This window comes from Rosa rugosa, chromosome 4, assembly GCF_958449725.1.
Source record: "Rosa rugosa chromosome 4, drRosRugo1.1, whole genome shotgun sequence".
Taxonomy (NCBI): domain Eukaryota; kingdom Viridiplantae; phylum Streptophyta; class Magnoliopsida; order Rosales; family Rosaceae; genus Rosa; species Rosa rugosa.
Window position 1 is genome coordinate 15,946,745 of NC_084823.1, and position 144,179 is coordinate 16,090,923.

General features: G+C 40.3%; 7 protein-coding genes and 1 pseudogene across 15 annotated transcripts; 4 read left to right on the forward strand and 4 right to left on the reverse strand.

The window, feature by feature from the left end:
- Nucleotides 1–2,347: 2,347 nt before the first annotated feature.
- LOC133745191 (disease resistance protein RPV1-like) lies at nt 2,348–15,225 on the reverse strand (annotated as a pseudogene).
- A 2,392-nt stretch (nt 15,226–17,617) lies between these two features.
- LOC133745755 (disease resistance protein RUN1-like) lies at nt 17,618–31,354 on the reverse strand. The gene is made up of 10 exons (XM_062173875.1): nt 31,216–31,354; nt 30,105–30,384; nt 29,763–29,804; nt 29,525–29,666; nt 27,724–28,244; nt 26,109–26,986; nt 20,318–20,550; nt 19,800–20,078; nt 18,670–19,668; nt 17,618–18,414 (listed from the first exon to the last, which is right to left on the reverse strand). Exons 5-10 carry the CDS (start codon nt 28,230–28,232, stop codon nt 17,650–17,652), a joined length of 3,663 nt encoding a protein of 1,220 aa, XP_062029859.1. The 5' UTR covers nt 28,233–28,244; nt 29,525–29,666; nt 29,763–29,804; nt 30,105–30,384; nt 31,216–31,354; the 3' UTR covers nt 17,618–17,649.
- A 291-nt stretch (nt 31,355–31,645) lies between these two features.
- On the forward strand, nt 31,646–33,383 carry LOC133741796 (protein RKD3). The gene is made up of 5 exons (XM_062169517.1): nt 31,646–32,169; nt 32,259–32,385; nt 32,499–32,814; nt 32,914–33,063; nt 33,178–33,383. The coding sequence occupies exons 1-5, from the start codon at nt 31,743–31,745 to the stop codon at nt 33,304–33,306; spliced, it is 1,149 nt and encodes a 382-aa protein (XP_062025501.1). The 5' UTR covers nt 31,646–31,742; the 3' UTR covers nt 33,307–33,383.
- A 5,222-nt stretch (nt 33,384–38,605) lies between these two features.
- LOC133745764 (uncharacterized) lies at nt 38,606–43,103 on the forward strand. Of its 8 annotated transcripts, none has more exons than XR_009863765.1 (5): nt 38,615–39,009; nt 40,283–40,689; nt 41,560–41,623; nt 41,699–41,853; nt 42,826–43,103. XR_009863765.1 is itself a non-coding variant. In XM_062173884.1 (4 exons), the coding sequence occupies exons 2-4, from the start codon at nt 40,309–40,311 to the stop codon at nt 42,833–42,835; spliced, it is 450 nt and encodes a 149-aa protein (XP_062029868.1). In that variant the 5' UTR covers nt 38,621–39,009; nt 40,283–40,308; the 3' UTR covers nt 42,836–43,092. The 8 variants fall into 8 exon arrangements, 2 of the variants coding, with proteins under 2 accessions (XP_062029868.1, XP_062029869.1); XR_009863767.1 differs by having other exon boundaries at nt 38,618–39,009; nt 41,699–41,757; nt 42,826–43,098; XR_009863769.1 differs by lacking the exon at nt 41,560–41,623 and having other exon boundaries at nt 38,618–39,009; nt 42,826–43,097.
- Nucleotides 43,104–47,228: 4,125 nt separating this feature from the next.
- On the forward strand, nt 47,229–53,770 carry LOC133741989 (probable inactive histone-lysine N-methyltransferase SUVR1). The gene is made up of 9 exons (XM_062169688.1): nt 47,229–47,379; nt 48,117–48,378; nt 48,594–48,638; nt 48,846–50,633; nt 50,732–50,994; nt 52,104–52,170; nt 52,280–52,330; nt 52,406–52,534; nt 52,949–53,770. Exons 2-9 carry the CDS (start codon nt 48,184–48,186, stop codon nt 53,477–53,479), a joined length of 3,069 nt encoding a protein of 1,022 aa, XP_062025672.1. The 5' UTR covers nt 47,229–47,379; nt 48,117–48,183; the 3' UTR covers nt 53,480–53,770.
- A 2,991-nt stretch (nt 53,771–56,761) lies between these two features.
- Nucleotides 56,762–65,425, forward strand: LOC133746099 (uncharacterized). 2 transcript variants are annotated; one of them, XM_062174263.1, is made up of 11 exons: nt 56,762–57,022; nt 57,109–57,147; nt 58,782–58,873; nt 61,547–61,796; nt 61,975–62,094; nt 62,167–62,242; nt 62,651–62,859; nt 63,037–63,145; nt 63,593–63,685; nt 63,968–64,128; nt 64,731–65,425. In XM_062174263.1, the coding sequence occupies exons 1-11, from the start codon at nt 56,831–56,833 to the stop codon at nt 65,286–65,288; spliced, it is 1,899 nt and encodes a 632-aa protein (XP_062030247.1). In that variant the 5' UTR covers nt 56,762–56,830; the 3' UTR covers nt 65,289–65,425. The 2 variants fall into 2 exon arrangements, with proteins under 2 accessions (XP_062030247.1, XP_062030248.1); XM_062174264.1 differs by lacking the exon at nt 56,762–57,022 and having other exon boundaries at nt 57,106–57,147; nt 61,555–61,796.
- A 150-nt stretch (nt 65,426–65,575) lies between these two features.
- On the reverse strand, nt 65,576–69,164 carry LOC133746098 (multiple C2 domain and transmembrane region protein 6). Its single transcript, XM_062174262.1, has one exon. The coding sequence runs from the start codon at nt 68,869–68,871 to the stop codon at nt 65,752–65,754; it is 3,120 nt and encodes a 1,039-aa protein (XP_062030246.1). The 5' UTR covers nt 68,872–69,164; the 3' UTR covers nt 65,576–65,751.
- Nucleotides 69,165–91,126: 21,962 nt separating this feature from the next.
- LOC133742842 (uncharacterized) lies at nt 91,127–95,413 on the reverse strand. Its single transcript, XM_062170524.1, has 3 exons — nt 95,140–95,413; nt 94,554–94,630; nt 91,127–94,301 (listed from the first exon to the last, which is right to left on the reverse strand). The coding sequence occupies exon 3, from the start codon at nt 94,037–94,039 to the stop codon at nt 91,409–91,411; it is 2,631 nt and encodes an 876-aa protein (XP_062026508.1). The 5' UTR covers nt 94,040–94,301; nt 94,554–94,630; nt 95,140–95,413; the 3' UTR covers nt 91,127–91,408.
- Between the last annotated feature and the right edge of the window lie 48,766 nt (nt 95,414–144,179).

A 144,179-nucleotide genomic window follows, 5' to 3' on the forward strand; every position in this document is an offset into this window, starting at 1 on the left:
TTTGTTGAAGAATGTCAACGAATAGCGGATTGGCCTAAATGGAAAGATGCGATCCAGGTTGAATTGGATTCACTAACAAAGAGACAGATATTTGGGCCTATAACGCAGACACCCCCAGATGTAAAACCTGTTGGCCATAAATGGGTCTTTGTTAGAAAGCGTAATGAGAAAAATGAGGTGGTTAGATATAAAGCCCGCCTCGTGGCGCAAGGTTTCTCACAACGCCCTGGAATCGACTACGAGGAGACATATTCTCCCGTAATGGACGTTATAACGTTCCGCTACCTTGTCAGTTTGGAAGTTTCCGAAAAACTTGACATGCAGCTTATGGATGTGGTTACAGCATATCTCTATGGGGATCTAGATTTAGAGATATATATGAAGGTTCCAGATGGACTTCAATTACCCAAATCAAGTGGCTCTAAACCACATAGCGCGTTTTCAATAAGCTTAAAACGCTCACTATATGGATTAAAACAATCCGGACGGATGTGGTATAACCGTCTAAGTGACTACTTGATTGGGAAGGGATTTATTAACAATGAAATATGCCCATGCGTGTTCATTAAAAGAACAAGTTCCGGATTTGCAATCGTAGCAGTTTATGTCGATGACATGAACCTAATTGGAACTCTAGATGAGTTGAAGGAAACTGCTAAATACTTGAAATCCGAATTTGAGATGAAAGATCTTGAGAAAACACGGTTTTGTCTCGGTTTAGAACTCGAGCACCGTAGTGATGGGATTTTGATCCATTAGTCTGCATATACTCAGAAAATCCTAAGGCGCTTTAATGAAGATAAAGCAAAGCCTGTGAGTACTCCCATGATCGGTCGTCGTCTTGAGCCCGGAAAAGATCCGTTTCGTCCAAAGGATGAGGACGAAGAACCATTAGAGGCCGAAGTGCCCTATTTAAGTGCAATAGGCGCATTATTGTACTTAGCTCAATGCACAAAGACCAGACATCTCATTCGCAGTGAACTTGTTAGTTCGACATAGCTCTGCGCCAACACGCCACCATTGGATTGGTGTAAAGACAATCTTTCGATACCTAAGAGGTACGATTGATATGGACCTATTTTATCCCTACAGAGAGAAGAGGAATGACGGAAGAATGGGATCGGACCCCATTAGGCATGGAGCCGCCGTCCATAACATGACCGTCGGCCATGTTGTCACCGCCAGCGCCGCCGCCGCCCATGGTGGCCGGCCTCACCCTATTCCCCTCCATCAAAACAACAACAATGTTTTGATGGGTTTTGCTGATGCAGGGTACCTCTCTGACCCTCACAAAGGTCGCTCCCAAACAGGTTATGTCTTTACCATGGGAAGCATTGCGATATCTTGGAGGTCTACGAAACAGACCCTTGTTGCTACTTCCTCAAATCATGCAGAGATTATTGCTCTACATGAAGCCGTACGAGAATGTATATGGCTAAGGTCTGTAATAAGACATATTCAAGGAAGTTGTGGTTTGAAGTCTACCACAGATGAACCTACATGTATTTATGAGGATAATGCAGCTTGTATTGAGCAAATGAAGTTAGGTTTCATCAAGGGCGACAACACCAAGCACATATCGCCTAAGTTCTTTTATAATCAGCAACAACAATCACTTCTAAAGATTGAAGTGAATCAAATCCGATCAGAGGATAATGTAGCGGACTTATTCACTAAGTCGTTACCTAAATCCACATTCGAGAAACATGTGAAGAGCATCGGATTGAGAAAGTTATCCGAACTCCCACGATTGTAGCAATCAGGGGGAGATATCGACATCAGGGGGAGTTATGATGTCTACATGTTCGATCTCGAAGAGTGAAGGACGTGTTGTGCTCTTTTTGTCCTTCGACCAGGATTATTTTTGTCCCACAGGGTTTTTGTTACCTAGCAAGGTTTTTAACGAGGCAACGGATGAAGCGTCACCACCAAGTTTGAGCGGCACAAGGGGGAGTGTTGAAGGAATATCGATTTAGTGTGCCTTATCAAACTAGGAGTAGCAATAGGAGAGAAGGTTCTAGATTTCCCAATCCTACACGGATTGGTATTCCTTGTAACATTAGAACTTGTAATTTGTAATCCCTATATATAGGGCTCCTATTCTCAATAATATGATGACAATTCTCTCTACATTCTCTCTCAAATCTTTTTTACTTAAACAAAAACAAATTTATATTTTGCATGACAGGCCAGGTTAACCATTATATATTTGGACATTTGGAGACTACTACAAATATCTTTTTTCTAAGATCAATAACACTCGAGTTTCTTGCAGCTGTGAAATGGATGCAATATCAACACGAATTTTATCGATCATGATAATCTAGAACCGCTTTCTTTTTTCTTTCTACGAAAAGAAATTTAGGACAGCCAATTTCTTATCTGTTAAACATCAGAGCAGCAGCAACACTAGGACTATAAGGTAGTTTGTTTACCTATATTTTCTGGTTCAATAAATAACTGTACCATTCTTCTTTGTAGTAGAAACAGTATTTTATTAAGATATTGGTAATTTGGTAATCTAAATGCTAGTCTTTTTCAAGGCTCGCAGAGTTCTTCAGTTTCCAGCACAGGTGTAGAATAGTCCTTTCTTAATTGCAGTGTAGACAGTACAATATAACTTTTGGCAAACCAAGGAACTTAATGTAACCATTAAGTTACCAATGTAACTTAATGGTTACATGCTTAATTCTCAAGTCGGGGCAAACCATCCTTGAGAGAACTGCGGCAGAAAGAAAACGAAAGGCCAGTGGCCAATATCAATGTGGTCTCTCCTTCAACTCATATTTCATCTGTAAACCATTTTTTTGATGAAACAGCAAGAGTCCAAATTGCATTCCCTTTGATAAGTCTGTCCCATGCCAGATTGACCCCTATTATCTTCACACTGAATATTGGTCCAAAATCAACACTAACCTTAACTTCATCACCACCCTCTAAATTGAACACATTGTTTGATATATGTCCCTGCCAACCATGTCAAGGCACTTCAAAAGTGACCGAGGAACCCACATCCACATAGATGAACCACTCAGGAATATCATTTCCAGGGAGAAAATACCACCAAATTCACCAAAAGTCTGTCCCTATTTACACGGAACAATTTTTGTAAAAGCAATCCATAACATATCAGGAATACCAGAGAGAAATGGAGAGAGAAGAAACCTGTAGGAGAAACTTTTGAAGACTAGCCGTGATATTGTTGCAACCTTCCATTTCAATCAGTTACAAGTGCTTTAACTCTTCCAAGCCTGGAATGTTGACGAGTTTGCTGCAATTTGAAAAAGTTAAACAGCTCATATTTGAGATTTCTGATAAATTTGGCATTGTTTCCATATATGTGCAGTTTCTTCTTCACTAAAATCCTTTTTCAAGACATGTAGAAATAATACATATATTAGGAGTGATTAAACATAAAATGCCATGGATGATGACTCGATGACTACTAGTTCGCTAATAACATTACCAAAAATGTTAAATATACCTAAACCTCATCAGGTCCTTGGGTTGTCATCTGAGCTTCTGCCGGAATACACTGTTGTGAAAAATTTCTTTCAACAATAATCTGATTTGGCTGTTGTGATAGTATCACCTGTCTTTGCAACTCCTTATTCTCAGATTGTAGTTGTTGGATTAGCATTTGTTGCTGGTGGTAGAGTGCCTGCAGCCCCATACATTGTGGCTTTGTGCAGACATTTTCTGGTCCTCCCTGAGATGAGGATGTAATCTGAGCTGGGACAAATTGAGCATGTGATGGAGAAGGTGTGAACCCAATTGGGAAACCAGAAACTCTATTACGGGACTCGTCACCCATTGGCGCCACAACATCAGGTTGTTGTCGCCAATCTAAAGTCTCATTGCAGCACTGAAGAGAACAAAAGAGATCTTTCAATAACCGAAAAGTTTGATCTTGTTTAATCTTACAAGTATAGACTGAGTCACAAGCTGCAAAAGTACATTATATTTAACAATTGATTTGTAAGGAAATAAATCATGCATTATAAGATATGTTTTCAAGTATATAAAATATATAATAATATCAAACTTACATTTAACTCCTGAGAGGCGTTATAGGCACATGATCCATCTTTAACAAGCCGTGTGCGCTTCTCTTGAAACCATTCCTTAAGATCAGACCTCACTCTTCTGAGACTTTGGTAGCCACGGCTAGGTCCTGCCTCATCATCAGAGTAGTCATCATCAACGTAGTTATCTTCATTATGGTCATTCTCAGTGTCACTATTGTCATCTTCATCGTAGTTTTCCTCATCATCTTCCTTCACATAGTCTTCACTAAGATATGGTTGATTCTCCCAGTCTATTGGATATTCAAGCACAATTTTTTCCCATTCTACATTGACCCCTATTTTCCTTACCTCCAAAGGCTCTGGTCCCAAGGTTGCACATGCTACAACTGCGTCACCCCCTTCCAAATTGAGGATATCATTTGACACATGTGCTAGCCAAAGATAATCTTCGTTGGCAGCTAAAGTTACATTGCCATTCAGCCATATGCCAAACTGAGTGCGCTGGGTATTATTTATAACACGAAGATAAAGATTTTCACCAAATTTGGAGTCATTTGATGAAGAATAGACAATGCACACAGTTAGTGCTTTTACACTACGGCCTAAAACTATTGGCACTTGAAATTTGACCTCATCATCGTCAACATCTGTAAGCCAGTTAGGAATGTCATTTCCAGAGAGAAAAAGACCACCATTACCGCTCGTAGTCCATCCCTATAACATATGGAACACAATTTATACAAGCAATTTTACATAATATATACTATGCATATGTTTGAGTGTGTGTGTCAGAGAGAGATGGAGAGAACCTTCAAAATACTCTCCTTAAAAGTATCTGTGAGGCTGGTGCACCCTTCCATATGAATCATTTCCATGCAGCTCAATGATTTATCCAAGCCTGGAACCTCAGTGAGCTTGATGGAATGTCTGAGATGCAATTCTCTCATATTCGACGTATGTGAAAATTTTGGCATTCTTTCTAATGCAGTGCAGTGGTTTGCTACAAGACGCATCAAACTTCTTGGTAAATCTGGGATTTCTTCAAGGTCCTTGCAATTGTCCAATGTTAGATATCTAAGATTGGTAAGGTGGCTGAGGATAGGTAGCCTATGAAAATTGTTTCCTTGAAGATCCAAAGCTATTAAACAGGATAGACTTCCCAGACCCTGAGGAACTGCATCATCAGTTAGATTGCAGTTCCTAAGAGATAATGACATTAGAGAGGATAAGTCTTCTAATGAAGGAATCAATAGATTACTTGATTCGGATGGTGAACCTTTCAGGCCATCTAGAGATAAATTTCTAAGGTTCTTCAATCCTCCTATGGAGTGGTCAACCTCGTGCAAATTCTCACAGTTGTCGAGTTTCAGCCTCAAGATTTGGGAGTTTTGAAAAGTCTGGTGATTTTGTTAGGTAACGGGAATGCCTGAGATCTAGAAGTTTCAATTTCTCAAGTACCTGTCAGACAAAAGGAATAACAGAAAAATCAAATTCCAAATAGAAGTGACAAGATTTGAGCTTGTTAATAACTAAAGTAAAAAGGAAGCTATATTATACCGCAGGGTTCTCCCACACTTGCTTGAGCTTGCTATATTGCATGTCGATAGCCACCAGGCTTCGTTGATTAAAGTTGTTTGGTATGCTCATTTCAGGAAATCCATGCCAGCAGAGCCAATTTAACTCTTGGGGAAGAAATTCGTAGCTTCCAGTGAGCTTTACATAGTTGAGTTGGAGCAACCGCAGACTCTGCATATTTCTAAATGCTTCTGTGCTATAACTATTGTCTTCAGAACTTGGCAGATCTAGAACTAGTCCTTCAATTTTCTTAGTTCCCTGTTAAATATTTCACAAAAGGCCCTCAATAAGGTGATTACTTACAGTATAAGGGACCTTCTATTACTATATAAGTAGACGTGTGTTGTTGCAGTAATGGTGTAATACTTGCATACACTTCATTAAATTTCTGCTGGATGTGAATAAGCATGCTTCTCTTTATGAAACGTAAACTTTAATTATTAAAATACTTACAGATTTGAATCCCAACACGCGTTTTACATCTTCGTGATCCCACAATCTACTACGTTTTGCAGGGTTATTCGGGGATGTTGCCCGCACAATTTCTCTGCCCATGTCCCGAACCAAATCATGCATAATCAGGTTGTCTACTTCATCAAAAGATACAAGGTGCCTTTCCTCCAGGACACGAATTCCTGTTTCTGAAGAAATGCCGCAACCATCCAATATTCATATGACCTCTGCTCTGTGCATTCCAATAAAGAAGCAAGATATAGCAAGGAATATATTCTTTAAGTACTCGCCAGTTCCACCATCACCTAGCCCATAGTAGCTTATTTCAAGCTTTTTTTGAATATTGTCATTAGGAGTTCTTTTCAACAGATCCAATGTACTACCCCATTCTCCTGCTGTATATTTCATGGAGAGAAAAGAACCTAAAACTTCAAGAGCCAGCGGCAAACCCCCACAGTAATCAACAACTTTTCTGGCTAGTTCAGAGAATTCTTCATTAGGACAACGATTTCCAAAGGCATGCAGACGAAAGAGCTCCAGTGCTTCTTCTTCATTCATCTTTCGAGCCTCATATATATTATCTACTTGAAGTCTCCTTAGAACATGTTCGATCATCTCGTGTTGTTATAATAATTCTACTCCCAGGAGCAAATGGGCAAGGTTTTATAGCTAAAGCATCTAGTTGGCTCTCACTATCTACATCATCAACTACAACAAGTACCTTTATACTTCTAAGTCTGTTTTCTATCACACTGATCCCTTCAGCAACACCATCAATTACCTTTATATTGGTCAATTTCAAGATTTGAGAAAGAAGTTGGTTTTGCAAATCAAGCAGTGGCGTTTCCCTCACATTTTCAAGGAAACTTCTTCCATCGAACCTATGATAAATGCTGTTATAAATGGCTCTCGCAACCGTTGTTTTACCCATTCCACCTATGCCACAAATCGCAACTATGCGATGATCAGGTAATCCAACACATAGACAATCACTGATTTCTTTCACACGAGATTCAATTCCAACTTGGTACCTAGCTACATTCAAGCACGTCCCATTGTTCAGTTTTCTAATGATCTCCTGAATAATTTCCTTGATGAACTTTGCTTCGTGCCTGTCAATTAAATTAAAAACTAAGCAACATAAGATTTTCAGTTAAAAAAAAAAAAAAGATTTATTTTACAGCTACAACATAGAATAAGATCCTCATTTATTTTGACTGTAGATTTCATAGTACAAATGAATCAATTCATTTGGTTCCACTTCCTTACTTAATAATTGATGAATCATTCTTCAGATACCATTACAATTTTGTGCAACTTCTGAAAACATCATAGCACTTAATCTCTCATAGATCGATGTCATTGATCTATCTACCTACAGGAGCTAGGAAACACTTTGTAAATCTATAAAATTTCATATTAGAGATTGTAAGCCTGCTTATGTTAACAATATTTAAAACCAATGATTCTAAAGAATTCTATTGTTTGTTATTGGCGCATGGTAAATAGAGGCTTAATAACAAGACACGACACTGGCAATTAAAGTTATGTCAAAAAGGAACCAAAGAATGAATGGTCGGTTGTATGTAAAAACAGGAGGTTAGTAAGAAAATAGGTTAATGTGGTAAAGAAAAGAAAAATAGATCGTCATCTAGGTACAGTAATTACCCATTCGCGGTGTTCTGAAGTTCCAAGCCAGACAAATTTGCAGCTCTAGTAAGAGTACTTCTCCACCTTTTTACCTTATCTGTATCTGAGACGAAGCGCTCTTCATGTTTCTGAAAGGCTAGTGCAAAAACACCAGTCTGTTTCCTGACAACCGAAGGATCAACATCATAGAATATTGGCAATACCATTTGCTCCAATGTGCTTTTGCACTCCATGATCTTCACCAGCTCATCCAGACACCAAGTAGATTCGGCATAATTACTTGAAAAAACAATCACAGAGATCATGGAGAGTTGGATTGCCTGCACCAGTTCGGCATCTATAACTTCCCCTCTTCTTAGCTGCTCATCAATAAAAACGTTAATTCCAGCATTCCTTAATGCCGTGTGGAGGTGGTCTGTGAAGCCCTTGCGTGTGTCTTCACCTCTGAAGCTCAAGAAGACTTTGTACCTCCATTGTTCTGTAGAAGAGGATGAGGAAGGGAAGGCTTTTGGGTCTATGTTGACATTAGCCATTGGTACCACTGACTCTATAAAGTGGTTCAAGAAGTGAGAAGCAGATGGAAACAGACCCCTCTTCGGAAGGAAAGCTAATTGCTTGATTTGTGAGAACCATACAAATATGTATACTTTGATGAGTTACATGGAAAGTGCTCGAAACCAGTTTGTAAGTTGTCCAAAGACTTTGTTTTGATAAAAGTGGTTCAATGTCCACAAAGTCTGAATTTCCTAGCTACTTACACCGAGTAACCTGCATCAAACTAGATATATCTAATGTTAGAACCATCTACAACCACATTTTTTAACAAGAATAAAAATGCAAAGGAGAGAAGGCAAAAGCTACAAGGCTACCGCAACAAAACAAAGTAAAATTCACTGCAATAACAATGGGATAAGGAAAAAGAGAGTATATTCTCACTTCATATATAAGTGTCATTAGACGCGTGTGTGTGTGTGTGATTTTCAAAATAGTTTGCAGTAAATCTATTCAATTAACTTGCAAGCAAGCAGGCGACCATTAACAGAAATCGCCAAAGTCTGTGCATCTATTTGCTTCAGGTACACAGACATCAACTCTCAAATGGCTCTGTAAAGTGCAAAAGAGGCTAAAAGGCTCAACTGTCAAGTCATAAGAAAAAAAATCATCGAGTGTTTGCATGTTAGCATTGTAGACCATGTCCGATGAATAGAATACAAATATCAGGCCACTCGATATTGGATAGTAAAATCTAGGAGACAATGGATGTCTTCACTTTCACAAGTCTTGTAGTGAGAGTGCAAGTAACACTACTCATCATTGCTTGCCTCCAAAATTGGGTTCCAATGTAAACTTTTGTCATTATTTTCAAATTTGCTGCAAAGGTGACAAAACAAATAGCAACGATCTAATAACTGTAGCACAAAGTTAACTGAAACAAAACGTGTTATCCAACACAAATACCTAACAAAAGTGGTCTTCAATTGTATAGAACTTCTGAATTCAAAGTCCCCAAGTTTTCAACTCTTGGAGTTGCTTTTCTAGAATGTTATATTACAAATGCTCTGCATAATATTATTTCTCTTAACAAAAAATGCTTTATACCTATCATATCCTTGAAACTTTCAACATGCTCCAGAATAACTAATTAATGTCTAAGATTTATAAAGGGGGGTGATGCTCAAACTCAAGTTCTATCCATCACAATAATATCAATTAAAGCAGGAGGGCCATAAATCACAGAAGAAAGCAAACATATCAGAAATTCCAAACCGTAGAACCAAACAACACCAACCCCTCTGCCTTGAAAACCCAATAAATGTTAATATAGCATGCAGACCATTTTGATCAAAATCATATAAGCTAAAGAATACAAACCTGAAAGTTTTCTTCTGGTAGCCAAAGAACGAAAATCTGATGAAAATTGAGCAAATCCCAGAACATCTGATGAATGGGAAATCCAGCTAGGAGGAGGGCAGGAGGCTTTGGGTCACAAATGCCTCTTAGAAAAAAAAATGGAATTTGGGTCAACTGGATTAGGTTGATTTTTGAGGAGAAAAAAATGCAAAGTTGTATGATATTCAGGTGAAGGAGAAACTTAAAACCAAGAAAATTCTAAAATGAGGAGTCAAACTTCTAATAAGGACTGAGACTAACTAAATGCTTCTGTTTATGTTATTTTGTTTTGTTTGAAAGGTGAGGCAGGTCACCTCATCCTCTTGTTTATTGCAATGGAACATTAGAAAACAAGGGGGTGAAAGAGCCTAAATTCCATGAAAGGAGTACAACACTCGGTGAGAACTTTTTTGATAACTAAAGGATTGATTCCCCTCTAAACCAGGCATGCTCCTCAGATTTATGCCCAAAAAACAAAACATACTCGATATACTAGTTAAATGAGGCGACCCAGATTTGCAAATCAATCATTTTAGAGAACACTTGAGCAACTTTTAAGAGATAGGAAATGCATCTCTTGTTACAATTTGAAGCCAACCCCAACATCAGCTCCATCTGATGGTGCGTCTGATTATTATATCACTTTCCAACAAATAAATTTGTTAGTGGATGACCTAAAATAATATCAGTGGTAGTAGTTGTGTGACAATTGCGCCTCATTAGTACATGAATTAAAGAAAAAAAAAATGTATTACAGTAACTAAGAAAGGAACCCCCACCTTTTAGCTGTATGCGGGAATATGAATTAGCCATCTCAAGCCTCATTTGTAGTTGGACTGTTTTCTAAACACACTAAGAGCATTTTTAGCAGACTCTCTATTTTGACTCCTTAGCTATTTTAGAGAACATGTTTAGCTTTTTATCTATTTTAGCAACTGCACCAGACTCCTAAGTGGCTCTCTATTATAACTTTTAGCTATCTCGCTCCTAAATATATAGAGAGCGGGATGAGACTCTCTATAATTTAAAACATTCCTTTTAAGTTATTTTATGTAATTTATAAATACATTTAAACTATTTAATTTTCATTTAAAAAATAATATAAATTCAAAACTAGCTAAAATAAAGAGCATTGATGCAGACGTAATTCTAAAGTGGTTAGCTAAAATAACTTTTTAGCTACTTTAGCTAAAATTTGACTCAAAAATGGCTAGCATTGCTAAAGATGCTCTAAATATGAGATAGTAAACTTTGATGGCGCAGACTCATGATTACTTGCGGAAAGGACGTCTTTGGTTTCTGCAAGTATCTTAGTCAACTACTACCCTGAAGTTGATCCAATATGATCCGCAATCAATGCAGTAAAAAAAAACATGCTGAAACTATTCTTCCAACAATGCTCCTGAGCTCTATATCAGAATAAATAGATCATGCTATTCAGTATTCAATCGTATATCCACCGTGACTATGGCAAAGGCCATCAACCATCAAGAATTCGAACCACTTGCCATGCTCCAAGCAACAACACAACCATAAACACAAGGGCTTGTCCCAACTCTATCGGGGTTGGATACATGAATCCTGGTACCAAAAGGGCATGGTATTTGCTCTCAAAATCACAACCGTGACAATTTCAGAAGTGCTGAAAGGGTTAGCCAAGTTACATAACCTCTTGCCAACTTGCTGTGGAACATGGATACATCAATGGAGCCGGCATTTGCTGGTTCCAAAACAAAAAGCACACTCATCCGCATCTCCAGCTACATGACTAAGACAGTGATTGATCCTGTCATTCACTACATCCTGCAGCCAAAGTCCTCATCAACTTAAGACTAAAAGCACAGCCACAGTTGTTTCAATAATTAGTTTGGCATTGAAGTATATTACGCCCAAGGTCCCCTTGGGTTATGTCTATATGTTTTTAAACTCCCATCACACTAAGCACCAATAGAACTTTATGCAGTGCTTTAGAAACATCTAGAGAACAATGTCTTATGTTTAGGAAAAGAAAAATACGGAAACTCCCCAGTCGTACCACAAGTATTCGGTGGAGGCCAAGAGGTGCAGTTACAATATAGCACATACTGGGATGCTCCTTTGCAGCTTCAGCTGTTAGGGATGGAATATCCTGTAAAATGGCACACAGCCAATGTAAGTAACCATTTTGCCTTAATCTATATAAAGACAGTATTGAAAGCAACATTCAACTGCACCCATGTACCAGGTCCCAATGTCTTCCAGGTAAGAAGAAAAATGGGCTTACAATAACACGATTTTCCCCTTGTTGAACATATGAATTAAATACATCTTTAATTGATGGTTCTGCCAACTCTTAATCATACAAAATTTATACAGACTGAGAAATTCACAAACATAAGAACTTTGAAAAATGCATTATGCACAATTTTTAAAAAGGCATGGCGAGTGACTGACTAACTTTATATTTGTAATAAAACGAAGTGCAAAAGATCTGCTCTATTTATTTTACCACACGAGCAGGCTCCACTATGAAGTACCCAGTTCTCTCCCTAAACATGGCCACAAAGGCACAAACTCACCTGAAATTCAAAAGGTCTAAAGTCATAAGAATTTAAAGGCAGTTGTCACAGCAACTAATATCAAGTGGTTTTGAACTATTAATGTAGCCTACAATATCAATATTTGATTGCTTACTTAGCATAACATTTTATTCCTAACAATGCGAACCATGGCCTACGATGATGACACCGTCCCCATCCCAAACACCATGAGGATTATGTCCAAATCCTCCATTCCCGCTCCAAATGCAAATCCCTATACTTGGATGAGTTAAATCTCTACATATTGAGGGCTCTCCCGGCAATTTTGAGTAGCCGAGGACCGTGAACCTAGCGCTTGTTCTACTGTTGCTTGTTTGGGAGCTTTAAATGGTAAATGCCGGGCTGATGAATAACAACCCAATTGACATGCTGCGAGCTCCAACCTTGAGCAGTCCATTAACAGCAGAGTGGTACCAAGACCTAAAATGGCAAATGGTTACATATAGTGCAAAGTACTTTGGTAGACAAACAAAAAGAAAAATGCAGCTTCACAACTCCATCAAGTGATGCACTCCTACCATACCAAATGATCAAACAGATGCTTCTTGGGTATTCACTTCGCCGAGATATGATTAATAGCTAACTGCATGGGAAAATCAATCAGTGGAAATTTGGGATGACTTCAACTGAAACTTCCATGTTCAGGCATAACTCCTGAATCACGACTGAATAATTATCTGCTCATCTATTAGATTTAACTAGGACCACCCCAAAAAAAAAAAAATTCTCTCTTTCTTTATGACACAGATAAGAATTCTTGCATAGAAACCGTTGTCAAGCTAATTAAGATTTAATGCAAAAAGGAAACACCTATTACAGAGTCATAAAGCAAAAATAACCTTGTCACTGATCCACTGAATATAAGATTGGCCTAATCTTATATGAAGAGACTAACAATCACCTTGCTTTCCAATTCAATCAGGTAACATTTGTAAAGATATGGCAGAGTTCCAGCAGCATTTTCTATTCAAAATAGCAATAAAAACAAGGGCAATTGCTTGAACCTGCAAAACATTTTGATTATCAAGCAGGCACCCATTTTTTTCCACTATCTATATTAGACCACTTTCGATCAGAGAAAAAATGAAAAGCCAAAAGGCAGTAGCTGTAAAAGTAAAACAAAACCTTACCCTGAACCCCAAATCAGAGCAAACAAAAACCGATATAAATTCTTGAGAAATGTTCAAACAAGTTTCAACAAAACAGAGGATTCTAGTAAGACCCCAATCCAACCCAAACAGAAGCATTAAAGCTTTATAAAGACTGGACCTTTCGATGGCAGAGCATGTCGAACTGGGTCTCGGAGTTTGGGATTTCTAATTGTGAGAGAGAGAGAGAGAGACTAAACTAAAAATAAGAAATTGCAGCTTGATAACCCCAAACTGTGCACTAAAAAATGTACAATCATACAGAACGATCAAGTAGAGGCTTCTTGGATATTCATTCATTCTTTGCATAATTAGGAGATAAACGGTAGATTACTTTTTTTCCCCCCTCAAACCAGGATCCTTCCCTCGTTTTGGTACTATATCATCCTAAACCACACATTGAAAGAGAGAAACATATACATTCTAATAGGGTAAGGTATTTAAAATGGTTCAAAAGTATTTGTTGGACCTCAGGTCAACAAGAGAATGTCACAACATAGATGCTTAAATCATAAACTGTGAAGTATCAACCTTTCCTGAAAACTCCCATATTCAAGCATAATCTGGGATTCAAGAGCACATGCCACACTGCTAGATTAGTGTTTTGGATGTGAACATTTATCAGATACATTAGCAAATGATATCTCAGCCACTAATCTTAGCCAGGATATTCAAGCTTTAAATGTATGTAATTTCTATTAAAAGAAATATTTTCTGCATGTAAACATAGACACAAGAATCATCATCAAACATATATAAGTCTTAGTGCAACAAGCCAAGACCCACATTTTACAGGCTCACAAAAGCTAGTGGAACCATCCAATTGATCAATTCCTCATCTATATGATTTGACATGCCTTGTGCATAAACTAATGTTGTTAACAAATGAAAAGATATGAATAACGACCCAATTGACACGTTTGAGGTGTGAGCACTGACCTCGAGCAGTCGAATTAATGGCAGTTAAGTGGTACTGAGACCTAAAATGGAAAATGATTGCTCGTCAGAAGGAAAGCAGGTGTCATACAAATATAGATAGTGCAAATTTCTTTGGTCAAAAAAAAAAAATGCATCTTCACAAGTCCATTATTGATGCACTCGCACGATACCAAGCGATCAAAAAGATTCTTCTTGGGTATTCATTCATCGCATATATGCAGATATGAATAATAGATAACTACATGGGATCAGCAATAAGTGGGAACTTGGGATAACTTCTACTGAAAACTTCCCATGTTCGGGCATAATGTGGGATTTTGGAGTACATGTCTACTCCTGAGTCCTGACTGGATATATTTTATCGAATCTATCAAAAAGTGATACCTCATCTGCTCACCAGGATCTCCAAACTAAAATACCCTTTTTCTCTATGTTCATTGCAAATAAAATTTCTTATGCAGAAACAAGAATCCTTGTCAAGCTAAATAAATGTTAATGCAACAAGACAACGCCCACCTTTTACAGTGTCATAAAACCAAGAATAACCGTGTCATTTCAATTTCAACAAATATAAGACTGACCTAATCACCTTGTGTTCAAACTAACTACACAACATATGTAAAGAAATGACAGTATTTCTAGGAATCAAAACAAAGGGAAATTTCTTGAATGTGCAAGACTGCCAAGACATATCAATTATCGAGCAAACAAAAGCCCCAAATAAGAACAAAGAAACCCAAAACCAATTCTTGACAAAAATGCAATCTTTCAACAAACAGAAACCAAAACAGAGGATTGTAAACGTTAAGATCGTAGGCCGGAGTCGGAGCAAATCAAAGACAGTACCTTTTGAGGGGTGCTTGCCTGATGGCAGTGGCCGACACTGTCGCTGTGAGATTAGAGAGATTTCGAATGCCTATGGGATTTATAGGTCTCATTACTTGTCCCCTCTGATTTCAAATTCTGGGAAGGAAATCAGCTGTCCTTAAATTCCCTATCCCAACCCTGTCCCACGAATAACAATATGACACGTAATCACTAACTTAACACCCCACTAACACTGTTAGCTCTGAGAGAGAATCTTGCGTGGGGCAACCCTAAAGCCACGTGGTGGGGCGGATCAATCACTGCCCAGCAGGGGAGTGTTTTGGATACTTTAGGGGGCAGGGGCAGTTTCGGAAAAGAGAGAATTTTCTTTCTTCTCATTGGTTGGTCCTAAAGCCACGTGATGGGGAAACCCCCACCTAAGAATTTCTCTCTGAGTAACATCTGGAGAAGAGATTGAGAACAAGGAGGAGACAATTATTAATGACATTTAGATTTAGAATCTAAGGTTTAAATGAAAGGCAAGGATAAACAAAGCCCAACAATAGCCAAGGAGAAGATCCAGATCCATTGTTATACTTTTTATTATAGAATATTATAAACTTTTATGTCACTACTCGAATTAAGGTACATAGCAACCGCTACTATTGCTATTCTCCAATATTTTCGACTTTTCGCTATGATACCACACTTCCTCTTTTTCTTTGATTGTGGAATCATAGTATTGTAGTATTATTTCTCATAATTCTTGCATCCTCAAATGTCAGGACCACCATCAAATTAATTGGGGTATCCTCGCTTTTTTACTCTAGGGAAAATTCATGTTTAGTATTATGAGGTTCGGCGTTGACATCATATTAGTCACTACACTTTTAATTATCTGATAACCAAGACAAAATTGGCACAGGGTCAGCTAGTACAGCTGATCTCCTTCCCACGTTTATGACATGCCTGTCTTCTTTTTGGTACATTGTTAACTCTGTGGACTCCATTTCTATTATCACGCATAAAAAACCAAATTATCCCTAATAAGAAGGCTCAACTACAAGATGATAGACTCAAGCCCCAAAATTGGTTTGCTCCGAGAAAACAGGCGACTAAATCAGGGTTTGGAAAAAGCAAAGGAGACTATGCGGCCTGTCCGGTGGCGCCTCCACGTTGATCGTGGCTCCTTGCCTCATCGACGATTGGCAGGTGTTGTCGGACGAGTTCCTGGGATCTGGGGGTTCTCGGCTTTGGCCTCTCTTCATCGGTCTCGGCTGGGAACATCTCTTCTCTTCTCTCAAGCAGCGACACAGGTGTGGGTAATTGGCGATCGGCGATCTGTGACGGCCCGAGTGTGGAGCGGGTGGTCAGTGGCCAGATCATGGCGGCGGTATGCAATGGATCGTATGGCGCTGATTGCTTCTCTATGGTGGGTCACTGGACGGAGATTACAGCGGTGGATTTGGGCTCCCAAACTGAGGGACACAGACGGGTGGAGGTCCTCCGCTCTGAGGTGGCAAGACATGGTGATTTCCGATCGGTTTCTTGGACAACAGGCCGGAAGTTTGGCGTGGCTTGCTGTATGGTCTGGGTTTCTTCGGCGAGGCGAGCTCGAAGGGAGAGTCTTGACACTCTTTTGGTGGTGGGCTGCCGACAAAGCACTTAAGGAGAGGGAGGAGGAGTATGATGGTTCCTTTTTGTTTTTGTTTTTTATTAGAGTAATTTTTTTGGTTAGTTCTTTGGTTAGGCTTTTTTTGTCATTAGAATGTCCCTACTCTTGTGAGCTAGGGTTGGGTCAAATTGAGGTGCCATGGATATGGTGTTATTCCTGGGGACGAGTTGGTTTATATTCGGTTTTATCTTATGGTCAATGAGCTGACGAGCGATCCTTGCACGTGGTCTGGTATCATTGGGACACGGTGTGGAAGAGGACGTTGGTTTTTCAGGTGGTTGTCTATGAGGTATTATTGAGATTCTCGGGATTCTCTGTAGCCCGAGAGGTTGGGCGATATGGTGGGTTAGGGGTTGGGCCCTTTTGGCTCATGGAAGTCATTCATGATGACGGACCCGTAACTGGTTTAGGTTTTAGGGAGGAGAGTGGAGAGTTCTTGTCCTCCACCGGTCATTCCCGTGTTATGTAATTTTGGTTATTTTAATAAAAACTTCTTCTTCTCAAAAAAAAAAAAAACTACAAGATGATAAACATTCAAAAAGTCAAGAATTGCAAATAATAACTAGCACATTATAAATGAAATAAATTCATTAGGGCCCACTAATATCAACTAACTTTGTTTTTAATCAAACCCATATCGGGTGTATATCATTCATCTAAAGTCAGAATGAGTGTAACTTTCCCTCTACCGATATGGGATAGATATATCAACCAACTTTTTTTTTTTTTTTTTTTTTTTGAGAATTATATCAACCAACTTTTCATACTTTATATGTTTTATATTCAAACTTAAATAAATAAAATTACCCAAAAAAAAAAAAAAAACTTAAATGAATAAAAAAGAAAAAGTCGATGAATATGGGAATTGGCTAGTAAAGATTAATAAAGGAATTAACAGAGGTAACTTAAATGAAAGGAAATGTGTCATGAAATGAGCATGTAGGATAGCTACATCCTACATGAAATGGGACAGACTCAGCTGATCTTCTCCCAAGCTTCGGAGTATCACCATTGTAATTGTAATAATATACATAATGATAGTGAGATTCATGATCAGGATAACCGTAGTGATCATAAGATAGACCATAAGCATGAACATAACTCACATCATGATCACCACAATCAATAAGATCACCAAAATCAACAAGATCATGACCAAAATCATCTTTATTATCAACATCATCATCATCATCATCGTTATCGCTGTCATCAACATCCTCAAGATTCCATGCAGAGAAAGATGGATGGTTCGAGTTGGAATCCATCGACTTAATATATTTGTCACATACTCGAACTCCTATTTTCTTCACCTGGCCAGAATATTGAATGTCTACATCAATATTGACGGAGTCACCAGCTTCCAAAGTGAATTCCTCGTTTGGCAATTGCACCAGGCAGAGATAATCTTCAGTATCTGTAGTTACTGCTATGCTTTTTGTATGGACGAAAAATTTACTTTTCTTGGTACGATTTTTAACACAAAGATGAAGACTCAGGGCTCCAAAGTAGCTTATACGTGAAGAAAAAACAATGCAAAGAGTCAACCCGTTCAAATTGCAACCAATAATCTGAGGCACTTCAAAATGGACTCGGTCTCCCTTATTGACATATGTGAACCAGTCAGGAATTTCACCTCCAGAGAGATAAATTGCACCAAATCCGGTCCATCCCTATACCATCCGTATATTGTTTGTATAAACAATACGTTAGTATATCATGTGCTTGTATGCCATGTGTGCATATATGTAGGGTTTTTTTTTTCTTTCTTATATTAGAAAGGATGAAGAACTTTATAATGTCTTGCGAAAAACTTGTTGCCATGCAATAAATTTCAGATTTAGACTTCAAGCCAATATGAAGAATATTCATGGAAAAATAAATATGAAGAAAAGAATAAAAATTCAGATAAAGAAGTAGAGAGAGACCTGTAGGAAGCTCTCAGTAAGAAGACTGGTAGTGATGCTGTTGATCCCTTGCATTGTCAGTGACATCATGCAGTTTAAAGATTTATCCAAGCCTGGAAAATCATTGAGTTTTGGACAATCATTTAGTTGCAGCTTCATCATATTTGACATTTCGGAAAAGCTTGGGATTCTTTCCAATTCACTGCAGTCATCAGCAATCAGCACCTTCAAACTTGTCGGTAGATTAGGGATTGCACGAAGGTTTTTACAATCATTCAATAGTAGACTCTCAAGATTAGAAAGGTCCCTTAGGCATGGAAGCCGCAAAAATCTATTTCCTCCTAGAGCTAATTCTCTTAAAGAAAATAGACTCCCAAGATCCTTTGGAATTGCATCATCAGTTAAATTGCAGTTTTCCAATGATAGCATTTGAAGCATGGAAAGGCCTCCTAAGCTCGGAAGGGTATGAAAATTATTTCCTCTCAGATGTAAAACTTCTAATGAAGATGGAGTACTCCTAAGATCCTTTGGAAATATAGCATCATCAGTTAATTTGCAGTCTCTAAGATATAATTCTCTTAAATAACAAAATCCCTGTAACAAAGGAGATGATTGCAGAGATAAAGATTCGACGCCACATAGAGCTAATAATTTCAGGTTCTGCAGTCCTTCTATGGATGGTATTGTTCTCATAGCTGTGAAGTCGGCTAGAAGAGTTGTCAGTGATACCATTTTCCTCAAGTCCTCTGCCAGGTTTTCAAATTTTGAACAACCTGAGAGAATAAGAGTTTCAATAGATTTCAACCTGTAGAAACTCCTTGGGAGATACTTAAGCATTTTGCAATCTCGCAAATTTAGCACAAAAAGTGCTTTAAGATCTCCAATGGACTCATGAACATCGGACAAACACTCACAGTCTTCAAGTATCAACTGTTCCAGGTTTGGGAGTTTTAAAAAGTCTGGTGTTTGTGATATATGATGACAGTGACTGAGATTAAGAATCTTGAGCTTCTCAAGAAACTGTTAGACAACAAAAACAAAACAAAATTCAAACTCTAAAAAGAACAGAGAGAACAAGATGTGCTTCCATAATCGCATAATCAGAAGGGTCATCGTTAAGAATATGAATTGGTGGAAGCTTATATTCATACCTCGCAATCCTTCCAAGCTTGTGTGAGTTTGCTAAATTGCAGGTCAACAGCAACTAGGTTTGGTTGCATAAACTCCTTTGGTATGCAGTCGAGAGGAAACCCATGCCAGCACAACCATCTTAATTTGTGCATGGGATAGTATTTATAGCAATCACTAAGTTGTGCGTAGTTCAGTTGAAGCAATCTCAGACTCCTCATATTCTTAAATGCTTCAGCACTGAAACTTACCTTGTGATATTTTGACATATTTAATGTGAGTCCTAGAACTTCTTCAGTTCCCTGACAATAAAAGGCATATAGACCAAGTGAGGAAAGGGTTACTTGTATGTCAAAATGATATATACATGAAGTAGAGTGATAAATGCATGAACCACAGGGGAGGTACACGACCTTATGTGGGAAAGGTAATATACTGGACATCCAGGGCATATATACAATGGTTAGATGTTGGATATGTATAAGATTACTTTATGTTACATCAGTATATATAGAAAAAAATATGATCAGGAACCACTTACAGATTTGTTTGTCAACACATCTATTACATCTTCATAACGCCAAACTCTACTACGTTTTCCAGGGTGGTTAGTAGATTCTCCGCGTACCATTTCTCTACCCATATCTTGAAGCAAATCATGCATCATCAGCTTGTTTCCGTCATCAACAGTTACAAGACACCGTTGAAGGAGGACTTTGATTTCTATTTCTGCAGAAAAGCCACAACCATCCAATATTTGTATGACATAGTTCTGTTAAGTGAGCTAATATCAACATCAACATGCTATAGTGTAGTTAGCACTTATCATTCTATAATATAGACATACTATAGTGTAGTTAGCACTTATCATTCTATAGTGTAGACATACTATAGTGTAGTTAGCACTTATCAGTGGTAGCATTTTATATTTCTGTAAACTCTCTATATAAACCTCTGTTATGAGATGAATAAAAACAAGACAATTAAGTCTCTCAATCGTGTTATACTTAACATGGTATCAGAGCATTTTTGCTCTTGAGACCTATACCCATTTCTAGAAATCTAGATTACCTATATCCATATTCCGCTGCCAGAAATACCAAGAGAAGAACTCTGTTCTTCATCTTACTCAGTAACCAGAAAATATATACACAATACCAATACCAGATTCAAAACCATACTTGTACATCTAGGCCTGCAAGTCTGCCGGCATCCTTTGTTGCTTGTCTCTGGGCATCATTGCTGGACCTGTAGATCGATAACTTGCCTATCCAAGGATCGACTGCTGCCCAGAGCCAGAACCGACGACCTCCACCAGACGCCACCGGACTTCCATCCATCGGACCCGTGTCCAAACGTTATCAGCTTGATCAGCGACAAACGCCAATCGGATTTGGACCTGCAATCGGACTTGATCGACACCGGACTAGCTTGATCAACTGCACTTTGATCACACCCGACCCACCGGCGTTTTCCACTCCGACCTGAGGAGCCCAGACGACAGCAGGGTCTTCTTCAATATCCGAAAAGGACTTTGTCTCCCTTCCCGTGTTTAGATCGACTCCTGCAACTGGGCTATTGCACACCACCATATAACCTATGGGTTCTGCTGCAACAGTTTGCACACCTGTGTGAGACGAAACAAAGGCTGAAAAAATAAAGCTTTTATTTTTTTTTCAGATTCCTTTAGACTGTTCACCCACTTTCTCTCACCCAATTCCCACCAACCAACCCTTTTGCCGCATTCCACACTTCCCAACTTCCTTTAATTAAACTCTCCACCCACCACTACAACCCCACGGCCACTTCTTTACTTTTCCTTTCTTCTTTCTTCGTTACTTTATTCTTCCTTTTTTCCATCCACAAATCCACTTTCTTTTTTTTTTGGGCCGGCCCACTTCACCAGAAATATCCATTTAAAAAAAAAAAAAAAAAAAAAAAAAAAAAAAAAAAGGACCACTTTTGCCGTATACCACCCACCAAACCTTTGCCCACTTCCCAATTTTCTTATATTAAACTTTCCACCATTAAACAAAGTTTTTCCTACATTCCACACAATTTTTTTTTTTTTTTTTTTTTTTTTGTTGTGGTATCTTGATTACTAAAGGATTAGAAATTTTATTCTTGTACCGTCGAGCTTACTCGTTCAACCACATAGGTCCATCCAATTAATGGGGTGTCTAGGTTGATTGGATACGAGAAGTGCTAGCAAAGGGTCTCGTCCCCTGCTAAACAAGTGAGCTGAGCTCCGCCAAAATCGTTCCTCTACTACCTGGCTTCATTAAAGGGAGTTACCGAAAGGTTGCTCGATAGGCAACACCCAAGAATCAGATTTCTCTTCTCTTTACTTAGATCTGCCATGCATACTCAATACCGGCCATCACATATTCGTAATTCCCAGTCTTCACCATCTGCCTCCTCTTGGAAAGCACCACCTCCAGGACCTATGAAATGCACTCATTGTAAGTCTTTGAAGCATACTGTGGATAATTGTTTTCAATTGAAAGGTTATCCAGAATGGTGGGATGAGCATGTTGCCCGTCGTAAGGAAATCCAAGCGAAAGAGGAAAAAGGATATCGGCCCAAAGGTAAACCTAAGGCGACCCTTCCAGTTGCCTCACCAGCTCCGGAAGAACCTACTGAAGGTGATTACACTAGTGACCCTGCCTTCACTTTCATGACTAATTCAGGTACACTGAGTTCCTCTCTGTCTAGTGTTTCTGACTTTAATTGGAAAGATATGTGGATAATTGATTCAGGTGCAACAGACCATATGACTAATGACTCTAGGAACCTTCAAAATTTGACCCCCGTTCAACGATCTGGTGTAACCAATGCAAATGGTGTTTCCTATCCTATTACTAGTGCTGGATCTGTCATTTTGACAGATTCTATTACACTTGATACTGTTTTACATGTGCCATCATTATCACATAACCTTTTATCTGTCAAACAGATAACTAAACAGCTCTATTGTTGTGTGATTCTTTACCCATGGTGTTGTATATTTCAAGACATCCTAACAGGGGAAATCATTGGGCGTGGTATTGAGAAGGGGGGATTGTACTACATGGAAATGACATCTGCTGGTAATCGTCGTGTAAGTGAGGTGAATCAAGTTCAGAAGCATTCGTCTACTGAAGCAGAGATCTGGTTATGGCATAAAAGATTGGGACATCCATCCTTTGGTTATCTTCAAACTCTACTACCTTCATTGTTTAAGCATCATAAAGCATCAGACTTTAAATGTGATACTTGTATTTTGGGCAAGAGTCACCGTGTGAACTATCCTTTGAGTTCTACTAAAAGCATTGCACCTTTTGATTTAGTTCACTCTGATGTTTGGGGGCCAGGCCCAGCAACCCTTTCTGGTATGAAATGGTTTATTCTCTTCGTTGATGATTGCACCCGAATGAGCTGGATCTATTTGATGAGACATAAGAGTGATGTGTTCTCTGTGTTTCAGTCCTTTCATGCCATGATCCATACCCAGTTTCAAACTCCCATTAAAGTTTTACGCTCAGATAATGGTGGAGAATATGTCACACATACCTTCCGCCAATATCTCAACACTCATGGAATCATACACCAGACCACCTGTCCTTATACACCTCAGCAGAATGGTGTGGCGGAACGCAAGAACCGCCACATTCTTGAAGTTGCCCGATCTATGTTGCTTGGAGCTCATATGCCAGAGTATTTATGGGGTGATGCCATCCTTACTACTGCCTACCTCATAAACCGACTTCCCACACAAGCTCTCCAAACCTCTCTTGGGGAAAATAGTCCACCACCAAAAACACCTATCCAAGCCTTGTCCAAACACTTACCTTTACCACCTACCCATGCCCTTGATCCAAAGATTTTTGGTTGTGTCACTTATGTACATATCCATCGAAACCAGAGAACTAAGTTGGAGGCTTGTGCTGAAAAGTGTGTCTTCATTGGTTATGCTTCTACTCAAAAGGGATATCGGTGCTTTAATCCCATCACTAAACGGACATATGTTACTATGGATGTCACGTTTTGTGAACATGATCTCTATTTTGCCCCGAAGACTCCTCTTCAGGGGGAGAATCATGATATAGAAGAGCAGCCTTCGGATATATCTTGTCCTTTCGAGATAATAGACAATCAAGTACATAGTGACAAATTACCAACTGCAGGCGGAGATTCATCAGATTTTGCGATAACTGAGAGTAACAATCACTCACCAGTATCAGAAGGTGATACAGACGACACCCTCCCCCCTTCTACTACTACATCAACTCCAATGCCCCTTCAGGATGATCCAGAGGTAATTACTGACCCTGCCTTTCAATCCCATGATAATACAAATGTTGAACATTCCCCTGAAATAGGACCAAGTAACACCACCAGCGTGTATCAATTGCCATTTCGAAAAAATAGAGGTCAACCAAAGGCTCAATATGAACCAGATCCTAAAGCCAAGGCCAAATATCCCATAAGCAATTACATGTCATCCCATAGGTTATCCAAGTCATATGCGTCTTTTGTATTTCATTTATCTGCTATTGTCATTCCAAATAAAGTGCAGGATGCTCTAGCAGATCCTAAGTGGACTAAAGCTATGGAAGATGAAATGGAAGCCTTGCAAAAGAATCACACATGGGAACTAGTGCCAAAACTCGCAGGGAAAAGAACAGTAGGGTGCAGATGGATCTATACATTGAAGTACGCAGCTGATGGTACACTGGATAGATACAAAGCCAGGTTGGTTGCAAAAGGGTATACTCAGACATATGGTATTGACTATCAAGAAACTTTTGCACCAGTGGCCAAGATGAATACCGTTCGAGTACTACTGTCATTAACGGCTAACCTAGACTGGCCTCTGAAGCAGTTTGATGTAAAGAATGCCTTCCTACATGGAGACTTGAAGGAAGAAGTCTACATGGATCTACCTCCTGGCTATTCTCTACCTTCACAAGCAGGAATGGTGTGCAAGTTGAAAAAGTCCCTTTATGGACTAAAACAGTCCCCCAGGGCATGGTTTGGAAGATTCAGCCAATCTATGAAACAATTTGGTTACAAACAAAGCAACTCTGACCATACACTGTTTCTGAAGCACAGGAAAGATAAACTTACTGCACTTATCATTTATGTTGATGATATGATTGTGACAGGAAATGACCCAGAAGAAGTCAAGAAACTGGAAGCACATCTATCATCTGCTTTTGAGATGAAAGATCTTGGAGGACTGAAATACTTCTTGGGAATTGAGGTGGCTAGATCAAACGAAGGCATTACCCTATCTCAAAGGAAGTATGTGGTTGACTTACTCATTGAGACCGGTTTACTAGCATGTAGACCAGCAGATACACCGATGGAGCAAAATCACAAATTAGCAGAATATCCAGACCAAGTGCCTACTAACAAAGAGAGATATCAAAGGTTAGTAGGCAAGCTCATTTATCTCTCACACACCCGACCTGATATTGCATATGCTGTAAGTGTTGTAAGTCAATTCATGCATGCACCAAGTGAAGATCACATGGAAGCAGTACATAGAATTCTGAGGTATTTGAAGACAAATCCCGGTAAAGGGATCATGTTCTCCAAGAACAACCATACAGACATAGCTGGATACACAGATGCAGATTGGGCTGGTTCTATCACTGATAGAAGATCTACTTCAGGTTATTTTACTTTTGTGGGAGGTAACCTGGTCACATGGAGAAGCAAGAAGCAAAAAGTGGTTGCTAGATCTAGTGCAGAAGCAGAGTATAGAGGAATGGCTCATGGAGTATGCGAAATGTTATGGCTTCGTAATTTAATGAAAGACTTGGGATTCAAACCCAAGTATGCTATGAATTTGTACTGTGACAATAAAGCAGCCATTGATATAGCACACAATCCAGTTCAACATGATAGAACAAAACATGTTGAAGTTGATCGACATTTCATTAAGGAGAAGTTGGAGTCAGGAATCATCAACATGCCACATATACCTACTGAAGATCAACTTGCAGATATTCTTACCAAAGCTGTTTCTGGAAAAGTGTTCCACAGCTCACTAAACAAGTTGGGAATGCGAGACATCTATTCCCCAACTTGAGGGGGAGTGTTAAGTGAGCTAATATCAACATCAACATGCTATAGTGTAGTTAGCACTTATCATTCTATAATATAGACATACTATAGTGTAGTTAGCACTTATCATTCTATAGTGTAGACATACTATAGTGTAGTTAGCACTTATCAGTGGTAGCATTTTATATTTCTGTAAACTCTCTATATAAACCTCTGTTATGAGATGAATAAAAACAAGACAATTAAGTCTCTCAATCGTGTTATACTTAACAAGTTCTTATCCATTCCAACAAAGAAACAAGCTATGTCAAGGAATATTTCCTTTCCATCCTTATTTAGTCCATCAATGCTAATTTGGAGCTTTTCCCAAACTTGGTCATTACCAAGAATTCTCTCCAATTTCTCCAGTGCACTTTCCCACTCTATATTGCTTCTTCCAAACAGACAACATCCTAATACTTCAAGAGCTAGTGGCAAACCCCCACAATAAGTGACTACACTTCTTGAGAGTTCTAAATATTCTTCATCAGGACAGCTATTACCAAAAGCATGCCAACTAAAGAGCTCAAGAGCTTCATCTTCATTCATTGCTTCTGTCAAATAGATTGCATCCACTCTCAGTTGCTTTAGCAACTGTTCATCTCTTGTTGTTATTAAGACTATACTTCCTGAACCAAACCATGCATTGTTTATAGGGTTTATAGCCAACGCATTCAGCTGGCTTATTCGATCAATGTCATCAATTATGACAAGTACCCTTAAACCTCTAAGTTTTTTCTTGATCACATTGATCCCTCTATGAACACTATCTACCTTTATCTTGGTTGTTCTCAAGATATCAGAAAGAAGTTGTTCTTGCAAAAGAACATCACCATTGGTTTGCTTTGTAGTTTCCCTAACATTTGCAAGGAAACTTTTACCTTCAAAGTCGTGGTAAAACTTGTTATATATGACTTTGGCAACTGTTGTTTTACCCATTCCACCCATCCCCAAAATTCCAACCATACGAACATCATTTGATGCAATACATAAATGATGATTTATATCTTGCACACGAGAATTTATTCCAACTGGGTAGACAGCTATGTTTAAGTATTCACTCGGAAGCTGTTTTGTAATCTCGTCAACAATTTTCCTGATGAACTTTGCTTCATGCCTGGCAAGGGTAATCATAACCAGAAATAAGAAACATTCAACAACAACCAGTCATTTTGACAATAGATTGTTAGAATGAACAATATTTGACAACTATTTGTACATACGAGCAAGTGAAAATAAGCCAAAATCAGGCCAGAGATAGGTTTGTTGGAACGAACAATATATATACATATATACATATACAGGGCCCTTCTAAAACTTTTGACCATTTTAAGGGATAGCTTATTAGATTCACTTTTCGATCACATATTCACATCTTAACCGTTCAGTTTTTAGGTCTATATGAGTAGATCCTGCATTATTTTCAACAAAATTAATAATCATTAAGGCATTTAAAACTGCGATTTACAATTATAAATATAAACGGTTCAAGTTGGACAGATTCGATTCGTCCATTGATATAATCTAATTCGATACCTTAACGATCATCAATTTGGATGAAAATTTGCAGAAATGATCTATATAAATTTTGACCTAAAAACTGAATGGTCGAGATGCTGAAATATGATCGAAAAGTGGGTCCCATAAGGTATCTCTTAAAATGGCTAAAAAAAAAGGATCCCTTAGTGGAAGGGCTATATATATATATATGGCTACTATTTCTCTATATGAGCAAGTAATTATTAGCCAAATCAGGAGAGGAAGAGTAGTAGCCACATCTGGATATCTTGCATTGGTTCATAGAATTTGGAATAATTAACTGTATCATTGCTTAAAAGAAATAAGTAATTTTACCTATCCTCAGTGTTTTGAAGAGCCCAGCCAGACAAGTTTGCAGCTTCATTAAGAGCACATCTCCAACTCTGAACCTTATCTTCATATAACATGAAGTCCTCTTCATGTTTCTTGAATGCTCGTGCAAAACTACCAGTCTGTTTCCTGACATCTGAAGCATCAACATGATAGAATATTGGCAAAACCATTTGCCTCGCTATTTTTCTACACTCCATGATCTTCACCAGCTCCTCCAGACACCAAGTGGACTCGGCATAGTTTCTTGAAAAGACAATCACAGAAATACTGGACCCTTGGATGGCCTGCAGCAATTCATCTGTTATATCTTCCCCTCTTCTTAGCTGCTCATCAATAAAAGTGCTGATTCCGGCACCTTGTAATGCCATATAAAGGTGGCCTGTGAAATTGTTCCGAGTGTCTTCACCTCTAAAGCTTAAGAACACATCATACATCCATTTTTTTGAGGAGGAAAATGAAGAGAATGCTTCATGGACTGTGCTTCTGGCCATTGGTAGTACGGACTGCAGGCAGGGCCAACTCCAAATAGCTGAGTTTGAGAATTGTAAGAAAGATATTGCTAATATGACCACAAACACCAAATGTTTATCAATACAGTGTATTAAATTTATGCCTGCAAGTAGATCACATATAGATGTCGTGTTCTACAGGTAATGTTCATGACCTGTTCAAATTTAAACTCGGGCCATGTTCATAGTCTAAATCTTTCCCTGTTGAGGGTTGTACTTGGCTATCATTAACAAATGCAACTAGCTAGTGTTTATACCTTATTAATTTGATGTTTTTGTAAAAAGGAAAGTTTGATTTGTCTAAAGACGTTGACTTCAGGAGAATATTTTACTTGTTAAGTATCACGTCTGAATCTTGTCTTCAATTGCCTTCACAATTACGGATTTTGTTGAAATTCGTACTCTACCTTTGTATCAGACACGCATATCATTCTAGGTAGTCAGATGTTCTGGTCACTAATTTGGTTCCTCAAAATGAATCAATTGATATTATCCATTATAAATACTCTTATCTTAAGTAAGTGTGCTTTTCAATACTATAAAACTTTTGAATATACAGTACCTTCAAGTCCAAAAGTTTCTACTTAATCAAGTTTCAACTCTTGGAAATGCTCGTGTACACTGTTACATTACCAAAGATCAAAATATTATTTGTTATTCTTGAAATTTATACCCTAAAACCTAAATATGCTTTGAACTAATCATATCCTTGAAGTTTTCAACACGCTCCAGGAATAATCAATTGATGATGCCTCAACAAGACATCGATAATTTAAGTTGGATATATTTTCTCCAAAGCCAGTAAATATTTATGGATGGATATTTCCATTATTATTGAGATAAGTACAATGACAATATCTAGGAACCAAACCATTGAAGATGCATGAATCTATTCAAAGATACAAATGATTTTTTTACCTTTTAAAAAAATGATTTTGTATATGAAGAAACAAATGGCAGATATATTTTTCTTCAAGAAAGATGACTTATAGAATAATTAATTTAGCAACATTTATTAATGGGAGGTGATGTTCATACTGAAGTTTTATCCATGAACGTTTAAACCAGGACAGTCAAAAATCACACAAGAAAGAAACAACAGATTTGCAGTTCCAAACTGTAGAACCAAACAACAGTAACCCTCTGCTTGATTGGCCAAGAGTCATCAAAACCCAATTGCAAATTTGAAAAAGCTTTATAACAGTCAATCGTTCAGAGAAAAGTACACATGCAGATCATTTTCATCCAAACCAAGAAAGCTAAAGAACACAAACCTGAAAGTTTTCTCCCAAAACAACTGATGACTTGAAAATCCAGCTAGGTTGATATTTGAGAAATAATGCAAAGATAGATGATGAGCAGGTGGAGGAGAAGCTCAAAACCAGAGTACTTATTCTTCAGACAGTCGATTAAACACTGAGAATTCAAACTTTCAAATTATAATTTACTTGCATAACAAAAGTTTTCTTATCATCGATCATTAATTACAACAATTCAGAAACAAACCCTTACCTACTGGGGAACAAGTCCTGAAGTTCCATGGAGAAAGTTAGCCTAAGGCAATTAGATTGGCGATTATTATATAGAAATGAATTATTCTAGAATGTATCAATTAAGCTCTATATGAATTAGTATGCCAAATGTCTCAAGCTGTCATCTGTAGTTAGATTGTTTTCTCAAAATACTATGTAAGATATATATAGTATAATTCAATGGCTAAGTCATGAGGACTTCGTTAGTTTTTGCAAGTACGAAAAAATTACCCTGAAGCTCAATGAAATATGACCAAAATCAATATTGGTAAAAAAATAAAAATAAAAAATAAAAAATGCTGAATGTAAACTGGTTACTTACTTTCTTTCAACAATGCTTTAGAGCTCTGTATTAAGCTTGTCAATTGTGTATCCAAAGTGAAGTCGGTAAAGACCATCAACCATCCAAAATTCTAACTACTTGGCATGCTTCAAGCAACACTGCAAGCACAAGGGATTGTCTCAACTATTTGGGGTCCGCCAAGGCATAAGATTGCTCTCAAACTCAAAACAACAGCAATTTCATAAGTGCTTATTAAATGGTTAGCAAACAGCACCCTCATCTAGCATCTCCAGCAATATGGCGTAAGCAGTGATTGATCCTGCAACCAAATATCTCATGTATAAACTAATAAATAAAGCAGAACTAAGATATACCACCATAGGAAAAATCAAATAGAGGCTTCTTGGATATTCATTCATTCTTTACCCTGACGCCAGAATCCTTCCCCACTTTGGTAGTATATATTATCCTAGGCTACATAATGAAGAGAGACCTATTTTTCTAATAAGATGGTTATTTCCTAATACCAGCAAAAGAATTAGTTTAAAATTCCTAATTAGGAGCTTAGCTCAACAAGGCAATGTCCAGTTGAACCAAAAACTGTGAAGTGTAAGCTTCTCCTGAAAACTTCCCATGTTCCAGCATAATCTGGTATTCAAGAGCACGTACCCCCACTCCTAAATTAATCTATTGAAGAAGATATTTATCTGATCCATTAGACGTCTTAGCCAGGATCTTCGAACAAAATACTTTGTTCTGTTTAACTTTTATTTGACAGAAATATTATTTTCATGAATATATAGACACGAGTCATTCTCAAACATATAAGTAATTCAACAAGCCAAGACCCACCTTTTACACGCTCACAAAAGCACGCACAGACATCCAATTGAAAATATATGACCGAGTTCTAGCGGCATCTTCTATTCAAACTAGCAATCAAAATAGGCTACTGCTTGAATATGCTAGTCATTTCAATTGTAACACAAGCAACTACTTCCCAGTTCCCAAACAAAAACCAAAAGGCAATGAAGACGAAAGACTAGGCAAACTCAGGGCAACAAATAAAACCCAAAGCAGATCGACTAGTATTAAAGTAAAACACTCGGTTGGAAACCAAACCCAACAGATCGAAGTATAAAGACAGTACCATTTACTTCAGGTTTTGGGAGATGTGCGCGGAGGAGCGAGCGGAAGATCTTTCAGGGCAGAGGATGTTTCGCGTTGGGCCCTCAGAGTGATGTTTCCTAGTCCCAAATATGTCCCCCTCTTCAAATTTTGGCATCAATTTTGTGTTGTTGTCAACTACTCAACTTCAGCCTACTAAGAACATTGAAATATCCGAGCATTGGTGTTAACGTCTGCAATTCGTCTAGTGAAAACCCAACAAAAACTAAAAACAAAAAAGAAATGTTCATCGTGGAACTCATAGCACAGGATCACCACCTCACGGTTTTCAAAATCCCGATTTAACCGCCATATGTCCGAATTCCCAAACGACACCATAACTGTCACTCGCGCCTTCCTCTATATCTTCAAACCCTGTCAGTCACAGACAAACAATTCACTGAAAACCCTTATTCAGTTTCAGACAGATTCTCAGGCACCAAAGTTGAATTTGCCAACTTTGGTGCTTGGGAACCCCATCATTCACTTTGCTTAAATATAACGGAGGGCATGACAGATTCTCCATGGGCTGTTGTGCCTTACCATGACCCTTATGATCATGAAGTCCCCGACGTTCTGAATTTCATTAATGATACTCCTGATCCAACCCTTGACACATTGTTCGATGGTGGAGTAGTTCCTTCTTTCCCTCATCAATATCCAATTCCTCAGTTTGATAATGGAATCCAAGAGTTTCCCATGTCCCCAATGTGGGATATGGGCAACAATTATAATGGTGGAGGGAATAATACTATTTCAGTACTAGCGGATCATCCTTCACAGTGTTCCGGAGGAGGAGGAGGAGAATCGGGTTTTGATCAGAATTCGGGGTTAGGGTTTGGGAGTAATGTGATGCCACCTCCAGTTTGGGCTCCACCACCAATCCCCTTCAGTTGCTGCGGTTGCCAAGTTCTAAGGGAAATTGTTCACTTCAATCGTAAGTCTTTGTTTGTTGACTAATTATTTGGCTTAAATGTTGACATGCTAGTTACTTGTATTGATTTTACTTTCATTTTGGTTTGGTAGGCAATTATATCATGACACTTGAAATCCATGGAAGACTCGGTGCCATCTGTCATGCAATTCAAGAAAGCCGCGCCAATTACTTGTACGACTCCAGTGCTTCTATTGAGCCTCACTATCAGAACTTTGAGTAAGTTCGAGGATCAGTGCATTGTATATCAATTGCATGCACTTTAATAATTAGGGTTTATAAGTCTTCATGGCTTACTCACTTACAAGTTTATTACATCAATTAATCAACAGCTTTTGCAATAAAAACATTGAGGAAGTGAAGCAGTTTCTGACGCAGTACTGCTTAGAGCGAAAGGTAGAAGGCTACATTATGCAGCAAGATCCTCTGCAAGCATTTTATCAGACTCTCTGTGTTGGTATGGATGGTGAGTGGGATGATATTCTTAGTTATCCCGACGAATTCATTCCTGAGGACTTGGACACTACCGACGACTTCATTTCTCCTAATTCAGAAAGGGCGGAAGAAATGGAACAACCTGTCGATGAGATGACCGTGAATATGAAAGGGAAGGGTCCTAGGCTTCTCAGGTTTTCCCTTGCAGAACAGGTAGCTTGCATGTTATTTTTTTGTCATTAATTGTGTAGAGCTCCACATTATGATGTGAAATTGTTTTATGTAACATGATATATACTTGGGATGGTGCAGAGGGAGAGAGCAGCAAAAATGAAATTAAATGATCTTCGTGCTTACTTCCATCTCACCATTGAAGAGGCTTCTGAGCAATTGGGTTTTTGCCCAACTGTTGTCAAGAGGATCTGCCGCAAGTTTGGAGTAAGCCGGTGGCCTGCTAGAAAGGTTTGTCTTCCTAATTCCCTATGTTAATGTTCAGTTAGTAACTCCCTTATCATCATTATAAAAAGTATATAGGCTCGGATTCTTGATTTTTGTGTCTTTGGATCACATTTGCAGATCAAAAGCATTGAGAGGCGAATATCAAGCTTGAGGCCGCTTTTGAATTCATATAGTGACAGCACCAGGGTCCATGTTGTAGCTGAAATTAAAAGGCTTGAAAGAGAAGTATCCCGACTTGTATCATAATGTGAATCCGCTTATTCCAGTTCTATACTGAAGAAAGTATATATGATGCTATCATATTTTATTTTTTGGCTATTCAATACATTTTTTTTTCGGCTATTCAAGATCAGATGCATCCCAAACTTGTCGTCAAGTCTTACGTGATGCATGCATCCATTCCTTAAACACCAACCCCAACACGCCCAAGAACAAGCATGATTTGGATTTGATTCTGGTTGTTCCAAAAGTAGCCCCCAATTAGCATACGGTTGACGATAAGACTCCCTGAATGCTAAATGGTGCCGAGCGGCGTTTCTGATCCGCGACAAGGGTCGGATACGATTGACGACAAGTGTCAATTGGTGTTAGATAAATCACATCAGATTGACTAACTACATTTTTCTATTGGTCACAAGAAGCTAATGCTAGTCAATAATACATACAAATGCTTGAAATCGTACCTTATATATATATCATTCATCCAAGGCCAAAACGACGCATAAATAATTTCATGTGCTTTATCTTAAATTAGTTGTTAGGAAGACCAAATACAATCCACTAATACAATCAACGTTCATTTATTCAGCAAGCCTACCACTATTATATTTAGTATTTGACGCGTAATCAAAATTAAATGAGGTTCTTTTCGCTAATGCACTCAATTTGTGGTGCTTCAAGACCCTTTTCAAATTTATGTAAAACATAGCATAGCATAGCGGGTAAGCAACTAGCTAACCAGTTGCTCATTGTCCTTAGAACTGGGGGGAGAAACCTTTGTAGGATTTAGTCTTGTTTAGCTTCTACTCTGTGTTTGAGGGTGCACTACCAACCTTTCTCACCCAATCTAAGGAGAGCAATTAGAGTGACGTTGCCACCAACTTCCTCTAAGCAGTAAACCACCGACACCATCATCATCAAAATCCACAAGCAGAGACGAAGATCCAGTGCAAAAATCAACGACACCGTTGACCATAAAGGAGAAGAATAACCTAACAAGTCTTAAGTGCACGAACCAAGTAGGGAACGCGATGAGGGAGAAGAACTATGACTAAGGTTGCTATCATCGGTTAAGAAAAACCCTAACAAACACTTTCTTATAATTAAACTTTCTCACCCTCATTCTTCTTCACATAAATTTATTGTTAGTCAATAAAATAAGGGTAAAATTCACTTTTGGTACCTAATTTTGTCCGTCATTACCTCTATTTTTTTATAGATAAAACACATCATGTTGTCATATTGTAATCACCTCCAAAAAATGAAATATTTCGATGCCAAAGATCCAAGATCCAATTCATCAGCGCCTATGCCTAAACAAAAGTGACCAAATTACAAGTCACAGCAGAAGTAACCTAATCTATTAAATTAGTTTAGGGTTGTGGAGGACCAAGGGGTCACACAGGTACAACTGTAGGAATCACAGGAAGAGGCTGCTGAACAGCACCACCAAGAGGAGCATAGATGGGAATAAATGGATCAACATGAAAAGCAACATTAATCTGAAACCCCTCAGCTATCATATTCATCACATCCTCTTCATCTTGAGTGGCAGCGTTTATAATCACTTGATTTTTCCACACTCGACGAGGGAGTCCATCGATGGCCATCATTTCTCTCATGTTAGAAACTGTGACCACATGTTAGGAAATTCGGGTCACCTTCCGAATTCTCTAGCCCAAGACCGAAACTGAATGAAGACAGTAATCACAAACTATGCAAGCAAACACAAGATTGTTGACGAGGTTCGGTCAAACAGTTGACCTACGTCCCTGGGTGATGATGATGGTGGATCCACTAAACGAGAAGAAGATTACAAACTTTTAAAGAACGTTTTTGGTTCTTCCACTCAAATAACCTCTCTCCTCACAACCCAAATTCTCAATAGAGAATTCCCAAATACACTCGATCTCTCAAAGCTTGCAACTCTCTAAAATCTCTCAAATTATCAGAACTCTCAATTGATCCACACACGGATCTCTCTAAACGATGTCACAATGGCACCCTCTAGAATGAGTCTCTTTCAACCCACAACGGCACCTCCTAGAATGAGTCTCTTTCAACTCACATCTACTCTAAATGGTGTCTTCCAATCTCTAAAAGCACACACCAAACCAATAACACTGAATGACTATTTATAGGTTCACGATTAGTCCAACTCCCAATAGGATCTTCAATCCTAAACCTTTAAATCTAAGGAAAAACTCCATAAATCCTAGATACACTAGAATTGCTTACCCAAAGCCTTCAGAAGTAAAGAATCCAAAACAGACAAGGAATTAGATATTGAGCCGCAATCCTAACAATTTCCACCTCGGCTCAAAATCTCTGAACTTTCACTGAACGCAAGCTTCCTTGGGTCTTCGATCTCAACAAACCACGATCACCACCACTCCTCAATGCGCCTCTTGCGCTCAATAGCCAAACTAGTTTGCCAAGTTTCACAACCCCTCCAACTTGACCCTTGGATAACAACTCTTTTCTCGAAACATGCATTGTGCATCCACTTGCGCATATCTAAGGCTTCACCAAAGTTGTCAAACCTAATAGGAGCGATCTTTATTGGTTTGCACAACTTATCTTGAGCAACATCCCCCTGAAACAATTCTCTCACCATAAACTCCATGGAAATCTTCTCTTGACGCATCACTCTTAGAACACCAAGTTTGCTTCTCAACTTCCTCATTAACTCTACTCTCCAAAGTGGGTGACACTCTGATTGTGGAATATGCATGAGCTAGCATGTCTCCACCACAAACTTGTGTTAGGATCCTTATGGGTCTGCCTCTCTTTAAGGACTGCTGCAATTTTTGTTACTCTTTGAAATTTCATCTCATAAGCAAATTTCGTTCCTCCACATTTACTATTGCTCATCTTCCCCGAATGCCTATAGGAACCAAGATTGCCAATCTTTCCACCTTGAACCAAACTTTTAGTGGAATAGTTAGTTCCACCTCGAACAAAGCTCATTTCTCAATGATAGACACCCTTCACATTCTTAACTTTTATCAGAACGAGTGCTACATTCAACACTTCAAAAGTTCCACCTTAACCCACAATCATCTTATGGTCTTCAAAATCCAAAGTCCCAAGAAATATCAGATTTCTCTCGAAACTAGAAACATGGCGACATTCACTAAAGTCCTTTGATCCATCATGCACCTCAATTTTGATTTTTCTAACACTAGCGACTTCGTAGGTTTTATGCACAAACCCATTTCACTAAACCTTCCTACATAGGCCCGTAGGAAGAAAAATAAATCTGTATGTGTTCGAAACAACCCATATCTCAGATCCACTCAGCTTGTGGCTTCTCTGAACATGATGTGATCACGATTGCATCTCCAAAATCTTCTTCGAAATCTTCACTAGCCATGCCTGTAGTAGCTCCTCAATTTTCCTTAGCCTTCAACTTTCCACATTAATATCTGATATGCTCGAAACTCATACAACAATAGCACTCCACGTCTTGTCTCTATCTTGATTTCCAAATTTCTCCAACGTCTTCATGGTCGCTCTTGAACCTAGAGCTCTGATACCACTTGTTAGGAAATTCGGGTCACCTTCCGAATTCCCTAGCCCAAGACCGAAACTGAATGAAGACAGTAATCACAAACTATGCAAGCAAACACAAGATTGTTGACGAGGTTCGGTCAAACAGTTGACCTACGTCCCCGAGTGATGATGATGGTGGATCCACTAAACGAGAAGAAGATTACAAACTTTTGAAGAACGTTTTTGGTTCTTCCACTCAAATAACCTCTCTCCTCACAACCCAAATTCTCAATAGAGAATTCCCAAATACACCTGATCTCTCAAAGCTTGCAACTCTCTAAAATCTCTCTTATTATCAGAACTCTCAATTGATCCACACACGGATCTCTCTAAACGATGTCACAATGGCACCCTCCAGAATGAGTCTCTTTCAACCCACAACGGCACCTCCTAGAATGAGTCTCTTTCAACTCACATCTACTCTAAATGGTGTCTTCCAATCTCTGAAAGCACACACCAAACCAATAACCTTGAATGACTATTTATAGGTTCACGATTAGTCCAACTCCCAATAGGATCTTCAATCCTAAACCTTTACTTCTAAGGAAAAACTCCATAAATCCTAGATACACTAGAATTGCTTACCCAAAGCCTTCAGAAGTAAAGAATCCAAAACAGACAAGGAATTAGATATTGAGCCGCAATCCTAACAGGATGGTCATCAGTTGCTGCTCAAAGAAGACTCTTCTCTACCTGGTCGCTTCCAATGCCACATTGAGAGTGTTGATTTCGCCTTTTAAGTATCTTCGGATCAAGTGCTCACGTTTTCTCTGCAAGAATCATTTTTTAGTGAGACAAATTAATCCTACTCTACAAAAATTGAGGATGTCATGCACAAAACAAATCTCAAGTAGTCTATTCTCTATGTTAGTTCTGGCAATTTTAAGCATTGTTGATGATTTTTCGTTGGGGACTAGAGTTTTTTCTTAATTTGTATGCTCGCTTTCTATTAGTATCAATGTTTGTAAAGAGTTTTAACGTATTAACCAGAACTTTTATTGTAAGAAATAAACATTGGCCGCTTCCAATGCCTCATTGAGAGTGTTGATTTCACCTTATTGGCTTTCTAGATATCTTCGGATCAAGTGTTCACCCATTTCTATGCAAGTCATTTTCTAGTAAGACAAACCCTAATCTACAAAAATTGGGGATGTCGTGCACAAAACAAATCTCAAGTAGTTTATTTTCTATGTTGGTTCTATCAATTTTTCCGCTAATTTGTCTAGCAAAGTACTGTTGATGATTTTTTTCTTAAGGGACCGGAGGCTTTTTAAAAATAAAAAAAAATTGTATGCTCACTTTATATTAGTATCAATGTTTGCAAAGAGTTTTAACGTATGAACGAGAACTCAATACAAGAAAAGTAATTCTTAACCAAAACTTTTATTGTAAGAAATAAATAACATTGGCCACTTCCAATGCCGGCCTCATTGAGAATGTTGATTTCGCCTTGGCTTTCTAGATATCTTCGAATCAAGTGTTCACCCATTTCTCTACAAGAGTCATTTTTTAGTGAGACAAACCCTACTCTAGGAAAATTGAGGATGTCGTGCACAAAAAAATCTCAAGTAGTTTATTCTCTATGTTGGTTTTGTCAATTTTTTCGCTAATTTGTCTAGCAAAGTACTGTTGATGATTTTTTCATAGGGGACTGGAGAAATTTTTTTTTTTTTTTTTTTTTTTTGAACTCTCGAAGATACTAATGATCAGTAAACTACAAAGGTTCTCATCAGTAGTTCCGTACACAAAAATACAATCACTAAATTTAAGTTTGAAGTACAAAATTTGAACAATTTCAAAATGATGGTTGTATATGACTAACAAATAAGTTGCATGATGAACTACAAGATACACCATTATTTGAACTAGGAGCCATTTCACCAAACCCAGAAGATAAACCATTACGAGAACTTGATGCCATGAGCCCAGACCCTTAAGCTGTTGCAGCTTCCTCCGGCTCACTGCCGCTGCTGCTCCCAGTCCCCTAGAAACCATTTCACATGCTCCCAGCCAAAATGGAATCCCTATCTCTAATCCCTTTTCGTTGTTAGAGCTCGAAGAATTACTGGCATTGGTTTGAAGAAGCTGCGGCGCGCGATTACGGGATTCGGTTCGAGTACTTGGGAAGATAAGGGTTCGGGTTCCTGCCTTGGGTCATTGAAAGGGGTCACTCAGGTAATCACCTCTCTTTCCACTCAACTCTCAATCTCTCTTCATTCTGAAGTCTTCGGATAGTTGATATTCTATGGATATAGCTAGTGAATGTTGGGTTGAATGTGAATATGATTATTGGGTAATTGGTTTGCCTGATTTTCATGGAAAGGGTGTTTCTTTTTTGAATCGGGATTCTGGGTTTTACTCAGTGTTCTAAAACGCGGGTTGCCTAGGTGCTGCAAGGTGGCTCTCCGCCGCGATTAATACCAAATCGGTGGAGGTGGGCGGTGGGCGGTGAGCATTTGGGCGGCCGCCCAGGCTTCCTAGGCGGGCAATTAGGTGCAGCTGGGCGGGCATTTGGGCAGTTGGGCGATGCTAGGCTGGTTAAATTATATATATTTCTTTTTTTTCCATTTATGTCATTGTTCTGTCTCAGTCTCTCCTTCAGAATCAGTCGCCGTTCTCTCCTTCAGAATCAGTCGTCGTTCTCTCCTTCAATCCAAAACCCAGCAATTCACCACACCGCCAGTCACTCGCGCCTCTCTCTCCCTCAGTCTTGGCTCGGCTTTCTATATCTCTTTAATCAGATTTTCTCTTTCTATCTCTCTCTCTCTTTTCTGGTAATCTGGTGATCTGCTATTCAAGTTTCGTTCTTGTTCTTTGTTTTTTCTTTTTCTTTATTGGGTGTCTGATATGGATCATATGATTGGGTTTCTGAAATCTTTGTTCTTAATTGCCCTTAGGTACTAAGGAATTGTGAAGGGGTTGTTTGATTTGATTGTGTAATTTAGTAGATTTTCAATCGACACTTCTAATTGATCTAGTGTTTAAGAGTGTGGGTGGTTTTGAGGGAAAACATGGTATAGCCAAGTAATACTAGCTCTAATTATAGAGTAGAAGGGCGGATTACATGGGGGAAGGAAAAGATATAGAGGAAACGAGACAAAGAAAGAGGAATTAGAAGAGTGATAATCTGGGTGGGTATTAATGATAGTGCAGGAGCTCAAACAAAGAGCAAGCTGCTCTCAACCTAGAGAGAGAGTTTTTTTTTTTTTTTTGGTAATATTGTTACATTCTAACTTGAATATCAGAACTTTGCAAGACTTAGATCTCTACTCGATTTGTCATGATATTTGTTACTGATGGGTTTATGCAGTAGACTAATTTTTTATGTTACTAATATGGATCTGAAATTGTTTGATTGAAAAACTTTTACTGGGTTGGACGAATTTTTGATGATAATTCCTTCTTAGTTATTTGTTAACTTATAAGCATGTTGTTTGTTACAACGTAGTGTGGAAGAATGGCCACTTTAGACCCATGCACTTAATCCATTGGTGCGTTAATCAATTGGAGGAGTACCAGAAGTACCACCCCAAGGCATGTAAGAAGAAGAACAGGCCAATGACTAAGTGGCAGAACCCACCCAATGGTAGGCTGAAAATCAATATTGATGGAGCTTTTAGAGTGGATAGTGGGAATGGTGGGATTAGTGTGGTAGTCAGAAATGATGCGGGTATGAACATTGCGGCTATGGCAAGGCCTTTTGTACATGCACACTCGGCTCTAAACATGGAAGCGGAGGCGTGTAGAGCTGGTCTTTTTCTTGGTATACACCAAGGTTGGACGGAAATAGATATTGAAATTGACTCAACCCTTCTAATTGCTGCCCTCCAAAGTGAAGAGAAAAATTTCTCGGAGGTAAGTCGAGTTTTAGATGATTGTAAAGATTATATGTCTGCTTTTCAATCAGTTAGAATTCGTCATATTTTCCGTGAAGCAAACGGTGTAGTTGATAGACTTGCTCACCTAGCTAGTTTATTTTCTATTGATGATGTTTAGTTTGATGAGACTCCTGCTATTATTCAGGATGTACTCTACGAGGATTATTGTAAGTGTTTTTTTGTCACTCGGGGTTCAGGTTTTATGTCCCCCCCGAGACATAATTTTAATATAATAAATGGAACCGGGCGTGGGGATGAGCATTCCAGCTAGGCTGGGTTCCAAACCCCTTTAAAAAAAAAAAAGTATGTTGTTTGTTAACTTAGTTATTTAATTTCATGTTGTTTGTTAACTTATTTAGTTATTTACTGATCATTTTTTATGGAAATCTTAGATTCTTTTGGATGGAATTGATTTTGTTACTCTTTAATGTAAATTGAATGGGAGGTAGATTTTTTTGAGCTGTACTTTTTTCTGGGTTTGGTTTTACTATGTAAGAGCTGGTTATATACTGTGGTTTGAGTAGGTGCTCAAATTGGATGTTGATTAGCTTCTGTTTCGTTATCGAGAGACTGAAGGAAGAACAGCAAAAAAAAAACTAAATTTGAATTTTGTGCTTTCTCTTTAAGGGTAAGAATTTAATTGAAAGGCTGCATTATGTAGCAGCTTCTAATTTCTAGGTACTGCCTATTTGCCAAGTTATAGGCATGAATGCATGAGTATAAACTATTGAATTTTAAGTGCTTTGAACTCCACGATGATTTTCTGGCTTACAATTGTTTATGTGTTGCCATTTTCCTTGTCTTCTCATTATTATATTTTCCCTGTCTTCTCATTAAAATTGGTCAGCCCTGGAGTTGCTGGTATGACAAGTGACCAAACAATGCTCTACCTTAATCTTCCTTCTAATATGGTATCTCTCTTGCTTCCTTCTAATGCTTTACATTGATGTGGATAATGTTGGATTATGTTCCAATGCATTTTGTAGGTTGGCTCGTTCTTGATGGGGTGGTGCGGTGTTGTTTTCAAAGCAGATATATCATATAGGTCAGATTTTTTGGCAATTGGATTGACAACAGGTTACCTGGGAAGTGTTACAACTTTTAGTGGTTGGAACCAAAAAATGCTTAAGATATAGTGTAGGTAAACCAATTCAAGCTTGGTCCTTAAGATGTCATAGAGTTGTGACTTGTGACTTCAAGTTTCGTTCTTTAGATAAAGTGTAGGTAGTTATATATACTTTAAAGATCATGATGACTGAAAATTTGAGAGGTCTCAGAATCAGCCGACCATGATCGTCGAATCAAGTGATATGAGAATTCTATGTCAGAATTCTCTCTCTCTCTCTATCTCTCTCTCTCTCTCTCTCTCTCTCTCTCTATGTATGTATGTATGTATGTATGTATGTATGTATGTATATATATATATATATATATATATATATATATATATATATGCGCGCATTTGTATCTGTATATGTGAGTTTATGTATCTCAATTTATGCCTCTGCATTTGTTATATATAATGCTGTTGAAACACAGTTTTGGGGTTTTTGTTACTAAGCTTATAATCTTTGCAATAGATGTTCACGTGTCTATTTGGGGATATGTAGTAGCTGTTTTAGCTTATGTTCTTATTTGTCTGATTATTTTTTATGCTCCCAAACTGAGCTTACTGGATATTGATCACTTATCTAGTACATGCTACTTGGTTATTGTTTTTTAATTTCTCTCGAGTTTTGGTGTATCCCGGCCATATGGAGTTATGTTATGACATTGGCATGCCTGATACAGATATATGAATTTATGCATTTGATGGGAATGGTTATGTTCCCAAATAAATTTTGGTGAAGAAGATTGAGGATGACCAGTTCTTGGTGTGTCTAAACTCAGTCATGTATTATTCTGAGTGATATGTTCTTTAGTACTATGTTGTTATCCAGCACAGGAAATGAAAGGACATAGCTCAGGTTCTGTGATGTTTTTAAGATGGTTTCAAGTTCTAATGTTCTAGATGTGCTGAGGTGTATATTTTCCATACATTGTAAATTCAAACATTATAGCTCATACCTCAGACACACTAACAGACTCATGGTATTCTCTACTTGTGATACAGGTTTACATAATTGGAGGTGATGAAAATTAGAAAGGAGCATCTGTGATATTTGAGGGAGCAGGATAAGATCTTAGTTCAGAGAGCTTGCAATCCCTACAGAATTAGTGTTTAGAAGCTTCCAAAGCTAGACTCCAATGAGGCCATGAGAGCAGCAAAGCTTGCAAAGCTAGACTCTTTTAAGTAAATTTCTGGATGTATATTGCTAGGAGAGTACGATTAGACGTACTCCTTTTGTGGATAAAAAAATTACCATAGCACAATCCTTTTTGGTGCATGTGGATTATAACAATTTCTTTTATATATTGATCAGTTACTGTTAATTTGGTCATTTTTTTTATTCCAGTTCCAGCATATATAATGCATTAAATCATTCTATTAGGACAACAATAACCACACAAAAAACTGTCATATGTACACAATATTCATAACGACCACAAAATAAAAACTGTCGTTTGAATTCAAAACAGATCACGGATGCTATCACGAAACAGTTGTGTGAATAAAAGTCACACAACGACTATAGAAAAAAGCGACTTCTTAATCGCAATCATACAACGGATGCTTAAGTTGCCCGTTGTCTGAGTAAAGTTCACACAACAGTTAATATGCTGTCGACATGGATGCCGAGCTCGTCACACGACAGTTCTCTAAATGCGCTTTCATCAGACGTCATCGAGATAGACGACAGTCAGCCTCCATATCAGACGACAGTTTTTAGCCGTCGTCTGATTCAATTTCTGTAGTAGTGATTGATCGATTTTTATACAATTGATGTTTTGTGATCAAAACTCACAAAACCGAACTTACCAACATGTTTATAATATAGAACTCTATCGATATCTAACTCTCAATTCACTCATAAAGAGTAGTAGTGACGTATCAAGAACTAGGATTAGAATGAGGGCGAAATGAATATTGTACAGCTTTGTACTTCTAGAAACTTACAGGACAGTTTTAGAACCAATGGAACAAGAACAGAGATTAGAATGAGAAGAAATGCTCTGGTTTGGAAAATCATTAAGAATTCAATTTTAAACCAATGAACATGAAACTATAAATCTTTAAATTTTGTAAATCAGACCAAAGTAGACCCCTAAAAGAGAAAGACGCGTCCCCACACACTGCGAACCATACCTTAAAACAACGGTCAACTATTAGACTAAAATGTTTCTCTCAATATAAGGAGCAACTTACATACCTGCCAAAAATATCAATTGTCTGTGGATTAGCCAGAAAGCGCCTCAAAATTTTTGGCAAATTGAATCTTCGGCCCCAGAATATCTCTCTTGTTCGATTGAATTTACATGTGAGGTTCATGACAGTGGAACGAGAGAGAAGAGAGCTTGAAGACCCAATCGGTGGCTGCGCCCGAGGCTGATCGATTCATGTGATCACCCAAACGGGACGGTGACGAAGGAAAAGGCTTTGGATCATTTTCCAAAATGGTTGTTGAGGCAACCCAAGGCTAAGGATGTGAACATCGGAAAGAGGCGATCTAACAACTAGTGCGGCATCTTGAGATAGATAGAGGGCGGAGGACCCGTTGGGTTTGGAATACGGATCGAAGAGGCTATCGGGTATAGGGTTTGGTAGTAGCCATATTGGAATTCTCAGCTATTTTTAAAAAGGGAAAATGCTCATTTACCCAATTTTAGCTTAAAATGTGCCCACTTGCCCGACTAAGAGTTTTTAAACCCCATTTACCCAAAACACTCTAAGGGATTATTTCCCCTTTACCCAATTAATTCTTTTTATTAATTTTTGGGACTTTTTTGCCCTCTCCTTCAATCTCTCTACTCTCAGTTTCTCTCTCTCTCTCTCTCCCCCTCACTGATTTCTCTCTCCTCCCCCCTCACCGATTTCTCTATCTCTCTCTCTCTCTCTCTCTCTCTCTCCAGAAGACGTCGGATCTCTCTCTCCCTCCCTCCATCCCTCCGGCAGGTCGCCCACGACGCCTGCTCTAGCCATCGCCGCGCCGAAACTCGTCGTCGTGCTCTCCGCTGCCAGGCTCGACGCCAAGCCGACGGTCCTCGTCGCTGAGAAGCTCGGCGAGGCCGGGGTTGACCTTCTGAAGGAATCGACGACGGACTGAAAATGGCTATCTGCTATTGTGCAGTCATAACCATAAAAGTTGTAACATTAGTGCCCCCCAGTAGACTTTGTATTGGGGGCCAATGATGACTGCTTTATTTATTGACGGACTGAAAACTGCTATTCCAAAGTAAATGTAGTGTTAAATTGCAGTAGTTGATAAATGAAAAAAATTGTGTTGTTTGTGTCAGTCTAGTGGGGGGCAGTAGACAGAATATTGACCCTCATAATGTGGGTTTTTAGACATTATCTGTTGTTTTGAGTGTGAATAACTTGTATAATCTGCGAAACATAGGAAGCGGTGTAATGTTTGATGGTCTATTGGGGGGCAGTAGACACATTAGTGCCACCCAATAATGTCTTTCTTAGGAGACAGTAATCATCTCTTGTTGATTTGTTTGTGATAAAGTGCAATACACTGTGAATCCTTGAAACTGGTGCAAGTTTTAATGGTTTAGTGGGGGGCAGTAGACACATTACTGCCCCCAAATAATGTCTTCATACGAAGTCAGAACCCTTCACTTAACTGGTGCAAGTTTTAATGGTTTAGTGGGGGGCAGTAGACACATTACTGCCCCCAAATAATGTCTTCATACGAAGTCAGAACCCTTCACAAAACTGGGGCAAGTTTTAATGGTTTAGTGGGGGGCAGTAATAATGGTTTAGTGGGGGGCAGTAGACACATTACTGCCCCCAAATAATGTCTTCGTGTTAAGTTTAGGGTTTAGGGGCAGCGTTAGGGGCAGTAGACACATTGCCGATGAACTGCGACGAGGACGTTGGAGTGGCTGGATCGCCGATCAATCGAACAGCGACGAAAACGTTGGATCGCCGACTGGAGCTTCATCGTCGTGTTCAGATTTGGACTGCATCTCCGGCGCGGTGATCAGAGAGAGAGAGAGACAGACCGGAGGTGGAGATCATGGGGAGAGAGAGAGAGAGAGAGAGAGAGAGAGAGAGAGAGAGAGAGAGAGAGAGAGAGAGAGAGAGAGTGGAGGTGGAGATCGGGGGGAGAGAGAGAGAGTTTGGGAAGGAGAGAGAGACTGATAAGAGATGAATGGGTTTTAATTTAATTAACAGGGGCTAAAATGTCAATAGATGTAAGATTGGGTAAATGGGGTTAAAAAACTCTTGGTGGAGTAAGTGGGCATTTTTTGGGCTAAAAATGGGTAACTGGTCACAGCCCCTTTTAAAAAATATGCAAAAATGAAATTTCTAATATTAACTCGATCTCCTTAGGGAATAACTCATTCATTCAAATACCGATTTTCGCATATTTCATGTCTACTGATTCGGTTTAAGGAGCTCTACAATTTTTGTGAAATAAGTTTTTTTCATAAATTGAATGAAAAAGAGTGGGTCCCTCAGAAAGTGTCAACAACATTCAAAAGAGAAATCTTTTGTCATTTACTATTAAATTAATAAAATAATTTATTTTAATACGGGACATAAAAAAATTTGGTTAAAGTTAGAAACTCAATCTTGATCTGGATACAACATAGATCTTAGATTGTCTCAAATTTACAAAAGACGAGGCTGTCGAACCACCAACAAAGAATTTTACCATCCAATTGAACCTAACACTCACTCACTAATAAGACCATTTTGGGTGAATACAGTGACGGAACAATGAACTCTATCCCTACATGCATCTTCATTGTGGAATCCACCCTTGGTTCAAATAAGAACCAAGCACCACTGGCAGACCAACACGTGAACTAGTGACGGGCTGCTGCCTAAAGTGAATTCTTTTTTTTGTTTTTTTGTTTTTTTGTTTTTTTGATGACATTCTTTTCTTCTTTGGTGAAGCACATTCTATAATAGGACGAGTTCTTTTTAAGCATTCCGCTTCTATATAAACAAAACTATGGGTATGCCACTGCCAAGCACCATGTGAGACCACAACCATCACCAAAAATATTTACGCGACTACATCGCCGCCGTTAACCAACTATCACCGGAAACAACCTCGAGAGTAATCAGAGCCACCAAAAATTACGAAGAACCAAAAGAAATGAAGATATTAAAAAAAAAAAAATTACCAATAAAGAAAAAAATAAAATAAAACAATTTCCAAATCTCGAAGAGACCAAATTTGGACTGATATTGGGCGCGTAGATCTTCTCTTTCTAATATCTTTTGGTAACTGTGCTCGTTTTCCCTATAGTCTGCTCATTTTGTATGTTTTTTTTTTTTGATAACATCACCTAGCTCATCATTACATTCCTCGTGTCACGCAGAGCATCACAGTTCTCCTAGTTCAGACTTGAACGCAAAGACCAAACCTTTTTCACTTCCAAACGCTTCCATCTTCGCTCGTGGGCATCGTGGGTCCCACTTGTTCTCACCAACTTCAAAAACATAAAAGCCCCCCTTCTCTTTTTCTCTGCTTCCTCCTCTGTTTGAATGGTTCTGCTTTGCAGGGTTTCTGCTCGTTTCTGTGTTAACCCAGAACGAAGCTCTGTGAGTTCTCCACTTTCTCGTTGCTTTTGCATTTTCACTTCTTGTTTGTCATGCATGAACAAAGTACGGGTTTGCAGCTTTTGATTGGTATGTCTACTGTTTAAAGGGAGAGGCTTTGTTGAGTTTTCTACCAGTCTTGATTTTTCTACTGTTGGGAAATCTGCTGTTTTGGCTTTTCTATGTGGGGTTCTCCCAATTTTCATTTCTGTTGATTTTGGTACTCATGTGTTTTATTGGTTTAGATTGTGATACTTGGAGTAGGATTTAGCACAGTCAATTTTCTTTACCAATATTCTGTTGTCAATTCCTCAATTTGATTTTGCTACAGGACTATGAATATATTTTTTTTGACCCTTTGTTAAATCAAATAGGGGTGATCTGGTGATTTTTGTGTGGACTTTAGGTGGCCATGGTCCCCCTAGCCTTCATGTACTATCTTCAATTTAGAAGGGAAAAAACAAAGCTTGTATTTGGGAAAAAGAAAATTACATGGATTTGGTCTAAATTATTTTAATATAGTCGAACATTATTTATTTTGTATAATCTTCCTGAACTTGATATAGGTGCAGTTCTTCGGTACAGCATTATGTTTCATTCCTTTAGCCTTATTAAAAGTCTTGGCTCTTCTTTTCCTTCTTTGTTATCTGCTAATTTGTTTGCATTACATTCTGCATATTCATAAATCTTTTGCCAATTTTGGATCAATAAGTGTTAGTCAATCCACTTTTCTGGGTTAGGTTTCTTGGGGGACTGAAGGGAAAGGACAAACTGCAAATTGAGATCTGCAAAAATTTCAAATCAGTGATGTGGCCAAAAGGTGGCAAAATTGCAAAGGCCTGTCGGGCAATGAAAGAATTTGGCATTGCTGAAGTCCAAACAAAGGCTGCGCTGAAGCAACTTCTGGAAGTGTATGAAAATAACTGGGATTTCATTGAAGCTGATGATTACAAAGAACTCTTTAATTTTATTGTACCAGATAACAAGAAGCCAAATGAAGAGGTGCACATCATGCATTACTTCCTTTTTGTGATGCTTGGCTTAAGGAAATATTATAAGGATTTCCTTTTAATTATTTTTATTTATTGTGCCATAGAGAGAACTATGCAAATATTAAGCTAGTTAATTTATTTTTCTTACTTCATCTGTCTGTCATGATTATGTGTAGAATCCTCATGACTACCAGTCTTTATCTTATCTTTTCATGCTTATAACAGAGAGTGCAGCCCAAGGTAAAAGGTGCTTTGATGCGTGAATCAAAGGTGAGTTTTGCTTTATCTTTTATATTCTATTCCCTATTTCTTGTTCCCTACCAGTCATTTGACTGCTGTAAGGTTAGTGTTCCTATTCAACATATTGTGGTACCATGAAGAGGAGCATTATGGAAGGGCTATTGAAAAATATTACTTCATTTTCATTTTGCATGCTTATATTTAAATGTCTTAATAGTTAATATTCATTTGTACCAGAGAGTGAATTCTAAGAACAAACTAGCTCCATCATATGATACAACTGAAGTTATTGAGCGTCCAACCAAGAGATATTGCACCAGGCAACAGAAAAATCAGCCATTATCTCGTACCAAATACTCTGAATCAAGCTTGAGAAGAACTCCACCAGAATGTATGCATATTAAGTTTGATGAAGAATCTGAGGAATCTGAGGAGTGGCAGCCATTAGTGAGAAAACCTCGACAAAGGCACACAAATCCGCAAGAAATTTGGGTTGCGGATAATAAGGTTGGTCCTGTGCCTGATGACTGTCCAGAACTTGATATAAGTCCGAATCTTATATGTGAAGGTAACTTCTCAGATTCTGATGGTTGTGATGTTGGTGAAGATGTGATGAAGTACCTGCAACTGAAATCTAAGAACAAACAACCTCCATCATATGATACACCTGAAGTCATTGAGTGGCAAACCAAGAGATTTTGCACCAGGCAACAGAAAAATCAGCCATCATCTCTTACCAAATACTCTGAATCAAGCTTGAGAAAAACTCCGGGAAAAATGCATGTGAAGTTTGATGAAGAATCTGAGGACTCGCAGCCATTAGTGAGAAAACCTCGACAAAGACACATAAATCCACAAGAAGTTTGGGTCACGAGGAATAACATTGATCATGTGCTTGATGACTGTCCAGAACTTGAAATAGGTCCCAGTCTTGTATGTGAATGTAACTTCACAAATTCTGATGGTTGTGATGTTGGTGAAGATGTGGTGAAGTACCTGCCAGTGGAATTATTGAATGAGAGCAATAGTGTGAGTGTCTCAGATGGGTCTCAGACTGATGTTGCATCTTCTTCCCCACTGAAAAATCCTTTGCTTTCTAGCTCTTCGCAAAAGTCTGGTTTTGATCTTCCTAACGGTGAAGTATCCCAAGAAATGATGGAAGAGAAATGCATAATATCATATAGGACTGGAGAATGCTGCTCCATGGCGATAGTGACTAATGTCACTGAGAATATGCCAGAATTTATAACTTCTAATGAACAAGATCAAGGCAGTAAGTGCAGTGGTCTGGGTTCTTTTAACGAGCTATTTGTTGATCAGAACCTTATCGAGCCTATACGTATGCCTAATTATAGAGCATTGGGTAGTTTTGAAGGTCTTCGCAGCTTAATTGGTATTAAAGTTAAGGATATGGAGAACATCTGTGGGGAAAGTGCAAAGAGATCAAGGGTTTCCAAAGGTCAAAAAACATCACAATTATGCAAGGTGGAAGCTGGGCATAACTACCATTCTTCACTTAGAGTTACAGAGTCTGCATTTAACATTGATGACATAACGAGAGGTGAGGAAAGATTTAAGATTTCCTTGGAAAATGGAAGAAATGCCGAGTTGCCAACCTTTTCTTACATCGCGCAGAATTTAATTTATAATAAGGCCTCTGTGACATTTGCACTTGCTAATATATCCGATGAGGATTGCTGTTCAAAATGTTATGGGGACTGTCTTACATCATCAATTCCTTGTCTTTGTGTGATTGCCAATGGGGGTGAATGTGCTTACACGCCAGGAGGATTGGTCAAGGAGAAGTTTCTGGAAGAATGTATATCTATGAAGCGTGAGCCTGAAAAGCACCCATACTTCTACTGTAAAAAGTGCCCACTAGTAAGGTTAGAGAATGCGAAGAGTTCTGTGGCATGCAAGGGACATTTGTTACGGAGGTTTATAAAGGAATGCTGGTATAAATGCGGTTGTAACAGGAGCTGTGGAAACCGGATTGTACAGAAAGGCATTGCTGTGAAATTGCAGGTTTGTTATTTTATCCATAGAGATCAGTTGTGCCCTTGGGTCATGAAATAGCTAGATCAGGTTTAAAAGGAATCTGAGGGGTTTGTGTTATGTTTCAGGTATTTTTGACACCCGAAGGGAAAGGGTGGGGTCTAAGAACACTGGAGGCATTGCCAAGAGGGGCTTTTGTTTGTGAATATGTTGGAGAGATAGTAACCATCGACGAACTACATGAGCGAAGTGTGCTGAGTATTGGTAAAGAGCATACCTACCCAGTACTACTAGATGCAGACTGGGGTTCACAGGATGTGTTGAAAGATGAAAAGGCTCTTTGCTTGGACACTACAGTCTACGGAAATGTTGCAAGATTCATTAACCACAGGTATAAATGTGTATTCCTATAAATACAATCCTTTCCCTACACATGCTTCATTAGTAGTAATTATTTCCTATTAGGATTATGTTTCCAAGTAAAAGGTGATAAATTTTAGAAGAGATGTCTTTTATATAAGTACTGAAGTGCTCTTTTTCTTCGATGTTTTTTTGTAATTCATTTCTTGGTTCATGATTACGGCAGCCCTGAGTTTTGATAATGTCTGCTAGTTTTTGGACTTTGAGTTGTGAGCAATATGGGGATCTGGGATGAAACAATGCTCTTTCCGTGCTGCTATATAAGTTTCTCCTTACAGGGTTTATATCTACTTACCATGCTGGCATCAGTTGGTCTTAAAACTTTGACCATAAGTTGGATATGGATTTATTTCTGAACAAAGTAGGAAGAAAATGTGATGCGCTTTGTGACCTGGCAAAGAGATAACGGTTCCTTGTTGTTTTTTTCGGTTGTGTTGTACAGCAATGCTGAAAATATGAATGCTTCAAATTGTTTTATTGTTTCTTTTTTCTCTTCTTTTCTTTCATATTTTGAAATGTCGGGAAGAATTTTTGGATGCCCAATTGGTTGATTAAACTATTTATCTTCTCCTGGAACAAGTGTTTTAGTTCACCTAAAGTCTTGATTTTTGTGGTTCATCCTTTAATCATACAGAATTATCAGCTCATCAATGGTATGTCTATTGAATCTGTATTGTCATGTGCCTCCCATATTCTTGGTTTCCAATTTTGTTGTACTACATGACTCCACATCCTTTCTTTAGCATTTGGCCTTTGATGCATGCAGACTCAAAATCTAAATTTTTCTCCAAGTAACTGCAATCATATCATGCAACAAATAACAAATACCTCAAATATTGGAGTAATTTTCATTTCCACGAAATTAATGTAAAGTTTATAGAAAACCCAACAGAGAATCATTTCAATCTTTGCAAGTATCTTTATTAAGTGAAATGATTATTATCGAAGCTCTGTCAATTTCATCTGGGATCTGAATGATTTGTGGTCTTCAGTATCTTATTTTTTTAGGGAAGCTACTTTGGTCCTCTATCAATTTCTCCTGTTTTTCTAATCTTCTCTCTTTTAATTTCAATTCGCTAGATGTTCTGATGCTACATTGGTCGAGATCCCAGTTGAAGTGGAGACCCCAGATCGTCACTATTATCATGTATGATTTTTATTATTTAATGACCTCTTCCTTTGAATTTATCTTGTTGTTACAACTCTTCAAAGCATTTCTAAATAGAAGTAAATATGAGTTAATATTATTCATGCAGGTTGCCCTTTTCACAACAAGGGATGTAGGTGCTATGGAGGAGCTCACTTGGGTAAGAGGGACTCACAAATATATGATAATTTGTTGGGCATCAGCATTCGACTTATTAATGTCTATGCCATTGCAGGACTATGGCATTTCCTTTCATGACCGTAATTATCCTGTGAAGCATTTCCGATGTCTCTGTGGAAGTCCATTATGTCGTGACCGCAAAGATATAAAACGCAAAATTACATATGTCCGACGACGGCGTAAGGTGAAGTTCCAAAGAAAGATAATGTCTCTTACTAGTCTGTAATAGGATTCGATATATGTACTTTAAGTTAAATTAGTAAACACAGTAGAAGTTGGAAATTACTAAGTCTAAATTTAATTAGAAAAACTTATGGATTTGGAGTTTATGGAAATTTGGTAGGCCTAAAGAAATTACGATTTTCTTTTTTGGTGAAAAGAGAAATTATAGTTCCTTACTCTGTAGACTTGGAAATAACTGCATCCAAGGATGTTTTTTGTACCAGTATAATTGATGATGGTGAATATTTTTGCATTACATAAATTAATTTTATAGATCATTCAGAAATTTAATATTCTGATAATGATGCATTATGCTAAATTTTTGTTATATTAGAAACATTTGACCTTCTGTGTCTTATTACCCTATTATTTTCAGGACGGGAGGGGTAACAACAAGGATGGTTTGCTTGATCACTTGGCAAAGGATCTTGCTACGGGTACACTGAGAGAGGAAATACAAGTAGAACCTGATTCATTGATGCAGCTTGACGTTGTCCCGTCTACAGGTGCATTGAGGGAGGAGATACAAGTAGCACCGCATGAATCCAGGCTGCTCGAGATTGTCCCATCTACAGGTGCACCGAAAGTGGAGATACAAGTCGCTCCCGATCCATGCATGCAGCTTCAGGTTATCCCTTCTACTCCTAGAATTGAATCCAGGAAGGCAATGCACTGTTTAAATTGGGAGCCAGTTAGGGATAGCTGCTCCTCTTCTTCCACTATGTATCTGGCCAAGGAGGTAGCAGACTTGCGGGCTCAGCTTGAGGCTGAGAAGGCAGCTCGAGAGAAGGACCAGATAAACTTTGAGGCTCATCGTGCTCAATTTCAGGCAGTGATGCAGCAACTATCTACCCTTCTCCCTGGGTTTCAGGTACCACAAGCTTCTGTTCAGATGCAGCTCGAGTAGAATGTTGATGGTGGGTCACATGTCATTAGGCTAGTTTCTAGATGACATATTATTGTGCATGCGCGTATGTATGTTGTATGTTTAGTCAACTTTTGTGCAGTGGAGCGGGGCAACATATATTTTGTTATGGGAAGTGAGAAGCATTGGGATGGTTTTTTTGTACTATGTATTGCACCTGCATTATTTTGGCACTAATATATATCACTGATTAGGGGAGTACTGGAACCAATCTTTTGGACATGTATTGTGTGTTGGACCCTAGCATATATTATGGTACTTGTTGGACTATGATAGGGGGACATACTTTCAAATGGCACTTCAATGATTTTTGTTTTACTTTGTAAAGCATTACGTATGAAGTGGCACTGTGGCACTCTCGGCCTACAAAATACCGCCATTATCGAGCACTCCCCAGTCTTACAGACTGGAGTTTGCCAATACATAATTACATCCCTCACCAAGCAACAAACATGCATTTAGTCTTTGTTTACTGCTGATCTATAAACTAGCATTTCTGCACGCGCCGTGCGTGTAAAAACTGTATGTATCTTTTGGTTCAATTGTCATGGCGGCTCTAATGGTTTCTGACGTGCCCAAAATTGATTTTCGGTGTACATTTATTTAATTATTTTAACCGTAAATTATATCAAAAATGTATGTTCAAAGATGAAATGAGATTATGTTCGAAAAAAAAAAACAAAAAAGATGAAATGAGATTAATTAAAAAACAATAATCAATAAAAAATGGGTCAGGTGCGGCTATTGCCTTCCTATCAAATATTTTGTTCACCATATGTGTTTTTTGTATATTAAACGACTCATATACCCTAATAGAAAAATACCATTAAAGAACAACAATTTATTAAAATTTACATTTTATTATGCTTAATTATTTCATACAAAACACTAGCAGCTATATCAAGACTTCATTCTCAATCTCATCATCCATTGTTGAACCCCAATTCTGTGGTGATGTTATGTTAGAGTATCATAGTGTTTTCTAGGCAGTGGTTTGATCTTGACGTAGCCTTTAAGAGTGAATCATTGTATAATGTGTTATCTATTTTTGCACTTATTAATAGATTGACACACAACTTCCAGATTCAAGAAGTTCTTGAAACTTACGGGAGAGCCTCAGGACAATTGGTTAACTTTGACAAAAGTTCAGTGGTATTCAGTAAAAATGTGGACTCTGCTATACAAGAAGAAATATCCAGTTTGTTGGGAGTAGAAGTAGTTGCCTCCCATGAAAAATACTTGGGATTACCTACTTATGTAGGGAGAAAGAAAACTGCAACCTTTCAGTACATTAAGGAAAATTTGGCTAAGAAGCTATCTAATTGGCAAGAAGCTGCTTAGTGGTGCAAGAAAGGACAGTTTGATCAGGGTAGTAGCTCAAGCGTTACCTACCTATGCTATGAGTGTCTTCCAATTGACAAAGAATTTCTGTGAAGATTTGGAACAACTTTGTGCTCGGTTTTGGTGGGGGGATCTACAATGGATAAAAGAAAGATTCATTGGAAAACATGGAATGCTTTGTGTAATCCGAAAGAAGAAGGGGGACTAGGGTTTCGCAGTTTGGCTAGCTTTAATTCGGCGATGCTTGCTAAACAAGCTTGGAGGGTAATTTCTAACCCTAGTTCTCTAGTTGCTCGAATTTTTAAGGCAAAATATTACCCTACAAGCTCATTTTGGTTGGCAGACAATCATTCTTTTCCTTCATATTCTTGGAGGAGTATTTTCTCTACAAGGGATCTGTTGAAGCAAAGCACATATTGGCAGATTGGTTCTGGGACAGAGGTCAATATTTGGAATGATAATTGGTTGCCAAGCTTGCCTAGTGGTAGACCTCATGAGACTGCATCAGGTCTTGCTGAAGTGTCTCAGGTTTCTGATTTGCGTACTACTAATGGTGATTGGAATTATGATATGATTGTTAGATTGTTTTCTTCAGAAGAAGTGGAGGCCATTTTAAGTGTGCCTCTAAGTTTGAGAAGGGTGGATGATAGACTGGTCTGGAAATTGGAAAGAGATGGAAAATATTCAGTTAAAACGGCTTCAGGTTCTCCTTCTCTCATTCTCCTTCTTGTGTACCTTTTGAGCTATCAGTTAACACTGATTTTTGAAAAAAATTGTGGAAAGTGAAGATTCCTAATTCGGCGAAGAGTCACATGTGGAAAGTGTGCCATAACATTCTCCCCATCCATGGAAAAACTCATTTCTAAAAGGGTGGTGTTGGAGTCACAGGTATGTGTTTTGTGTGATAGTGCAGTTGAGACTACATTACATATTACTCGTGATTGCTCTTTTACAAGGCAGACTCTCCAAAGTAAAGGAGTGTTGGCCCAAGTATGTTTAAGTTCTTATGCAATATCTTGTGATTTGTTGCATTGGTTAAGTTTATGTGTCCATGACCTTTCGTTACTGCATTTGGGGGAATTTCTCTATCTATTGTGGGGAATTTGGAAGGAGAGAAATAGCAGAGTTTGGGACAATAAAAGGTGCCATGCTATTGATGTGCTTCTTAAGTCTACTGCAAGATTGCATGAGTTTCAATTTCATAATACCAGACCGATTACTCAAGCGAGTGGTCGTTCTAGAATTGCTCGATGGAAAGCTCCCTCATCTGGCTTGTTGAAAATAAATGTGGATGGTTCTTTTCACCATGTCTCACGAATGGGAAGTGCTGGGTTTGTGGTTCGTGATGAATATGGCAGTATGGTTGCTGGTGGTGGGCGTCCTTTGTTTGGATTAATTTCGCCAAAACATGCAGAGGTTTTGGCATGTAAGATGGCAATTGAGTTTGCTTTAGATCAGAATTTGTTACCTGCTGTAATAGAGACTGATTCTGAGATGGTGCAACGACAACTATGTAACTCCGAAGGGCCTAATACTTCCTTGCTGGGCCGTATCTATGAGGATCTGAACTCCATATTGCAGATTACTCACACTAGAAGAGATGCCAACAAGGTTGCACACCTAATGGCTGCGCATGCTAGTTCTCTAGTACATGAATGTTTTTATTTTTCTCCTCCTTCCTTCTTATTAGCTGCTATTGCAGCTGAACGTTATCATATGTAATTTTCCAAATTCTGAATAAAGGCTGACCTCTTTTACCTCAAAAAAAAAAAAAAAAAAAATTGTGTCTAAATAAATTTTACTGATTCTGGTAAATATTTTTGCCTTTATAAAGAAATGCTTCAGAAAAGAAAATTCAAAATTGGATTTTCTGTTCACGAGCAATTTTCCATTAAAAAAAAAACATAATAAAAAAGAAAATTAGTGAAGAAGTAGGCAGAGGTCACAAAACCTCGCTACTGGGGCTTTGTGTGTGTCAGCGGAAGGCGGAGCATGGAGGACATTGAGGATTTGTTCATTGGTGGCGGAGGAGCTCCTCCCGGTTTCCGCTTGCCGATTACATCCGTCGGACTCAATCCAAAGAAGAAGAACAACAACAACAAGAAGAAACCCGATCTCAATGGCAACCTCTCTCAAATCAAACACCCACTCGCTCCTCTCTCCCCTAAAGTCCCTGGCACTGAGGTACCTCTCTCTCTCTCTCTCTCTCTCTGTATCTACAAGGATGATTGCTTTGGCTAATAACTTTAGCTTCACTCTTTGTGTGGCAGACTATATATATCAAGACATTTGGATGCTCCCACAACCAGGTAGGCTTTTATGGTTTCCTCTTCTTTTCTTTGTGCTTCATATTAACAGCTGATGCAATTTTGTTTCGATTTCCTCTGCATTTAGTTATATATGTTGTTGATTTGCGGTTTTTGCCAAGTTAAATATGTTTGGAGAATATGATGTGTTCAGTCTAATGGGGTAGATGAAATTGAGAGCTTTACATGGTTATCGGAAACAATCCTTTTACCAAATTTCGACAGACAAGACTGCTACATGTTTTTTGATTAGAAGAAAATTTTGATAGATTAGTGCAACTATAAAAAGGCTAGAAGGAGTAGGTTTCAAGGGCATATTGTAGGTTATCTTCTTACAGCAAGCATCCTGTCTTCCGATACGAAGCTTTATATAATTCAGTGGCTTTGTCTGCTCTAATTTATGTATGTGTCAGATACAAGTGCACTTCCGCTGACCTTAGTGAGCAATCTTTAGAACATTTAATTCTAGTTTACTTACTCACTCGATCACTCTTTGAAGTGCCAGCATCAGTTTATGGTTACTAACTGAATTTGTGTAATTGTCTTTTTGAGCAAGTCATACCTAATACCTGGAGTATCACATTATATATAATTGTGTTAATTTGTCAAAATATACTTCTTCTGTCAAAAGTATTCTATAAGTTTAGAAATTATTTGGGAATGATTATACATTTTGTTATTTTATTCTACATATGTGGTTATGGTGCAGAAAGTGTTGTAGGAACGCATTAGGAATACAAAGTTGGATATAGAATACCACTTTAATGAACATTCATTCCCTTTCTCCATCATTATGTGGTTTTTAACTGTATTTTTGTAATTGTTACCGGGGGAGGGGGGACATTAATATTGGAAGCTTCAATGATTGAGCTGTTCTCAATCCTTTCAATGAACTGTTTTTGTTGTTTGTTTTGCAGTACTTCAAATTATAGATGTGCAGAAAGTGCCAACATCATTATGTGGATCTTAACTGTATTTTTGTAATTGTTCAATTAGTCATTTATTCCTAAAACATGAAGTATATACAATTGTTTTATGCTTCTCTGTCAAATGATTTTCTGGACATTTTGAAATTACTTGGCAATATATGGTAATAGTTATTTTCTTATCTTATTCTACATATATGGGTACGGTGCAGGCTGTAGGAAAATATATTAGGAGTAGAAAAAAGGATACCACTTTGTAAAGAACATTTCACTTGTTTGTATGCCCCATTCTTCACGAATGTGTAGTCAGATATTGTTCAGTTTGGTGTTAACCCTGCCCTCAGCATATGGATCTTTTGTTGACCTCAGTCTATGTCAGAGCCACCATAGCTGTGTTGACTCTACTCTACTACCTTACCAAAAAAACTAAATTAGTATCTGGTTTATTCAATTTTCCCCATAATTTAGGGTGTTTGTCTGTGTATTCAAACTTCTTATTAACTCCAGCTCTTAGTTCTCTTTACTTTGGTTGACCGTTATTGTGAAATTAGCATCTGAGACGACTAGTCCTGACTCAGGACTCCTGAGTGTTGTTTGTTTGTTTGTTTTTTTTTTTGGATTTAATATATCTATTTTCATTCATCACAAATTCAATCACAATAAGTTTCTCATTTTGTCTTTTGTTTTTCTTTTACCTTGTTAATGTGTCAGAGTGACAGCGAATATATGGCTGGTCAACTTTCAGCTTTTGGTTATTCATTAAGTGACAATCCTGAGGATGCAGACCTATGGCTCATAAATACGTGAGGATACTTTTATTTCCCCTCATTTTTGCATTTTGTTTTATCTTACACTGCATATAATCTCATAGTTCCTACTTTTCTAATTGAAGTGAAGAGATAATGTGATGCTGCTTCAATTGACTGTGACATTATTTTTTTCTTATAGTTATTTATGTAGTTGATAGATTGTATTCTAGCAATGTTTGTGAACTTAGGGGAGCTATTTTGGATGCTGTTCCTGTAGTTAAGTCAACTATTCTTTTTCAAATCTCTTGTTTGATGATGATAATTGTTATTGCCTCTCCTATTTTGTAAACAAAGTGGTAGCATGCATTATTGTTGTTCTTTTTTATATTTACAAAAAAAAAAAAAAAAACTGAAATATATTGAAAGAGACAGCAAAATACACTAGTTGACAACAAGGAAATACAGACTTCAAAGATAACATCACTATCAACTCATTGTCTTTCCAATCTATCATAAAGCTGAAAGGTAATAATTTCTGAACTCAGAAGAAGTCAAAGCCCACAAAGCGGGCCAGAAACTAACTCGAATTCTTTTTAAAGATTCTTTTATTACGCTTCATCTAATTAACCCAAAAACCTGCTAACGTGGTTCTTGTTATGAGGAAATCTTGACTTTTCTTAGATACAATCTATAAACTTTAAGGCAATATAAGTGATGAAGGAAAACTATTCTTGGTTGTTTCTCTTGGAAGATAGGGTGATTTGTTGGTGCTTACATGCTAGTTTTAAGCATTTAAAATTTGATGATTGCATTCACTCTGGCCTCATGTGCGCTTAGAAAAATAACTCGACTCAATCTAAATTAAGGAAGAACAGCACTCAAAACCTATCAATGGTGATTCACCTTTATTTCATCTGAAATCCTCAATGATGTAAAAGGGTAAACTGCCTGATGGGTACAAGTTGATGTTGTACCATTGCCCCTAGAAGGATTAACTCTTGTATCAGTTCAGGAAAGAAGGCCTAATGCTCAAGTGTAATTCCTTTATTGCATCATGTGTAAAAGGGAGGATGAAAGTGTGTTCCATACTTTCATCTTTTTTATCCATTGTTCTTTGCTTTGATCTTATGGCAGAAATTGCTTAGCAAAGGGGTGTATAATTGGGATGTTCCTTCTTTTTTGTATCTCGTTGGGCTTTTGTTTTATGGTATTGCATTTGATTCTGATGACAATATTTAGGTATTTGGATGAAGATGATATGTTTTTTGGAAAAGTGTTGGGAGGAGGTGTAATTCTTGTTGGTGCTGTTTCATTTTTCCCATCTAGGCACAGAGTTGAAGAGTGTTTCTTGATCAGTCCTTTTTCTTTGTTCACACTGATTGAGTTGCTGTCATTTCACAATTGATGGTGACTGGGATATGATCTTAGTCCCATTTGCATGTTTATGAAATTAATTGAAAGGGTTAACACAGTTTAGTTTTTCAAACTAGCTACTTAAAAGAATTCATTTTCACTACATTTGCAACTTCTTGAAAATATGTTTCAAGGTAAAACATGCCATCATCATTATTAAGAACTGGGAGGGGGATCACAAATTTTTTGAAAGCAATACGTTTGTACCTAAAACTACACTATAAAAGGGCTGGTGCAACCTTTTCTTCCTCAATGTATCCCTTTTCTGTAAGTAGGAGGGCTAAAGACACTCCTAACTATGGGTGTTAGTTTAATTTGTCGCTCATAGAAAAGTTAATACCTTTGATATGGTTCAAACGTCAAAGGAGATGACTTCTGTTTGTCTTTCCCTTGATTGGTGTTCAATATTCAAAGATGGATCTGAATGAGAATGTTTTCATTGTGAGTTGCATTAGTTCTTTGGAGAAAGATGATTAGGGAGTTTAATGTGAGACGGGACACCAGCTGATGGTGTGTCTTTATCGTTTAATGTTCAAAGATAGATCTGAGTGAGAATATTTTTCTTTTACATTGTGCGGTTGCATTACCTTTTTGGAGAAAGATGTTTAGGGAATCTAATGTAAGCTGGGACACCCCAGAAAGGAGAGGGTTGGTATTGAAGAGATGTGGTGTAATAGCCTTCTTCTGGGTCATTTGTACGGAATAAATAGAAGAATTTGGTGAGACTATTAGGGGGGAGAAGCTGGACTTGTAGGAATGAGTCCATTTTTGGGTCATTAGTAGTTCTTTTTCAGAGGTTTGTTAGCGTAATTCAAATTGTTTTGCTCTTTCTGCTTGATGTGATTTGTTTTTTAGCTGGTGTAATCAGGTGTGTCTTTGTACTTGTTCCTTATTTGTTAATGAAATCTCGTTTTTATCAAATTCTTTAATTGACAATATGTTGAATAGGTTGATTAAATTCCACAATGAAGTGGCTCCATTCTTGCATTCAACGTTCAAATTGTTCTTGTCACAAATGCATTGTGGTGCTGAAATTTAAAATCTTTCTGCCAATCAAAGCTTTTGTCTCAGCTCTTTCCAGTACTTTAGTATTTGAGTTGGTGTTAGTATCAAAATTTCTAATCAACTAACGAGCATGATGCTATTGCAATATTACTCCCCTGAACTTGTGTCAGTTGTATGTGCTAGTGCTGCTCCCCTATTTACTTAATGTGCATGTTTATTTTCACTTTGAACTTCAGTTTTCTGTGAAGATGTGTGTTTGGAATTTTGTCCATTTTGTTGTCGATGTGTTGATTTCTTTACTTAATGTAGATGCACAGTTAAATCTCCAAGCCAATCTGCCATGGACACTCTGATAGCAAAAGGCAAAGGTGCGAAAAAGCCCCTGGTGGTAGCTGGGTGTGTGCCTCAAGGAAGTCGAGATATAAAGGAGCTAGATGGTGTCAGTATAGTAGGAGTCCAGCAAATTGACCGTGTGGTTGAAATTGTTGAAGAAACTTTGAAAGGTCACGAGGTGCGGCTTTTAAGCCGTAAGACATTGCCAGCACTGGACCTCCCTAAGGTGCATGTTTTCCCCCCTTCACGTTTCTTGGCCATCTTCAGTCCTACTCCTACACTGTTTTTGTTTCTGTTTCCACCGTATACTGTCCACTAGTGTAGAGATGGAGTAGTTGGCTTTCAGTTTTACCTCATATCTCTACCAGTCAAGATTTTATGTATTTGACTTGACTTATCAACAGGTGAGAAAAAACAAGTTCGTTGAGATTCTTCCCATTAATGTTGGCTGTTTAGGTGCTTGCACATACTGCAAAACAAAGCATGCCCGTGGTCATTTAGGGAGTTACACCGTTGGTGGACTTGTAAGTATGTCAAATTAGTCGATCTTATTCATTTTTATTTGATGTCAATTAATAAGAATAATGGCACTGCAGGTGGGACGTGTAAAATCTGTGATAGCTGATGGAGTCAGGGAAATATGGTTGAGCAGTGAAGATACTGGAGCTTATGGTAACTAGTCTTTTGTATATGTATTGTTTCTCTGTTGAGATTGTGTCTCAATCCCTTTATACATTGAAGTGGAGTAATTTTTTAAAGCACGATACTATACCCCATATGTTGAACCATAATTTTTTTTTTTTATCTATTTTATTTACAAGGTTCTGAAGATCATTTCCCAAGTTGACATGTCACATATTCGAAAGAACCAATAGGAAAAAATAATAATAATAAAGTAAGTTCAAAGTATAATGGGATCCTGGGTCCTCCCACATTTTAGTATTAGCGTTTGTTAGATTTTTCTGGGAAATGGTTTCATAGTACATCAAGTAATTTAAAATTAAAGGAAAAAAAAATAAAAACAGAATTGCTTTTGGCATTTGTTAGTTGAACATTAAGGGGTGCTTTTATGACTCACAGGTCGTGACATTGGGGTCAATCTACCTATTTTATTGAATGCAATTGTCAAGGAGCTTCCTCCTGATGCAAGCACAATGCTTCGAATTGGAATGACGAATCCCCCTTTCATTCTAGAGCACTTGAAAGAAATTGCAGAGGTGTTGCGGCATCCATGTGTATACTCATTTCTTCATGTACCAGTCCAATCTGGAAGTGATGCTGTCTTGACTGTAAGTCCTGAAATATAGTTTTCAAGTTTGTTCATAGACTGGTATCTCGTAGCTGATAATGATTTCGCAGTTTGTTTTGTTTTGTTTTTTTTTTTTTTTCTGGTTTTGTTTGAGATTTAATTGCCAGTGTAATATAGAGACCTAGGCTTCCCATGACTTTAGTGCTTCTTGTTTCAGGCAATGAATCGAGAATATACAGTGAGTGAGTTCAAGACTGTTGTAGATACTTTAACTGAGCTTGTGCCAGGGATGCAGATTGCAACTGATATAATTTGTGGATTTCCCGGTCAGTATGTAACATATAAAGTTTACCTTATGGAGGACTTGCTCCTCATTTTTTTTTTCCTTTAGTTTTTGGCTTATTCTTTAAGATCGAGTCGGTATTTAAGCAATTTTGAGAAGCTCAAAATTGTTACTCATTATATACTTCCAGTAGTTTACGTGGCTTAGTTTTATTGGCAAAAGACATCAAGTGTGCAAGGTTTTGAGTTTCTTTTAAACCTTTGGCTTAGGGTTTAGGGAGCTATTCCCATGGAAGTGTGTGTGCGCGTGTGTAGTTCCTGGAAGAAATGTCCAATACTTGCTTGATTTTACATTATATTGGAGCTATTCCCATGGTTATGAGTAGTTCTGACATAACTTGTGGGATTCTATTACTTTATCAATTACTTCAGCATTAATTAGTCAAGAAGATAGTACTCGAGTAGTTTACACCTATTTCCTGGTTTCTCAGGTGAAACGGATGAAGATTTTGCTCAAACTCGTGACCTTATCAAGGAGTACAAGTTTCCTCAAGTTCATATTTCACAGTTCTATCCTCGACCTGGTATGATAATGTCTAATTTTAAAAAAAAAAAAAAAAAAAATTTCACTAATGCTTTGATATTTTCGATTAATGAATCATAATTACTAATAACTAGTCCCTTCAAGTTGTCTCACTTAATGCCAGAGCTTTTACGGGCAGAAAAAGCTCTATTGGTTATGAAAAGGGTAATTTTTGTAACAGAAAGCGAGTCAGTTGAAGTTATTTTGCAGAGTGATAGAGAAATTAGTTAGCAATTACATTAATTCATAACCGACTGTTCTGTTTATCTTTTACCAAATTCAGGAACACCTGCTGCAAGGATGAAAAAGGTCCCCAGTACTGTAGTGAAGAATAGGAGTCGTGAATTAACTTCTGTTTTTGAAGCTTTCACCCCGTATGTTGGAATGGAAGGCAGGGTGGAAAGGATTTGGATAACAGAAGTTGCCACTGATGGTACTCACTTGGTAAGTTTATGTGCTTTTAAGTGTAAAAGTTGATCTTCTTCTAATTCACTTCCTTTTTTGATCAAATTCCTAGTTTACTTATATCATCCATGTCAGTTCTTGTATATTGTTCTGGAAGGAAAACATGATGATAATTTTGTGGACTCATACTAGTTTTGAAAGTCAACATGCGAATAACTGCATGCATTGTTGAACAAACTAGAAATCATATTTGATGTTTAAATTGATCCCTGGATCAACATTTCAGGACAATTGAGTTGAGAGCGAATTTTATTTACAACATTTGATGATAATAAAGAAAAATGGTGGCTGACAAGTTGCAATTTGTATTTTCTGGCTACATTAAAGACCCTAAATAGATTACTAGTACTAAAAGAAAAATAGAGTGACAACAAATAGGTTTTCATTGATAATGATAGAAAGATAAAAAGAGGCCTTCAAGGTACATAGGAGATACTGGATTGACCTTCTGCTTGCTATTGTGATTGCATGGTCACTGATCTTTTGGTACACCAAGATTGCATCTTAGCCAAAGGTTCTTAAGAGTTTGGGACAATTATAATGAAGTGATTTTTATGATCTGTCTCATTTCTTTTCCCAAGGTCGGTCATACCAAGGGATACGTGCAGGTGCTTGTAGCTGGTCCAGAAAGTATGCTGGGGACTTCAGCTATTGTGAAGATAACGTCAGTTGGAAGGTGGTCTGTATTTGGAGAAGTAATTGAGACTATCCCTGAATCGAATGATAAAGAAGCTGTGGGAAAAGAAAGGCAGAGTCAGGAGAATTGTTTCCCCTGCTCGAACAATTTTGAGACTTGTGCTTGTTCAACAGAGCCTGAAACTTGTGCTTGTGGACCAGAAAGTTGTGGAGAACAGGCTACATTGACAAAATGTTCTGTAACAACTACTGGCGTTCCACTTGAAGATCAGAACAACAGAAATCTGATTGGATGGTTACTGAGGAAGCGAAAGAACCAAGTTCAGAAATTGGTGGAGAATGAAATTGACTTGGGATTAAAGAAAAAGCAAGAGCAGACCCAACAAAGCATTGGTAACTGGGGTGTTGTGGATAAGGCTCTTCTAGGTGGGATGCTTGCGAGCTTCCTGACTATTGTAGCTGTACTAGTACATCTTGGATTTAGAATTATGTCATCCAAGTAGAGTAATTTTAGTTTTACTAATCCATTTTTGTAATGGTCATGCGGACTTATTTGTTTCGTTTAGAAGAGAAAATGTAAGGTATGATCGTAATGTTGGATTTTTGTTTGCGGTGCTGTTGAATCATGACAGTTTCCTCATTTGAGTTTTGACCTTACATCGTGGATCGAATGACTATAATTGAACCTAATTGAGGCCGATCACCTTTTCTTTAACTGACCTGACTTACTAAGGGATATTCGGAAATAATTGGTCTACAGATTGGATCGACAGAGTGGGATGTACATATATTCAGGAAAAGTGCAGGAAGCACATTATCACATTTGTCTTTCCTTGTGCTTTATGCTCAGTTTATTTTATGGAATACCCTTTTTCTTTACAAGAATGAGGTAAATAAGTAACGAAACTGTTCTTACAAAATAATGAACGTGATGAGTGCAGGTGCAGAAGGCATCTTGCTAAAATCTCATAGCATCATATCCGACTTTGATGGCAATCTCTTAAAGAAATTAACAGGTGCAGAAGGCAACTTGTGTCGGAATCGTGGATGCCGTAGCATATAGAGCCCAACCAGCACTGCCACAACCTGGAAGGGAGTAATGTATATGAAAACTGCCCAGATCAACGAGAAGATGATGAAGATTGCTGTAGCCCTTGAATCCCTCCAGCTTAGTAGTGCTTGAGCTCTTTCCCCCTGGGTTGCCAAATCTCCAACCACAGTTTGCACTCTACCCGCCACGCTACGCAACCTGTCATACCTCATTCTCACAATGTCCGCGGGTCGACTTGTAGGGAAGCTGTCGAATTCCTCGTCCAATTCATCCGGGTGTGCAAACTCTGCCTGTGAAATCCGAGCATCCATGTGAGGTGGGTGCCTTGGCCTGGACCTATAGTTCCATAAGCCAATCACAAAGAGGTAGAGGAAGATTGTTGGCAGGATCAGCTCTGGGTAGCAAACTAGAATCACGAACAAAATATGCACCAGGCACGTCATGACCGGGTTTCTCCAGGTGCAAATGTCATTGAACCATCTGCAGACCATGGTGACTCCGCTGAGAACTGACATGATACGATGGAAGTTGGCTTTGCTTCTCCTCAGACTAAACATATGGTAATCTACATCTAGCATGTACTCAACAGCCTCCCGCCTCAGTGGTGGCTCTGCTCGAGATAGTCGTGCAGCCACAATCTGCATTGCCTGGTGGCGAAGCCAATCAACATACCTAACAGGTATAGGATTGATATAATGCATTTTTGGAAGCAATGGTCTTCCATATTGAGCTACCATATTGACCCAAGCTGTAGAACTGAACCTCAATGCCAACTGAAGTTCACCATGCTTTTTCAAACCAGAGGGCGTCAAAACCAACAGGGGATAGTAATGTGTATAAATCCGATCAGTTTCTAAAGTGGACAACCTGATTCTTACCTTCCCAATCCTCTGGTCCCTCGTGTCTTCATGGCTTCCATGGATATGATGATTGTCGAAAACACCAACGGTGATGACAGTACATGGATCATACACTTCCCAAGTATACTGCTCATTCCAGCGAGGGTTCAGAGTGTTGAGAAGTGTTCTAGTTCGAATCCATTTGTTCCCATACTTGGCCACACAGTATGAATCAGTAGTCTTACCCTCCCTACCCTTCATAGGGAGCAAATTCTTGGCACTGAGAATCCCAAGTTCCAGAATTCCAATGTTTGCTTTCCTCAGGTGCTTGGAAGAAGGCTGAAGGTCACTGCTAAAATGTGTAGACTCATCAAGAACATGATACCCTGCATCCAAACAGAGACGGAGATGAATCTTGCTCGAAAACTTCTCTTTCTTTTTCTCACTTTCCTGTTCACCTGCCATTGAAGGCTTCTGAAGATTGTACCAGCGAGGCTCAGGAAGCTTATGATGGTCCAGTCTTTGTGGAAGGTCTCTAACCGGAAGAATCACCATTCCTAACAGGTCATCCTTGCCAGGTCCAACCTTGTCACCCACCGATATGACTAAGACTTCTTGGGTTAATGGCTCAGATGCAACCAACATGAGCTCATCATTCCAAAGTGGGTTAATGGTACGAACTTGAGAAGGCCTTGAGACCCTCATCTGATTACCAAGCTGTATCTTCACATATGGGTCCGGAGCTCTGCTTCTGTCTAAAGGGACAAGGTCCTGAGCTTCAAGAACTTGAACTCTAAGATAATATAGTTTCGGTGAGAAGTAAACCTTTGATCTTGTGCTAGCAAGATTGCCATGGCTAATGTCATGTGCATCAGAATGCCAAGCATCAGAAAATGACTCATCAGCTTGAGTCCCAATCCAAACAGCAAGCATGATCTCCCCTCTAACCTTGACCCCATGCTTGTCCTCCAATCTGTACCACTGAGGAGCAAGAGGACTATCCGGCGGAACTCGAACTGGGACATCTGTGAGATCAAATAAAACTCTCCCCACATGATCATCCTTCAAAACATCCTTGTCTCTCACAGTAACTTCCACCAAATTCGACTGCAGCCTCTCCTTGGAGAAAGCGAAAATCTGGTTCCACACCGGGTTTTGATTCTTGTCCAAGTGCCTCGTGAATCCCTTGTAGTTCCCAAGCTTCACTTCCACATAAGGATCGAGGCTTCCAGTCACATCCATGGTTGGAAGATCTCTAGCCTTCACCACACTCACATACAAGTAATGCATCTGCTCCACCAAATCATATGTGCTGGAGGTCTTATCCCCTGTATACCCGCCAGGTCTATACCGGAGGCGGGCCGCCAGTGGTGGACTAGTCTCCACCAGCGCATACTCCGGGTTCTGCCTCGGAGGTCCCTGCATATGCATAACCGTGGCAGCACCCGGACCCGGACCCGCCCGGGCGAAATCCGTCCTCGTTTCAACTTGGGGTGCTTTTTGGTGGTGGGTTTCAAACCCAAACCCGGATGAAGGTGGATGAGCATGAGCGAAAGAAGCAGCAGCAGCACCTCCTGTTCCAATAGAGTGAAAAGTTCTCACTTCCTGTTCCTTCTTCTTCTTCATCATCTTCTCAGCCATGTGATGATGCTCGGCTTCTTCATCCATCCTATGAGTATTACCATTGATTTCTTGCAGAGGAGGAGGCGAAAATATATGAGGATTCTCTACGTCACTGGTATTAGCAGTACCAGTTTCAACATTACCATATTCCTGTTGCTGTTGTTGAGGAGCGCTACCGGAATCCTGAACCGCATAGATTCGAAGAGCGATGTCGCCTTTGATGTTGGAAAACAAGCCTCTTTTGTCAAGTGGGTAACGCTGGACCGTGGCTTCTGACTCCGACAGAGGGACGGAGACGCCGGAGATTCGGACCCGGCCAAGAAAGTTCTTGTGGTGGCCTGCTTTTCTGTCATTGTAGACAACCACTTCGATGGTCTTGTTGGGAAGGTCTCTTGGGTCGGTGACGTTGAACACCAGGTGCTCGTTCCACTGAGGGTTGAGGTCTTTGGGCTTGGTCCGTGTCCTCTGTTTCTGCTGGTCGAAGTCTACTTCCACAAAGGGACTGGCGAAGCCGTCGCCGTCTTTGGGCATGAGGTCGCCGGCGTCATGGACTTCGACTATAAGTTTGAGCATGGTGGAGTGATGAGGTGAATGGTGAGATTGAGAGATGGGTGAAAGTTTGTTATGGAGAGAAGTGAAGGGAGACTAGGAGGTGGGTAGTGAAAGAGTAGGAGTGAAGAAGAAGAAGAAGAAGAAGAAGAAGAGAGGAATGGTGGTAGGCGGTGGTGGTGGAGGAGAGACGAGGTGAGTCATTTTGGTGGAGTAAGAAGACAGGGAACATAAGTTAGAAAGAGAAGAGAGGAGAAGAAAAGAAGAGAGAGAGCGTTTGGTGGTGGTGGTAGTGGTGGTGGTGAGGTGGCCCCTTTGGATCATATGGCTTTTTGATAGGGAAAGATTCTGGTGGGTACATAGTACATCTGTGCTTTTCTCAGAAGACAGAGAGATCATAAATTTCATATTATGGTGATAAATTATTGGATTAATGCTATATTCAATTACTAATACTTTAGTAGGTACTAGGTGGCTATTTATTATTATTTATTTTTTTGTGTTCTTGTCGTAAGTTAATGTTTATTGATCACCTAGTGTGGTAAGATTGATCGAGCGATCTAGCATGAAACCTTTATGTCTAACGTTCGAGTTTCAACTCCTATCAGTTTGTGGTCAGCCGGTTTGAAGGACTTTCATGTTCGTGTCCCAATGGTGAGGGATTAGTCTAGCTTTACTGGGATACCCTCGTAGATCTTGACCTAAATAATGACCGGTTGCCAACGTAACCGAGGTAGCTTACTATCTCACTTCCGATAAAAAAAAAGATAAAAAAAGAGTTAATACTCACTAGTACTCATTAGTGATTCGGTTATTGTTAAAGGACGTTGCTAAATATTAACTTATTAAAGATGCTAAATTAAACTTTTAGCTATACAGTACTAGTTTTTGAAGCAAAACTCAACTCAAAACAGAGTAGTTAAAGTAAAGTTAAATATAATCTTTGATAAATTTACTATTTATATTTAACTAACGAATCATGAAATTTAACTCTTCAAAGTGCATTTTCCTTCCGATAGATGAAACAGGCAAATCCAGATTAATGTTACTCACACTTTGAATTTCTTATGTGCATTTTTTAAACACAAACATCCAATTTCAAATTTAGAAGGACACCCTAAAATTCACTCATGATCAGAAATTCTTTTGAAAATACTGTTCTTCTATATACTTGATCATAATTTTGATATTGATAATTCCACCGAAGTGATTAGTGCCGTATGTAGAGCACTATTGCTTTGTTATATGTATCATAGATACTATAAAATATGGAATATACGATGGATCCTGTTGGTTAATAGCGGGGTGTAGATAATGAGGGGAAGAATGCTCAAAAGAAATCTATGGGGGCAGTGAAAGTGATCACTTCATGGATCTGAACATAGAAACTTTATGGAAAAGCAGTGTTTGCTTTTGGTAGAATCTCTCCCTGTCAAGGAATGTGGCAAGATCTATTATTGATTCAAATTGTGGAGCTTGTCAAGTCTTTAGGCCTAGCTTAGCTTCGCTATAAAGTTCACCAATATCATAATTCTCCTTTTGCCTAGCAAAAGTTTAGAAGATGGTCCCTTTAAAACTATATTTTAATTACCATTTCAAAATCAATTAGTAATTTTCATTCACAGATGATTTGATTAACGTCTTAATCTTCAAACTTTTTCTACTGAAAGATAAAATAAGAATGTTAGAGTTGGACAGTACTCCTTGCATACCCTGATCAGTTTTCTATTGTCAAACTAGAGCAGAGGTACAGGTCCGACCCTGAAATTTAACCTAACTCCTAAATGTTCAACAACAACTAGATTAGTTCATCATTTCAATTTTTCTCACACTATAAAAGTTTACCCAGCTTTCAAGTACATAAAGGTCTTTGGATTTTGTACGTAATTTAGCTTCTTTCAATCCCTTTCGCTACATCCTCCTTGCAACCCTTGCTCCATGTTCCGGTGTCAGTTCCCCTACTATTTTAGCCTGTTTCAAATTTCTACTTTGAATTGTGTTATATTTATCTTCTTTTTTCTCTTTAGTTATAAATTAGAGGTTCACATCCCTAACTTATTAGAATTAAATTCTCTATCCACCCTTACCAGTATAGCACAAAACTTATTAAGAAGATCAACACAGTTTGAAGATTTACAATGGTTCTAATTGATGAACTTGGTTAATAAAACCTTACATATAGGGTATTAGAAAAAAGAAGAAGATAAATTAAAGACCTTACTTTAGTCAGCAAAAGCCCATAAAAGGGAAAGAACAGTTGTTTTCCATTGAGAAGAGGTAAATTTCTTATTTCTGGGTGCATTCAATATTGAAATTGGTGAGTTTGCTTTTAGAAGATAAGCCCAAATAGTTGAAAAATCCATGTCCATTCTCACTAACAAATAAATACATTGGGACTGTGGGAGAAAGTACCGTGTAGGAAGGACGAAAATAACAAAGCTTCTTCTACGTGTGCCAGGTTTGAGTGTTTGACCGTCACTACTACTGCTACTACTTTTGTTATAAAAGCTGAGACCGTTTGATGCATGTCACGTGCCCGCTTGTAGACAATAAAACCTCTCTTCCGCCGGGTGGAGCTGTTCTTCAGTACGGCCGCCGTGTTAGGTTGTAGACTTGTAGTATCACACCACCAGTCTACCACAGGCCAACTAAGAGCGAGCGAGTGAGAAACATTTTTGAAATTTCACGGAATAATAATAAGAATGATATGGACTGAAAATTTTTCTATGCACTGCAATGTAAGTGAACCAGCATATGCAGATCTCATCTATTGATATATATGCAATTTTTTTTTTAATAACTAAAAAAATATACTAGATTTTATCTAACCGCCCATTCCTGTTAATGCAAGTGTATGTTAGTGCACTGAAGATAGACATAAAATTTTAAATAAAGAGATCTAATTAGTAATCGTATTGTGCCACATGGCACCTTCTCCTATTATAGACAGAATGGTAAGGTGTAAATATCAGGTTGTTAGAGAAAATGATACCATCATCAGAGTATATGGCTTGTTTGTCACTACAGCATCCAGCAATTATATTTGATGGCATTCAATAATTAGGAACAAAAACAGATGAGCATCATACAGAAAGAAGTGTTATTGTGTTAATGACTTGCCCAAATTAGGTAGTCGCTATCATTGACGAATTAGTTCCTCCTCATCACTCAATGACTCTAGCTCACTCATTAATAATAACGTACCGAACTACTCAATTCCCTAAACCCTTCCCAACTACTCAAACCCCTAAACCCTAAATGGCTAAATCCGAAAAAGTCTTGGATGGAGAAGAACCGTCCTAAAATCAAAGCACTGTAGTAAATATCTTTAATTTTCATTCGAAATTATAAAAATACCCTCCCTACTCCCTAGTTGATATTTTAAGAATTGACACTTGTCAACAATGTGATTTGAAGATAAGACTACCAGGATGCATGATTCGACAATCTTACTCAAAATGTTCTATATTCGAGGCTAAGATACTGAAAGTACCTGGAAAATAAAATCATTAGAGGAACTTAGGCCTCGTTTGATTCACGGAAAGGAAAGTAATTCATTTGTCTTTCCCATGGGAAAGGAAATGAAATTTCCCATCAACTTTCCATTTCGATGTTTGGTACGTAAAGAAAGTTATCAGGAAAGTTGTTAAAAAGTTTGTAAATAATATAATAAAATAATATGTTGTGAGTAATAAATGCAAGGAAAGAAGGGGAAAGTGATTCCTTTGAGATTTGGAAGGAACCACTTTCCCCCTTATTTTCCTTTCTTTCAGGAAACGATTTTTTTTCATTTTGCATCCCAAACGTAGGAAAGGAACAAGTTTCATTTCTTGATGCTTCATTTCCACGAACCAAACGTGGCCTTAGGTGATCTATTGAATGAACTACGACTTTTTTTATATCCCTATTTTTTGTGTAGAGTTCAAATTCTTCTCTCTTGATAAATGAAAAGAAAGTTATATTGCATTACCACATAATATGATCATATTATAGTTTCTTAATTTGTTGGCAAAATGTGGTCATTTTTGGGAAAATTTCATTCAATATATGTCGAACGCAATGAGAGTCGTTGAATTTGCAGTTAGCCAAAGACTAACTAACAAAAGCTAAAATCGGACTGTTTGTAGTCATTTAATATGGGTGTTGTGCAAATGGTAAAAGACACTATTCTTATAACGATGTGGTATGATTTTTTTTTATATAAAATAATATTTTTTTATAGAAAAAAAAAAACAATTTCAATACGTTTGAAATTTCAAGAATGTGCAGCCGAAAAAATGCGATGCTAAAATGAAAATTTAAATAACCAGTAGTCATGAATTTCTGGTTTCAATTTTGATTAATGAAAAATGACGTTAATGGTTTGATTAGCGATAAGTGCCGAAAAATCAAACCAATAAAACAAAGTCCAAATGAAGTGGGGTTTTTTTGGTCCGAAAATGGGATTAATTCCTTGAAGTCCGTGATATTCTTATGGTCCATCTCGTCCATTTCGTCACAGTCGCACCTTTTTGGGTGTGCTAAAATAGTTGACATGATCGAGAGTGAGATCATACTCATTAATATTTGTTGAAGGATGTAGTCGACATAATGGCTTAATAAAATTTCATGAGATCGTAAGAGCTAAGTAACTTTTGTTGGATCTCTGGGAAATTGCATGAGATCAAGAAGTAAAAGACCATAACGTAGAGAAAGAAGACTTCTCTTCTTTCCCTTGTCTTTTTTCCTTTTCCATTATGTGATTGTTGATATCACGCATCATCACTTTAAAACGTGTTTGGGAGATATGTCCAAAAGTCGACCAATATATTTTTCCAAAGTTGCTTTGTTCATCGATCGTGGTATCAGAGTATCATCTGCATGTGGCTAGACTACTATTGCTGCCGCGCTATGCCTCGGAAACCAACAGAGAAGTCCAATATGGCGCCCGCGAGAGAGATCAATAGTGATAGGGAACGTCTTAGGCATTTTATATTTGTATCAAATTTCATATGCACGTTATGCTGTTAGATATTAAAAATTGGACTAATTTTAGTTTACTCCCCTGAGGTTTAGGGTCGACATCATGTTAGTCCCTATGGTTTCAATTTAATCAGTAACACCCTTATACTTTTCAATTTCATCAGCCATGTCCAATTTCTTGAGCTCCGTTTAAATCGGCCGTTAAATCTGACTTTGAGACTCACTTTAAGGGTTAAAATGGTCATTTCATTTTATTTTTTATTTTCATTTACCATAACTTTCTTATTTAAAAGCTTATTAATTATTATGAAACTGACTTCTCTCTTACCAAACTAATTTCACGTTTTTTTTTTTATTTCACCTCGTCTTTCTTTTTTTTGATCCACCTCTCCAAAGTCCAAACCATCTCCGGCCAGCTTCGAACACCGAGTACTAGCAGACCCTTCACCACCGAAGAAATAAAAACAATAATTACAACCTCAATTGCCGGTAGGAAACCTCGCAATCGGAGGCCTCCCCAAACCCATCACAACCTCAATGAGCGTGCCGATCTCCTCATGCCTGTGTCGCTCTTTATCCTCTCCGACAATAACTCCAGAAATAGTTGCAACTCAGACGTAGCCTAGGTTTGTGACGTGGAAGCCAAATTTTGCGAAATCGATGACGATCCATTCTCGGGGAAGAACCGATTTGACGGCCTGCGAATCTCTGGGGAAGGAATTGCCGGTGAAAAGTGTCACTCAGATCTCGGCCTTTTCTCTCAGATCGCTGGAAGAGGACGACGAGATGTTTTCACTGGTGCCGCCGGGTTTGGGTTTATAAATTCCATGGTCTGTTTTCTCTTATTAGCTTAATGTTCACTTGCATTTTTCTGGGTTCATTTTTTGTGTGAACAGTGGGAATTTCAAGATGGATGTGATCAAGATGGAGAGGTTGGGAGGAAGGAAAGGTTGGGGATGAGAGGTCATAGCTACTGTGGAGTTACTCTAGAATTTTTCAAATTGTGATGTTCTTTGATCTAATTGCTGAGTAATTAAACGTGCTGGTGTTGGATTTGGAACAGTGAAAACCTCAAGTTGGTCCTTTCGTTGGTATTGTTGCTGGTGTGATGGTATTGCAACTTCTGATTGCGTTTCGGACTACGTTTGTGTAATTTTTATTGCTTGTGGAGTAGGGGCTGAGAAGAGGAGGATGGAGATGGAGGAGTAGAGACCAAGAGGCCAAACAACGTCGGATTAACCCCTAAAGTGGGTATTTTTTTGTTCTGTTTTTTTGTGTCCTAAATTGACCATTCTAGCCCTTACAGTGGGCCCCCAACGTTGGATTTAACGTCCAATTTGGATGGAGCTCAAGAAATTGGACACGGCTGATGAAATTGAAAAGTATAAGGGTGTTACGGATTAAATTGGAACCACAGGGACTAACATGATGTCGACCCTAAACCTCAGGGGAGTAAACTGAAATTAGTCCTTAAAAATTTAAAACATAAGCACATGTTTGTAATTTACTTATATCAAATTTCATATGCACATTATGCTGTTAGATATTAAAAATTTAAAACATATTAAAAATTTAAAACATAAGCACAGGTTTGTAATTTACTTATATCAAATTTCATATGCACGTTATGCTGTTAGATATTAAAAATTTAAAACATAAGCACAGGTTTGTAATTTTAGATCTAATGGATATGATATTAGCTCTGCCATCAGTATGATGAGGGAGTTTTGCTTGACTTCCCCATATTAATATTTTTGGTAATAGGCAATCATTCTGGCCTATTTTTGGTGATAGGCGATTAAGAGCTGAAAATTGAATTCAATTCGGCAATGTTAGCAAAACAGGCGTGGAGGATCATCACTAATCCTTCTTCATTGATTGCTCGTATCTATGGAGCAAAATACTTCCCTGCAGGTTCTTTTTGGACGGCGGAGCCCCATACTTCTCCTTCTTATTCATGGAGAAGTATTCTTTCGACAAGAGATTTGATTGTACAGGGGTCTTATTGGTAAATAGGAACTGGAATGCAGGTCAGAGTATGGTTGGATCCATGGATCCCAGGTATTCCCAATTACACTCCAGTGGTTCTCGCTCTTGTGGTAAACACATCGCTACAGGTTAGTGCTTTAATTACTGATCATTCAACATGGAATGAGGTTAAAGTTAGGGACTTATTTTCTATTGAGGAGGCAGAGGCTATTCTGAGGATTCCATTAAGCTCTAGAATGGTTGATGACCGGTGTGTTTGGAGAATGGAAAGGAATGGGAGCTTTTCGGTTAAAACTGCCTATAGGCATTCCTTTGTCAATTCTCCTTCCAGAAAACCTAGCACTCTCAATGTGTCGGGTGCTTTTTGGAAGAAGATTTGGAAGGGGGTAATTCCTAGTACGGCTAAGTTGCATATGTGGAGGGTGTGCAATGATATTCTCCCTTCTCTGGAACGATTGGCTTCAAAACATGTGGTATTGGAATCTCAACTTTGTGTTCTATGTACTGTTGAAGTTGAGTCTACATTGCATTTGTGCCGACATTGCTCTTATACTAAGTTGGTGCTTCAAACTAATAGTAGGGTGCTTCAAGTGGCTTTGGCAATCCAAACTGATGGTTTTGATATGGTTGGATGGTTGAGTCATTGTGCTAACCATTTGCAGAAAGGTGACTTTGAGGACCTTATGTATATGTTGTGGAGTGTTTGGAAAGAAAGAAACCTTAGGGTTTGGGAGCAGAAACATTCTAACGCAAGTGATGTTGCGTTACATGCGAGTACGAGGCTAGCAGAGTTCAGGCTTCACAGCGGGAAGTTTGGGGTTACTGGACCACATTCTAGGGTGTCAAAATGGAGTCACCCCCCAACAGGGATGCTTAAAGTTAATCTTGATGGCTCCTTCCTAGCAGCATCAAGGACGGGCAGGCTAGGCTTTGTGATTCGTGACTCGGTTGGAATTATGCTTGCTGGAGGAGCTTGTCCGCTTCGAAATTTATTATCAGCTGAACATGCCGAAGCCTTGGCATGTCAGGCAGCAGTGCAGTTTGTGTTACAACACAATATGATGCCAACTATTTTTGAGACAGACTCGATGTTAGTGCAAAGACAAGTCTCTGGCCATGGGAGCTTGAATACATCTGTCTTGGGAAGAATATATGATGATATATGGGAGATGTTGGCCTCCATTCCAACTGTGAGAATTAGTTATACGAAGAGGGGTGCCAATACTGTGGCTCACCTTCTTGCTGATTATGCAAAGTCTCTTCAGCAAGAGACTTTTTTCTTTTCTGCACCTATCTTTTTACAAGCTGCTCTTGCAGCTGACTCTACATTGGTGTAATTGTTCCAATTTTCAATAAAGGGATGACATCATTTTACTAAAAAAAAAAAGCTAAAAATTGAAAAAAAAATATATAAAAAAAATAAATAAATAAATTATTATTATTATTATTTTTTTTTTGAATCAAACCCAAATCGGGTGTATATCATTCATCGAAAGTCAGAATGGGCCATTACATATCCTCCCTCTACCGTCATGGGGTAGATAAAAAGTTTGTGGTGGTGCCACAGCGATATATAGATTATGTCAACTCATTTAACAGTTCCATGCTCACTGAAAAAAGCAAGCCTATAAACTATGTTAACACCACAACATAGCAAATAGGTGAAGTAACTAAGACTCCTTGACCCTTACTAAAAACTAACAAGCATAGATCCCAAAATAAAAGGGAATTATTAGAAATAAAAAAACAAAATAATGACCCAATATGCCCAAAAGAGCAAACGGGCCTTCAGGCAGTATTCAAGCCCAATAGACCAAGCCAGCATGTGTGCCGTTTCCAGCCCCCCAGCCCAATTCTGCAACTGCATCGCTCCACCGTCAAACTTGCATTGGGCCACCAACACTTCCCGTCGCCGACCACCCAACGGCGGCTGACTCCTGCCGTCTTGGTACACCTAACACCAGCCTGCAAAGGATCTCTGCACAAGGATCCAAAGCAAAACATCCAAATGCGAAGAGCCAAGCATGCAAGCCATTGAACCAAAACAACCGATCTTCGATCTACTCCAACCAGCCACCAGATTCGGCTCGCCAACCATTGACCTCCACCAGACGCCGCTCCGTCCCGGCAAAGACCCCAGTTCGCCGCCTCAACTTAGCTCCACCCTTCGACCGAGAGGAAGGAACAGACACACCCTGTCTGATCCCAGTCACAGAGCCTGGGATACGCCTTAGAAGAAAACTACCTGTCAGGCCGCACCAATCGTGCGCCTGCAAGGCCAATGCCGAGGCGAAGCAGGACAGGCGAGGCGTCCTTTAGGGTTTTTCTTTCATAGAGAGGGAGAAGTTTGCCTTAGTTGGAGACTTTTTTTCCTCTACATATATTTTTGACTATGGTTATTGACATTCCTCATCAGAAAGATAATAACATAAGATTAGTTTTATATACACACCCCTAATTACTTAATGCACACGCATATATTTTTTTGTCATCAAACTTGTATCTTTACCCCTCCTCATTAATAAATAAATAAAAATAAAAACAAAGAAGAATCCATAAAAATAAAATAGGAATTAAATGCTTTATATATCAAAATATTAATTATGTTTTTGGAAAACTGAAATTAGGAGAGAATTGAGTCGTGCTTTCAATGATAATAGAGGCGTCTTTATACAGAGGATTACAAGCATAGAATCAGAGTTGTATATGGAAACATAATCATACAATGATTGGATATCTACGAATATCTCCGAGAATAACTCTAACATTAATCCTATTACAACTTGCACAAGTAACCTAGAGTTTGGGACATACACATATTCTGGATTTACTTGAACACTCTTCCTTGTGTCACCCAAACGTGGTGCTCCTCTCGTTGCCTCATCAAAAACCTTACCGAGTAACAAAAAGCCAGTGGGACAAAAATAACCTCGGTCGAATGAGAAAAAAGAGTACAACACACCCTTCACGTTTCAAGACCAAACATGTAGACATCTCCCCCTGATGACTACGGTCATGGGAGTTCGGATAACTTCCGCAAATGATGCTACCAACATGTTTCTCGAAAGTGGAATTTAGGCAATGACTTAGTGAACAAGTCCGCCACATTGTCCTCAGATCAAACCTAGTTCACTTTGATCTTAAGGAGAGTCTGCTATTGCTGATTATGCTGGGTGTTGTCGCCTTCGATGTAGCCTTGCTTCATTTGTTCAATGCAAGCGGCATTATCCTCATACATGCTCGTAGGCTCATCTATGGTAGACTTCAAACCACAATTGTTTCGAACATGCGTAATTATGGATCCAATCCATATACATTCATGAACCGCTTCGTGAAGAGAAATAATCTCTGCATGATTCGGAGATATAGCGACAATGGTCTGCTCCGTAGACCTCTAAGATATCGCGGATCTTACCCATAGTGAACAATTAACCAGTTTGGGAATGACCTTTTGTAAGTCAGAGAGATACACAGCATCAGCAAAACCTTCCAAAACACTAATGTTGTTTTGGGTTGGGGATAGAGAACGCAGGCCAGTGTTGGCGGCGTTTCTGTTGTGTGATGGGTCTAAATCCATCATCTCTCTGTAGGTATAGAACAAGCCTATATCACTAGTCTAATGGTGTCGCGTTGGCACAGAGCTATGTCTAACTAACAAGTTCACTACAAATGAGATGTCTGATCTTGTGTATTGGGGTAAGTACAATAATGCGCCTATTGTACTTAAGTAGGGCACTTCTGCCTCTAGCACATCTTCGTCATCATCCTTCGGACGAAGAGGATCCTTTTTAGGATCAAGACTACGGACGATCAAGGGTGTGCTTGAAGGCTTGACCTTGTCAAAATGCCTAAGCATCCATCAACACGATGCTCAAGTTCCAAACCGAGACATAATCGTGCTCTCCCAAGATCCTTCATCTGAAACTCGGATTTCAAGTGTTCAGCGGTTTCCCTTAACTCTTTAAGGGCTTCTAATGAAGATCATGTCTAACATGAACCGCGATAGAATCCGGAACTCATAATGAAAATGCGCGGGCATATCCCTTCCCAATCAAGTAGTCACTTAGTGAGGTTTCATTCTCATTGCAAACGCGCTCCGTGGTCTAGAGCCTTTTGACTTGGGTAAATGAAGTTCACCATGAACCTTCATGTATATTCCTTATCTGGATCCTCATAGAGATATGTAGTGACCACATTCGTAAGTTGCATGTTCAGTTATTCAGAAACTACCAAACTGACAGGATAGTGGAGTGCAATGACATCCATTACGAGAGAATATGTCTCATTGTAGTCGATTCCAGGGCTTTTTATGAGAAGCCTTGCGCCATAAGGCGAGATTACCATCTCCTTTTCTCATCACGCTTTCTAACGAAGACCCATTAGTCAACAGGTTTTATGTTAGGAGGTGTTGGCATCTCAGGCTCTAAAAACCTTCCTCTTCGTTAGATAATCCAACTTAACCTAGATCGCATTTTTCCATTTAGGCCAATTTTCTCTACGTTGACATTCATTCATCAACGAAGCGTGGTTCGATATCATTGGACTCAGCAAACTCATACGCAATGAAATGCATGAATGCATCATCAATCATGATGAAGTTTTTATCCCACATCTCATGTACACTAGTGTAATTTTCATAGAGCTCTTATATTCTCAAGAATAGGTTCTGACGTTGAGGCGTCCCCTAATAATAACCTTAATCCAGAACATTCTCATGAGACAGATTTTGAGTGTCGATGATCTAAGGATTGGTGCCAAAGTATCCTTTGAACCCACGAGCCTCCCACGCATCCTAGCTGAGGCCATGACCTGTAACGCCAGAGTGCCACTCTCTATGGCGTTGGTGCCATGCCTACCTCTGTGTAGAGTGGCACTATGTCCTCTTGTATGAACGTCCATCCTTGCATGCATGTTTGCAGCAGATATGTGTGATATCTCACTTTAACAGGGATCGAGATGAGACATAGTGGGGACAGACCACAACAATTCCTGTCGTTCCTGTTGAACATCTGTGTTCTTATCTCCTCCTAACAACGGGAAGACTGTCTCATCAAAGTGACAATCTACAAAATATGCGGTAAAGAGATCGCCTAGTGGCGGACGATTGTTAAGTGGCGGACGATTGTTGGAGTCTCATATCCAACGTATTTACCCATTCGTCAATGAGGACCCATCGTAGTGCATTGTGGCGGCGTAATAGGAACATAAATGACACACTCAAATATGCGTAAGTGTGAGATACTTGTACCCAGTCACTAGCTATAACGCAGATATAGATTGAGTGGCGGTGGGTCGTAGACGAATTAGCATAGCTACATGCGATATTGCATCACCCCAAATGGATATAGGGAGATTGATGCGCATTACTAATACCCGGGATACCATCGTAGTCGTTTCCGCGAGACCATTTTGGGTGTGTACATGGGAATATGATGTGCAACATCAATCCCAATGCAATAACCATCGAAAGTCTTTGATGTAAACTCTCTAGCATTGTCAAGTCCGATTGACTGAATCAGATGATCAGGGGATGGAGCCCGTTGTCATATGATACATGCTAGGAATGTAGTATAAGCAACATTTATAGGTGGACAATGGCACAACACGTGACCAGGGTGTTTGCGTGTCAACCAACATCATGAAATATTTAAACGTCTGTAAGTTGATTGAATCAGTTCACATAATCCCCTAGGATCTATTTGTGTAAGAACAGAATGAGTATTTTCGTATCCTTTGTGTAGGACGGTCTTAGTCCTAATTTCCCTAAGGAACAGACTTTGTAGAAAGAGCGAGAGGCCTTAGAAGCAACCAATGAGGATTTTGGTTGGGGCAAAGCGTTTAAAACGCTATTGGAAGCATAGTTGCAGCATCACCTAGGGTGCCATCACCATGATGGATGCCATCCATGGCGTCAAGGATAGGGACTGTGCCAGCCCTAAGCTGGTGGTGGACGGCAGCTGCGCCAGAGGCAGCGACCGCGGTCACACTTAGTCCAGGAATCAATCTTTGATTCATGCTTCATTTCGCTCGAAAGAATGGATGTCCGTGTGAAGTCTTTAGTAGACGGATCATCATATCATGACTATCATATCATGACTAGGATGACCTATCCTGTCGTGACAACGTCAATATGTGTCTAAATCCAAGAGATCTTCTCTCATAACTTTATTGGATTTAATAGCTCGAATAATGGTGACATAAAATCCACTAGAGAGACACATACGTTTCTTTAAGATGCGTATTTATTCGCAATCATTAGAGGTAGTGCAAAGGAACTATTTTCTGTTCTCTACATGTATTTCTGCATGGAATCCGTTAGCTCGAATAGCTCATTAGGGTGCGATTTGTCTAGGAGCGTAGAGAGTTTCTGTGATGGTAATCAAGGTGCCATTTGGTAGACGAAATTTGGGTCATTCCATATCCTTGAACTAATTTTGATGGCCCAGCCATCGTAGTCACAAAGTAATATGCTCAGAATCAAAATGGAGCTATAATGAAAAGAACTCGAAATTTTATTCATAAGCCAATGGAGTACATCATTGTTTCTTAACCATTAAGAGAATCTAATCCAAATACGAGCTAATGCAAAACAATGGTAGTGGTTTGACTTCGTTCGGTAACTCCAAAATAAATATGACCAGGTGAGTAGAGAGATGTCGGTGAAGCAAAACTCGCTTAAGTACCACTTATCTCAATAACTTCCTACACATCATACTCATTTTGGATGAGCCTAGTGGAAGAAAAAATAAACCAATGGGCATTTAGTATAAAATATACGGTAACTGCCTATTACATCTCTTGGAAAATAAAGACTTCATAATTGGCGATCAATTGATCCCAGCCAGATTTGAAGTCTTCAACCCTTTACTCTAGATCACCTTCTTGATCTTCTTGTTCCACATAGTGAGCTTCTCTTACTTCAAAATATGCTTTGTAGGCGGTGACAATATCTTCACGAGCTCTACAAATGTGTGTCCAATGACCGGATACTCCACATTGAGAACATACATCTCTATGCTTAGACTCCATTGATTGAGGCATTTTGAAAGCGTCATTTGGATGGCTCTTAGTGTTGGGGGCGCTACTAACATGGCCAGAGGCGTTGCCTCCCTCTCTCTTTCCACGTTGACCTCTTCGGTTCTGTGTCCGCCTACTTTGGCGGTTACCTTCCTCATTAGAGCGAGAATATGGACCAGAACGTCCAAAATTGTTCCTAGATTTAGGGTTTCGCTCTTGGCGCCCTCCCTTAGGGGCACGACTATAATTGGACTCCGGATATGCTATGTTCCCACGAGTCTCGAATTATAGTTCTTCACAAGGATGTTGTCATGCTTTTCAGCAACATTCATAGCTCCAATGAGCTCATGAAACCTTGTGATCCATCTTGCAGTAACATCGATTCGATAGTTCTTAGCAACCATCAAAACAAAGATGAGAAAGATAGAAAGAGTCTTCTCAATCAACATCGCATCTGTGATATCTTTTTCACATAATTCCATCAAGGATTTAATGCGAAGTGCTTCCGAGTTGTAGTCAATGACTAACTTGAAATCACAGAAGCGGAGCCTATTCCATCTCACTTCTAGGTCAGGAAGCAGGGAGTCACGGACGTTGTCAAATCTTTTTTCGAGTGAGACCCGCAGCCTTCTGGGGTCTTCTTCATTCATGTACTCATACTGGAGCGAATCATCCATATGATGAGTCATTAAGATGATGACTTTCGCCTTATTTGCCTCCAAGGCTGCTCTATTTGCTTCCAAAGCTTGAGCTTGCTCAACAGTTAGCATGTCCTGGCTAGGCTCAAGAATCGTATCCAGGATTCTTTCTGCCTTGAGATGCTAGGGGACATCACGAACTCACTTGTGATATCTAGAGCCAGTTGTTCTCAATGGAGCAAAGTCCAGTTTGTTCAAGTTACTCATCTTGAAAGAGAACAAGAAAAAGGATTAGTTTCGGAGAGAAAAAAGCTACCACGAAAACAATAGAAATTTCTGAGCGTAATCGCTTCCAAGAAATTAGGAATTTCTAAGTGTAGTCGCTTCCAAGAAATTCAATTCCAAGAGGGGTTGGATTAGATTGAAACAATGATGTGTTTGTGGTCGATCATAACTTCTCAACAAACTCTAAGTTTGGAGGACTCTACAAGCTCCAAACTTGGAGTGAGCACGAACCCCCACAGTTCGGCTTAGGTCTCCCCATGAAAGAAGAAAGGGGGTAGAAGAAGGGAAGTTGCAAGTCCTTGAGAAAAGAAGAGAAATTGAAAAAACACAAAAATGGAAACTTTTAGTAAGAAATACCTCGAAATAGTTGTCGGAAAGTTGCCGGAGTAGCCGGAAAAATTGCTGGAGGTGGCTAGAAAAAGTCACCGATGGCCAGAAAAATCGCCTATGGCCGGAGTGAGGCTAACCGTGGTAGGATCTGCTCTGGGCATGCGAAGGTGCTGCGCTGGCGACACTAATCTTCTCGGCAGCTGTCGGTAGGTGTCGCAAGGGCCCGCGAGGGGTTCTACTGGCGTGTGAGAGGCGTGGGCAAGGACTGCCAACACTTGTCGGCAGCAAGCGAGGCTAATCTGTCGAGGGGCTACGCGGAGGCTTGCAGGGCTGTCGGTAGGGCCAGCGAGAGGTGCTTGCAAGGGTGAGGCTAACGCTGTTGAATGCTGTTGGCCGGTGTCGCGAGGGCTTGCGCGAGCGCAGGCTGGATCTGTTGACAGCTAGCGAGGCTAGCTTGAGGGGGCTGCGCGGGGGCAGGTGCGCAGGGCTGGAGCGAGGCTTAGCCAGCCGGTTCAGAAATTTTCGATGGCGGGTTCGGTGGGTTTCTGGCGGGTTCCGGGGGTTTTGCCGCCGGTTCTGGGCTTCTGGGATCGAGTACTTCAAGGTGGGCGGGCGTGGTTGCTAGGATTTGAAGGCTACGATTTTAGGGTTTCAGGGTTATTGCTTCGTGTTGATAACGTGTTTTAGGAAAACTGAAATTGGGAGAGAATTGAGTCGTGCTTTCATTGATAATAGAGGCCTCTTTATATAGAAGATCACAAGCATAAAATCAGAGTTGTACATGGAAACATAATCGTACAATGATTAGATATCTACGAATATCTCCGAGAATATCTCTAACATTAACCTCTCAACTTGCACAAGTAACCTAGAGTTTGGGTCAGACACATATTCTGGATTTACTTGAACAAATTAAATATTTTTTTATAGGTTAAATTTTCTTCTCATGTCTTCGATTGTGATATTATCGACCTCTATTCAAGATCATACGTGAACGTTAAGAGAAATTTTATTCACACACCTCTAAAAGACTAAATACACATTCCTTTTTTCACACACCCAACATCATATTTTATGGGTAAGTTAAATTACCAAAAGAGATATTTATATTAACAATAAAGAAACATAGTTGGAATTAAGAAATACTAGTCTTTATTGACACATGCGATGCATGTGTTAAACAATTTTTATTTTTATTTTATTTTTACTTTTCATAGGGAAAAAAAAATTACATCTATATGATGTGAGCAGTTATATCTGTAGATAATGAGATTGGGAAGTTATATATGTAGAATGTGGGATGAAAAGTTATCATTTCCTACCTTTTCTGAATTTTTTTGTTTATTTATATTTTGTTATTTACCATAATATCCCTTATATATTAAAGACTATTTTAAATTAAACTATAGTTTAAGGATATTTAGGTTATTTCACACCCACTTTGACTGACAAAGTGGGTTCTCTTAATAATAGTATAGATATGCAGTTTTTTTTTTTTGTTTCCAAGTCTACCGCAGATGGATATCATGAATTTGATTCTCAATAAATCGAGCCTTCTTATCAATCTAGTTTTAAAAATGTATTAACTATCCAAATGATATGGACAAACAAGAGCAAGTGAAAACCGTTGAAAAATTCCTCAAGAACTCTTGTGATGTATTGTTTTGTTTCGCTCCAATTTCATCATCAGTAGTTCACAAATCTCAATAATTGGCATATGAATATTGTCTTGGTCAAGTCCTCAATGACAAGCAATTCCCCATTGGCATTTGAGTATGTTCAACCCAACAAGTGAAAAACAATTAAAACATCCATACTGCCATTGTATTAACTTTAGTGATGACCATGTGATTTACCGAAACTCTCACATTGAGCCATTGAGGAATTGATGCTGAGTCTTCTAGTGTAATATGCTGTTCTTTGGGTCTCGTTTTTTTTTTTCAACTGCAACAATGCAATAGGTAGTTTCTCTTGTATAAGGAAAAAAATAGGTAGTCTCTTACCAGATATTTATCTCAATTTATTTCAGCAAAAAAAAAGAAAAAGGATATGTTTTTAATGAAAAGATATTGTGTATTGTGAATGAGGATAGTTTAGGAAGTTTGGGGTTGTGTTTCTAGTAAAATATTAAAATAAAAAAGTTAATAGGTTGTGTATTAAGTAAGAGATGTGTATCTATCATTTAGCAATGTGTGAATAAAATTTATCGAACGTTAATGACATATGAAATAATTGTAGTCCACATGAAGAATTAGAAAGCAACGAAATTTGTTGAAACATATTGAAGGAGGTTATAAAACCATCAAATATACCTTGGATACATGAATATATCATCATCAATCACTTTGTTTGCAAAACAATCACCATGGCTCATTCTTTACCGGTTTTACTATTGACCATGACTATATTGATCATGAAGATATTGACATATATTGAATCTTTAAAAATCTTAGAGGCATGAAGTTTTTCAACTTGAAGAACAATAAAGATAAGAAAGTTAAGTTAATCAATTTTCTAGCGATATACCAACCTCATTGACATGAGAAAGAAGAAGTGTAATTAGTAATTACCATATTGATATGTGCCGGAATTAATTAGCAATTAATTCCACAATAAATAAAAAATTATAGTAAAAGAATGTATTAAATAAAAATTTATGATACATAGCTGACCTAATTTTTTAAAAGTCTTTTTCATTTATTTATTTAAGGGTTTTTATCCATTTACACCATTTTTAGAGATTTTTTTCCCACTTACCCCATTAAGTTTTTTTAATTCTCTCTTACCCAATACACTCTAAGGGAGTCTTCCCTAATACCCCATTAAGATTTTTTTTTTGTTTTTAATTTTTTTTTAATACCATTTTACCCCTCACCCCTTTGTTACTTAGAGAGAGAGATAGAGAAAATGCAAGAGAGAGAAACCATAGGAGACTTCGCCGGAGCCCGGTCCCACCCGCCGGAGTCCGGTCACCGGCCGCCGGAATCCGGCCAACTTTCGCCGGATTCCGGCCAACTTTCTTCGGAATCCGGCCAACTTTCGCCGGATTCCGGCCAACTTTCGCCGGAATCCGGTCACCGGCTGCCACCCACCGAAATTTGCTGAAAATCTCACCGGAAAGTTTTTTTGCCCCCAATAGACATCTATTGCCCCCCAATAGACGACTATCAGCCTTGTATTGCCCCCCAGTAGACCTCTATTGCCCCCCAATAGACGACTATCAGCCATGTATTGCCCCTCAATATACGTCTATTGCCCCCCAATAGATGTCTATTATCCCCTAATAGAACTTTCGGTTGCCAGAATATGAACTAATCTCCCTAAATTTAGACAAATAAAACTTTGTTTAAGAAAAAAAACGAAGAAATTATATCAATTTAAAAACGTCTATTGCCCCCCAATAGGCGCCTATTGCTCCCCAATAGAATTCTTTTTCTTCATTTTTCTTTCTTTCCGGGCCTTCTGCCTCCATTTTGCCAAATAAAGAAGAAGAAAAGAACACATTGTATAAAGTAAACAAGACCAAATTAGATGATGAAATTTTTTTCAAAGCTCTGCATGTGTAGAAATTGTATAAAACTTTTTCTTTTTTCTTTTTTCTTTCTGCCTACACTTTACTAAAAAAAAAAAAAATTATTTGGCCACCCAAAGAAATACTCTGGGCACCATATCGGAGCAAACCGAGAAATCCTCTGCACCGGTCGGACGTTGGGTGTTGCTGAGGGATCCAAGCTCGGCCTCTGTAGCATTGTTGCAGGATAATAATGGCCTGAATCAGAGACCATGGTAGAGAGAGGCTGTGAAGGTGAGACTAGGACTGAGGTTGAAGACCACCGAAAATCGTCAGATCCCCTTCTTGATTTCCCTCTCCAACGAGCTCAGCTCCGACAAGGCCCAGTCGACGCCGACATTCTGCTCCCCACTCAATTCGCCGCCTCCGACTCCTCGCAGAGGTGTACGGCGCTTGACCCCAAGCTCAATTACCGCCCAGTGATTGGTATTCTCAGCCATGCCGGTGACGGCGCCTCCTGTCGGCTCAGTAAAGTCGCGCGAAGCATCTGGATTTGGAGGCTCTCGTCGTCGCCGTCGCTATCGCCGGTGAGAACGCCGTCGATGAAGACTCCGACGAAGAAGCGAGCTGCGACTGCGACTGCGCTCTGGCCGGAGGTGGATGCGTCGGAGTAGGATGAGGGGGTAGGCGAGTAGGGGAAGCGGTCAGGCTTGCTCCGAGCATCGGAGCTGGAGTTGCAGTGGCGTCCGTACGACGGAGTTCGTCTCATTTGATTTGGGGGGGGAGAGAGAGAGAGAGAGAGAGAGAGAGAGAAAGAGAGAGAGAGAGAGAGAGAGAGATCGGAGGAGGAGAGAGATAGAGTGGCCGTGGATGTAATTAATTAATTGATTTAAGGGCAAAATGGTCATTTGGTGTTAAATTAGGTAGGTGGGAATAAAAATCTGTTGGTGGGGTAAATGGGATAATTTTTGTTCATTTTGGGGCTATGGGTCAAGGACCCTTTATTTAATGAGGAGGAGCATAGATGGAAGTTTGATGAATAAATTAGACAAAAAAATATAAGGGATGTTTATTAAGTAATTGAGAGGGTGTATTTAAGATTTCTCATAACATAATTAGACTTCAACAAAAAACTGGTATTAAGAAACCAAACCTAAAAAAAAAAAAAAAACGAAGGCAATAGGCGAACCCTTGTGATGACCCTATCCGCCACCGTCTTAGCCGCAGGCCCGCAGCTCGCCGCCACTATCTCAGCCGTTTGTTAACGTTAATCAATCGAAAAGCATGATGGATTAGTCTCCACCTAAGTTCAAGCAATCTATCTGAAACTTGTCGGTTTAGATGATAAAATTGTAATGGTTTGGCCTCTATCGCACGTTAAATATCTTTGGAACTTCTGTGAAATGATTGTGAATTTGTAACTATGTGTGTGTTGAAAACAAAGACGATGATCAGAAATAGGGATATGCTTGGAAGGTTGTGGGGGAGAATATGCAGTGGGGCAATGAAGAGTCTCCATCACAATGCACTACTCCATCGATGGAGTCGTTTTCGTACGTTTTCAGTGATATTGCTTTTCATCTTCTTCCTAATGATCTGATCGGTCCCAACTCAAACTGCAGATGACACATGCATGATAGTGAAGTCTCGGCTACGGCTCCATCCAAAACACATCAATTTCAATTACGGTGCTAGACTGCTAGTCATAGATTAATCACTACTGGCACCTGGATCAATTACATCTTTTCGTAAATCAATTGATGATTTTAAAATATTTTATTTAGTTTGAGTTCGTTTTGACACTAGTCTCTCTCTCTTTTGTAAGTGAAAAATTTTGATCGACTTAGATTCAAAAATAATAAAATGCTGTATAATTAAGTTCAGAATTTTCCAGTTATAGTTGGAGACTTGGAGTGCCACTACAACTATTTTTTTTTTTTGGGTGGTAGCATTACAAAAGAATATGCCACAAATCGTGGCCTAACAAAGTACTAAAATTTATTCCACATAGAGGGTATTCAAATTTACTTGGTTTTTTCCTTAAACATGGTCATTGTTGCAGAGGACCTAGAAATGGAGTGTTCAAATACTTAGGTAAGAGGTGGTGGATCCAAGAGAATGAAATACACAACTAATTATTGGTTAGTTAATGCATACATGATGAATACAATCATCTTCGACAAAAAAGACCCAAAAAAAAAAAAACACCATTGATAACATGAAATATACTATTTATATTCTGTTATAACAGTGGGCATAGAAAGTGTAGTTGCCCTCTGTTGTGGAGCAAGAATATGAAACCTAGACTAGACAGTGCATGTGCAGAGTTAGGAATCATAGGACCACCCTACTTGCTGTAAAACAAAAAAAACCTAGGTCCCAATTGGCTCATATAGATGTGATCATGTACATGGTTCTTCTATTTCGTCGATTATTTTTTAGCAAAATTTTAACGAGGTCACAATAGCTCTACCTAATCTTTGTTAGTTTCGCTTTTGAATAATACTCCGGGCAAGATTTCAGCAACATTATGATGCTGAAAGAAAACAATAATAGAGCAATGGTTTGTGGACAATTAGATGTTCGTCCGAGTTGTGGATTGTGGCCCTTTGTGGGACAGTAATATATAATAAACACCTAAACTACAAAGAGGATTCACGCTCACAATCCACTCCGAAGTGATCAAAATGAAGAGCAGCTGAAGCAGAAAGGGGAAGAGAATGCTCCCAAACTAAGACATCTTTAAAATGACCAGTGGTGGTTATCTACGTTTGCAACAAAATTGGCTTCACAAGGATGTGATGAGCAACAATTCCATGCCATCTTGGATAAGCAAAACAACAGAAAAATCCCAGTAGCAAAAAGAAGCCAGCTTTACAATTTTGACTCTTTGTTCCCAAACAAGACAGCAATATAATCACAAGGCAAGGCACTGATGCTATATAATTATATAGAAAGGCCGTATTTATATGAACCATTATTCCATTAACAGCAAGACTATTGAAGAGCTTATGAGAACCAGCGCTGCAAGACCAATGCCATACTAAATATTACTCCAACAAAGCAGCAAAGCAGCTATGAAGTTGACAGTCACCAAAAACAGCAGATTCGCGTGAAAAGCAAGAACAATAGCTGCAAGGCCCAATCACCAGAAAATAACTAATTTTTTTTTTTTTTCAATAGGTAAAGTAAAATGACAACAGATTTCTTGCTTTAGCATTGTCTAAAATATAAAAGCAATAATGTGGAGATAACCACCAAGCTAAAAACAAAAGCAATAATGTGGGAAACCAGTTAAATCCCATGAATAAGCTGCAACATCCTGAATGACATGAATTTATTATACTTGCTCTAACAACCTTCATCACATCAAAGAAACAAAAATTGCCACCTTCATTACATTTATTATTGTCTGCTATTTGTGAAAGGGGCTTTCTCATTGGCAGATAGCCATGTACTTCATTCACATAACACCATCATCAGTATATAGAATAAATATGTGAAATTCATTAACTAGCCAATGACCAATCACTAAACATGTTAAAAGGAACCAAGTAGAAGTTATTTATATTCAACGAGTAAAAATGACCCGTGTACAGAAGTCCCTTTATCGACTAAGTATGCATAGTGTAGATGTAAGTATGCATATAGAATAGATATGGCAAAGAAGAATAACCTAAGAACATAATCTCAACTCATATCTACTAACGCCAAAACTCCACTGGCTATCGTAATCAGGTCAAATAACTGAACTATAGAAGAGATCCAGAAGTATACATCACATCGATTTTTTGGCAACCTTGCTGATGAGACCTCTGGGTAAACCAACCTAACGCCAAGAAGCAGCCTGTCTAAAGCAAAGCTGATGGGAGTCCCATCCCCCATCTGGCTCCCTCCTCTTCATGGGTACAGCAGTCAAACCAACTTGTTGGAAAGATTTCATTTGTTCTTCCATAATTGCATCACTTACAGGAATAGAAAGTTGTCTAGCATTCATCCCCCTGCTTCCATTCTCCAAAGAATTTGCTCCCATGTTTAGATCAAAAGTTGGCCTGATGAAAGCAATGTCATTAGGGGATGATGCATGAGGAACCCCCATTAGATGTGGGGCCATCGGAAACACCGGAACAGCACCAGAACCAAAATATTGTGGGATTACAGTGGTTGCACGTGGATCCGTCATATATGGAAGGAAGGAAGGAGGGTAAACAGTTGGGGATAAGCTGTTGTTCGGGTCAATGCAGAATCCATTATTATAGAGAAAGGCGTGAGGTGGTGGTGGTGAAAAGGCGACCTTCTGTTGCAAGGCAGCCATCCTCTGCAGTTGTTCATTTGAGGGAACCATATTGGTTGCAGCAACGAGAAAGGGTTTGTCATGATTATGACTAAAGCCCTCCCTTGAACTCAAGTCCTGAGAACATGAAGATCTGATAGTTTTACAGTCTGATTGTCTTGAATATTCCACAGAAGAGACCGCTGGATCATCTAAATCCCCATTTCTCAAGCCTAGAGAGCTTACACATGTCTGGTATGGACCAATGCATGCATCTGCAGAAGTTAGGTTGTCATTCAAATCAAAATCCCTAACAGAAGCTGGTGGAGACAATTGTCGGGAGCTGTCACCATTTTCACTAACACAGTTGAGATCAATGTCAAGCATTCTTGCTCGTCTTGAATTCACTTCAACAGATGAATCTTTTGAAAAATTACCAGACAGTGCTGGGATAGGTTTCTTGGAGAGTAATTCAACATCAAACTCAGCACCAGCAGCAGCAACATTGAGGTCAATCCCTTTAACATGTGAATAGTTCGAGCTGCAATTAGTGTCATTCGTCGACAATGCATTTCTATTACAACTCTCAGAAAAAGAAGTTGGTTTAAAAGCACTAGTTGCTGCTGAACCCCTCCAACCACCTAGGTCCCATTCACTCTGAAATTGTGGCACAGGTAAGCACAATGGAATTCCAGATTTCGCCAGAACAGGTATTGGCTTTGACACATTTTCAAGAAGAGATACAGTTTCTTTGATGGACTTCTGAGGATACTCTTCTTCACTTTCCAGGATATCTTCATTAAGATCAATACCAAAAACATGAGAAGTTTGGTTACTGGCAGCTACACCTTCAACTTTAGTAGCAAAGCTGGATGATCCCTGCCTCTGACAGCCATCACTAGTTCCAGGGACCAAGCCTTGAACCGGCTCTTTCACGTCCAAAGACAACTGTTCCTTCTTTGTCACCGGTTTTATATCCATAGTCTCTTTAGTGGAACAGAAACTATCAGACTCATTGCACTTCTGGTGTATAGAACCACTTTCTGTTAAGCAGCCTTCTCTATGAGAACCTGCTGAATCCACGGAGCTGAGATGAACCACCTTGCTACTTCTCCCTGGTATTGAAGAGGAGCTTCCTGAAGCCTCAACCTCCTGCTCTACTTCTTTTGCAACTCTCCAAGCCACCTCAAGTGCATCATCATCAACCAGGTCATAGCAAGTCTCTGATCTAATTTTATTATAACGCTCTGTAATTTTCTTCTTAGGGACATCAGATTTCAAATGATTAATATTCTCTCCACTCACCCATCTATTAACAGGGGTCAAACCAATCACCTTACTGCTACCCCTTGTTCTGACATTATCAATTGGCTCTGAAGCTTTATTGTCATTGCATTGTTCCTCAGATGAAACCATGGTAGCATCCAGCTGATATTTTGGCACATGCACGGCCATATCTGGTACTAAACTTCTACATGCAGGCTGTTCAAGCTTAAAGTTTGTACAAGTTGAAGTGTCTACGGCACTAGGTGTGATATTCTCATATGAGCTTTTGCAGACTGACATCTCCTGACAGCTATCCTTTGAAGAAGCTGGAAGAGTGACTTGTGCTGAGTTGGAAGAAGAAGACTCGGATTTACATTGCTTATCATGGAAGGTCGTCTGCACTGAAGACTTGACTTCAATTTCACTGACGCTTGGTGGATATCCATCCATTTTCCCATCTACAAAACCATCAACTTTTGTTTGACTGGGTTGTCCACTGTCTAAGCAAACATCACTTTTCACGGAACTTTTCTTTACAGAAGGGTTTCCTACCGTAAAAGGTGCAGAAGCTTCACTCTCCTCATTATTATCAAGTCCATTACGACATGACGTTACTCTGGAAGTTCCTTCAGCATGAATGTCTCCCTCAAGTACTGAATTTCTGACAGTAGAAATCACGGAAGATGGTTGTTTCAAATCATCATCCTTTGTACAACCAGTCGAAGAGAAATGACCAATCCCTACCCTTTCTGGCACATTTTCATCTTTGGAACCATCAATTTCATGGTCAGATATATGGACTCCCTTCTCTATTTCAACATTTGCATCACTTGATATCCCAAGACAATCAGATAAGCTCTTTGCCTTCGCTAAATGACTTTGCCCTTCGGGAGAACCAAGGTGCCCAACATTGTCTTCCATTTCACTTCCTTTGAAAGTACGGTAGTCGACTGATTACTAACAGCACAAAATTTAAGAATGACAAGTGACCAACAGTATACTCAGAAGTTCATGACTTTCTCCTACAATATATGGACTTTTTCCTACAATAAATGCATCCATCCAACTCAATTACAGCAGGTCAACTGGAAACGGTAGTACTTTATACGTGGTGCACTGTGCAACTCCACAGAAAGTTCAGCTGTTATAACCCAAATGTTCCCGCTGTAGGCAGTGGGATCTCCTGAAGAATCAAATTCATCACAAACTGGTTATCTCACTGTGCAGAGATAACTGAATATGCTAATGAAACTTTATAGTCCACTGTACGACATAGAAACATATAATGCACCAACTTATAGCAACACTGAACATATGAATTACCTACTTCATAATGCTAGCCATGCTTCAATTACACGAGTGATTTTAATAAATTGCCAAGCGCAAATGAATTTGACTCAGTATGATAAAAGCAGCAGAGGAATCAAAAATATACCTCAAAGGATAGACCAACCTTGAACCATATTCTTCTCCGACTTAAAACTTAAAAGCGGAATCAAGTATCGCTACCACCTGCTTCATTCGAGAGAGAAAAATTCATGATACAAAAAAGAAAATACGCAAAACTGTTGCACTATATGAAAGCAAGATCTTAAGTATAAAATGAACCATATTTCCTTCCATAAACATTAAGGTCAAATAAATAAGGACAGAGTACCAATGAAAGAAATAAAATTCAAAGACGGAACTTGACTACCAATGAAAGACTCAGTTTGGTTGCTGAGAATAGCCTCAAGTCAACAAATCAACTTTACATTTTAGTCTCCATGGGAAACGTTCAATTTCACTTCGCCTAATGAGCCAAAAAAAAAAAAAGGAAGAAAATTTCTCAAAGCCCAAAATTTTCATCCTTGCAAAAACAAACTGGAATCCTTTTCAGATTCGAACAGACAAAGACTCAAGTCAGTCCAACCAAACCCAACCCAGTATTGAAGCAACAACTAGAAACACAACTAATCCCAGAATTCAGGTCCAAACAATAACAAGAAAAAAAAGGGAACGAAATGATCGAAGAAACGGACCTGTAGAGGGAATCTGTGGGGGGAGTGATGATGTTGATGAGAGTATTGGGGGTTTCCGGAAACAACCTAATGGGATCGCTTCCTGTTTTGCTTTTCTGTCCTCCAAAGAGTGAGAGACAGAGAGACAGACAGAGAGAAAGGCCGACGACGTAGACACCAAAATGCAAAGCAACACTCTCTCCTTTTCTCGCTCGCTCGCTCGCATAGGAATTATAAAATTAAAAGAGAAAAAATTGGTTTTCTCTCTGAGAATTTGGAACAGCCAAAAAAAAAAAAGGAAAGTGAGTCAGAGAGAGTGAGACGAGGACAGGGGGATGATGTGATAGGCAGCTGGTATAGGAAAGGAACCCAAGGGGCGAGTCAGTGGGGCCCCTTCCCCACCTCTGACTCTGTCCCGCGCGCCTCCCTTTCCCTCTTCTGATCAGTGGGGCCCTCCATTCTCGACGCGTTCGTGGGTGCTGTCCCCCCTTCCCTCAAAGGTCCTCTTTTTTCTCTAAAAGTAATTAATATCTGGGGGGCGCGACAGACCGGTGGGGCCCCCCGGGGGTCCTATTTTTTTTTTTGTTCTAGTTCGTCCACGTCCGTTTGTTCGTCGCCGGTCGGGTCCGGTCTGGTTTATTGAAGAGTAGAGTAGGGTAGAGCGGGGAACGTTTATTAACTGCGACTGATGTGCGTCCGTACCCCTGGGACAATCAGACTTCGGAGGTCTGCTTCATTAATTGAAATCAGGTTTAGTAGGCTAAATTCCTAAAGCATCTCTAACAGTAGAGTTTACTTTTTTTGTTAAATTCAGGTTTAGTTTATCAATGTTGCTCCAACAACTGTAGCTATTTGTACATGATATATTATATTTTATCGAATCATAAATTGACATGTAGATAAAATAGGAAAGAGAAATATAACTTTTACTTTAGCCATGCAGTATTCTCTAACTAAATATAGCTAGTCATTTTAGCTAAAGCTAAAGTTAACTTGGTTATAGCTAGCCTGTTGGAGTTGAATTTTACTTTAAAAATAGTTATATATAGCTAAAAATTAAGTTTAGCTACTTTTTTGGAGATGCTCTTATTCCCTGTATTTTTAGGAAAAAAAAAAAAAAAAGTTTTTGTCCATTTATCCCATTTTTAGAGATTTTTTTTCCCACTTACCCCTTTAAGTTTTTTTAATTCTCTCTTCCTAAAAGCTCTCCAACGGGTAGAGTTTACTTTTTTTGTTAAATTCAATTAAAATTATGAATTATAGCTATTAGTTTATCAATGTTGCTCCAACAGTTTGTAGCTATTTGTACATGATATATTATATTTTATCGAATCATAAATTGACATGGAGACAAAATAGGAAAGAATATTTCTCTACTTTAGCTATGCAAGATTCTCAAACTAAATATAGCTAGTCATTTTAGCAAAAACTAAAGTTAACTTAGTTATAGCTAGCCTGTTGGAGTTGAATTTTACTTTAAAAATTGTTATATATAGCTAAAAATAAGTTTAGCTAGTCTTTTGGAGATGCTCTTATTCCCTGTATTTTTATGAAAAAAAAAAAAAAAACAAGTGTCTTGTATTTTATGCACTCTCAATTCTCACTTAATAGGTACAATTTATCAAGTCTCCATCTAAATCTTTTTTTTTTTGAAAATTACACACAAGTGTCATTTTAAAACTTTAATTAGCTAAAAGGCTACTTAATTTTTATTGTACATATAAGGCCACTTAATTTTTTTTTTCTTGACGATTTTGCCCCTCTATAAACAAAACAAACAGTCTCTAAAATCAAAACCCTCTCTCTCATCTCATGACCGCCTCCAACTCCCATTCTCTCCCTCCGTCTCAGCCATGACCGCCTCCAACTCCATTCTCTCCCTCCGTCTCAGCCATGGCCACCGTGCAAGAATCACCCACTGGTCCAAGCCGTTCCTCAACTACCTAATACCGGAGCCCTAGCCCAAATCCAAGACTCCAAATCAGCAGCTCCAAATCTCACATAATCAACTAGATCTCCCAGATTCTTTCGACTTCGCCGTTGTCTCTCTCCGCCGACTCCGATCTCTCGCAGATCACTATCGCCGCCGACGGATTCCATTGCTTCTCCCACAGATCGACAGCGACGACTTCGTCTCCGGCTTCGAAGGCAAGTCCAACCTCTTCTGGCGGCTTGATACTGGCTCTCCGACTCTCTCCTCTTCCTCTCAATTCCATCGACCACATCTCCGTCTCAGGCTCTTCGACGACTCCCTCCAACTCCCTCCCTCCACGGTTCCATCCTCCAAGGCAAGCACAATCGAACGCGAGCGAGTCCAAAGCATAGCGCCCCTGCAGCCGAGAAGCCTCAGCAAGCTGAGGTCGTGGATCCGAACGATGATGTTTGACTCCTAAAACCTCCGATCTCGGCGAGTATTTTCGTCTTCGACCTTTTCAACTTCTAATCAAACGTTTCAGAATCATGATCCATTTCATTCTCTTACTCTGCTTGTAATTTGATTCGGTGAATTCTCACATTATTATCCTTGATCTCGTGTTAACAAATCATCAGATTGAAATTGTTTGAAATTGTTTCAGTTTGATCTATATTCGATCAAATGATTATCGCTTGTTGCCTATGTATCATTGTAGATCCATATTGGTTTTCTAATTGGATTACATTATACTTGATAATTGCTAAAGTTTCTGTTAAGAAGGATTGTAGTTTTATTAAGTTCTTGAGTTGTGTTTGGTTGAAGTTGAAATTGGAAAAATTTGATTCAAGTATTTGAGATTTTCAATTTACAGTTGATTTGATTTTTTGGAGTAGCTGTTGTATTGCTTGGCACTAGCTTTTATAGTCGTTGGGAGTAGCTTTATTAGTCTCAACTTTAGGGGATAGCTTTTGTTCTACTTAGTAGTAGCTTTTGTTGGTGGTGAGAGTAGTTTTTGTTGTTAATGACAGTAGTTTTTAGTATTTGTGACAGTAATTTTTTTTTACCTTACGGGAAATTTCACTGGTGTAGCTTTTATTGTTGGTGAAAGTAGTTTTTGTTGTTGGTGACAGTAGCTTTTAGTGTTGGTGATAGTAATTTTTCTTATCTCGCCGGAAATCTCACTGGAGTAGCTTTTGTTGCGGGTGAGAATAACTTTTGGTGGTGGGGATAGTAGCTTTTGTTGGTGGGAATGGTAGCTTTTGGTTTTGGGGAGCGTAGCTTTTATTAGTGGTGGGGAGCGTAGCTTTTGTTGCTGGTGACAGTAGTTTTTGTGACCTCGCCGAAAATCTCATCAGAGTAGCCTTTATTGCTGGTGATAGTAGTTTTTGTTACTGGTGACAGTAGCTTTTGAGACATCGCCGGAAGTTGTCGGAAATCTCACCCGAGTAGCTTTTGTTGCTAGTGACAGTAGCTTTTAGTGTTAGTGACAGTAGCTTTTGTAGTTGCCGGAGTTGACTGGAGACCTCGCCGGAGAGGAGAGAGAATGACTGTTGATTTTGTGCTCTAGTGGCATTTATGTAAATATATTAGTTTTTAATATCCAAAATATAACACCCTTTTTAATCTAGTGGCCTTATGGCCAAAAAAACATTCAAAGATGTACTTATATGTAATTAACTCCTTTTTTTTTTTAGTTTAAAAACTCAATCATTTATAAATTTCAGCAAGCAGTACAATAACGGCTTGCCCGTAGAGCCATCAGAAGAAGCCATTACATAGAGCATACTACACTGGCACACTCCTCACACAAGCGTACTACTCAGCACACCCCTAGCACAAACACCTTTTTTGATCAAGCGCAAAACAAAGAGAAATCTGAGCTCGAAAGAATAGTAAAAAAGACAACAGAGTCCCAATTTTCCTTTGCGATCTTTCCCACTCAGACAAAGAAAAAAACATAACCATCCTCTTTTTGGACAAAAAGAGAAAGACCCACTACTAAACTAGAAATTAAAAACATAGGCCCGAAATGGACCCATAGCCCAACCAAAATTGACCATAACCAAGGCCCAATTTTGGCAAACCCAGAGGAAAGCAAAGAAATTGCTGCCACCACCACCTCCATGCGGAACCAAGCCCAACAGGCCCATTTGGGTTAAAACCTAGCCTCCCATGCTACTCTGCCGTTGCCGCCTCCCTCTTGAAACCCTCCCTTCCTCCCCTCGGGTCGTCATGGAGATTGTAGCCCTTATAGAAGCCACCGTAGGACCGCTGCCGCACAAACAAAAGCCTTAGGAGTACTGACCATGGACTTCATAACCACCATCGAGGAGAGACTGCGCAATCAAGGCCGCTTGTCTCCGGCCCCAAACACCATTAGCACTGACTATGGTACCCTGACCCGACTCCAAGCAATCCAAATCCAAAGAAACCCAATGTTGGTCCTTAAATCCAGCAGCCAACGACATCCAGCATGCAGCGCCGCTCCCAACAGATGAGGGAGAGCCTAACCTGCCACCGTCGCAATACGCACGACGACCAACGTTGCTCTCACAGTGTTGGAAACAGCATCACCATCCCTGCTCTCACTGCCAGTCATATCATCGAGTCCACGAACATAATACACACCAAACTCCTGCCATGGAACAAGGACTCCGACCAACACAAGGTAGCCAAAAATAAACAAAAATGAGCCACGAGGTAGATGGACACCGTTGCTTGAAGGACGACCAGAGAAGAAAGGGAACCTAGCCTTTATAGTCAAAGGTGTAACGCTGCCACTAAGTTTAAATAGCTAGTCGCTGACGAAAGTCCTCTCGTGAGAGAGTCCAAGGAGAAGACGAGAACATTTTTTTCCTTTAAAAAATTATCATGCTGATAAGCTACACCGTCTAAATCTTCTATTAACTCAAGACGTGACAAATTTTTCCACGCTAACTCAGCTTGGTGGGATCTTATAAAAAATAAAAACTTAGCTTGGTGGGACCCATTTTAAGAGTAAAATTTTATTATACCCATTCTTTTTTAATTATTTTTTCCTCGTTGTAGAGAAACTGAATTGGGAGAATCAATTATGTATTTAATTGATAATAGGGCCCTTTTCTATAGAGGATTGCAAGATCCAGAATCTTTATTCTACAAGGAATTGTAATCTTACATTAAATGAAATATCTTGTAGATATCTAGAAGAATCAATCCTATTACAACTGAAACAAGTTACTAGAGCCTAACGCACGACACATATTCTATGTAACCTTAAACATTCCTCTCTTTTTTCATTCAGCACACCTCTTCTTCCTAGAGAAAGCTTAATCCTATCACCACTACTGATCTCAGTTTTCCCCATCATCATCATCCAGTGGTTTTCCACAATCACTGGCTTTGAGTTTTGCTAGCTTAGATTTCCTCTCTGTTATCTACAAAAAAAAAAAAAAAAAACTTAAAGCTAAAAATATACACAACCAGCGTAAAACATACGAGTCAATACAAAAACAAGACCATATTATTGCTAATCAAAGCCAGATGATCAGAGAGACTACCTTAGCAGCAATGGCTTGCAAATACTTGGCACGACCTGCCTCTGGTGTTGATGCCTAATCTTTCCCCTTGTTCCTGGAAAGGGCTTTCCGAGCCGGCTCCACCACAATCTCCACATCTTCAGCAGTACGTAGCTGCAGGAATATCACTTGCACAACGTTCCACAACAACTCACTGATTAGATTCCACTCGGATCACAAATCCACCATTGCAATTCATGTCTTAAAAACACTGTTAACACATCAAGCTGAAACAAAACCTTCTTAATTCCTAAGAAAATGAGAAAAATCTTATGCAACTACAACTACATCCAACTCAATCAAACTAAAATTTGCTCTCCTTTTCTTTCTTGTTCGTTGATTTCATCACTGATCAAAGTGACGAGAAACAAGTAAATAAATTGCGAAAGCAAAAATCACAAAAGATTTGAATCAATAAAGAAAGAAAGAGATTACTGATGGCTTGTTCGGTGGCTGGGTTGATTATAGGGATGCATTTTGAGAGCTGGTTCCCTCCACTCGTCAGTCGTCATCAATAAAGAGTTGCCAACTCGGTATTTCACTAGTACAAAATCGAAAATAGATAACGATTCCGCACCGTTGTCTGAAAAAATATATTTTCGTTGTCTAGGTGAGTGTTATCTTTTTAAGCTTCACTCCACAATGGTACTTCACCAATGTTGAACATAATAAAGTACAACGGCTTTTAGTCAGAAATCGTTGTAGCTATACTCAATACATACTGTTAGCACTAACTGCACCGTTGTGTATGTAATTATTTAATAACGGTTTTTGCTTATAAATCGATGTGGTAATATAATTTACACCACTTTTGGCCTTCAACAACTTTCATACACAATGGTTGTACCAAAAAAATGTTGGCTTCAAGGATTGTATACATCGGTTTTTAGTTGAAAAATATTTTCCAACTTCATTACACAACAGTTTCTCATCAAAAACGTTGGCTTTGAGAAATTGTTACATCAGTTTCTAAATTGACAACGTTGTCGGTGTTGATGAAGATAGTAAATTACAATGATTTCTAGAATAAATCCATTTTTTACTAGCCAAAGAGGCAACAATTTTTTCAGCCATGATATAGTACATCAATTCAGGAAATTGAAAAGAAATTGCAATATATTAACATATGGAGAACTACTTCAAGAAGTATAATGCTTTCACAGTTGAAATTTTTTAGTGAAGTTTGCAAAAGTAAAAGAAACTTATATAATACTAGCTGTCATAAAGGTACTTAGCTTTCATATAAAGAAAAAGGTAAATTTTACAACAAATTAAAGAAGTTTCCCAGAGTGTGGCAGACCCTTCTCCTTAGGGATTGAGGGTGGGACTTGTTCCCTACATTATCTACCTCCGAGGAACTAATATCGCCTAATCCCTTATTATTTAAAAAAAAAAAAAAAAAAAAGAAGAAGTTTCACTAGGTACGTAGTTAAACCATAGAACTGAGGAGTCTAAAGGTACTTGTCACTAACGAATTCTGCCCACTCATCACGGACTTCATCGATTTCTTCTTAAAGATATGTGGTCTCCATAGTTCCTTCTCACTAAGAAAAAAAAATTTATTAAATATTGGAGCATAAAACCATATGCAATTAGTCATCAGTCTGCTAAATCAAAAAAAGTATTGTGACATTAAATTGTGAATGCACACATCGGTCATGTGATTCACTAAGAATTGATTAGAAGGAATCTGTTCACATGCTAAAAACATCCAACTTTACAACAATGTATATTATGTTACATGAAACAGCAAATACCAAAATCATGAATACTGTTTACACGTAAGAATTTCCAGCTACCTAGTAGCTGTTATTGTCAAATAATGGAAGCACACAGACTTATATCACATATGCACTTTGCTTAGATAAACTTAACAAAACTCCATCTTAATTTTCTTCTTTCACTTCTAAGAGCCATAGATATATAGAGACCACAGTATAAACCAAACCACAAGAATCCTATGCAGACCTTCCAAGAAATGATGATATCCAAATTGAACCTAAAGGGACACCATTGAATGCCATAGACATAGATGTTAGTTTTTTTCAATTTTGCAGCATTCCTCACCAAAATAAAAATAAAAACAAATGCATGTGCTTTGTGCAAAAGGCATTTATCAACTCATTAATTTTATGTCTATGAAAAAAAAAGGATTAATCACTGTAACCTTGACATATATGTGTGTGTGTGTGTGTGTGGCATTGTGGATTAATGTTACTGTAACCTGTATATATATATATATATATATATATATATATATATATATATATATATATATATATATATATAAATTTCTGCCAAATATTCTTTTGTTAAAGATTTTATTTTATTTTTGCAGTTGTTTAGAGCAGAAATATTGTTGCTAGGAAGGTCAGAGTCATTAAAATTTCTGAAGATGATTAATGGGGAAAAGTAATCATAATGACTGTCATGTTCTTTAAGCTTTTGGCCTTTCTTAATTATCATATAGATTTATGGAGAGGGAAAATGATCATTTATCTAATTTTGGGGTTAATTAACCCCACTTACCCAAATATTATAAGAGATTGCCCACTTACCCAATATTTAATATATATTTTGCCCTAATACCCAATTAAGTATTTTTTTTTATTTCTTTTTATTTATTTTTGAGACAATTTTGCCATTTCCTTCTTTGTCACTTATAGAGAGAATTCATCGGAGACCTTGCCGGACTCTGGTGACCGGTGGCCAACCGCGGACTCCGGTGACAGGTGTCCGAACGCGGACTCTGGCGACTGGTGACCGGAATCCTGCAACTGGTCACCGGAATTCCTAATCCGGCTACCGGACCGGTGACCGGATTTCGGCATCCAATTTTATTGCCCCCTAATAATATCCAGTAATCATATTATTGCCCCCCAATAATCATATCATTGCCCCCCAATAGACCCCAATAAAAGCCAATAAAAGTTTACACTATCTTCATTAGTAAATTAGTTTCCAACTCCCTCTCCTCTACACTCTCCAACATATTATTGCCCCAATAAACATTGATCGAAGGACTTACATTGTTTTTGGTCATTAGATTAACGGGGAAATTGATTTAGGTCTGAAACCAAAGGATCAGAATATGCGAAACAACTTGTTCCTCCATTGCGAAAAATCTTCAGACTTGAGCTATAGACTTACAATGGAAATTGATCATGAAAACCCAAATTCCCTAGTCTTCTACCTCTACCTGAATCGCCCAAACCACCGCAACCGCCCTATCATGTCACTTCTTCACCGAATTCCAACAGATTACCTCATTAGCTCCTCATCATTCCATTTCGGCGACTCCCCAGCTCCGGCAGCCAGCCTCAGAAACTCCACCTCATACTCCTTCATCAACCTCTTCTGCTCCAAATTTCACTCGACTGCGATGAGGGTCTTGGCCGGAAGAACCTTAGAAACTCGTGCAGAGACCACGGCGCAGCTTGCCGGTCTTGACCCCGAGGAGAGCAAACACTAACAGAGCTTCGGTGTCGTCTAAGAGAGCCCGGTGTTGGGAGGCGAGCTCGAGGGCGGTCATGGCGCAGACGACGACGTCTGGCTCCAAGACAGAAATGAACTCAGTCTCGGACCCGACCCGGACTCGAATCCAGCATTACTCCCATTCCTCACCGATTCTGATCCTATTCCGGCGACTCAGGACCTCAACTCGTTCATGAAGTGCTTCGAGGAAGAGTTTTCCGGCGGGGTGGGATGAGCTTCGATCCATGATCCTCGATGACAACGGCGATGGTCACTGAGCCAGCACTCTGCCGATCGAAGATTGAGGCCAACGGCGACGGCCACGTGTTCGGGTTCTTCATGTTGATTCAGGCCATGTCCACCGATGAGATTGGTTCTGACGGAGCGGTTCGATGAAGGAGTATGAGAGAGAGAGAGAGCGAGAGAGAGAGAGAGAGAGGAGTGTAGTTTGTTAATTAAAATGAAGGCAAAATTGTCGTTGATGTTTAAATTGGATAAATGGAATTAAAAACTTCTTAGTGGAGTAAGTGGGCAATTTTTAGACTCAAATTGCGTTAATGGTCAATATCCCTTATGGAGAGTTAGGAAATTATCCCTATGCCAGATTTGTTGCTATGCATATATAATGACTTACTTCTGAGTATATAAATGAAACATAATGCAAAATTCTCACACGAGATGCATTAATCATGCAATAGTTACCTAAAAAAAACAATCAAGTCATGCCAGAAGTTACAATCTCAAACTGGAAACCTTGAAGCTAAACGAAATTTCTTTTAAGGACATAAAGCAGCAAAATGGAGTACCAATCTATGCCAAGCAACCAATTGAAGCTACTACATGATCATGCCAGCAAACATTGAACAACTTAAATAGTGAATATACCGGCCTTAGCTAGTACACCTTGAATATCTTCAAGGATTTAGGTCCCTCATAAAGTGCATGACGTAATAGCTAGCCACATTCTTTGTTTGTAGGTTGTTTTGGAGCACCCTAGAGGATATGTAACAGGAATCTATTAATACCCTAAAATCAACACATCTGAATTTCATTTAATAAGAAGGCGCATTCTAAATTAAAACATACCATCAGGATTTTTCATAGTGGAGTTCTACGTCCTTGTTTATTCCTTTGCCGATTGAATATATTAATGGCACTTCAAAAAAAAAAAAAAAAATAACAAACATGAATCACACATGCTAATTTAATGAGATGCAGGACAGGAAGTTCATGAAATTTTTAACTTAGCTAAGGCTCATAATGAGCTAAGGTCCTGATTTTCGATATATCTTTTGAAAAATCAAAATAGCTAACTGCCTAACTTCCCCTATCCACCGTACCAGAGCTACAATTTTTCATAATAAACCTCACTGGTCAAATCAAGATATTAATGTAAACTATTAGAGGTGGTAAGTAAGATACGCATAGACTTCATTCTGGGTAGAAGCTTTATAATCAGCTAGTTAGGGTATAAGCTAAGTAGAGTAGTCTCTAACTATTTTGAGTTGCATCTCTAGCTGCTATATTGTCTGGTTGCCTTGTATTATTATGAATATATGTATGATATATAATCTATTAATTAACATGGTACTACCCGCACTCAAAGCCAAACTTAATGTCCCAAGTACTCATTTCAGCTTAGTAGTCCAAAACCCAAGTTAAACTTACTACACATACTGAGACCTGCCCCAACCAAGAGGACAATCAATTTCTACAGAATTCCAAGAACCAATAATGTTTCTTTATGAATTGATATAACTTTTATCATGGCCAGAAAATATTTATCTATACACTATGATATACAATATTCCTCAAGCAATGACAATGCAGTACTCAGTTTTACATTAAACAGGCATATCATGGTGGCATTTCAACAATCCTCATGGCAGTAACAGCAAGATAAGCTTGTAGTTATACCAAAAATAAATTATGCCTAAAAGAAATTCTACTACAGCAACATATATATATATATATATATATATACAGTCCGGCTACACTAAGGATGTCCTTAGTTTTTCTTAGGTACGAATTTCCGGTTTTCACCCACTTTCCGATCAAATTTTCACATCTTAACCGTTCAGTTTTTAGGCCCTAATGTATAGATCACCTCTGCAAAATTTCAGCCAAATTGGTGATCATTAAGGCATCCAAAACTGCAAATTACAACAATGTAAACGAACGGTTCCGGTTCGACAGATTCGGTTCGTTCGTGTAAATTGCAGTTTTGGACGCCTTAACGATCACCAAATTGGCTAAAATTTTGCAGAGGTGATCCATACATTAGGACCTAAAAACTGAACGGTTAAGATGTGAAAATGTGATCGGAAAGTGGGTGAAAACAGTAAATCCGTTCCATAAGAAAAACTAAGGACATCCTTACCTGAGAAAAATCCTATATATATATATATATATATATATATTATCTGAAAGGAAAAATTTTAAGAACAGTACATGAAGTATAGGTCTTTCTGAAGTTCGGTGTATTTGGTTTCAAAGAATAACTTTGGTACATGAAGTTCCAATCCCGACCCACTTTTAGTACATGACGTCAATAACACCGTTAAACCTATGCAATTATTCAATTATTCAATTTTCAAGGGGTAATTTTGGGTTTTTACCTCTCTCTCTCTCTCTCTCTCTCTCTCTCTCTCTCTCTCTCTCTCTCATACAGCCACCCAATTCTGGGTATCTTTCTCCTTCCTTCTTCTTCCTCCCTCCCTCCCTGATTTGATTTGGATACCCAGATTATCTGATTTTTTCCTCCTCCTTATTCTTCTTCCTTCTTCCTTCCTTCCTCCCTCCCTCCCTCTCCGATATCAAGTTTTATTTGGACACCCAAATCTAATTTTCTTCTCCTTCTTCTTCCTTCTTCCTTCTTCTCCTTCTTCTCCTTCTTCTTCGTTCTTCTTCCTCCTTCTCCTTCTTCTTCCTTTTTCTTTTTCTTCTTCGTTCTTCTTCCTCCCTTCCTCCTCGATTTGATTTGGACACCCAAATCTGGTTACTCCTAAATCTGATTTTCTTCTTCTCCTCCTTCTTCCCTCTTCTTGTTCTCCTTCTTCTTCTTCCTCCTCCTCCTCTTCTTCTTCTTCTTCTTCTTCCTCCTCCTCCTCCTCCTCCTCCTCCTCCTCTTCTTCTTCTTCTTCTTCTTCTTCTTCTTCTTCTTCTGCAATTTTTTTTTTGTTGATTCATGAAGAGACGGATTTGCCCTTACAAATTTGACTAAAGTCAGATTGACTAACGGAGGCCGTAACGGCATACACTGATTTTGGGTCGGGATTGTAACATCATGTACCGAAGTTAATTAATTCTTTGAAACCTGATACACCGAATTTCGGAATGACCAACAGTTCATGTGCTGTTCTTGAAATTTTCCCCTATCTGAAATTTGGTCCAATAAGTATCATACATATGACTTATGAGGAAAGTCAATTACTTGAAAATTAAGTTTATCATTGCAAGAACAAAAACTATTGTGTTTAAAATATCAAGTTATCAACTCCTCTTTTAGTGTTCTTGTCTTGGTGATTTATGTGTTTAAAAGTTTAAAGATGAGTCATGAGTAACTAGAATAAGTACATGAGGGTATCCATGAGCATCAAAGACAGCACAAAAATGCATAAGCTGTTCCAACTAGTCTTTATTCCTTTCAATCACATCCATAAAGTAATCTTTATAAAACTAATCAAGGGTCATGACCTCCTGTTTGTCATCCTAGCACCAAACAACCCTCTTTGCGAGATTAATAGCATGCATAGATAAATGCTCACACAACAGTATGTCAGCAATGTAAGAAAATTCTTTACTTGCAACCAACAACAAATATTGACAACTAAAGCATAAGGCATAATTGACAAGTGATAAGGACAACCAATGAGCCAGGACCTGATGTTACGGTACTCATAATTCATAGTTACACACACTTTTTTTTCTTCCCTCGGTACTCATACAATCCAGCAAGAAAGCAGAGTATTATTAACTACAAAGTACTAACTCTGATGGGCAGAGCTGAACCATTAACAAGCTACAAATAATTCTAGGTACTACTTTTGCTTAACATTACTGCCAAAATAGTAGCATCATCCAAACACTTCAAAATGCTACCGGACAGTCAAAATCAATGACAATTATTTCAGGAAATAGAAGACTAATTTCCAATTCTATCATAGAACTTGAACAACAACATATATCAAAAACCACCCCAACAACAAAAGAAACATAACAAGAGAACAATTACAGTCCCACATCCCCCAATCCCAATCAAGCAATTATCGAATGAAAAGTCCCTAGTAGACTAGGCCCAATTCTTACTTCTGATATGAAATTTATGAAGTGCAAACCTCAAGCAAGCCAATATAAGATCTTACAAACACACAACCAAATAACACAAGGACAATAAGAAATCCAAAAGCAATTGCAACAGTTCAAGAAAATATTTCCAGACACAGTGCCTAAGGCTAAGAAAACAATCAAAAGCAAAACTTACGAAAAAGAAAGGGGGAAAAAAAAAGCAGTCATCAAAGCATCAAAATTGAATCACAAACTCTAAACATACACACCCAATCCCAGATTAGCCTTCAATTGAAACACAATTACTCTGGAGAACTTTTTGATTCAGACGAGAGGAAATTTTTTTTTTTTTTTTTTTCCGTAACTGACAGACAAGAGGTGCATAAAGAATAGTGTGTTTGATCGTGTATAGAAACGGGGAACGGAAAAAAAGGGAGGGAATAAACTGGTGTGGAGGGAAAATTTCAGTATATATATCTTCGATCAAAACAAGTTTATATATATAAGTATCTCCCATTTCATCAGAAAGCAATTGGCCAAAAAAAAAATTGAGAAAGCAAAAATTCTTACCACAATTAGGGAGGTCTTGCAGGCCAGTGGCTGACCTTCCATGACCATTCTTCGAACATTAGATAACGAATTCCCAATCTCAGCGCTGAACCCATCCTTCTCCTTAATGACGTCGTCCAATTGATTCTTAATCTCATCCTTCTACTGCAAACCCTCGTCTTTTGCTCTATTAGCTTCGGCCAATTTAGCCCCGACCATCTTGATAATTGGCTCTGGAAAGTTCTTCCTTCTCACGCAAAGCCTCGTCTCTATGCCTCCGGCACTCATCTCGCTTCTTAATCTTAACTTGCAGTTCCGATATCAAATTCTTACACTCTTAACTTGTGTAATTGTTTGTTATCGCGCCTAAGCTACAGTAAGGCTGCTACCTGCTAGGCGGCAACTAAAGCATAATAATTATGCCTTTCTTTGGTCTGAATAATAATTATGCGTTATCTTTTCTTTTTTAGTGGATGAAGGCCTAGCTAATTAAAGCATGCCTTATTTTTTCTTTTTTGGTGGATCAAAAGCCCAGCTAAAGCATAATTAAACGCAACAGCTTGGGATTTTTTTTAATTTTTTTTTTTTATGACAGCTTGGAATCGATCATGTTGGGATCTTGTTTCTTACTTCCTAGATTTGATGAATTAGAATAAAATCCTTTAAATAAATAAATTTTTAATCGTGGATCAATACTTTTAATATTTACAAATTAATAACGGTTTTGACCGTACCGTTGTATAAGTTAAATTTATAAATTTCTAATCAAGGGACTAAACACTTTTAATATTTGTAGATCGATAACGGTTTTGACCGTACTGTTGTATAAGTTAAGTTCACAAATTTCAAACCAAGGGACTAACACTTTGTTACTATCAATAGATAACCGTTTCGACCACACCGTTGTACAAGTTAAATGAGAAAACTTCTAACCAAGGGACTAACACTTATTTTTTTTTTAAAGAGGGTCAGTACGGCTGCCCTTAAACCTTGATCATTAATGAAACGTCAGAATACATGGGGGGGGGGGGGGACGTGACACCTGAACCCCAACTTACAATAAGCATAGGAAGAACATCCCAAAATAAAAACAGGAGTCTCCACACAAAGTATGTATTCTAACATGCACCAATTAGCGAAGAGTGCACTTCTGGCTACTCTATTCGCTTTACAAAGGTGGTGACATACCGAAAAGTAAAAACTTACTCGAAGCCATAATATACTAATAAGATCAGATTTCCCACTATGTTGCCACAGGAAAACAAATCCGGTGACACTATGTTTCATCATGCCACTAGGAGGCTGTGACCATTTGACAAACCAAGGAACTCGCAGCCTAACTAGGGCAAACTAGGCACACAAGGTGTGCAGTCCGGGACAGAGCCCACGTCACCCTACACTAAATTGGTAGGGACTTATTGCAGGCATAAAGCCACATATAATTATAATAACAAAACAATAAAAAATGAAGGAAACTGGGCCTAAATCAAAAGCCCAGACCCACTTAATTATTGAATAAAATATAAAGCAAGCCCACCATAGCAGGCCCAGTAGTCTAGAACCGGCCCAAACTCTCCCTACACCAGCAATGTTGCTGCGCACGGCTACCCGCCGCCAATGTCACCGGGACAGAACCTCAGCCTCCAGCAAGACGCATCGCTTCACCAAGACCTTACCATCGACTGACAGCACCGACCGGATCGCCCAAGATGTCGAGTTCAAATCAAAACCAGATCGAAGCAATGAAACATCCTCACGGCCACCATCAGCTTTCCACAACCCCGACGCCGGGGAACAAGCAACGACCGCCTGTCTGTGAGCCCGAGATCGTCCCCACCCGACACCAGATCCTCTCCGCCACACCACCCTTACACTCGTCCTCCACCTCTGAGCATATCAGAGACGTACCACCGCCTACCGACCTCTCTCCATAGGAGTTTCCCAGTTCTTGATCCGGCCCCAAAACCCCTGCCCCGATCCGGTGGACTCATAAAACCAAGCTGCCCGTCCAACGACGACGTCCCAAGGACGCGCCGTCGGACGGGGCATTGAAATTAGACTGCTTTTTGCTCTAGGGTTTTCTGCTCCGACTTTAAATAAATAAATTTTTAATCGGGACCAACACTTTTTAAATATCTATAGATAACGGTTTTGACTATACCGTTTAAAAAAAAAACCACAACGTTTTTTATTAAACAGTTATCTAGGTAACGTTGTCTATTTTTGATTTTGTAGTAGTGTTTGGATCGCCATTTTCACACACTCACTATCTCTCTGAGCTTGTAGTGATGAGCACCAAGTAGAAAAGAGAAGAATTTTTTAAAAAAAAATTAAAAAGAGAAGAGAAAAAACAATTAAAAAATCAAGGGGGAGGAAAGGATGGGTATAATAGAAATTTCACCCTTAAAATAGTGTCCCACCAAGCTGAGTTGACTTGGAAGAATTTGACATGTCATGAGTTAACGGAAGATTTGGATGAAGACTTGACGGATTGGACCTATTGGGTGAGAATTGACAGTGCAGTGAGCATTTTGGTGAAATTAGAAGCCAAGGAACTACACTGATTTTTCCATAAAATTATTGGGAGTAAGCAGAATTTAGTCCTTACAAGAATTATTAAACTAAGTCAATGTCTCAACGATTATTTCTTTCACAATGATATTCAAGTTTGTTTACTAAATTTTTTTCTTACAGAGAACAGTCAGTTCACTGATAGTTAAGTAAGATTACACATAACGACTCATCTTAAAGAGCTTGTCAGAAAGAGTCATTACCTAAGTGGACTCACATTTTCAAGCTCTAAGCCCGATCCGAAACACCCTTACAACTCCCAAGAAAACTACAAATAGACATAGGAGTTGAGGGAGAATGTGTGACATCTCCCTTAAATACTAAGAGAGGTCGCAGACCCCTCATCCATCTTTATAGCTAATTTCTTGCGCTCTTCAACCTTCAACATCCAACTATCAACACCGTCTTCTTCTTCTTCTCCTTCTGAGCAATTTCCGCATTTAATTTGACTCTATTCAAGCTCCACAAGGTCTTCCTTGCTTGGTTTTCTTAACTGGAGAGATAACAGTCCTCTATACTTTTGAGCCAATTACTCCAGCATTAGAATACAAGAATTATTAAACTAAGTCAATGTCTCAACGATTATTTCTTTCACAATGATATTCAAGTTTGTTTACTAAATTTTTTTCTTACAGAGAACAGTCAGTTCACTGATAGTTAAGTAAGATTACACATAACGACTCATCTTAAAGAGCTTGTCAGAAAGAGTCATTACCTAAGTGGACTCACATTTTCAAGCTCTAAGCCCGATCCGAAACACCCTTACAACTCCCAAGAAAACTACAAATAGACATAGGAGTTGAGGGAGAATGTGTGACATCTCCCTTAAATACTAAGAGAGGTCGCAGACCCCTCATCCATCTTTATAGCTAATTTCTTGCGCTCTTCAACCTTCAACATCCAACTATCAACACCGTCTTCTTCTTCTTCTCCTTCTGAGCAATTTCCGCATTTAATTTGACTCTATTCAAGCTCCACAAGGTCTTCCTTGCTTGGTTTTCTTAACTGGAGAGATAACAGTCCTCTATACTTTTGAGCCAATTACTCCAGCATTAGAATCACATCCAACTGAGTCTTACAAAAAGGAGAATTTTCAAGCAGCCTAGCTCACTTCCCACCTTGTAGTAAGTCAAGCTCAGCAGGACGATGCAAACCAACGATATCCTAAATTTGTGCAACATTGGGAACATGCTATTTTCTAAACCTACGTATATACAGTCTAACCTCTATAAATGAATTATATTAATTAATAATTAAATAATTTATTCATTTATCGATAAATGAGTATTTATTACTTTAGAAAGAGTTATATGTTATTCTTAGTTGAATTATATAACACTAGTCTGCAATCACATGCTTTGCATGTGTATGAAAAATTCTCATTGTTAGAAAAAAAAAATAGAAAAGTGGATAGTTATTGCAGAAGAAAAAGATTCAGTGGTAGTTAGGCCCCGTTTGGTTAACCGAAATGTTATAGTAGGAAAATGAATTGTACTAATTTTCCTTTCAAGGATGGAATAGAATTGATTTAGCATTTCCATTTGTGGTGTTTGGAAGGATTCAAGACTTGAGATTAGAAAATGGTTTGAGAGAATTGATTTGTTAATGATTTTCCAATAATGTCCAATCGAATTAAATATGGAAGATTAAAAATGAATGAGTGGAGATAAAAATTATTAGGGGTCGTGACCACTTACCCAATTTTAGCCCAAAAATTGCCTACTTACTCCACCAAGAGTTTTTAACCCCATTTACCCAATCTAACAGTGTTTGACAATATTGCCCTCATTTTAATTAACAAATTACACTCATATCTCTCTCTCCTCCCCCTCATCGATTTCTCTCTCTCTCTTTCTCTAACCTTGTCTTAGGCTCTCTCTCTCTCTCTCTCTCTAAGCCACCACGCCCACTACTCCACCGTCGATGTCGGCCTCCACCGCTGCCGCTCTGTCCCACCGTCGGACCACCAGAGGATGACGCCATCCAACTCCACGATCCCAGCCCCTTTGGGCTTCGTCTGTTTTGTTCGTCAGATTTCCGGGAAGCTCCCCACGCCTGAATCAGGTCTGGGCTTCGCCGGTTTTGTTTATCAGAAGTCCGGGAAGCTCCGAAGCTCCACGCCGGAATCGGGTCTGGGCTTTGCTTGCAGGTCTCGGACGACGCCAAAACGGTGGTCTATTGGGGGGCAATAGACAGATTATTGCCCCCCAATAATTTCTTAACTGTGGTTAATTAATCACTGAAATTAGAATTTTAATAAGTCTTATGTTGTTTTGAGTTTATTAAAGTACAATAATCTGTCAATGATAGAAACTGGTGATTTTTGGGGTGGTCTATTGGGAGGCAATAGATAGATTATTGCCCCGCAATAATGTCTTAACTGTGGTTCATTTATTACAGGTCATTTCAACAAAATGCTGCTAGATTCATTAACCAAAATAATTAGGTTTATTGGGGGGTCATAAAAAGTTTATTGCCCCGCAATAATTTTTTAATAGATGGTCAGAAGTAACTCAGTTTGGTTTTAAATTAGTTTACAAAAGTACAGGTATTCAAATTCAACACTTGGTGAATTTAAGTCCCCAAACAATCAGGTTATGAGCGCCCATTTTGCCACAACGACCACAACGAATTGGCTTTTTTTTTTTTTCACACTCTCCACTTGACTTGAACTGCTCCACCATAGGCCTCCCGGGTGGCCTCTTAACAAGAATAAATGCACCTAACAACAAAAGGATCACCCATATTCATGCAAAAAATAGCAAAACAAATATATGATTGCCCCGCAATAAACAGATTATTGCCCTCCAATAATATATCAGAAATACCAAAACACATTAGAGGCAGTCTTTAAACACAAAGGAAAATATCACTGAACACAATTATAGAGACTTTATAACAATTAAGACACATTATTGCCCCCCAATGGGAAGATTATTGCCCCCCAATAATCTCGACTCCGGTTGACGATTTTGCCCACAATTCCAGTCATTTTGCAACAATTCCGGTTGACCATTTGCCTTCACACTGATTTGACTCCAATTGCAACGACTTCGGTTGCAGCCCGGGACTGGAGATACAATCAAGTTGCGATTTCTGTGATGATCAGTCGCCGGCGAGAGAGACAGAAGTAAATCGAAGACGTACCCGATTCTACTGGTGGTCGTCGATTCCTTCAGAAGGTCCAACCCGGCCTCGCTGAGCTTCTCAGCGACGATGACCGTCGGCTTGGCGTCGAGCCTGGCTGCGGAGAGCACGACGACGAGTTTCGGCGCGGCGATGGCTAGAGCCGGCGTCGTGGGCAACCTGCTGGAGGGATGGAGGGAGGGAGAGAGAGATCCGACATCGTCTAGAGAGAGAGAGATAGATAGAGAAATCGGTGAGGGGGGGGGGAGGAGAGAGAAATCAGTGAGGGGGAGAGAGAGAGAGAGAGAGACTGAGAGGAGAGAGATTGATCAGGGTAAAACAGTCCAAAAATATGAAGAAAACAGGTCAAACTCTTAGAGTTTTGGGTAAGTGGGGTTTAAAAATAAAAGTTGTTGTGTAAGTAGGCAATCTCTTAGAGTGTTTGGGTAAATGGGGTTAATTAACCCCAAAATTGGGTAAATGATTATTTTCCCAAATTATTAATTGACTAGATTTTATGATGGAATAAACAAGTAAATTTTCAATTCCATTAAGTGAAGGAATTGAAATACCACACCCTAGATGGTATTTCTATTCCACTTCTTTTATGGAATTGAACTCCGGTCAACTCATTTATTTTACTTTCCTTTCCAGACTTATGACTTAACCAAACACGATAATTTAATGGAATGGAAAACTATTTCACATTCCAGATTTGATTTCCTAGCTAACAAACGGGGCCTTATTGTAGAGAGAAAATAGTGGGAGAGAAAAGTGGGGGTTGTGGAATCATTTCTTTTTAATTTTCTTAATAAAAATCTATTTTATAATTGTCCTATTTATCATTGTGATTTAATTTATTCTCAAAGTTTTTTAATATTTCAGGGTTAAATCTGTTAAAATTTTCAGTTTTGGCTAACAAAGTCTCTTCTCTTAATAATAGTATAGATATAGTTTATTTGATTAGGTTGTCTATCGAAAGATAATCAAGATCTAGATGACAATTGTGCTATACCAAATGTTTCTTTGAATGAGACATTTCAAGTAATGATACCTTTGAATAACTATTTGCTACAAAATGAAAAATAATATACCAAATCTGGTGCATGCATTGCAATAAATTAAGGATGAAGTTCAATTCGGTTAAGACACAAGGAAAAAGCAAAAGACTATAAAAGGATATTTCAAGCATTAGTTAAATTGAGAAAATATAACTTGTTAGAAGTTCTTGTTCAAGTAAAACCTTATTTTGTGTCTACCCCAAACTCTAGGTTACTTGACCTAGTGGTAATAGGGTTTAATTAGAAGAATCTAGAGATTCCTATTCAATGTATGATTATCTTTCCTTGTATAATTCAGACTCTATGCATTGTAATCCTCTATATAAAGAGGTCCCTGTTATCAATGAGAATACACAACGATTTTCTCTCAATTCTTGTTTCTCTAAAACACGTTATCAGCATGAAGCCCTAACCCTGAAAACCCTAATTTCGTAACCCTCATATTCCAGAATCCACTGCCTTACATATCGAAGCCCTAGTCCCAAGGAGCCCAGAACCGGAGGCGGAACCACCTGAACTGGCCTGAATCGACCTGAACCGGCTGTCGGAAAATCCGAACCGGCCCCTGCCTTGCCGTGCATCTGCTGAGACCTGCCAAGCATCTGCAGAGAAGCTGTCAAAAGCCTCTGCCGAGACCTGCCGACAGCCCCGCACAGGCCCCTACCGAGACCTGCTGAGACACTTGCTGAGCCCCTGCGCGCCTGCTGCCGACATTTGCCGAGACACCTGCCGACAGCCCTGCAACACCTACTGGCAGCCCTGCAGCACCTGCCGACAGCCCCTGCACAGCTCCTGCACAGCCCCGCACAGCCCAGCCTAGCTCCGGCCACTATCGCCGGCCACTTTTCTAGCGACCTCTGGTGACCTTTTTCCGGCCACCTTCAACCACTTTTCCGGTCAAGATTTCCGGCAATTTTTCAAGGTAAACTTTTCTAAAAGTTCCTGTTTTTGAAGTTTTTCATTCTTTTCTTCTTTTTCTCGGGGACTTGCAACCTCCCTTTCTTCTACCCCCCCTTTTCTTCTACCCCCCCTTTTCTTCTTCATAGGGGAGACCAAAAGCCGAACTGTGGGGGTTCGTGCTCACTCCAAGCTTGGAGCTTGTAGAGTCCTCCAAACTTAGAGTTTGTTGAGAAGAAAACGATCAACCACATACATCATTGTTTCGATCTAATCCAAAACCCCTCTTGGAATCGGATTTTCTTGGAAGCGACTACACTCAGAAAATCCCTAATTTCTTGGAAGCGACTACGCTCAGAAATTTTATCTTTTTTCGTGGTAGCCTTTTTCGCTCCGAAACTAACCCTAATCTTGTGTTGTTTTTCAGGATGAGTAACCTGAACAAGTTGAACTTTGTTCCACTGGAGACAACTGGCGCAGGATACCATAGGTGGGTCCGAGATGTGCGCCAACATCTTAAGGCTGATGGACTTCTGGAAACCATCCAAGAGCCAAGTCAGGACGTGCTTACTCCTCAACAAGCTGCTGCTTTTGAAGCAAATAGAGCTACGAGAGAGGCAAATGAAGCCAAAGCCATTATTCTCATGACAAGGCACATGAATGACGCGCTCTAAAGTGAATACCTCAACGAGGAAAACCCCAGAAAACTATGGGTGGAACTTGAGCAGCGATTTGGCACGTTCGTGACTCCCTGCTTTCTGATTTAGAAGTGAGATGGCATAGCCTCTGCTTCTGTGATTTCAAGTCTGTACTTGATTATAACTTGGAAGCCCTTCGTATCAAGTCTTTGATGGAGTTTTGTGGCAAAACCATAACTGATACGATGTTGATCGAGAAGACTCTCTCTACCTTCCCCGTCTCTACACTGATGGTTTCTAAGAATTATCGGATTGCTGTGAATGCAGGACGTATCACAAGGTTTCATGAGCTTATTGATGCCATGAACGTAGCTGAGAAGCACAACAATATCCTTGTGAAGAACTATAATGCTAGACCCGTGGGAACCAAGTCTATTCCGGAGTCTAACTATAGTCGCGCCCCCAAAGGAGGACGTAAGGAGCGAAACCCTAAGAAAATGTACAATTCTGGACATTCTGGTCCATATACTTGCCCCAAAGAGGAAGGAAACCGCCAAGAGAGGCGTGCACGGAACCGTGGAGGTCAATGTGTGAAGAGAGAGAGAGAGAGAGGCGGAGCCTCCAACCATCGTGGTGATGCCACCAAGGGAAATGGTCGTCCAAATCGTGCCGTAAAGGCGCCTCGATCAAGGGAGCCTGACCATAATGATGTTTGTCTTCGATGTGGATCAACTGGACATTGGGCCAAAGCATGTAGAGTATCCCAGAATGTTGCAGACGCATACAAGGCGTATCGTGAAGCAAGGGAGGCGCACTACATGGAGCAAGAAGATCAAGAGGATGACTTTGCTCTTAGGGTGGACGACTTCAAGGGCCAAGAAACTGGCGATTTTGATTAAGTCCTTTTATTTTCTAAGAGATGTAGGCAATTGCCATATTATTTTTGTAGTAGATGCCAATGATATTAGTTTTTCTTCAAAGTAGGCGTACTCAATGTAAGCGTGATGTCTAGGAAGGTTTTGAGATTAGTGGTACTTAAGTGAGCCTCGCTTCCCCGACATCTCTCTACTCACCTGGTCACATTTGCATTGGAATAACCAAAGAAGTTAGACGATTACCATTGTTTTGCATTAGCTAGTTTATTGGATTAGATTTTCTTTGGTCAAAGAAACAATGATGTAATTCCGTTTGGCTTATTAATAAAAGTTGAGTTCTTTTCTTTATGACTACTTTTTAATTACGAGCTTTTCTTTTAGGAATGGATTCTGGATAGAACTACAATGTCTTGCATATAGTGCGACTACGCAGACCATTCTATGCCATAGGCAATTATTCTTAGAGATGTTGCCCACATATTCCTCTGTGACTACAATGGCTAGGCCATCAGGTTTGGTTCAAGGACATGGAATGACCCAATTCCTATTGCCAAATGGCACCTTGATTAAAGTCGCAGAAGCTCTCTACACTCCTAAGGCAAATCGAACCTTATTGAGCTTGAAAGATATAAGAGCCAATGGATTCCATGCGGAAACGCATACTGAGAACGGAAAAGAGTTCCTTTGCATTACCTCTAATGATTGAGGACGGAAGCGCATATTAGAGAAGCTTAAGTGTCAATCTAGTGGACTTTATGTCACTACAATTCGACCAATTGTATCCAATAATATCATAAGAGAAGATCTCTTGGATTCTGACACATACTGGCTTTGACATGATCGACTAGGACATCATGGTCGTGATATGATGCTCCGTATACTAAAGACTTCACACGGACATCCATTCTTCAGAGTGAGAAGAAGCAAGAATCGAAAATTGATTCCCGGACTTAGCAAGACCGCAACAACCGCAGCCTCTGGCACTTTAGCTGTCTTGGGCCGCCATAGGGCCACCCACATCCCTTGTGACAACGCAATAAATGGCGCCAACCATGGCCATGACGCCATGGATGTTTCTGCCCATGGCCAAGACGCCATGGATGCCACTTTCCATGGTTCCAACTGTTTCAGTTGTCTCGAGAGGAGTCTGATCCAGCTGAACACGGGTTGTATCGGTCTGTTACTATCGCTATCGGTCTCATTTATCTGCAAAACAGAAGAAGGTCATAGGGAAGACCGGGTGTGCCGACTTTCAACGCTCTGATGCCTAAGTCAGTATCGTATAAGATAATGATAATGGAAAGTGATAGTAAACAGTTACCTCTTTGGGTTGTTGGGGATGACCTTAATGTAGCAGATTTGTGGGTGCTTGGAACTTTCGTGCGGTGGTCGGATTTTTCGTGTTGTAGGCGTCGTTGGCTCTGTGTTCCGATCTGAGGAGTGAATAGGTGCGCTGTTTCTTGACCTTTCTGGGTCCATCTGGGGGCATTGGTGTGCGTGGGTCTTGTTAAGGGGTCTTTCCGGGAGTGAGATTTACCGGCGGGCTCTGGGTTCGGTTAGGTCCGGCGAAGTTTCGGAGAGGTTGAATTTCGGGTTGAGCTAGGTTTGCTGATGTTGCATTGAGGAGGTTGTGAAGATTTGAAATTTGTGGGGGAGGGTCAAGGAAGGCGATAGATAAGAGGCGATTGACTGGTTGTTTATATCGGTCGCAGCATGGCACGGGAGAATCGCAGTCGCGGTAGGAGAGAGGGTACCTCTCGTGGAGGAGAAGGAGCTTCCCGTGGTGGTGCCGGCGCCTCTCGCCGAGGTGGCGAAGGTGTTTCTCACAGTCGTGGCGAAGGTGCTCCCCATCGGGGTGCCGTAGGCGGTTCCCGAGGAGGCGACGAGGGTACTTCCCGTGGGAGTGGCGAGGGTTCATCCGGTGGAGTTTCGAGTAGGGTTGGGCAACCCGTGGATTCCAATACACATGGTGTGAAGGATATCGAAGTACTGGAGATATCGTGTTAGCCACGGGGGCGGTTGCTCCTTGGCGATATGCCCATTGACCAGCCCGGTCCGAGTATGACAGAGGAGCAGATCGCCGACATGAGAGCCACGTGGGCGATTCCGGACAATATCTTGTTGCGCTCTTTGAGGGATGGTGAGAATTTTAGTCACCCTAAGGTAGGGTGGGCGTGTTTTTACAAATATCAGCTCAAGTGTGGGTTGACGTTCTTGATACCGGAGGAGCTGCAATCTCTGTTGTCCTGCCTGAATATATCGGTAGGCAGCTATCGCCCAACGCGCTGAGGCAAATAATGGGGGTGTTGCTGCTATGGAAGCTTAGCAGGTTGTTGTGTCCCAGCATTGGCGAGTTTAATTCTATGTTCAAGATGCAATACTCGACCAAAACTGGCGATAGCGGATGTGTAAATTTTACGGCCACGTTATTATCGAGGACTTGCCGTCAAACATTTACGCTCACTGGCGGGGAAGGCCTTGCTTGGGAGGAGGCCGGTGGCAAAATCCGGATATGGTGCACCAGGCTCCAACCCGTTTCCAACCCATCTGCGAGTATCGTGATTGTATTTTTGGTGGGCTTTGCCTTTGGTGTATACTAATAGCGTGTCTTTGTATCGTAGTGAGGCAGGAGGTTGATTTGACCACGCTTGAGCAGAAGCGTGTGGCGAGGATGATGGGGGCGTTTCCCAAGGGAGCGAGGGGGTTCTATCGCTTGTGCAGGCTCCCGGTTTACGAGAGGTTTGGTTTAGGGAGGCGTCCTGGTGAGAGGTTGCTCTTTTGTTTGGTGTTTGATCGTATGCTGTGTTCTGTCCTTATTGACGTTGTAGGCTTATTTTGCAGCGGATATGCCGAGCAAAGCCCCTAGCAAAAGTGACGCCCCGTACACTGATGTCGACCCCGATACAATTATTCAGGGGTTGTTACGAGAATCGGAGACGGCGAGGTGAGTTGATGTTGAGCTGCCGGACAAGGTGCGCGTAACTGATCATCGGGTGAACATGCTGTTGCCCGACGAGATGTATCTGAAGTTTCCCGATACTGTTCTGGAGTATCTCAACCAGCGAGCTAAGGAAGAGGCCGGTGCCGAGGGTTATGAGGTTGAACATACTCGGGGACCGGCGCAAAATCCCCAGGGGCCGCCAATGCAGGTGGGTGAAGCGGGCGAGCGCCCTCCAGTACATGTTGGCTAGCACCAGTCCCCCGAGACGTGGGAGGTGGCGAGACAGTCCCCCCGGGTCTCGGCAGGAGGGGTGGATCTTGGTGACGTGGCTCGGGCCTCGAAGCCAATGGTTGAAGTGAAGATCTCCTTTGAGGAGTTGCTGGAAGAGGTGGAGTGGCGTCAAAGCGATACTAGGGCCCATTCATGGCTGGTGCAAGACGCAGTGTTGGAACAGCTAGATGTTGACACGCCAATCTCGCGGGAAGTCATAACTGTTGACAGTGGGGAGGCGGAGGTGACCAGCCAGGCCGTTGGCTAGACAGGTCCATCGGTCGAAGCTCCTGAGTCTGGAGAGGGCGTGGTTGGGGTTGCCCAAGTTACCGAGACGGGAACCCATGGCCAGGATGGCGAGGGGGATGGAATCCGAGTGTCGGACACGTGCGCCCGTACTGATGGGGTCAGGTCGAGGAAAAGGAGTGCCTCGCAGCTACGTCTCGGGAGTCCCCCAGTCGGTGTCGGCATCGATACTCGTGGTAGCAAGAGGTCTCGGACTGACAATTTATCGCGCTCGAGATCTACGAGTGGGGGCTCGCGAGGTTCTCGAGATGAGGTTCCCAGGGGCCTCGCGCGCACCCTGGGCGAGATTGGAATTACTGATGGCGCCATCCTTCATATGGTTGCCGACTTGCAGAACTGTCATCGCGACGGCAGCCGTGTGAGTGGCGAAGATCCACGCTTGGGGTATCGGGAGGCTCAGGAGAGGTTGATGAGGGTATGTATTGTTATGGGCTTGCTTATTTGTTCCCTATTCCTTTCACGTAGGTATACTGATATTGGTGTGGGATGCAGGCCGTGAACATGAATTACCATGCCTCAGGCGAGTTGGTAGCTCATTTTGACCGGGAAATGGCTCGGCTGCAGGAGGAGCTGGATGCTGAGAGGGAGCGGGCGCACGAGCTTCAGAGTGTAGTGGACCAAGGCCAGGTGGAGCGCGAGGATATGAGGCGAGTAATTGATGAAGGGATCGCGAGGAGGCTCGTCGTCAAGAGGCCGAGGGTGCTATCGCTCCACTGAGGGAGGCAAACTCGGATCTGACCGGGAAGCTACAACGGGCGGAGGATGAGCTGAAGGTTGTGGATCAGGTTAGGGCCCAGGTCTACGAGGCCGAGGAGCCCTTGCAAGAGTTGGAGAGGCAAGTTCGGGAACGCGATGCCGAGTTGGAGCTCCGTGTCGCAACTTTGGAGAGTTTGGCTCCGTATCCCGTTCGCGTGGTGGACTTGGAGGGGCAGGTTGGTACTCTGCAAGGGGAGGTGGATCACTTGCGGGATGTTGAGCTCGAGGCAGGCGAGAGGGAGGCAGAGATGGAGCGGCTCAGGAAGGAGTTAGCTGAGCAACAAGCTCGGGCCAATAACTTTGCCGAGGATTACATTCGCTTGCGTGCCGCTGCCGAGACACACTTTGACAAACTTCCGAAGGCTAAGCGAGACGGCGCGGATAAGGCGGTGGAACTCTAGCTCCGGTCTGATCATTTTCAAGAAAAGATGAACAAGGCTTTCTCGGATGGGGCCTTGCACTCGATTCAGGATGGTATCGCCGCGGGTTGGATTGACCAGGAGAAGATGGTGCAAGATATGTAGGCCAAGAAGGCAGCGAGATCGCAAGCCAGTGCTGCAAGTGGTGGTTGAGGTGCTGGGATTGTGATCCGGGATGGGGTGGAGGAGCTAGGTCGAGTAGAGGAGCAGACACGTAGTGCCGAGGGCGAGACTTAGCTTTTGTATTTCTTCGTTTTGTGCCAGCGATGGGTTTGCTTTTTCTTGTAAATGCTTTGGATTTTGTTGAGACATTTGATCGAGTGGTCTGGTTTTTGAAATGTCGGCTTGGTATTGGGATGCGAAAAGTTTATAGGGAACATATATTGTTGGGCGATAGCCCCATGTGCGTTGAACTCATTTATTGCCTTGTCGATTGGTTGCTTTGTCATTACTGTAGGTCATTAAGGTGACGCGATGATTGGTCGTCTGGAGGCGGTTGATGGGGGTGGTTGCACTATAAATAGGCAGAGGAGAGGAGGTATGTGGATCATATTTTCAACATGGAGTTTTCTTTGTTTGTCATTGTGCTCCTGCTTCTGAAATCATTCCTTCCCTCTGGCTGTTTACTTTTTCTAGAATTCTGGGCTTTATAGCTTAATCTTATCCTGGGTTATAGGCTTTATAGCCTAATCTCACGAGGATTCGGCTTCATCACCCATTTGGGGATTGAGCAATCTGTGCCCCTGCAGAACTGAAAATCGAACAAAGTGAGAAACCCAAGGACTAAGATCACTGGAGGGGCGGTGGGCTACAATGATGGAGATTGGGTGGCGATATGGCGGAGAATGGTGCGGTGCGACTGCCCCCCAGTCTTTCTCACCGGGGCCCGGCTAGCCTATCAATCCTCCAATTCAGTGATCTTCCAGAGCTCCTCATTTTCCAAAGAATCAGACTTGGTCGGAGGCATCTTGTACCGGACTCGGGAGGACGAGCGAGGATAGTTGCATGTGTATCGCATTTATATGAATATGTAATATGTTGTCGTTGTGTGGCGCATTTGTATGGAGTACCAATTGGTGTATCGCTATTGGTCGCAAAGCCTTTATAATAAACATTCCTTGTGGAGTATATATCGTCTTTTGTTGTGCTATCACCTTTTATTTCTCCATGAGCTTTTCATTGTGTATCGCTTGTCACCACGGTGAAGTGCGAGTGTGGGCCATGTATTTTAGGGCAAGGCAGTGTAGTATGATATCGACACTGTGGCGATAGCGAGTAGCAAACATTTGACATTGAGCGATTTCATTTGGCGTGGCCTCGTGCCGGCGTTAGCCGTCACTGCCTTTCATGTACGAGGTCCATTAATCGCAATGTGTCGCGTGGTGATAATATTGTTCGTGGCGATGTATCGTGTGGCGTTTATGTAATTCAAGCGTGGGAGCATTCATTGATGGCGCAGGATCGCCTATTGTTAACTTTCATTCATTGATAGGAGCACGTTGATGGCGAAGTATCGCGTATCGTTAACATTCATTCATTCATTTGATCGCGACCGGCAGTTGTGAGGGTTCGCGAGGGACAACATCAAGATGTATCGACGGAACCGGTCATGAGCGATATCAAATTGACATTAACATTAATTCATTGATAAGAGCACATTGATGGCGAGGTATTGCGTATCGTTAACATTCATTCATTCATTTGATCGCGACCAACAACGCTAGGGTTCGCGAGGGACAACATCATGCTGTATCGACGGAACCGGTCGTGAGCAATATCGCATTGACATTAACATTCATTAATTGATAGGAGCACATTGATGGCAAAGTATCGCGTATCGTTAACATTCATTGATAGGAGCACATAGATGGCGCAGTATCGCGTATCGTTAACATTAATTCATTGATAGGAGCACATTCATTCATCGATGGCGAAGTATCGCCTATCGATAACATTCATTCATTGATGGGAGCACATGCATTCATTGATGGCGAAGTATCGCATATCGATAACATTCATTCATTGATAGGAGCACATTCATTGATGGCGAAGTATCGCCTATCGATAACATTCATTCATTGATGGGAGCATTCATTTGATCGCGACTGGCAGCACAAGGGTTCGTGAGGGACAGCATTGTGCTGTATCGGCGGAACCGGCCGTGAGCGATATCGTATTGACATTATAAAGCGCGTAGACGATAAGTTAGGATAGCTATACAGCGTGCCCATGCCTGTTGCGTGTTACGATGGCCTATGTAAGGCCTATGGCGATAATAATGGGAGAAAAATGTTTGACCGATCATAGGTCGAAAGGCGATAATCGTTAGCATTCGTTTAATGCAGTGAGTTGGTGTGGCAAGTAGGAGTGTTGTATTCGTTGCGATAGCAGTCAATGCATAGGTAAGATCATATCATTCAATACTACGCGAAGGTAGCTGCAAAATACATTTGACTAAGAGGTAAAAGGAGATAGGATTGATGCTTACGAGCATGGGGGGGGGGGAGGCGATAACATTGCGGAGACTAGTCTGGATTCCTTGCCCTACTTGGGGTAGTAGCGGAGGTGCTGGGCGTTCCACGGATGTGGGAAGGTGATGCCATCTGCTCCCCTCAAGTAGAAAGTAGCGGGTCCGACGGCCTCGGTGATTTCATAAGGCCCTTCCCAGGTGGCTTTGAGTCCCGTTGGCGTTGGCATTTTCTCCTTCATCACCCAATCCTCGACGGAGAGGAGGTGAGGCCTGACTCTGGCATTATAGTAGCGGGCGATACGTTGCTTGTTGTTGATATTCCGGAGATTGGCTCGCTCGCGGCGCTCTTCCAAGAGGTCCGAGTCGAGGTTCAACCCTTCCGAGTTGGTGAGTGGGTTGAAGTATGCGACCCGCTCGCTATGAACCTCCTGCTCGATCGGGATTACGGCCTCGGTTCCGAATAACAAGCAGAATGGAGACTCACCATTGGCCTCTGTTGGGGTCATTCGTATTGCCCATAGCACCTCGGGGAGTTTTTTTCGGCCCATAAGCCCTTGGCATCGTCGAGTCTCTTCTTCAAGTTCTGCTTGATTATCTTATTCACCGCCTCGACCTGGCCGTTTGTCTGTGGGTGTGCAGGGGAGACATATCGGATTTACGTGCCATACTGGCCAACGAAGTCCCGGAGCGTATCGTTATCAAACTGGGCACCGTTATCGGTGATGATTGTCTCGGGGATTCCAAATCGGCAGTAGATGTTTTTCCACAGAACGTTGATCACCTTGGCTACCGTGATCGTGGCCAGGGCCTCGGCCTCGACCCACTTGGTGTTGTAGTCCACTGCGACAATGGCGAATTTGAGCTGTCTTGGTGCTGTTGGGAATTTGCCGATGAAGTCTAGCCCCCACTGGCAGTATGCCCAAAGGGTGATGATGATAGAGAGCGGTACCGAGGGTGCAAGAGGGGAGTTGGCAAACTGGTGGCACTTAAGGCAGGCGCTAGCGATACGTTTCGCGTCTTGTTCGATTGTGGGCCAGTAGTACCCTGTACGCAATGCCTTAAACGCCAGGTTTCTCGCACCCGCGTGATTGCCGCAAACTCCACTATGCAGTGATAACAGGACTCGCTGCCCCTCCTCGAGTAAGATGCACTTCAATAGGGGGAAAGATTTTCCCTTCCTGTACAGTTTGCCCTCTCGGACAGTGTACAGTGTTGCTCTTCTTCGGAGCCTGGTAGCTATAATCTTGTCCTGGGGCTAGATACCCCTGGCGAGGTAGTCGATAAATGGGTCCATCTATGAAGGCGGACGCTCGTTCTCGGTCAAGAATATTTCCTAGAATGGCTTATCGATACTTGGCATGTCCAGGATTTCCAGCTTGAGGTATCCCATATCGGTGTTTGGGGGCGATGTGGCCAATCTGGCAACAACGTCTTCCTTGCTGTTCTGTGCCCGGGGGATCAGGGTGATTGTATGGTTGGTGAGACATCACTGGAGTAAGGCCTTGGCGAGGGATTAGTGGTGGGATAGATGTGGCTCTTTGGCTTGAAAATCGTCACCGACTTGGTTGACGATGAGTTGGGAATCGCTAAAGATCGCCAGTCTCGTGACTCCTAACTCCTTGGCCAACTGGATGCCAGCGATCAGCACTTCGTACTCGGCTGTGTTATTTGAGTCCTTGAACTTGAATTGTAGTGCATACTCGTATGTGTTCCCTTCTGGGTCAGTTAAGACTACCCCGACGCCACGTACTGAGCTTACTATTGGAGGATCCATCGACGTGAAGAGTCCATGCGGGGGTTGGATGGGGTTCCGAGACAGTCTCGGCCGAGGATTAGGCATCTTCTAAGGGTATGAGTTCTGCGATGAAATCTGCAGCGGCTTGCCCTTTGATGGCCGTACGTGGCGTGTAGTGAATGTCAAACTCGCCAAGTTTGATGGACCATTTTACCAACCTCCCCAAAGATTCCGGCTTCTGGAGAACTTGTTTCAAGGGCTGGTTGGTCAAAACATGTATGGTGTGTGCTTGGAAATATTGCCGTAATCGTCGGGCGACGGTGAGGAATGCGAGGGCGAATTTCTCGATATCGGAGTACCTGGATTTGGCATCGTTGAACCCTTTGCCAGTGTAATAGACCAGCAGTTCATTATTGTCTTCTCGTCTGACCAGGGCAGCACTGATCGCTGTGACTGATACTGCTAGGTAGAGGTATAGGACCTCTTCTGGGATATGTTTGGAAAGAGTGGGTACTGATGCTAGATAGTCTTGGAGGCCCTGGAAAGCCTTGTCATGCTCGGGTCCCTAAGTGATCGTTTCGGTATGGTGAGTTTTGAAGAGCTTGAAGAATGGGGCGCACTTGTCTGTTAGGCGTGATATGAATCGGGCGAGAGTGGCAACCTTCCCAGTGAGGGACTGGACCTCGTTCCTTGTTTTGGTTGGTGCCATATCGAGGATTTCCTGCACCTTCTCGGGATTGGCCTCGATGCCCCTCTCGCTGACTACAAACCCCAAGAATTTGACGCCTAGTACGCCAAACACGCACTTGTCTGGGTTGAGGCGCATAAAGTATTGGAGTAGGATGTCGAAAACGATGCCCAGATTCTTGATGTGATCTTCAATGGTGATGCTTTTGACTAACATGTCATCCACGTATACCTCCATTATTTTACCGATATGATCTGCGAACATGGCGTTAACCAGTCTCTGGTACGTGGCCCCGACGTTCTTTAGACCAAATGACATTACCTTATAACAGTACAAACCCTTATCGGTGGTGAAAGATGTGTGCTCTTGATCGGAGGGTTCCATGGCGATTTGGTTGTAGCCTGAGAAGGCGTCCATGAAGCTAAGGAGCTTGTGGATTGCAGTGGAGTCAACTAGCTAATCGATTCGTGGCAGGGGAAAACTGTCATTTGGGCAAGCCTTGTTCAAATTGGTGTAGTCGACACACATGCGCCATTTTCCGTTGGGCTTCTTTACCATCACTACATTGGAGAGCCATGTCAAGTAGGAGACTTCCCTGACAAACACGATGTGTTGAAGTTTCTTGACTTCTGCCTGGATTACTTTGTATTTTTCCTCCGTGAAGGCTCTTCTTTTCTGGCGAATTGGTGGAACGTTTGGTGAGATGGTGAGCTTGTGAGTCAGCAGTTTTGGCGAGATTCCGGGCATATCGGCGTATGACCAAGCGAACACTTCCTGCCGGGTCTTGAGGAAGGCGATTAACTCCACTTGGAACTGTGGATAAGTATTGGACCCGATTTTAACTTTTCGCTCTGGTTATGTATCGGATATGGAGACCGATATCAAGTCTTCCAGAGCATCCGGTCTCGGGTGCTTGAGCTTGCGTCTATCGTCCTTCTTTGTGCTGCGTGTATCGCGGGCATCGGGGGTCTCGGGATCCTCCCTTGGATTATCTAGTTTGTCGGAAGGAGAGTGCAGATTAGAAGTTAGGAGCACCTCTCGTCTGCCATGTCCTCTCGCGACCGTCAAGGAGTTGCATTGTCTCGCGAGCTCTTGATCGCCTCTGACGGTGAGGATGCCGCCCGGGGTAGTTATCTTCATTATTAGCATGTGCCCTGCCACAAAGCATTGGAGTCCCCAGATGGCGTCTCGTGCCAAGATGACGTTGTAGGAGGAGGGGCAATCGACAATGATGAAGTGCGCTGTCATAGTGGCGATGGTGCTGCCTCAACCGAGTGTGATCCGCAGATTATATGATCCCAGAGGTTGTGTGATTTCTCCTACGAAGCTGATTAGGGGTTCATGGTCTTGGGTGAGTTTCTTCTTATCTCGGTTGAGAGCTTCGTAGCAGCCGCCGAACATGACACTAACCGCAGCGCCGCTATCGACCAAGACCAGGTGGCATCGATAGTGGTCTATGATCATGGTGATTAGGAATGGGCTGTTATGGTGCTTCCTTATGGTATCCTTGCTGCGATTAAAGGCTATCGAGTTCCAATCTACCTGTGGGGTGTGGCAGCCATGGCTGAGTCCCAATACCTCCTGGCCCCGAGGGCATTGGCGCTTTTGTGCATGGTGGGTCTCGGATGCTCTTGGGGCGCCGCCGTGTATTGTTAGGATCTGTCCGTAGACCTCAATGGCGTTAGCGCCTGTGGCGGGGGTGTGATACTACGAGAGTTGGCCGTTCTAAATGAGGTGCTCGATAGCGTTTTTCAGTGCCCAGCAGATATTGGTGGGGTGGCTGGATTCCTCATGGTATGTACAATATTTGCCGTTGTCACGTGGCTTGGCCTGACCGGTTTGCGCCTTGGTGGGCGAGGGATGATGTCCTTGTGGTTATTCCAGATATCCTTATAAGAAGCGGTGAGGGTGGTGTAAATCTAGTATCGAGGTGCCTCGAAACGCTGGTCATCTCTGTGTCGGGTGCCACTGTACGGTGCATCGCGATATCGACTGCTGGAGGAGTTGTATTTTGGCTTCTCGGGGCTCTTCCCGTACTGTGTATCCCTTTTGTCATTGTAGCCTTGTCGCTCTCGCTGGGATCTGTCATGTTGGATAGGCTTTCCCTTGGCGGAATCATCACCTCTACCCTTTGTGGTCCCGACGGGGTTGTTGACTTGAGGGACGCTGGCTGGATACACGTTGGAATTTGTATCGCGGCCGAAGGTATTGTATTCAGCCTGTGCGAAGGTGGTGGCGGCATCGTGGAGATCATCATATGTCGCAGGGGGATTAGTGTTTATTTGTAGTAGGAAGTATCTTGGCTGGAATGCCTGCTTGAATGCTGACGCTACTAGGGCCGGGTCAAGGGAGCGGCACTGTGTAGCTTGTTTCTGCCAGCGGCGGACGAAGTCTCGTAATCGCTCATTTGGCCGCTGTTTGAGCCAGAATAGGTCAGGTGTCTTGCGATAGCTGCTGCCGCACAGAATGAATCTGCGGAGAAATTTGTCCCCGAGCTCTTGGAAGCTATCGATGGAGTTGGGAGGAAGATTAAGAAACCAACGCAGGGCCTCGTCAGTAAGGGTTTCCTCAAACGCGTGACATGCCATTGCGTCCGTGTATCGGGTACCGTGTAGGATGGATTGGAACACTTCCAAGTGGTGGTAGGGGGCTCTGGTGCCATTATATTTCTCAATCTTGAAGGACTTAGCCTCCGGTGGGCGTTTCTCAGCCTGTATTCGGGCAGTGAATGGTCCCATCTTTCCTTGAAAGCCCGCCGTGATCGGTTGCCAGCTGGTCCTGCTTTCGGCGCTTTCAACTCGCGCCTGCAAGGAGGCGATGGCCTCGCTCATCTGCAGCAGCAACCGAGTGTTGGGGTCAAGTGGAGGTAGGTTGTCGGCTGTGGCAGCGTTTGTACCCGAGGTTCCCGCTACATCATGGACAGGCTGAGGTGGCGACGCAGTGCCGAGTTGATTGGGGAGTAGGGGTGAATTCAAGTAGATGACCTGGGGTCCTGTAATCGTGCTACCAGGCGTGGGGCCCGTGGGGCTTCCCTATGTGGCGCTTGGGGGAGAGAAGGTACTGGCAAGGCCAGTACTTGGGTCGGTGGTGAGGACTGCTCCTGGTGTCGGGACACCACCGATAGTTGGTATTGGGGTCTCCTGCTGACGGGCAATGTCCAATGCCTCGTTATGCGCAACTCACCGCTGGAGTGCCTTTCAGAGGATGCGATTCTGGTTTGTCATATTTTTGACCACTTGGCGAGCTGCCAAGGCTGTTGCGCGCTCGGCCTCGGCCTGTGTACGTGTCTCCATGAGGTCGCGTATCGCTATCTCTAGCGCGGTGGTTTGGTATGTGGTCATGACTGAGCGAGTCTCGGTGTTCGGGCTCTGAAACTCAAGAGTGCGCTGGACCTTGCGGGTCAGTGCCTCGTGGGGCGGATCGTCGTTGCCGGTGTCGGGATTGCCGGTAGCCATTGATGTGTTGTTCTGCTAGCAAGGAGCGAGGGGAGTCCTTCTAGCGCCAAATGTTTCAGTTGTCTCGAGAGTCTGATCCAGCTGAACACGGGTTGTATCGGTCTATTACTATCGCTATCGGTCTCATTTATCTGCAAAACAGACGAAGGTCAGAGGGAAGACCGGGTGTGCTGGCCTTCAACGCTCCGATGCCTAAGTCAGTATCGTATAAGATAATGATAATGGAAAGTGATAGTAAACAGTTACCTCTTTGGGTTGTTGGGGATGACCTTAACGTAGCAGATTTGTGGGAGCTTGGTTCCGTTTCTTTCGGTGTGGGACGCCTGGGGTTCTCGATATCGCCCCGAGGGGTATTGGAACCCTCGGCTGGGAGCTTACCTCGCTTTTATATTGGCAATACGAGTCTTGTGCTTCCGATACTTGTGCTTAGGAGGTATGTGCATACCAACACCAACGCCATGATGGGTGATGTAGTCACACATTTTGCTTCTAATAGCGCTAGAGAAGCTCAGGCCCAACCAAAATCCTCATTGGTTGCTTCTAAGGCCCCTCGCTCATTTTGCAAAGCCTATTCCTTCGGGAAATTAGGATCGAGACCATCCTATGCAAAGGATCCTAAAATACTCATTCCGTTCTTACAGAGAATCCAAGGGGATATTCCTGGACCAATTCAACCATCATGCGGACCTTTTAAATACTTTATGGTATTGGTTGATGTGTCGACATGCTGGTCACATGTCGCGCTGTTGTCCACTCGAAATGCTGCTTATGCTAAACTCCTCGCCCAAATTATCCGTCTACGGGCTCACTACCCTGACCATCCCATTAAGTCAATTCGACTTGATAATGCTGGGGAGTTTACATCGAAACGTTCGATGACTATTGCATGTCACTAGGGATTGATGTAGAACATCCAGTTCCCCATGTTCATACCCAAAATGGTCTCGCGGAAGCCGCTATCAAACGACTACAGATGATAGCACAGACATTGGTTATGCGCACCAGTCTCCCTGTTTCTGCTTGGGGATATGCAATATTGCATGCAGTGACACTAATTCGTCTACGACCCACTGCCACCCAATCTTACTCTGCGTTACAACTAGTGACTGGGTACGAGCCTGATGTTTAGCACTTACGCATTTTTGGGTGTGCCATTTATGTGCCTATTACGCCGCCACAGCGTACTAAGATGGGTCTACAACGACGAATGGGCATCTATGTTGGCTATGAATCTCCAACTATCGTCCGCTATCTTGAACCCTTGACAGGTGATCTCTTTACCGCTAGATTCGCCGATTGTCACTTTGATGAGACAGTCTTCCCATTGTTAGGGGGAGATAAGAACATAGATGTTCAACAGGAACTACAGGAATTGTCGTGGTCTGATGCAGACACTCTGCCTGATGCATTTTCTGATGTTGCCAAAGTGACGAGATCACACATACTTGCTGCAAACGTGCCTGCAAGGATCGATGTCCCGAATACTGGACATAACGCTACTCCTGTGACACTAGGATATGGCTCCATTACCCAGAATGGCAATGATGTGGCGTCTATGGCCACAGGTCCCGGAAGGAAGCGTGGTAGACTGGTTGGTTCGAAGGATACTCGCCCTAGAAAGAGAGCGAATGAGGCACAAACAAATCCTTTGATCATCGATACTCAAAATCCGTCCCATGAGAATGTTCCGGATTATGGTTATGTCCAAGAGACATCATTGGGGGACGCCTCAATGTCAGAACCTATCCCTGAGGACGTAGAGATCTCTGTAAATTACACTAGGGTACATGGGACGTGGGAAAGAAGCTCCATCATCGTTGATGATGTATTCGCGTACTCCGTAGTGCGTGAGATTATTGAGACCGATGACATCGAACCACGCTCCGTTGATGAATGCCAACGTAGACCCGATTGGCCAAAATGGAAAGATGCGATCCAGGCAGAACTTGATTCTCTAGCGAAAAGAAAGGTATTTGGCAAAGTTGTACCAATACCGCCCTTCACTAAACCAGTTGGTCACAAATGGGTATTCGTTAGAAAGCGTAATGAGAGAAACGAGATTGTAAGGTACAAAGCTCGCCAACGCCCTGGAATCGACTACGAGGAGACCTATTCTCCCGTAATGGAGGTCATTACGTTCCGCTACCTTGTCAGTTTGGTAGTTTCTGAAAAACTGAACATGCAGCTTATGGATGTGGTTACTGCGTATCTATATGGGGATCTAGATACAGAGATATACATGAAGGTTCCAGATGGGGTTCAGTTACCCAAATCAAGTGGCTCTAAACCACGGAGCGCGTTTGCTATAAGGTTGAAACACTCACTATATGGATTGAAACAATCCGGACGGATGTGGTATAACCGTCTAAGTGACTACTTGATTGGTAAGGGATATGTCAACAATGAACTATGCCCATGTGTGTTCATAAAAAGGACAAGTTCCGGATTTGCAATAGTAGCGGTTTATGTCGACGACATGAATATAATTGGCACCCTTAAAGAGTTAAGGGCAACCGCTGAACACTTGAAATCCGAGTTTGAAATGAAAGATCTTGGGAAAATACGGTTTTGCCTCGGTTTAGAACTTGAGCACCGTAGAGATGGTATCCTGATTCATCAATCAGCTTATACCCAAAAGATGCTTAGGCGTTTCAACACTGACAAGATTAAGACTTCAAGCACCCCAATGGTCGTCCGTAGTCTTGATCCAAAGAAGGATCCATTTCGTCCAAAAGATGACGACGAAGAAGTGCTAGAGGCAGAAGTGCCTTACCTAAGTGTAATAGGCGCATTATTGTACTTAGCACAATGAACAAGACCGGACATCTCATTCGCTGTGAACTTGCTAGCTAGATATAGCTCTGCGCTAACACGACGCCATTGGACTGGTGTTAAAGATATCTTTCGATACCTAAGTGGTACGATTGATATGGGCTTGTTCTATCCCTATAGAGAGACGATGGATTCGGACCCATCAAGTGCCAGGGACGCCATACATGGTGGACTACGTTCCCTCTCCCGATCCCAAAATGATATAAGTGTTTTGGAAGGTTTTGCTGATGCTGGGTACCTCTCTGACCCACACAAAGGTCGCTCCCAAACTGGTTATGTATTCACCATGGGAAAGACCGCGATATCTTGGAGGTCTACAAAGCAGACCTTAGTCGCTACCTCTTCGAATCATGCAGAGATTATTGCTCTCCACGAAGCAGTTCGTGAATGTATATGGCTTCGATCCATAGTTACGCATGTTCGAAGCAATTGTGGTCTGAAGTCTACCACAGATGAGTCAACGAGCATTTATGAGGATAATGTTGCTGGCATTGAACAAATGAAGCAAGGTTACATCAAAGGCGACAACACCAAGCACATATCGCCCAAATTCTTCTACAATCAGCAACAACAGAAGCTTCTCAAGATCAAAGTAAACCAGGTTCGATCTGAGGACAATGTGGCAGACTTGTTTACTAAGTCATTGCCTAAATCCACGTTCGAGAAACATGTGGCAAGAATTGGCTTACGGAAATTATCTGAACTCCCATGATCGTAGTCATCAGGGGGAGGCGCAGACATCAGGGGGAGATGTCTACATGTTCGTCTCGAAGTGTGAAGGGTGTGTTGTGCTCTTTTTCCCCTTCAACCGAGGTTATTTTTTTTCCACTGGGTTTTTGTTACTTAGCAAGGTTTTTAGAGAGGCAACGAGAGAAGCAACGCGTTTGGGCGACACAAGAGGGAGTGTTCAAGTAAAACCTTATTTTGTGTATAGCCCAAACTCTAGGTTACTTGACCTAATGGTAATATGGTTTAATTAGAAGAATCTAGAGATTCCTATTTAATGTATGATTATCTTTCCTTGTATGATTCAGACTCTATGCATTGTAATCCTCTATATAAAGCGGCCCCTATTACCAATGAGAATACACAGCGATTTTCTCTCAATTCCCGTTTCTCTAAAACAGTTCTTTAATTATTAAGTATTTTGAATTTTCATATACTATTTATTTTATGTATTTCATCAATTATTAATTTTTTTCTTCTGATATTTCTCTCATTTATTTCGTCAATTATCACTTTATATATTCATTGGGTCCTTAAGGATGTTTAGAAAAATGATTATCTTATGCATTTAGCGAGATTCTTAGTAATATACACTGTCTCGAGTCGGGATTGGAGAAATTTATTATTTAATTGAAGTTATTAATTTATCGAACATTCATTTATCGAGGTTTTACTATAGTTGCTAGGTCAGTTAGGGAATACCTAACAAAAAAAAAAAAAAAAGGCGAATTAGGGTTAGCAAGAATCTCCGTAACTCCATCAATCTTCTTAGCCATAACAGCAGCAAGTGCAAGACCACTCTACTCTAAAACATGGGGCATCACTGGAACCCTAGCCTGGACTCTGTAAGGGACCACTGTCGTATTCGGCTTATGCAAGTCAGCTAATCTTTTGATAACAAAACTAATCACATCCACTTGGATCGTGCGCAAAATGACCACATGTCCTATATCCCTTGACCTTCTTATTGTTTACACCTAATTTTAGCAAGGCCCACGTGACAGACATGTGGGTCCGACTCACAAGGCATAATGAATGACCACGGCTAATTAGCCGCGGCATATTGAAGATTTATAATGTTAGCTGTCAACTTTATGGAAGAATATAATGCGTTTAGAGAACTGTTACTAAATCTGGAGCAATCAAAGAACCCATGAGGCATAACAAATAACCGCGGTTAAATAGTCGCAATGTATTAAAGATACATAAAAGTTGATTGTCAATTTCATGACAGAAGATAACGATTAAGGAGGTCATTACTAAAGCTTGGAGCAATCAACTTGAATGTGCATTAAGAGGTTTTATTGTTGGAATCATTAGTTATTGAATCTACCCATGAAAGTAGTGTTTTATTTGTAATCAATATGGTCTCAGCTGTCAAGGCTGAGATTGTGTCTTTTTCTTCATTTAGTAGTTTAATCTTTCACTATAAAAAGGACCATAAGCATCATTGTTAGAGGTCCTCGACCAAATGCTCTACGCGACTACAATTTTTACCTCAATACATTTCAACACTTCAACACAATTATCAGTCTTTACGTGTTTTATCTTATGAATTTTCTTTACTAGTATTCATCTATCTTTCCTGCACTTTAAATTATTGTTGTTTACATCAGCTATTTATCCTATTGCTTTTATCTTCCTGCCTTTTATTTTCCTGCACTTTTACATTCTTGTTCTTTATTCTGCATGTTCTTTCTTTACCTGCATCTACGTTTATGCTATTTATTTGCTTTCGTTCACTTTATGTTATTTACTTTGTGCAAATATTAAGAAAAACATAAAAAGAATCATCATCACCCCACTTTCACATCAATCACCGAGTTACACAACACCAATATTCCAGCTAGCAAGCCAATCCGTGTTAAAGTCCTTGCATTCAAGGTAGAGAGAACACCACGGCCGAGATTGATCCTTCCTCAGTGATAGGCTATTTCTATACACCTAAATAGATGCACAAAAATGTCTATAATTTAACCCTACAAGAATGTCGAAAATAGTATAGGTAAGTAGGGATCGTTCCCGCAAGAGATTGTGGTCTAATCACTAATCTAAAGACTCAAAACAAAATAAATCCTAAACTGTTCAGTTAGAAAGATCTGACTGGAAGATGACTCTAAACTACTCTAAATGTCACGAAAATTTACAGACAGACTCTAGACATGATAAACTAACTACTGACAAAGTTTGATAATTTTTGAAGATGTTTTGGTTGACGAACTAATTAAATAAAAACGAAACACTAAATGACTCCGAAAATAAAAAGACTTGATTCAGGGTTTTGAAAATCAAAGATAAAACAAGTCAGGGGAATTGCATCCACCACCAATCAATCAAGTAAACTAATCATGTTCAACCTAATTTCATTTATTTATGGATGAAGATGCTCAAGTTAACCCAACGCCTGAATTAACCTATTGTTTTTCCTTACTTGTATGCTAGGTGAGAGACGCTCTACACCTAACCTATTTTCTAAAATGCAACCTAGGTTGACGCAACTCTAGATTTAACACAAAGAAATCATTACGCAATAGAAAAATGAGACATCACAAGGCATCTTGAGTACGACGCGTCTCAATTAACCTAGGAACCTAATCACTTGCCTTATAGAGAATTTACTACTCTAGAACTCTCAACGGAACCCTCGAAGTCAGGCACAGGCAATGATTATTCTTAGCAATAGAACCCTAAACATGCAATCTAAGTTGCGCACCAAAGAAAACATGCAAAGGAATCATCAAAGTGAAGATAGAAATCAGGCTCTCATCCAATAAATAAACAAAACTAATTGAAAGTCATAATAAGTTTACAATCATGATTTGGGGCTTCAACAACCCCTAACTAATAAAAACTAGTTAAACATAGAAGAAAACAAAACAAAGAAGGGGAAGAGAGAAGAGAAGAGAAGAAAAGAAGAGGCGAGCTGCTGCAGATTGATCCCCTTTTATATGCTTAGAGGTTGCCTTCATCTTTCTTGTTGTGTAGGAAATCCAAAACCTAAAAGAATTAGGGTTCACGTGCTTAGGTGGAGTTTTCCTATTGGCTCTTGAACTTGATGACTTATTCCAACCATTCATATTGTGCCGTTTATCCATCATAAGTCGGAATATGAAGTACAAAATCGTCCTTGGGCTTCCCAGTGTGATTTGGGCTTCGAAACATAAATTCCCGTCCAACCTCAGATTCGCGCGCAGTATGACCTTCTTATACTAAATCAGCCATAACTTCTTCTAGAAAAATGATATTGAAGAGCCGTAAAAAGATCTGGAAACTAGACATCCAAGGCTTTCCGTCAATATCAATATCATCCTCTGAATCGTTCTGAGCTGGTCTCAGTGGTCTGTCGAAGTTGACTGATCTGCACAGGCAGATTTGCCGATTTTGCCTTTCAATCCCTCTTTTACTTCTTTTCTCCTTCTTTGCTCAAAATACCTATAAAATAAGTAAACAACGTAAATAATGAGAAAATACACTAAACTAACAAAGAAAGCATAGAGATTAACGTTATCAATATCGCATAATTATGCTCCTATCACTCAGCCCACACTTAATTGACCGGAAGTTAGATCAGCGCAAGATCAACAAATCAGAACAAAACCTCGCATGGCCTGCCGGCCGTGAGTTGGCACGTCCGCGTTCATGTCACCACACCAGAAGTACACGTGTAAGCCAAAGAAGCCATCGGCCCAGCGACATGTGGCTGAGACGATTTTTGAGCGAATACTTATACAAAAGGTCCATTTCCAGAAAAAACTCGCCAACGTAGTAGGTTCTCGTCAACCACAGACGGTAGCGGATGTCAGCCAGTACCAGAACATGCTGCTCCTTATCACTACAACTGGCGAAAAAGTGATCGCAAAGTAGAACGTGCCCAATCGAGGCCTCGATAATACTCAGAGTCTTCTCGTTGCGTAGCGCCAGTGTGAGTCTTGTAACCATCACCCAAACCTCTAGTGAGTACAGCTGGACTGACGCCTCCACACATACTCAATCCATTATACTCATTCGGGACCAACATTCATATATTGTGGTGCCATGGTTCTCCATGGTGAATCTGATTACAATCCTCCTTCCTTCGGAATCGAAAGACAAACTGACGGTCTTCCGTCTTTAAGATCGACAATTTCTCCCTCAATCCTTACATCGCCGAGATTCCTGACAGAAAACCTTTAGAATCACCCTGTCTTCTTCATCAACAGGTCGTCTGGCCTTGTGGCCCAAAATCGACCACCACGAACTCCGAAAGGGTTAATGTCGATGCCAGCTTGGTTGCCATGTCGTTTGACTTTCCTCACAATGATCACTTATTGTTAGTTCGAGATTAAAGACGCTCTAGCACGACACTCTCAAAACCCTAGCCGAGCGGCTAGTTTATTTATTTTATTTTTTTAAACCAGCTGAGTTTGTTTGTTTACTAAACTTAATTTATTTAGTGTTATGGTCAAAAGATAATATATTTTATATGGTAAGTCACGGATTTTTAGCTAGGTAGCTAGACTAACATCATGAGTATGTGAACATCATCGGTTTAAATCTCATTGACATCAGGAATAGAATGAGATGGGCCATGTGGAGTGGGTAGGGGATAAAAAATTATTAATTGGCTGAATTTTAACGGTTAAGGTTAATGTCACCTTTAAAAGAGTTTAGCGTGGAAGTAGTCATTTGGGCCCGAAAACTTAAGGAATTAAACCTCCTACAATCTTGGGCTAGGTTTTGATTGGTTTTGCCTTTAAATTTCTTAATTTAGGTAGAGTTAGAGTCTATATGTAAACTCTCGGTTCTATAAATTATAGATTAGATGATATTTGAAATATTTGAATTTAAATTTATGCAATTTCAATGTCAATATATCTTTGAAATCAGAAAACAAAAATAGGGTCAAGACGTACTTTCACTGACTTTTCTCTCAACCCAAAAAGCATTGACCAAAATTCATCAAACCTAGTTGGGCAATCAAGAATTATAAGGTTCTTTAAATTGCTCCAATGGAAATCCAACTTCAACTGCATCAAGTAATGCCAAATTGTTTGAAGAACACAAAATGGGGTTTGAAATTGAGAGTTCAAATTAGTCGATCATAATTATCAAAAACAGAGAAAACGTTAATCTTAAAAGAATTTTTTTTTTTTGGGTGTGCTCCCAGTTGATCATGAAAGCTAACTGGAGTTTGGAGGTGCAATTTTTTTTTCCTTCTTTTATTATTGTAACATCGCATATATAACAGAGGTGTAAATAGATAAAAATAAGGGTAAATCAGGAAGTTCAATGGCAAAAAAAAATGAAGAGAGGTCCAAATAGTAAATTGAGAATTGGGAGGTCTGAATAGACCCACCCTTTTGTCAACTATTATGAAAAGACAGATAAGGACACAGAGAGAAAGAGAAAAAAAGAAAACTTCTTACATCCCATGACAAACTGACGACGTTTTTCTTTATACTTTCAAAGTATATTCTCTCTTCAATCTCTCATTCTTGGATGCGAGAGATACCTTTGTAGAAATTTTTAAATTTTTATTGTTTTAGATTAAAGTCTCATGTTTTCATAAACATTTAACTTGATGCTCATCTTCTTTAACGTTAAACCCTAAAATAGCATTCAAATTAATGTAACCCTAAAATAGCATTCTACGTTAAACACTATGGAAGAAGTGAAGATGCACTAATTGAAAGTCAAATCATCTTGACTGAGCCTTAGTATGAGATATGGCTAAGAATTTTTCAGATTTCAGAGAAACTTATGCTCCAAATATTTTGAGTAGATAAGATCATTTGATAGAGAAAATGGTCAATCATGTGTTCAGTCATGTAACGCCCCAAACCGCACCTCACCAGCTTGAGTACGTTACAGTGCCGCGAGTCTCTAAAACATAAACCGAAAATTCAATTTACATTCTAGAAATTCGCTAGGCATTTGTCCGAAATAAATTTTGTCAAAAATACGCAACGGAAGCTTTTAAATTCTTTTGAGGTGAAAACCTTTCTAAAACTGTAAGTTCAAAAGTTCGTCCAGGACTTAACGTTGTAAACAACCGAGGAATAAAGGACTTAGCATATAACAAACAAATTGTGACAATTTCTGAAAATACAATTTTAAGGAACAGGAATAAGATTGGGACCCAGAACCTGACTTCTATTGAAATGTGCACACCCAGCTCCATCCGCTCCAATCCCATTTCCAGTGCACAGTACCTGCAACCACACTGTTGTAGGGGTGAGTTTTCGTCCTTGCTACTCAATAGGGGCTTCACCCGACTAGGTTTGAAAACCGACCCATAAGATAATAATTTGGGATCCCAGTATGAAAAAGTTAAACCATTTCTTTAAAGAACGAAAAACTTTAAATATCTTTCGGACTCAAAATCCAATGCACGAAACTCAAAGAAATGCATAATACCTGATGGCCAGTCCCATGGACCAACTACACGGCCTTACCTCAAATAAAATCATCACCAGGTAAGCGTAGTGAGAGTGCCCACTTACACCATATCACCTAGAAATAGTGCCACACCTCAGAGGATGTCAGACACCATTCCGTCCATACGGCCCCTCCGGAGGTTTAGGGGATCGAAGCCCAAGGAATTGCTATGTTCCATTCACTCTCAAGCCATCAATAACCAAACCATGCAACTAAAATATGCATAAACATTTAATTCAAAACGGAAAACAACTAACCGAATGAGTCCCGAGTCCCCTACCTGGATTCCGATGCTTTACCCTTTTACGTTGTCCGAGATTCACGAACCTTCCGTTCCTTGGGTAACTGGAAATCCTAGATTCCGACATTTTGATAGTTAATATCTCATTCAACAATTATATGAAATCTCGACGATTAATAAATCGTCTAACCAACTTTTCCTGGTTTGACCAGGAGTTGACCAATTTGACCACGTTTGACCAATCGAGATAGGTTCAATAATTAACTTAGATTATCGAACATTGACTTGAAATTACAGTACCGATCAACCATATATTAATTTCTTTCACTTTCTATCAATTTAACATATGCACAAGCATAGAACATGTTTCCAATTTCAAATCGTTCAACACTCAACCTTATTTCTATTTCAAGTTTCATTGTATAGCAATTCCGATTGAAATTACTATGGACACCCATACTTTACAATTTCTACACAAGGTGGTCCAAAACTACTAAGGACACCCAAGATCATAACTTGACCATTTTCCAATTATTCCACAACCAATTCGAGTAACCTGCCTTACAACACTAACAAGAGCTTAACTTACAAAACAAGAAACAATCTCAAATCACCAAACCATACAACTTCATCAATTCAAATCAAGTCATCACCTACCCACTCTACACAAGCAAACAACATAACCAATTCGATAACAGTCTTCAATTTAACCATATCAAACTAAACTCAGTTCCATCACTTCCAATCACTAACACAGGAACAAAACGTGATTCTGGTTCGAGATTATACCTTCAAAAATCAACTGATACCGAGCTCAACACACTGCCGAGACTGGGAAGGGGATGAACTGTTGATTCCTCGTGCTACAACCCAAAAAAATTCACAATATCTCGCCTAGACCTGCAATCGAGTAAGAAACGAAGCCAGAAAGGCCGGAGAAGTCGCCGGCAGCGAGGAACCGCGACGGAGGCCGAAGCAACCCAAAAACCAAATTGTCAAAACTCGATCGAATTGAAAACTAAGTGTTAATGCTCAAAGTTCGGCGGTAGCCGAACCTTCGTTTAACGCGGGTCCGGTGGGAGGACCGCTACTCTGAGGACTTGGTAATCTTCGCTAGCTGTAAAACGAAAGACAGGGCGTCAAAGGGAGATCGCGTTGGGCGGTCTTCTCTTCTCCGATGCCTAAGTCAGTCAATGCATATAGACAGCATAACAATAAATGAGTAGTAAATGCGTAATTAATGAGGAGAGATGAGAGAACCTTTTATAGGTGAGGAGAGAGCTGATCTTCTCTTTGTTTTCGATGTGGGATTGATGTGCTTCAATTCCCAGCGTCTGGAGCTTCTGATGCTATCTTGGCGCGGCGCGTGGCGGCGCGTCAGCGGTGATCTGGGGGTAATCCGGGGCTCAGGCGGTAGCCCGCCTGACGGGAGTGGGTACCGCTGGCGGTACTATGAGTGTGGCTCATTATAGCTAATTATGCTTGTAAATGCACATGTAGGTACAAGTCCCCAGAGGGCAATCTTGGTTGGGGAGTTGCTCAGCGGTTTGAAGCGTTGCCTCCGCTAGACTTGCAACAGCATAATTAGCGTCAGTGCGTTGTGAACCATGGATTTACTGAGCGAACGCTTTGTACCCTTTCGGGTGGTCCCCTGCTAGGCCCCCCAGGGAGTCCCCCACTCCTCGGCTAAGATAGACCTCAGGATGGTCGGTATATTATTTGTTGAGGGGAGCTGCGCGGAGCAGAGGGTGTTGGGTAGCGAGCCCAATATTTGGTACCCAAGTGACGGGGGTCAACGTGCCTGATCAGGGTCGTCGTAGACTGTTGACTAGTCTCCGTGTCCCGGAGGGACGTAATCTGACCGCAACGCTGCGTGGCGGTCGTCGCCAGAATGAGGCGTTGCCTCGGGAGCCGCCGCTGGCGGAAGTCCCCCCGCTGGTAGTAAGCAGGAAGCAGCGTCGCGGGGACGTGCTTGGCGGTATCTTAGTGAGCGGTGTTGTGCTCAGCAAAGTACGTAGTTTGCAAGATGGAAAGGGAGTTCTGCTAGAGGTGTGTCGTGTAGCGGAAGCTGCCTCACTTACAGGGTGATAAGGGAGAAGTTCCGCTGGCGGGGCTTCGCTTAGCGGAGACTTCGTCACTTGGAATGCGACAACGGAGAAGTTTCGCTAGCGGAGTTTCGCTTAGAGGAGGCTTCGTCGCTTGGAAGGTGACAAGGGAGAAGTTCCGCTAGCGGAGTTTCGCTTAGCGGAGACTTCGTCACTTGGAAGGTGACAAGGAAGAAGTTCCTACTAGAGGAGGCTTCGTCACTTAGAAGGTGACAAAGGAGAAGTTCCGCTAGCGGAGTTTCGCTTAGCGGAGACTTCCGACGATTGGTGGTCTCTTCCTAAGTGGTTACTTCCATTAAACGCTTCGTCTGATGGTGGTCGACACGTGGCCGGCTTCTAAAGGGTTAGCGTCTAGAGGCGTGCCTCCTCAGCCTGCCCGTCTTCTCGCCATTAATGCGAGTAATTATGGATTTTGTAACCGAGGCGACGCCTCAGTTAATCCGGAGAGTAAGTGCAGACGTGGGACACGTGTACGGCTGGTGCGTGATGTCGTTTTTCAGCGGACGACCTAGAATTCTTTGACATTGACATAAAAGGGGGGAACTTAGCGAGATTTGAGACTTCTGCGAAAACTTCAAACCTGAGTCGTCGTCTTCAAGCTCTGTTCGTCTGCGATTTGTGAGGAAGACTACTACGATTCTGTGGAGTTATCAAACCTGGGAGGGCGAAATCTTCAGGAGTGAAGACAAGTGCTTTTGATCACACCAGAGTTTTCGTTTAAGGTTGGTATCTCGAATCTCCACTCCTGTT

Coding starts and splice junctions, on each gene's coding strand:
- LOC133745755 (XM_062173875.1), bottom strand. CDS start 28,232: ATGGCCAGAAGCACAGTCCATGAAGCATTCTCTTCATTTTCCTCCTCA. Junction 26,987..27,723: donor CTTCAAAACACTGAGGATAG/GTAAAATTACTT, acceptor TACCCTTGCCAG/GCATGAAGCAAAGTTCATCA. Junction 20,551..26,108: donor TTTCTTTGTTGGAATGGATA/AGAACTTGTTAA, acceptor AGCTCACTTAAC/AGAACTATGTCATACAAATA.
- LOC133741796 (XM_062169517.1), top strand. CDS start 31,743: ATGACAGATTCTCCATGGGCTGTTGTGCCTTACCATGACCCTTATGAT. Junction 32,170..32,258: donor GGAAATTGTTCACTTCAATC/GTAAGTCTTTGT, acceptor TTGGTTTGGTAG/GCAATTATATCATGACACTT. Junction 32,386..32,498: donor CCTCACTATCAGAACTTTGA/GTAAGTTCGAGG, acceptor ATTAATCAACAG/CTTTTGCAATAAAAACATTG.
- LOC133745764 (XM_062173884.1), top strand. CDS start 40,309: ATGCACTTAATCCATTGGTGCGTTAATCAATTGGAGGAGTACCAGAAG. Junction 40,690..41,698: donor AAGAGAAAAATTTCTCGGAG/GTAAGTCGAGTT, acceptor TGCATTTTGTAG/GTTGGCTCGTTCTTGATGGG.
- LOC133741989 (XM_062169688.1), top strand. CDS start 48,184: ATGTGGCCAAAAGGTGGCAAAATTGCAAAGGCCTGTCGGGCAATGAAA. Junction 48,379..48,593: donor ACAAGAAGCCAAATGAAGAG/GTGCACATCATG, acceptor TGCTTATAACAG/AGAGTGCAGCCCAAGGTAAA. Junction 52,535..52,948: donor ATGTCCGACGACGGCGTAAG/GTGAAGTTCCAA, acceptor TATTATTTTCAG/GACGGGAGGGGTAACAACAA.
- LOC133746099 (XM_062174263.1), top strand. CDS start 56,831: ATGGAGGACATTGAGGATTTGTTCATTGGTGGCGGAGGAGCTCCTCCC. Junction 58,874..61,546: donor GACCTATGGCTCATAAATAC/GTGAGGATACTT, acceptor TACTTAATGTAG/ATGCACAGTTAAATCTCCAA. Junction 63,686..63,967: donor ACAGTTCTATCCTCGACCTG/GTATGATAATGT, acceptor TACCAAATTCAG/GAACACCTGCTGCAAGGATG.
- LOC133746098 (XM_062174262.1), bottom strand. CDS start 68,871: ATGCTCAAACTTATAGTCGAAGTCCATGACGCCGGCGACCTCATGCCC.
- LOC133742842 (XM_062170524.1), bottom strand. CDS start 94,039: ATGGAAGACAATGTTGGGCACCTTGGTTCTCCCGAAGGGCAAAGTCAT.